General features: G+C 38.9%; 1 protein-coding gene across 1 annotated transcript; it reads right to left on the bottom strand.

Annotated features, from left to right (window-relative positions):
- Nucleotides 1–11951: 11951 nt before the first annotated feature.
- On the bottom strand, nucleotides 11952–93131 carry METAP1 (methionyl aminopeptidase 1). Its single transcript, XM_037039124.1, has 11 exons — nucleotides 92848–93131; nucleotides 54329–54380; nucleotides 43572–43684; nucleotides 42592–42652; nucleotides 36245–36336; nucleotides 34810–34893; nucleotides 30414–30552; nucleotides 27500–27631; nucleotides 22018–22161; nucleotides 15513–15578; nucleotides 11952–13613 (listed from the first exon to the last, which is right to left on the bottom strand). Exons 1-11 carry the CDS (start codon nucleotides 92959–92961, stop codon nucleotides 13450–13452), a joined length of 1161 nt encoding a protein of 386 aa, XP_036895019.1. The 5' UTR covers nucleotides 92962–93131; the 3' UTR covers nucleotides 11952–13449.
- Between the last annotated feature and the right edge of the window lie 51048 nt (nucleotides 93132–144179).

Genomic DNA, 144179 nt, shown 5'->3' on the forward strand with positions numbered 1-144179 from the left:
CCACACAAGACAGTGGCCCTAGTGGGGAATTTTCTTTCTTCATGTTTGAACAAAATGAAGTGAAAGAAAACCAAGTTACTCAAGGATTACCTCGTTTTTTGTGCACTTCACTTTATTGTGCATCCCAGATGCTGGGTTGTTTTTTTTTGTTTTGTTTTTTGTTCTACAAATTGAATGTTTATGGGAACTCTGTGTTGAGCAAGTTGTGAGCAAGTTTATCAGCACCATTTTCCAACAGCATTTGCTCACTGTGTGTCTGTCACATTTTGGTAATTCTTGCAATATTTCAGACAGCAACTCCTCTAATGGGCCTGGGCAAAGTACATTGAAAACCTAGAAAGGATTTGCCATTTTAGATGCCATTAAGAACTTTCCTGACCCCTGTGAAGAGGTGAAAATAACAAACAGGAATTCAGAAGAAGTTGATTCTAACTCCCATGGGTGACAGGGGTTCAAGACAGCAGTGGAGGAAGCAAGTGCAGATGTGGAAACAGCAAGAGAACTAGAATTAGGAGAGAGGCCTGAAGATGTGACTGAACTGCTACAGTCTCACGAGAAAACTAACAGAGGTATTACTTCTTAGGAATGAGCAAAGAAAGTGGTCTTGAGATGGAATCTACTGGTGGAGATGCTGTGAAGATTGTTGAAATGTCCACAAAGGATTCAGAGTATTACCTAAACCCAGCTGATAGGACAGCAGGAGAGTTTGAGAGAATTGACTTCAATTTTGAAAGAAATTCTGTGGGTAAAATGCTATCAAACAGCATCAAGTGCTACAGAGAAATTGTTCATAAAAGGAAGAGTCAACTGATGTGGCAACGTCGTCTTCTTATGTTAAGGTGTTGCCTCATCCACCCCACCCTTCCGCAACCACCACGCTGATCCGGCAGTGGCCGTCTACGTGAAGGCAAGCCCCTCAACCCGCAAAATGATTACAACTGACTGAAGGCTCAGAGGATGGTTAGCATTTTTTCGCAATATTTTTAAGATTTGTACATTCTTTTTTCAGACATAATACTATTGTACTTAATAGATTACAGTATAATGTAAACTTTTATATGTATATAAATTCGTGTGATTTGCTTTATTGCATTGGTCTGGAACTGAACCTATAATATCTGAGGTAAGCCTGGACATATCCATAAACCCTCTAGTCTTCAGTATTGTGCATCATTTAAAACATACTGTCTCATTCTGCAGCTTTTTTCTGTCACTGTATGTGTAATCTGTGTTATTTTGTGCTTAATCTGTGTTGTATTTGAAACTCTCATTCATTAATTTTAATACCATACAGCAATGTTCAGTTATATATAAGCTAATATTCAGCTCCATGAGAATTCATCTGTTCTCCAGGTGATGGCCTAAAGTTGTTTCCAACTGTGTCTGTATCGCTAACAACACTGTGGTGAGACATTCTTGTACATTATGCTCATTGTGTTAGGTGCTTAGGATAAGTGCATTTTAAATTTACTAGAAATTGACAATATTTCATCGTGACTTTGGTTCACATTTCTCTTAGTTACTAAAGGCTTCCATTATATTGGCCATTTGTATTTTCCTTTCTGTTAAGTATCTGTTCATATCCTTTGCCCATTTTTCTATTGGATTATGTTTGTATTTGAGTACAGTCATCCTTTGCTATATAGTGGTTCACTTATTGCAGCTCCACTGTATTGCGGGTTTTAAAAATATATATATATCTAATTCTGTATCATAGAGTTTTCGCTATATCGTGGGATTTTGTGGTATACAGGTATTTATATAATATTTATGATTTTAAGTATTTTCCTAAAAATTAAAGCAATATAAAAATATAAAAATATTAATTCAAACATATTAAGAGTATTAAACAGAGATAAAATACAGTATGTATTTCATCAGCAGATGAATACCATACTGTACATAATGGAAATGCAGTATGCTACTTCTGCTTGCACAAAGTTGGCAATTGTGAGATTGTAAAGGGCACACTATTGGCTGATGAAATGGAAGGCGGCCAACCACAGCACTGTGTTCTGTATCCTGGGCGCTGACTGGCTCAGTGACCGTAGCATTAGTCTGTTTGCTCTTCCGCACTGTCCCTGTATGTTCAACATCTCTCCTTGTTCATTTCACATCGAGGTCTGATTGCTGCGGTAGTGTTGCTCTGTGGTGTTGTGTTTTTGTGGAATTTTCATAAAAGTTTGAATTTATTTCAGGCCCTACGTTACCACCCAAATGTTCTGCGCCTTCTAAGGCTTCTGGCAGTGAACCCAAGCACCAGAGGAATATGCTTACCATCAAAGAAAAGGTGGAACTTCTCGACATGTTAAAGGAAAGCAAAAGCTAAGCGCTGTAGGCCACCTTTATGGGATCAACGAATCTACTATTCGCTACATAAAGATGAGAAGAATATTAGGTCCCAAGGCAGCAATGACTTTTAAGAAGACTGCAAAGAAAGCGGTCACTTCCCACAATAAGGCCATTGTGAGGATGGAGTCTGTATTGGCCCTGTGGATAAATGACTGCAGGAAGAAGAATATCTCGCTGGATACCAACACCATCTGGATGAAGGCCAAGAAACTTTATGATAGTTTTGTGGAAAGCACAGACATTCACGATGGTGACGAGGATGAAGATGAGGACGATGCCACAGAAGCAGGACCCTGGAGTGCTTCTCCCCCAAGACCAACTCCATTCAGTGCCAGCAAGGGCTGGTTTGACAAATTTCAGAGACACTTTGGACTCAAGAGCGTTTCTCTGCATGGAGAAGCTGCCTCTGCAGATAAAAAGGAGCACCAGCAACTCCCCATAACTATGTTCATCACTTGGACAGAGAGATCAGTTGTGTCTACGCCTTTAGCAGAAATAGAAGTTACAGCCCAGGGAGAAGATACTGCACCACCTGATGAAGCGCCTGATGAAGTGGTGCCTTCAGAAGAGCTGTAATGCTCTTCCTTGCTGTGCAATACATTCATCTCATTGTCATCACCTTCGTCGCCATCAGTACTGCACAGCTACATAATTCATGATCTTCATCATTCAAGTTGTAGTATACTTCACTGGTGAGTATCCATATAGAATTTTATTTGTTGTTAAAATTACATAGGTTTAAGAGTGTAGAAAGTGTTTAAAAGCACATGAAGTGTTTATAAGAGTGTGGGAAAGGTTAATAAGAGAGTGGGAAATGTTTATAGGGGAGGGACCACTGTAATCTGTAGGAATTCTTTATTTCAGTTGCCAATCCTTTGTCAGTTTTATATTTTAATATATTTTGTTATTTTTTATTTTATTATAATTATCGGTCTTTTCCTGGTTCTGTTAAGTAACACTTAAGGTTATTATTTTATCTTGAGCAGTATAAAGAAGCAAACAAAAATGATTGACATATTCTTACCATCCAGGTAATCCGATGTCATAAAAATAAACACAAGAAAACAATATATCCAAGAGTCAGAAAAATCAAATATTAGAGGTCATATGAGAAAAGCTACAGTCCCTTCTCCCCCAAAACCAGGTGACCACTGTTAAGTCTGCACAATTCCAGAAGTTTCTATGCATATGATAGCATTTCTGCACATCCTTTAAAATTGCACAGAAAATCAGTATATTCTGTGCTCTCGTTTGTCCACCTGATAGAGTATTTATTTTAGACTGTTTTTTGTATCACTGCATCAGATAGGCCATATAGACATCCTTTGTTACATTGAAACTGGTACTTTTTAAAAAAATACTTTGATCTGGCTTAAATGCTCTCAGAAGGGTGTGTTTCTGAGAGAGTAAAATGAGTTGGTTGGAAAGAGGAAAAGTGGAAGCATGGTCATGGTTCTCCTTTGTAAATCGCTGGTGCATTGAAGGGCTAGGCAGTGCAACCTACCTTCTCTTATTTAACCTAAAGCACTGGGGGCAGTACAGGCCCAAGTGGCCCTGAACTATGATCCTGGGTGAACTCAGAGAAAGGGGAAATTAAAATTACCTTCTAAGCCCTGGCTGGTGTAGCTCAGTGGATTGAGCACGGGCCTGCGAACCAGATGGTCTCGGTTCGATTCCCAGTCAGGGCACATGCCTGGGTTGCAGGCCAGTTCCCAGCAGGGGCCAGTTCCCAGCAGGGGATGCACAAGAAGCAACCATACATTGATGTTTCTCTTCCTCTCTCCTTCCCTTCCCCTCTAAAGATAAATAAATAAATATTTTTTAAAAAAATTACCTTCTACCTCACAGGCATGTGTGATTTGGAGCAAGTTCTTTATTACATGCACAGGAAATCAACAACACATAAAGTAGAACGAGTAGTCTGTGGCCATACCACCCTGAACGCACCCGATCTCGTCTGATCTCTGAAGTAGAATGTGTAGCATGATGCTATTTTGTGGAATGGAGGTGAGGAAAAAAACTACATTATGTCCAAAACTGTCATGAGGAGCCGATTAATGTGTGTAAAACTCACAATAAATTAAAAAATTCACATAATTCTTACTTTCATGTAACCATTTGGGATGCAAATTATATACAACTCAAAATGTTTTGTTGAATTGGGGAAGGGGGACGTATTTTCCATGCACAGAATGCTTCAGAACATTTTCTGCTTGGCCGCCAATCTGCAAAGTCCAAAAGTAACTGGGCCTGCAGTCATCTCGCTCACCTGGGAAAAAGACCAACTTTGGACTCAGTTTTGTTTCAGTTAACATGCAAGGTCAGATTCCCTGTCAGCAAATACTTTCAGAGAAAAGTACACCTCAAACATATTTGGAAAACATTTAATTAAGTGCATTTCAAGTTATTTTGATCATAAATTCATAGAACTATTCCAAGGAAATTATGTCTTTAGAGAAACAAGTACAAAGTGAACAGGCATATACAAAGTCCTCCACTATACCAATTTCTTTTGGTGGAACTTTCCTTTTCAGGAACAAAGCAGATGAGATGGGAATTTTAAGCAGATTGATACTTATCAAACAGGAAGCCACAACAGAATTCTCTGAGATGAGGTGAATGCGCACATGTTCCTTTTGGGAAAGAAGTGCTAATGCACCACAGAACTCCCTCAAATTTAGATGTGTACTAAAATACCAAAAATAATTGAGTTAAAGTAAAACAGTGGAAATTTGGATTAAAAATATCTGTTGAGACTTCCAGCCAAGATGGAGGTATAGGTGGAAACACTGTGCCTCCTCACACAACCAAGTTTAAAGACAACAAAGTTTTAGTAACAAAAATGCAGCCATAACACAGAAAATTGAACTATACGGAAGTCTGACAACAACTAACCATTCAGCCAGACTCGTAAGAGGGGCGGAGTTAGCGGGGGAGCCGGGTAGGGCAGGAAAGATCGGAGGGACGAACCCAGAAGTGCAGACCTAGGAGTGCAGGCAGCAGGTCACAGATCCCAGGTGTGGGGTGGCAACAGGCAGACCCAGTGAGGGTGCAAGGTGGCTGGCTGACCACGGTCACACATTTGTGTGCAGATAAAGCAGGTGAAGGAGTGAGCAGTGAGACAGACCACGCAGGCTAGTGCCCCAGCTCTGGGAATTAAAGCCTAAAAGCACCAATTGGAAAACTTTCGGGATCAAGGTGCCAGGAGAAGCTCCTAGGCTCACATAGAGTTTGTTGGAGAGACCCACAGGGTCCTGGAGGGTGCACAGGCTCACACACCCAGGAACCAGCACCAGGGGGGCCAGGTTTGCTTGCAGGAAGCAGCAGAAGGGACGGAAATCTAAGAGAACAGAACAAAAGCCATTGCCCCTCTCTGACCCCATCCCCACATACATCATCACAACCCAGCAATTGGGTTGCCCCACCCTGGTGAACACCTAGGGCTCTGCTCCTCATACGTAACAGGCACAAACAGACCAAAACATTATGACTCAAGGCCTTGGCTGGTGTAGCTCAGTGGACTGAGCACAGGCCTGTGAACCAGACAATCTCGGTTCGATTCCCAGGCAGGGCACATTCCTGGGTTGCAGGCCAGTTCTCGGCCGGGGCCAGTTCCCAGCAGGGGATGCACAAGAAGCAACCATACATTGAAAAAAAAAAATTATGGCTCAAGAATTCAAAGCCCCAGAGCCAATAACTCTAAGCGACCAAGAAATAGCCAGCCTATCAGATGCACAGTTCAAAACACATCAGGATACTCACAAAACTGGTTTATTTTAGGCACAAATTAGAGGAACAAATGAAGGCTAAACTAATTGAAATGAAGGGAAATGCACAGGAAAACAATAGTGATGGAAAGGAAACTGGGACTCAAATCAAGGGAGTGGACCAGAAGGAAGAAAAAAATGACCAAACAAAAAAGAATGAAGAAACAACAATTCAAAAAAATGAGGAGAGGCTTAGGAACCTCCAGGACATCTTTAAACATTCCAACATCTGAATTATAGGGGTACCAGAAGGGGAAGAGGAACAGCCACGAGTGGAAAACTTATTTGAACAAATAATAAAGGAGAACTTCCCCAATCTGGCAAAGGAAATAGACTCCAGGAAGTCCAGGAAGCTCAGAGAGTCCCAAAAAGGGTGGACCCAAGGAGGAACACACCAAGGCACATCATAATTACATTAGCCAAGATGAAAATGAAGGAGAGAATCCTAGAAGCAGCAAGAGATAAGGGGACAGTCACCTACAAATCAGACTGTCAGCGGATTTCTCAAAAGAGGTCTTACAGGCAAGAAGGGGCTGGAAAGAAGTATTCCAAGTCATGAAATGCAAGGACCTACATCCAAGATTGCTCTATCCAGCAAAGCTTTTGTTTAGAATGGAAGGGCAGATAAAGTGCTTCTCAGATGAGGTCAGATTCAAGGAGTTCATCATCACCAAGTCCTTGGTATATGAAATGTTAAAGGGACTTATCTAAGAAAAAGAAGATAAAAATATGAACAATGAAAGGACAGCAAACTCACAGTTATTAACAACCACACCTAAAACAAAAGCAAACTAAGAGGACAGGTAGATCAGGAGTGGAATAATAGAAATGGAGATCACATGGAGGATTAGCACCAGGGGAGTGGGAGGAGGAGAAGGGGGCAGAAGGTACAGAGAATAAGCAGCATAGATGGTAGGTAGAAAATAGACAGGCGGCAGGGCAAAAATAGTATGGGAAATACAGAATCTTGTGACACATGGACATAAACTAAAGGGGGGGAAATGGGGGGAGGGGTGTGCAGGGTGGAGGGGAATGAAGGGGGGAATAGGAGAACTGTAATGGCATAATCAATAAAATATACTTAAAATAATATCCGTTGATCTCTTTCTCGAATCAACATTTTAATCCTGTCTATCCTTGGCTATTGTGTCTCCTTAGAATCACCTAGGCTCATATTTACTGAAAAGATTTCAAAAATTCTAGCCTGAATTTTCTGTTGGCCCTGATACAACTACTAAAACAAAGCAAATCTGCTGTCTAGTCACACTCTACATAGTGCATCCACCTTGGGCCAGCTGGTTCTGTGTGGGTACTTGACTTCATGCAGGAAAGATTTCACACACGCCCCCGCCCCAAGTCCTGGTGACTTTTAGAGTACATTTATTAAAGCTGGGGACAGTGAAACAAGGAAGGGCTTAGGATACTGGAAGCAACAGGAGGAGAGCCTCAGCAAGGCTGTCTTGGCTTTCTAGAGCCAAGAGAAGTGAGCCTTGACGGGGCTGCTTCAGTTCACTAAGAAGTTGGAGAAAAGGGGCCCTTGGGTCAGGGTCGGGAGGCTATGGCGGGACGAGGTGCTGCTGCCCTTTGCTCCCTGAGTGCAAGTCTCTGGGGTCCCTGAGTTTAGGAGATGCACATCTGTGAGTGAAGAGGGGAATGGAAAAGGCGCTGGATGCTCCTGGGAAAAGCCTGTGCTGGGTCTTTTGTCTTGAGGCTTTTAAAGGCTGGGGAGTTTAGGGGAGGTCTCAGGGAGGATCTCAATCGAGTATCAGCTTTATGCTGATGTCTGAAAACCAGATTTATTCTCTTACTCTCCTCTCTCCTTGGGTGTGGTTGACAAAGGGCACTAATTGGATTTCTGCTATCTCCCAGAGTAGGGTGATTTAAGGTATTTACCCTCTAGTTTAGGGAAGATAGGATTTACTAGTGGCTGCAAACTGCTTGTTTAATTATGTTTCCTGATTCCACTTGTCCTAGCTGCAGCTATTGCCAGGGGCTCACTGAGATCACCTATTGCTCGTTGGAGAGGATTTAGGAAGTTGTGAAGCTTGAGCCAACCAAGACTAGACATTCTTATGGAAAAGCTGTTCTGTTGAGTGGGCCCATAAATTGGGTGGGGCAGTGTCTCTGGTAATCTCCAAGAGGGGTGTAACAGTGTTAGCCAAATTGACGGATTTCCAGATAGGTCACCAGCCTGCTGGTCCCGAGGGTAGGGCCCAGAAGAGACAATGGCCTTTGCTAGCCTCGATGCCAGCCGCCTCCTGTTCTCCCCATATGCCACTCTGGTGCCTCTCAAGCCACCATCCTGGCGCTGCAGTCCAGAGGTGGTGAGTCCAAGTAAGTGGTTCTACGTTGGCTCTGTAAGAGGAAGTACTTGAGGCTTCAGAAGTTTCGTCCACGGATTCAATACAACTACTGTTTTCTGCAGCCAGAAGTTGTGGGGACTTATCTTTATGGCACTGGGACCCTGGGCAGGGGAACGTGATGTGGGGCTGGGACTCCTCACTCCTGAGATATCCCTCCCTCCTGAATGTTTATCCACCACAGTGGGTGAAGGATCAGCCTGTTCTGTGTCTGTGCCCCTTCTACCAGTGTAGATGAGCAAATATTTCCCTAGTGTCTGACTTCCATTTAACTCGATTTCTGACAGTTTTGAGCGATGGTTGTTCTGTGTAGTTCAGTTGTAATTTTGATGTGGTTGTGCAGAGAGATAAGCCCTGTCTGCCTATGCCACCATCTTGACCAGAAGTCCAAATAATTTTTAAACCAATGCTCTGCACACCCTCAGTGACGTATATTCCAAGATTATTAAAAAAAAAACAAAAACAAAACGGAACACACATTTTGCACTTAGTAACTTTATTGTTGGTAGTGATTTTCATGTAGTAATTCTGAAATAATTTTACATCTTATAGAATCAACCAAATTTTAAATATGGATGTTGTTCAAAACCAAAGTTCTCACCATCAGAGAAGGAAGATACAGGGAGGGAACAGGGATACAGTGAGGATGACAGAGGAGTGTTGGATTTGAAATGAAAGCCCCTGAAGGAACTCATGAGGTGGAAACAATGCATTTTCTGGCTCTGTTCTGAACCTGAAATGGCCCAGAAACAGTGACACCCTAGTAGCACCCAGCTCTTGCTTTCCAAATACCACCCCCCCCAAAGAAAGTCGGGTTTTTCTGGAAGAAAATAGCCAATTACCAGCCTGGGGCAGGAAAAGTGTATGATAAATGTAGAGTATCTTGCTAGAGCAAAAAGCAAGAAAATGATCAAAGACTGATAGGCACAGGTCAAAATAACCCATGAATAAGCTTAAAGGTGTTCTTGCTGACCGGATTTGGAACAATTGCAGTAATTTAAATAGAATGTTTAAAAACAATCGATGAACCCACATTGATGGGTAGAGGAAGGAATAAATGTGCTTCTTTGTAAAGACTGCTAGCTAATAATGTAGATGAAATGCTAGATTTAGAAAGTGCCAATTTGCAGCAACCAATGTAATAAAATAATGCACTCTGGCAAGGGTTAATCAATGAACACTAAAACCACTGAGTGAACAGGATAGGCAAATGGTTTCCCAGTATCTCCTCCCAGATTATTTCTGAAAACAGAAAGATCTGACAGAAATCAAGTAATAAACTTATACTGGCAATAATATGACAGTGACATTATGTGCCTCCTGATCAGATGTGAAGCAACAAATGGGACATACCACATGCCCTTATGGTGTCTCCTGCCAAACTGTTTAATCCGAAGGCACTCATGAAGCACCATCAGAGAAAACAGAATTCCACAAGCTTAACTGGCTTGCTTTTTCCAAGTGTAAATTTCACGTAAGATTTTTTAAAAGGTGGAAGAACTGCTCTAGAGTAAAGGAGACTACAGATACATGGCAACTCAATGCTATAGCTTTGAATCCCGGATTTAAAAAGAAAAAGAAAAAGAAAAGCTTTTAAAGAACAAGTGATGTTATAGTGGATCGTAATACATAAAATACATTAAACCAGCAATTTTCAAGCAGTGTTTGTAAACATGCATTGCTTGAGTATTTAGTTACAGGCATTATCTTCTTTTCCCTTAGATTGTCAAATTAAAAAATATGACAGCAGCCAACACAACAGTAACTGTCCAGTGTAAGTGAAACAAAACCATACTTTTTAAAAATCAGATCAGCAAAAAATATGTTTTCTGGGAATTCTGCAGAATTTTAGTAATTAGTTTGTGTGCCACGAGATGAAAAAGGTTGAAAAGAAATCATTGTACCAGACAATTCCATGTTAAATTCCTTGGGTGTGACAACTGTGTTGTAATTATGTAGGACATGTGCTTCTGTTTTAAGAAAGACATGTTGTAAGAGCAACGGGTAAAGTATGACACCACTTCTTTTAAGTGAAAAGTGTGCTTACAGAGAGAGATTATGGCAAAACAACAACTGATCAATACAAGAAAAGAATATATGATTATTTCATGGTAATATACTTTCAACTTTTCTGTAAACTTAAAATGTTCAAAATAAAAAACTGGAAGAAAAAATAGCTGAGTGACACCATGAGGGTACAAGCGGTGGCAAAGTGAAGCACCCTGCTCTCAGGTTTAACCAAACCCAGTGGAAAACCAGAAGTGATTGTAGAACAAATTAAGGAATCAAATTAAGATGGTAAACAAATTCCTAAATCTCCTCTTCCTATTAACTTAGACAAGTGGATGGCAAGGGGTATAAAGGTATTGGTAAATGGGCTCCAATAAACCTTAATCCATTTTATCACAAAAACATAAAATGAATTAAAAGCCTAAAATGCTTCCCTTCTAAAGGGGCACCGAGGACTGGCAGGAAAAAGAATATTTTAAAAGTTAATACAATAATAAATAAAGTTACCACATTGGCTCACTTTGAGAAGTTGGCAGAATGATGAAACTAGATGTTTTCTTATCTAAATCTAATAAACACCCACAGTTATATATAGACAATTAGAATAGGGCCCATATTGTTTTAAATCTCCCAAACTGAGAAAAGCATCATCACCAGTCAGGTGTTTTAATAACAAAAACAACAACAAAACTATCCCACCAAGACTTTTCTCCTGGTGCTGCTTCTTTTTTAAAAAGACATTATTTATTTATTTTTTCAGAGAGAAGGGAAGGGAGAAAGAGAGGGAGATGTTGATGTGCTACAGGTACACTGATCAGTTGTCTCTTGTACACCCCCAAGTGGGGACCTGGCCCACAACCCAGGCATGGGCCCTGGACTGGGAATCAAACCAGCAACCTTCTGGTTCGCAGCCCGGCTCTCAATACACTGAGCTACACCAGCCAGGGCCTGGAGCTTCTCATGTAATGACAGACAACGAACCAGCCCACACTTAATTCCACTATCAGCACATAAAATCCTCCCCTAAATTGCAGCATTCTCTGTCTTAATACCTTTTTGTAAAACAAGATTTTATCTATTTATTCTTAGAGAGAGAGAAAGGGAGGGATAAAGAGAGAGAAACATCAAATGTGTGGTTGCCTCTTACATGCCCCCACTGGGGAACCTGGCCTGCAACCCAGGCACGTGCCCTGACTGGGAATTGAACTGGCAAGCGCACTCAGTCCACTGAACTATACCGGCCACTGTCTTAATAGCTCTTTAAAAACATAGGTTGCATCTCAAATGCTGTTGGTAGACTCTGCTGAACCAAACACAGTGCTGGAATTTTTACTGGCCAATAAACTTGAAAAAGTGTTTTTATTCAAACAGTCATGAGTGTTAGATTATGAAATGAGCCACCCCATTCCCACCATTTCCCTCTGAAATGCCAAACAAATGCAGCAAAGTTAATGACCACATGGCAGGATAGTCACTCAAACTTTTTAATCTCCCTTTACACATTATATTAATATTCATATTGCAAGGCATTCCATTCACAAATATTACAGTTTGATAAAAAACTTCACACATATATCCCCGAAAATCGATACCAGATTCGGTCACTTGACTAAACATTAAAATAATAAAATGAAAACATTATCATAATTCTTTTAAAGCAGTAAGGTCTGAGGCACTCTGGGAAAGATGTTTTCGTACAAGTATAACATGTCAGTGGTATCAAGTTACCTTACAATAAAGTCACCTGAATCCCGTAATCAAGTACACTCCAAGGACAATGACTGATCTGATATGCCTTCACAGGATGCAGTGGCATTTGGACTGAACTACGGAAAGGAACACAGATACTGGGCAGCTGAGGTCATCTCTAACGAGGCTCCCAGCGATGTAAAGGTGAAGTGTGTTTTCAGCACTCCAAGGACGGCTGTATCCCAATGCAAGGAAACAGTCCAAGCTTCAAAGAGTTTTCTTTCTCATCACAACCAGGTTTACTAAATGTTAGAATCTAACATCTCACCTGACTTACTCTGCTCACTGCTGGAGAAATTTCAGAACTGGCTTTCCCGATCAACTTGCACAGTGCAACCTCCCCCCTTCTCTGAACGTCTCCAAGGTGTGCCCTTGAAATAAAATAGACAGTGGAAGAAAGGGAACTTCGTTCCCCCCATTTCGACCAAACAGAGGTCTGAAATAGCAATATATTACAAAATCTTCATACTCTGCAAAGCCACTACCATTTGGTGCATGGCTATTTTTGCCATAAACTAGATTTCAAAAAATCTAATAACCTTTTTCCAGAGTGAATTTTGCCACATCCACTCACTGACACAGAGTCTGAGTGCTTCCTTCCACAGAACTACACAGGTAAGTAATTAGCACGGGAGAGGCCAATTCCCAGTTAAGAATTAAGTCACTGCAAACTGTGGGTCCATTTATGACAGCTCATGACCCTGGTGGAGCAGAATCCACACAAACCCCAGGTCATATAGTGTTCAGTAATTACATATATGAATTTAAAATGTACAGATATATATTTCCTATATAGTAAAAAAAATCTGAAGCAACGTCTGTTGCTGAAGTTTCAAGGATTCTCACCTTCCACATTCATCTATCTGGAAAGCAGCGAGCGGCTCCTGGTGGCCCGGTTGTGGCAGTGATAAAAGCAACTAGAAGCAGGTTTAAGCAAAAGTGCTCAAAGGGCAAATGAGAACACAGGGGTGCAGAGATTTGGGGAGGGCGGACAGGGGAACACTGAAAGGAGTTGAAAAATGTTTCTTTTATTCTTCTTGGCTTTTCCAGACCCAAGACAAGTTCTTGAGGACACATGTCAAACGCCGTAGTACTTCCTTATCTATAGTCAAAACAAAACAAGTAAAAAATTTCCTCTTCCATTCTGTACTCTCAATAAAAAGCACAGTACAGCCAGAAGGTATTACTGAGATGTGCCAACTTGGGAGAAATTAAAACTGGGACATGAAGTGAGGCCGCTCGCTGTCCAGCCGCCGGGTCAGGATTTCACAGCCAGTGTCCGTGACCAGCAGGGTGTGCTCAAACTGAGCAGACCGCTTCCCGTCTCTCGTCACCGCGGTCCAACCGTCTGGCCAGGTTTCATCTTGCCATCCACCTTAAACAAACAGAAACAATTTCTTAATTCCATCACTCAGTTTTCTAAATAAGCTCTAGGTAAGTGTATCTGTGCATCCTATGTTACTAGATATCACAGAAAGCCAATTAGAAAATTCATTATTAAGATTTCTGGCCCTGGCTGGCGTAGCTCAGTGGATTGAGTGCAGGCCTGCGAACCAGACGATCGCGGTTCGATTCCCAGTCAGGGCACATGCCAGGGTTGCAGGTCGGTTCCCTGCAGGCCAACTCCCAGCAGGGGACGCACAAAAGGCAACCATACATTGATGTTTCTCTCCCTCTCTCCTTCCCCTCTAAAGATAAATAAACAAATAAAATATTTTTAAAAAAAAGATTTCTATTTACACTTAAACTAAGTTTTAGCTAAAGCCTTTGATGATACTTAAAATTTACATCAGGTGTGTTTTAACTTGACATGTTTTATACTTCCCAAATATCAAATCAAGATGATATTTCCAAAATAAAAGTACTGGGTTTGGGTTTTAGAAAGTATATTAACACCACTCATCACAGACGTACAAGGGAAAAATGAATGAATGAATGAATGAATTTAGCTCTTTCCCGGTGTAACTCTGGCATCTGACTAAACTATAACCAGTATTAATGTAGATTATCTCACTTTATGCTTATTACCACAGCCTTGGGGAGTTGGCAAGATACAAACTGTAATTTCCATTTTACAGAAAAAAAGGCAACCTCTCAAAATGATCTCCATTGCTCCCTTCCTCCACAGGAGTGTGGGCTGGATTCAGAGACTCACTTCTGAGGAAGAGAATCTGGTAGAAGCGACAGGGTGTTTCTCCCAAGATTAAATTATAAAAAAAGACTAGAAGGATCCAAAGAGAGGAATATCCTTTCCTACCCGGCCCTGGACACACTACCTACTACTACTGCCTCATGCGGCACCCCCTGCCCCCAACAAAGAACTGGCAGAAAAAGGTGAAGGCTTCGTGAAGCAAACCCGCGTCGTCACCCTGACCCCTCAGTGAGGAGCACCAATCATGACTCTGAGTCTGCCATTAGTGCCACATGCCTATCACAGGGAAAAACCACAGTGAGGCCATAAAACTGCCAGCCCTAAGTGTGTGCGTGTGCTGTGCTTTCTCCCCAACAGCTGCATGACGCCACTGAGGACACTAGTGCAGACCCTGAAGAAGCAGAACACAGCTCAGGGCATTGGAGTCCAACAAAATCCGCCATGTAACTTGCTAAATGACTATAGGTAAGTTTCGTAACCTCTTAAAGAATCAGTTTACTCCTCTGTAAAATGGGAACAGCACTTACCTCCTAACTTGTGGGCAATTAAAGCATTTGACTTTGTCTGCCTCAAAGTAAGTGGGTCTACTTTACTCCTCTCCACCCCCCAATCTATCCCACATGTCAAGCACGAATTTCTACACAGGCTCGATGGAGGTGTCTAATGATTACAATGCAGGTCCTGGCTGGAAAGCTCAGTTGTTAGTGTGTCACCCTGATAAGCTAAGGGTGCCAGTTTGATCCCTGGTCAGGGTGCACACAAGGAGCAATCCATGAGTGCACAGATAGGTAGAACAACAAACTGCTATTTCTTTCCCTCTCTCTCAAGTCAATCAATTAAAAAAATAAAAATTATTTATGACAATGCACCCTTTGCTAGGATCTTTATGAAATGGGACCAGGATTTAAGTACTTTGGCCTCTACTGACAGCAGCAGAGAGCAGTGCTTTTCTGTCAACCCTTCCAATGATTAGTTCTCTACATGGTGCTAAATGCAGTTTGCAACAGGACAGGGAGCGGAAGTGAAGCAAAAACTAAACAGAGCAGAATACTAATTTGTGCATTAGTAACAAAAAATAAATACAAATTCAATTAAAGAACACACAGCATCCTTTGTTCTCACCTTCACAAATCATTGGCTCAATTGTAAATACATGGCCCGCCTTCATCACTCCAACTGCTTTATTTTCTGAAATTAAAGAAATAAAAAAAAAGAATCTCAAAACATAGTATAGTTTTGAAAAGCTCACTGGAAAGAATATATAACTACATTCCCCTCAGTCATTTCTTAATTACTTCTCCTCTCCTGGTCCACCTTTGTATAAAGTAGATCGTTCAACAAATGATAAACACCTGCTTTGAAACAGATACTGTCCTAGGTGTAGTTCATTCTGCCTATGTTTTCTCTAGGAAAATACACAGATATCCATAGTCTGAATTTTTGATGTGATTATCGCTCTTATAAAAGGAAAATTCCACAAACTTATGTTAAAGTAGGATTAGAATTGCAATCATAGACCCGAAGTCCCATTACTCACACACTCAGGTGTAACTGTCTAAGGGTGTGTGGCTGCACAGCGGGGGTTGGGCACAGCCCACGGAAACAACTGCATGATTTCTCCAAGTTTTATGGGTTGTCTTCTTTCTCATAACCTTAAAGGGGAACAAAGTCTCTGAACACTAACCTACCTATTTTTAATGTTGACATGACTATTCCTTTTTATTTGAAATCAGAAATTCCATTTCTTCCCTCCAAATACTGTTTTAGCTTTCTGTCCAAGTTCGCTAATAAGAGTATTTTTCAGGACCATCATGAGAAACACAACTATGAATTAAAGTATCCAGATCTGCCACCTGCCCCCCAACAAAAGGCCAAAATTAAAAATAGGGATAGGCTTTTTTAGATAATCTCAGACAAAAAGGAATAACCTATTTCAAATTAAATTAAACTTCAAATTAAAAAAACAATTGAGGGACTTCTGGCAAAGACAGAATCATAGGTAGATACACTTTGCCTCCTCTCACAACCAAAAGAAGGACGACAACAACAAATTTAAAAACAAAAAACAACCAGAACTGCCAGAAAATTGAACTGTATGGAAGTCCGACAACCAAGGAGTTAAAGGAGCAACACTCATCCAGACCGGTAGGAGGGGTGGAGGTGGGCAGCTGGGATGGAGAGGACTCGCGGCAAGGGGGTCCCACATTTGTATGAGGCTAAACCAGGAGGGAAAACTGGGGACCAGGACAGACTGCGCAACCCAGGGTTCTGGTATGGGGAAATAAAGACTCAAAATTTCTGACTAAAAAAATCAATAGGGCATGAGGCAGCAGGAGAAACTCCCAGCTTCACAGGCGAGTTCTTTGGAGAGACCCCCAGGGTGCTAGAACCGACACAAACCCACTCACCTGGGAATCAGCACCAGAAGGCCCCAATTTGCTTGTGGGGAGCAGGGGAAGTGACTGAAAGCTGGCTGAGAGCTGAACAAGCGGCACAGTTCCCTCTCAGACCCCTGCCCGGAACACAGCACCAAAATGCATCCATGTCAGCTGCCCCTCCCTGGCAAATACCTAAGGCTCCACCCCTTACTACATAACAGGCGTGCTAGGACAAAGAAATATGGTACAAACGAAAGAACATATCAAAGCTCCATAAAAAACTACAACTAAGTGATTAAGAGATAGCCAAACTCTCAAATGCAGAGTTCAAAACACTGATAACCAGGATGCTCACAGAAATGGCTGAGTATGGTCACAAAATAGAAGAAAAAGTGAAGGCTATGAAAAATGAAATAAAAGGACCCAACAGTGAAGGGAAGGAAACCAGGATTCAAATCAACAGTTTGGAGTAGAAGGAAGAAATAAGCATTCAACTGGGACAGAATGAAGAAATGAGAGTTAAAAAAAATGAGGAGAGGCTTAGGAACCTCTGGGACAACTTTAAACATTTCAATACCCAACTCATAGGGGTGCCAGATGGAGAAGAAGAGCAAGAAATTGAAAACTTATTTGAAAAAATAATGAAGGAGAACTTCCCCAGTCTGGCAAAGAAAATAGACTTCCAGGAAGTCCAGGAAGCTCAGAGTCCCAAAGAAGTTGGACCCAAGGAAGCACACACGAAGGCACATATAATATTACCCAAGATTAAAGATAAAGAGAGAATCTTAAAAGCAGTGAGAGAAAAGGAGACAGTTACCTGCAAAGGAATTCCCATAGACTGTCAGCTGATTTCTTAAAAGAAACCTTGCAGGCAAGAAGGGGTTGGAAAGAAGTATTCAAAGTCCTGAAAGGCAAGGACCTACAACCAAGATTACTCTGTCCAGCAAAGCTATCATTTAGAATAGAAGGGCAGGTAAAGTGCTTCCCAGATAAGGTCAAGTTCAAGGAATTCATCATCACCAAGCCCTTATTATATGAAATGTTAAAGGGATTTATCTAAGAAAAAGAAGATAAAAAGTAAAATGGCAACAAACTCAAAACTATCAACAACCTAACCCTAAAAAACAAAAACATAAGCACAAATAAAAATGAACTAAGCAAACAACTAGAACAAGAGGAAATTCACAGAAATACAGATCACATGGAGGGATATCAATGGGGAGGGGGAGAGGGGAAAATGGGGGAAAAGGTACAGGGAATAAGCAGCATAAATGGTAGGTACAAAATAGATAGGGGGAGGTTAAACACAGTACAGGAAATGGAGAAGCCAAAGAACTTATATGTATGGCCCATGGACATGAACTCAGGTGGGGGAATAATGGGGGATGGGGAAGTACAGGGTGGTAGGGAAGAAAGAGGAGAAAAAAATGGTACAACTCTAATAGCATAATCAATAAAATATATTAATTAAAAATACATTAAAATGATATAATCAGAAAACAACATTGTTTTCACTTGGCAAAAAATTAAAAGTTAAAAAGTAAAACAAACAAACAAACAAAAAATAGAGGTAACAGCCCCAATAAATGAAAGCCTGCATTTGCTTGTCCTGACCAGCAGATGGCAAAGCAGGGCTTTCAGGGTTTTTTGGGGTGGTGGTTGGTCTTCATGACGGTGAGTTTGGTAATCAGTAACATGTGTCCACTGTGGCTGAATTTAATAAACACCACACTTTCTAGTGTGGTCTAGCCTCACCCACATCTTTCTTTGTGAATAGCTATTATGTCGCTTTCTACTACCTTACGTATTGCCAAAATCTGAGGAGCAAACATAATCTTGACATTTTATTTCTAATCAACTTTCTCTTCTAATGACATGCAGTTAATTGCAACATACACATAATTGGTAGTAATCCCTTGAGTCTATCAAAAAGAAAACATGCATGTCAGTATGGCGTCACGGAAGGAGCCGAGCTGTCAGCTATAGCAGCACTGGCTGCGTGTAGCTGCTGGGCACTTGAAACGTGACTAGTCAGAGAGGGATATGCTGTAAGTAGCAAAACTAATGCCAACCTCAAACACAAAAAGCATATAATATATGTCAATAACGGTTACATTCATAAAATGTTGAAATGGTAGTATTTTGAATGTGATAGAGTAAATAAAATACACTATTAATTTCACCTATTTCTTTTTACTCTTTGAATATGACCACTGGAAATTTCTAAATTACATACATGCCTCATCAATTCTATTGGGCAGCACTGATACAGAGATCCTGAGACCCGCCCTATTTCCGCCACTGGTTCACTACTCTAGGAGAGGCAGAACTCCCACTCACCTTGACTCACGGTTTCAGTTTCTCAATGTAGCTCACTCAACCAATACACATTACCTGAGTAACTACACTACTGCAGACACCAAGTTAATCACTTCTTGAAGAATTTACACCTGCTCTATCATCTACCTCACAGAATTACCATAATATGCATCCTCAATGTAGGGTATTATCATCATGACTTCCCAAACATTAATAACTGAAAGAAGCAAACAAACTCTCATCTAATAAGGACGTCTGGGACATAGAATGGGGTGGAGGAGGTTAGATGACAATTTCCTGGTTCCACCCCCAGCTAATTAGGAATATGGCGTCACAAACCAATGCAGAGATCGTGTACATTCCAAAAGGCCTCTGCTCCACAAAAGGCCTCTGCTTCCCCTAACACTTCCCTAAAGTGATCACAACATATTCCAATTTATATGAACCAGGTGACTTTACATAAACATACCAAATGTATGAAATAAAGCAAACCTAACTCACCCTTGGCTTCTTTTTAAAACAAGTGGCATCTCTTGTACCTCAGTGGCACCCTATTTTGCTGACCCCAACATCTCTGACACATCTCCTCCTCTCACAAATTCTATCTTTTCCGGTCTCTCTTTATATAATCCACACTTAAAAGTAAGGGCACTTTTTTCAAGCCTCTCCACCCCCCTGCACACACTCTTTTTATCGATGCAAAGGCAAGGAATGCTACTATAATCACAAAATCTACTTCCATTCTGTCTAACAGAATGCACATTAGATGATTTACAAGGTTTACCAGGAAGGAATGAAGTCAACTAATTTTCTGTTACTAGCCTTGTTTTCAAGCACAATTCACAGCTTTAATAAAAACAAACAAACAAACAAAGAACTACAAGGTCTGCTAATAAATGCTTACTGATCTATATCAAATGCTGCACACCAAACAACTTCTTCATCTCCTCCTGTTATTTCTCACTCATTTCCCTTCCTCTTCAAAACTATCAATGTCTAGGACTTGAGCAACTCACTGCACCATGCATGGGCCAACCAGTGGCATCGGTCCCCATCTCCAATACATTCTAGATACCAGTGCCGGATCTGTCTGTCCAAAACAACACCTTCACCTTGCCATTCCTCTGCCCAAAAATGTTTCTGAAAACTCCCACAAATAAAGTCAAATATCCTCAGGCTGGCAGTGTTTATTCCTAGCTCTTAACACACTGAATACTAAGACAAGCTTATATTGTCTCTGTTCAGTCTCAACATGCTTCCCCTCCACCTGGAATGCTCTTGCTCATCTTCTCCGTCAAACCAAATCTCAGCCATTCTTTATTTCTTCCAGGGGACCCAGCACCAAATGCTTCATTCTTTCCAAGGCAGCACAAAGTACAGGAGAAGACTGACTCTAGAAAGCCAGACAGAAGCCAGGTACAAATCCTGGCTCTGGCATATATTTACCAGTTTATGTGAAGTGAGTAAATAAATTACTTCTCTCAGCACAGAATATGCTTTTTGAAACAGGGCTAAAAAATTAGGCAAAGAGTTGCAATGATCAAATCAGATAAGGCAGAAATTCTCAACCTTTTTCATCTCATGGCACACATAAACTCATTACTAAAATTCTGTCACACACAAAAAAACAGTTTTTGCTGTTCATGCAAAAAGTAGATATAATTTTGATTCATTTACAAGAAAAAAAATAATAGTAGTAATCACCTACCATTTTTGCTCCAAAGAGAGTTTTTAAAAAATTGGGTGCTTATACTTGTGTGTAAAGATTTCTGATTCTAAGAATTAAACAATCAGACAGAACTTTATCATGCAACACGATCAATAAGATGCAACTCAGTAATATGACCTATATATTTATCATTTACAACAGAACATTCACACCAGACAACTATTGTATTGACTGTTGACAGTTTTTTATTTGCCAATCTAAGGGAAAAGAGGTCAGTGCCTCTAACTAGATAGTCAGGTATTGCATGTTTTAAAAATTCTTGAAGCACACCAGTTGAAAATCACTGATAATATACATCATCATCATCACTATTCTCTAAGTTATTATTAAGTGCTTTCTATGTTAAAATATCTGACTTACTCCTAATTCACAACTCTAGGGTAGGTGCCAGCCATTCCCTACTACCACTGTACAGATGAGAAAACTTAAGTACAAGGAGATATACGAAAGTGTCTATATTGCAGTGGCTCATAAATGTAATTGTTAAATTCCTTCTCAGGTGACTTACTGTGAACAGCTTTCATTTCTAGCACTAAATAACAACTTATTCTTGTATGTCTTATATCTCCAAGAAAAAGGGCTTCTGGAAGACGCTAACTGTCCTACACTTCCTTTGTCACTATGAGACAGCACTCAACTTGAGGAAAGGCAGAGGCACTCTGTGGATTGTGCTCTATTTACACCAACGAATAATATGTATCTGATGTACACTAAAAACTCAAGTCAAACCAAGATAAACCAATTTCACTTAAGGAATCAGAATAGCTATGTAGCAGAGACTGTTGGCTATTCACCAGAACTAGTTTACTTTTCTTCCAGAGTACTCAGCTAACATTCCCAACCTTCCTTGCAGTTAATATAGCCATGTGACTAAATTCCTGCCAATGGAAAGTAAATGTAAGTCATTATCCCAATTCCAGGCTGACTCACTAAAACCTCCCAAGACCCCTCCATGCTTCCCCGCTCCCTCCCCAGTACCTATAAATTAGGAGGGCAACTCTCAAAGTGATCTTGAAAGCTACAGATTGAAAATGACAGAGCCTAAGTCACAGAATAACTGCCCCAGCCCCACAGTGACCAAATACACATGCTTTGAACTGTTTTGGGAACAACATGAATGTATGAACACCTACTGTGTGAGGCCTGGTTGAATAGTTGAAAACATTAGTTAGCAAATACCAGATGTTTGGAGAGTACTTACTGGCATAGTGGGGTACGTTGGGGGCCGTATGAAAAAGTTTATGAATTCCATGCCCACAGTAGCTTCGAACAACTGAAAAGCCATTTGCTTGGGCATGTTTCTGAATAATGTTTCCCAGTTCTCTGTATCGAACACCAGGTTTCACTAAAAGGGAAAGAGAAGACTTATGAAACAGTAACAATAACAAACAGGTACAATATAATTACTTATCCATGTGCCAGGAACCCTCCTGAGTGCTTCAGAGGCGCACGTGCTGAAACCTTCAGACGAGGAAACCCAGGCACAGAGAGGCTCTTCCGGCAGTACCTGGCAAAGCTGCAGTTCGGACCAGCAGCACCTCTACTTCCTGACGCGTAAAAGGATCACTGCATATAGGAAATAGGGGGAGGCATCTTTTGCTTTCGGAATAAATGAGAGAATGGAAAAAACACTTCTCTTCCTCTCTTCGCTAAGGTCAAGTGTGCTATTCTATTGAAGTGAACAGAAGAGATTAAGAGAGGAAAGAGCAACAGGAGAAAAAGGAATGTCCACAAAGTAACCTGACTTTTCCTGAGTTTCAGTCTCTTATCAACTCCTCAAAGAATTTCATCCTTGGGGCTTCTTTTTCCCCATAAGAGTGGTTCTCAAATTACTCATAGTTGCCTCTAGGGGTAGGGTACAGAAAGATACTTCTCACTAACACACACTTCCTACTTCATTTAATTTTTATGACTTACTTCTGTTTCAATAATAACCAAAACAACTTAAGTCGTTCTAGTTGCTGTTACAGCTCTCCTAGCATCGAGACCCCTGGGAAATGCAGCCATGGTTCTGGGGTACTCCCACTCCCTAGTCCCGTACTGAACCTCATTTCCAATCTGAGGTTCAGGTACAACATTATCTTCTCCAGCCAATCAAATTTCTGGGCAAGTAGGCCTGGCTGGTGTAGCTCAGTGGATTGAGCATAGGCCTGCGAACCACACAATCGCGGTTCGATTCCCAGTCAGGCCACATGCCTGGGCTGCAGGCCAGTTCCTATCAGGGGACTCACAAGAAGCAACCATACATTGATATCTCTCTCCTTCTCTCCTTCCCTTCCTCTCTAAAGACAAATAAATAAAATCTTTAAAAAAAAAATTTCTGGGCAAGTAGCTCAAGAATTCATGTTAATTAACATTTACTTGCTCTTAACCAGATGTTCCAAGTTGACATTTTTGAGGGGGAGAAAAGTTAATGATTTTGAGGAACTGTGCTGACTTTCTTAAGATTTTCTTGCACTCCAATTCAAGCCTTCCTATCAGTCCCAGACAATGGGAAGAAAAGCAAAATTTTAACCCATGCTCCACACAGTATGAAGAACGTCCCCGTTCATCAATAATGAGGGACAATGAAAGGGAATGAATATTTCTCCCGAACTCTCAAAGTAGAGACAGTTCAAAGGTGCAGAGTCGTATCTGGAGATATTTTTGGCTGCCACAACCAGGAGTGGTGGTGCACATGGCACAGAGCAGGTACAGGCTAGGGATGCTACTAGGGAACCTTCAATGTTCAGAACCCTAAAACAAAGAATTATCAAATTAAAAATGCCACTAATGTGTAGGCTGAGAAACCCCATTCCAGAAGGCTAATTTCAACACCTGGCCAAGCTCTCCAATGCTCTGTACCTTGGTGAGCAGCCAAATGAGTGAAAAATAGGGCAGGAATGATTCATAAAAAGTATTTAGTGCCTTCCAGAGATTAAGCAACTTTTGTTCTTTTCTGGCTATGTTATAATGAGTTTGATATCTGGAAGTTTCTTGGCAAGTTTCTTCCCTATGTCTCTGTAAAGTATTTCAACTATCTGGTTATTTCAATCAACTCAGAGAGAAGCAAAAATGAATATAAACTTTGAACACATTATCTGTTACAAACACCAACAATTAATGAAAACTAAAGTTTCCACAAATGAGAAACTAAACACTAAAGTTCTCACCTCACAATACCACCAGGAATATTACAGTATTATAGTAACAGTGAATATATAAAAAGAAATCTCACACACAATGATACACAAAAATATCACATGCTTTCATTTTTCATTCCTCCAACTTCATAAAATTAGTAAAAATTGCATTATCTCCCATGCATGTTAAATGCACTGAAGACAATAAAGACAATGGATCTGGACTTTCGGCCAAGATGGAGGCGTAGGTGGAAACACCGTGCTTCCTCGCACAACCAAAAGTAAGGGCAACAAAGATTTAGAAACAAAAACACAACCAGCACAGACAGAAAACTAAACTGTACAGAAGTCCAACAACTATTCAACCAGACTGGTAACGGGCAGAGTTGGCGGCTGTCTGAGAGGGGTCGTAGCAGGAAAAGGCGGTGGCTGCCAGACCCGGGAGTGCAGATGGCGGGGGGAAGAAACGAGCAGAGTGCTCTGGGCGGGATGGCTGACCAAGATCACACATGACACACACATGAACTGGGCAGAGACGGGCAGCAGGGGGCAGAAGGACGGACCACGGGCCCAGGGCCCCAGCGACAGGAGATGAAGCCTAGAAGCACTGATTGAAAGGTGCTGGGGGCCGGCCTCTTGGGGGAGTTTGTTGAGGGGACCTGCAGGGTCCTAGGTCATGCACAGGCCTGCCCACTCATCCAGGAACCAGCACCAGAGGGGCCTGGTTTGCTTGTGGGAAGCGGCAGAGGAGAATTCGACCCCAGAAAGAGCCAGCGAGCAGGTGCCATTGTTCCCTTTCTGATCCCATCCCCAAATACAGCGTCACAACCCAGTGACCTGGGTTGCCGTGGTGAATACCTAAGGCTCCGCCCCTCACTAAGTAACAGATGAAACCAGACCACAAATTATGGCTCAAACAGAACAACAAATCAAAGCCACAGAGCCAATACTTTTAAGTGACCAAGAGACAGCCAACCTATCAGATGCACAATTCAAAATATTGGTGATCATGATGCTCACAGAAGTGGTTGATTTTGGTCCCAACTTAGATGAAAAAATGAAGGCTACACTAAGTGAAATTAAGAAAAATGCACAGGGAACCAATAGTGATGGGAAAAAAACTGGAGTCAATGGAGTGGACCAGAAGGAAGAAAGAAACAACCAAACAGAAAAGAATGAAGAAACAAGAATTCAAAAAATAAGGAGAGGCTTAGGAACCTCCAGGACATCTTTAAATGCTCCAACATCTGAATTATAGGGGCACCAGAAGAGGAAGAAGAAGAGCAACAAGTGGAAAACTTATCTGAATAATAAAGGAGAACTTCCCCAGTCTGGAAAAGGAAATAGACTTCCAGGAAGTATAGGAAGCTCAGAGAGTCCCAAAGAAGGTGGACCCAAGGAGGAACACACCAAGGCACATCATAATTACATTAGCCAAGATTAAAATGAAGGAGAGAATCCTAGAATCAGTAAGAGATAAGGGGACAGTCACCTACAAAGGAGTTCCCATCAGACTGTCAGCTGATTTCTCAAAAGAGACCTTCCAGGCAAGAAGGGGCTGGAAAGAAGTATTCCAAGTCATGAAATGCAAGGACCTACATCCAAGACTGTTCTACCCAGCAAAGCTTTCATTTAGAATGGAAAGGCAAATAAAGCACTTCTCAGATAAGGTCAAGCTCAAGGAGTTCATCATCTCCAAGCCCTTATTTTATGAAACGTTAAAGGGATTTATCTAAGAAAAAGAAGATAAAAAAATGAACAGTGAAAGGACAGGAAACTCAGTTATTAACAACCACACCTAAAACAAAAGCAAACTAAGCAGACAGCTAGAACAGGAGCAGAGCCACAGAAATGGAGATCACATGGAAGGTTACCAACAGGGGAGTGGGAGGAGAGCTTAGACGGGAGAAGGGGAGAAGTTACAGAGAATAAGCAGCATAGACAGTGGGGAGAAAATAGGGGGAGGGCAAGAGTAGTGTGGGAAATGTAGAAGCTAAAGAACTTATGATTCATGGACATGAACTAAATGAGGGGAATGTGGGTGGGTGGGAGGGGGGTGGAGGGGAATGAAGGGGGAAATGAGACAACTGCAATGGCACAATCAATAAAATATATTATTAAAAAACAATTACTAAAGATAACTATATGTTTAAACCAAGAATCTCATCTTGTCTAATACTTTGTTGATAACAGATCACGGTTATTTTATTTTTTTTGGGGGGGGAGTGGTGGAGTGGCTGTGAAGGGACATGCAGACAAACACTGAACGATAGAGCTGAAATGCTGTGGATTTCAAGTGGAAGTTGTTTGCCTGTCAAACTATCCTACTTGGTAACAGACTGTTAACATTTGCAATAAGACTTTCCTTCTCTCTCCTCATAAGCTAAAGCATAAACAAAAAAACATGGATGAACTGTATGGACAAAGGGAGACTGAGAAAAATCCTACAGAATACATCTCTACCCAAAGATATTATTCATTATAATAGCAAGGCATCTAGAAAACATAAAAATCCAATAGGAGAATAGTTGTAGAAATTTTTATTTTATGGAATAAATAGCCATTAAAAGAATGCAGTAGCCTCGGCCAGGTGGTTCACTTGGTTGGAACATTGTCTCACACACTAAAAGGTTGTGAGTTCGAACTCCAGCTGGCGCACATACAGGAGGCAACCAACGGATGCTTCTGTTTCTCTCAAATCAATAAACATATCCTCAGGTGGAGATTAGAAGACAAAACATTTTTTAAAAGAATGCACCCTGACTAGTGTGGCTCAGTAGGTTGGGAATCATCCTGGGAACCAAAAGGCCACCCGTTTGATTCCAGGTCCAGGGCACATGCCTGGGTTGTGGGCCGGGTCTCTGGATGGGGACATAAGAGAAGCAACTGATTAATGTTTCCTTCTCGTTCTCCTTCCCTTCCCCTCTCTCTAAAAAGAAAAATAGAATCTTTAAAAAAAAAAAGAGAGAATGCATGTATATACATATGCTAATTTAGAAAGATCCCTAGGCATTATCAGCTAAAAAGTACCCAATTACAGAATACTACAAATATCATAGTTCCATTTATCCTCACTAAACATATACACAGAGGTATATATGAGTGTGTGTGTGTATTAATGCATAGAGGAGGAAAAAACCTGTTGAAAGTTTATAACTCTAAAGAAAAGAGATATAAAAAGGAAAGAAAAGAGGCAAGCATAAAGGAGACGCATTCATTTTTCCCTCATAATCTAGCATCGCGTTTTAGTTTTTATGAGAACATAATATTTATGAAATAATAAAAAAGTAGGACAAAGTTTACACTGGAGAACTATCCATACATTCCTCCTCATCTATCAAAGAAAGATAAATCACACGAGACAAAGAACGACAGTAATTATTCAGTCCATCATCATCAAGGGATCCAAAATCTCCCTCCCACAATTACTATGAAAACCCAAAGCTCGCTCAGGTGAGTGGAAGGCAAAGCCTGGCAGGGGAAGGAATGCCCAGTGCAGTGATGAGTCATTAAAGACCCATCAACACACAGCAGTTCCAGTGGGTGCCCAGACTGGCTGACCTGCATCGATGGCTTGCATCAGGCACTCATACGTAGTCTGAACCAGCTTCCGTGCTCCCTCATCCACATCTCCAACAAAAAATGTCTCATTCAGGTCTCCATGATAACCATTGCGGTAAAGAGTGATGTCCACTGCAAAAGTATATGCAAATATAAAGACCACATTTGTTTTTATTTCAAAATTGAAGTCATTTTTCCAACGTAACAGCATCAAGCAGCTTTATGAAAAAGGTGACTTCTGCATTCTCAAATTAGATCCCAATGTGTTGCAGATCACTCTGCCTGGTTTTAGGAATTGTATCTCTACCCCTGTGGCTAAGGGTGAGGGGCGACCTCTGGAATGTGAGCTGCAGGAGACAAAGCTTGCCTCTGGTAGCAAATGCTGCCTCAGTTTCCTCTCCCTGCCCCCAAAGCTTGGTTGGAAGTCAATGAGAGGTAAGATCCCTCACAGCAGGGGGCAACCTAAGCCAGACTCGATCACTTGGGAGGCCTTCATGGAAGGACTCAGGGGGCTGCAACAAAGAGCAATGGACTCTCGCCCCCCAGGCTTTGACACAGCCCGAGTCCCCATGTTCTCTGGGAGAAGCACTTCCTGGCTCTAATCCCCTTAAGCCTGAATATCTGTTGGGGAGAGGTGCAGCTCCTTGCCTTGCTAGAACGAGAATCTGGCATGAAAAAGACTTGCTGATAAGCCTGTGAAATCTGCTCTGCTAAGAGTGCTTTCATTCATATGTTATGTTAAAGGTTAAGAGCAAGAAACCCTAAAACTCTGTTCCTGACAGACTGACTCACAATAAGCCCTCAGAAATGTAATCTACTGTTTGATCCTTGCCGCCTGTATTCCTGTGTATTACAACCCAATAAAAGGCCCTGGAGGACGGGGCTTGGGGCCTTTTTCTCCTCGGAGAAACTGGCCGCTGCTGGCCCTCTTCCTCTGAGAAAGTGGCCACTGCTCACAGCCTTTTTCCTCTGGGAAAATGGCCACTTCTCCTCCCTAAGCAGATCACATCATGTCTCAGTCATATTTACTCTCATCCATGGAACACGGGGAGACGCGAGGAAAATCGCCCCCACACCAATGGATATATAGTCACTATGTGGTAGGCACTTTTATCTACAATGCAAGCTCATTGTGGACAGAGACATGGTCATGCGGCACAGAGCCAGATGGTGGGCTTTTATATATATACTCTTATAGAGTGGTAATCAGATCATTTATAGCAGAAGAAAAATATATCCAGGATATATTCATGCAAGACCAATAACCTGAATTAGTGACATTAAATGGAAAACTCTGCGACATTTGACATTAAACAGAAAATATTGCTTTAATTTATTATCTGCAACCATTTCCCCCCCTCCCAGTGAATCATATACAATTCTTTACTTATTTTTCAAAAACTCATTTGCCTTCACTTCTTTGTAAGTATTCATCCTCCTTTGTCCCCATGTTTTAAGAATACAGATTACCGCTACACAGGATAATACATTAAATGTATACTAGAGAGCACATAAATGAGTACTTTTAAACGATGAATTTTCTCAACTTACAACATCAGAGTACAGGTGGGCTGGCTCCAGCACAATGCACACATCCCTAAAAAACCTCACATATCTTGCACATCATAAATATGAAAACTTCTATGAAAAACAGGGTTGGACAAATCCCTCAAAACCTATGAAGTTCATAAACAGATACATTAACTAAAGCAGTAACAATCCAAATAAACAGCATCTCCACTATCACTCACAGCCAGCATCACCATCAGTGCATTCTGTGCAGCCTTTAACACTTGGGTTCGCACCTCCTCGTTTGATATGTAGGTCCTTGAAGATGCCAGATTACTAAGGGGACCAAGATCATCAACATCAAAAATATTGCGTTGGCCAAAAAGTTCTTTTGGCTTTTTCTGTGAGATGGCTCTAGTAGCACTTGTCTTCAATTTCATTAGAAACAATTTTGTTAGATAGCATTGTGACAGCTGTCATATCAACATGCATAAAAAAATCAAAATTGATGAATTTTTATATAGCCATTTTAATATTGAAAATGGAAGAAAATACACAGTATTTTCAGCATATTTATGCTTTATCATTTCAAGAAAGGTTAACATCGCAACTGAAACCAAAAAGACTTGTGCAGTGCACGGAGATGGTGCTGTGACTGATCGAACATGTCAAAGTGCTTTGCAGTTTCTGCAGGAGATATCTCCCTGGACGATGCTTCACAGTTGGGTAGAGCAACTGAAGTTGATAGGGATCAAACTGAGACATTAATTGAGAACAATCAACATTACACCCTGTGGGAGAGAGTCGACATACTCAAAATATGCAAATCAATAACATTATGGCTAAAAATAAAGAATGTGTCTTTTATCTCACAGAAAAAACTAAACCGATTTTTTGGCCAACTCAATACCATGTAGGGAGGCCTTTACCATCATTTCTTTTTTTAAATCACAGAGGAAAACATCTGGCAGCTTCTTCCTCTGCATTTGCTGCTTTCCAAGACAGCTTAACTTCTTACATGAAGGAAGGCACTTCTGCAGGATTTTTAGCTTTTTTCCTTAAGGTCTTCATATATTATTCAAGATTTCTCTTTCTCTTCAAGAAAGCCTGCCCTGAACTCATTCCAAATAATTAGTGGACTAAAAAAAAAAAAGGTAAAAAATCCCACTTGAATCAACATTACTCCCACATTTCACTGACATATTTATCAATTATGTGAGATAATGTGCATTAAAGAAATACATGCTGTAACCAACGCATCATATTAGAAGTATCTTAAACCATAAAAAAAGATTTAAAATTTTAAATATGGAAAAAAATGTTAAAGACGGGAAGTGAAGAAAAGCAAGTCACTATCAAACTCCCTAGACCTTATTGTTTCTTTGCTTCTGGACATATTTCTTACCGTTAACAATATCACCTTCTTGCAAAGGCCGTCTGTCTGGAATCCCATGACAGATCACTTCATTCACTGAAGTACAACAAGACTTTGGGAAATTATAGTAATTCAAGGGAGAAGGATAGCAGTTTCTTGCAATGCATGCCTACAATAAATTAAAATACAAGAAAAATAATTTGGAATGTATAAAAGAAAAAAATTAGTCTTGTACAATTAACCTGATTTTAAAATTTGAAAACTGAAAATTTTGCAGTACAGGTGCTATTAACGAAGAATTTCCTCAATTATTTTAATTTTAGAAACAGACGTATTTTTATCTTACTTAGTAGGTAACAGGGTTTTTGCCAGACAGGCTGTAGGCAAACCAGTTTACTGATAATAGCAAAGGAAAAGCAAATTTACATATTATATATGTAAATATGAAGATTGCAATTTAGAATTAACTACTTAAGGAAAATATATTATTTCAAATAAAAAAGATAAAGCAAATATTAACATGTGCTTTTAAAGTACTTATAATTTCTTAAAGAAAAACAACCCAATATCCTTATAACCAAAAAAAGGAATATTAATATAATTAAGATAAAGTATTTCACTACATCCATGTGGAACAACAAAAGAACCTCTAAGACAATGGTCTGGTTTTCCATAACAAGTCCTATTTTACTATGAGATAATTTTTTTTAAGTGGCAGTCATAGTATATGTAATTTTTGCCATATTGCCATACAGTCTTCAGATTAATAATTTTTAAATAGTTTCATGTAACACAATTTGTGGAATATGCAATATTTTGGAAATTTAAGTTAAGTTTCTCAAATGAAACAATCATCACTCCTTGCCAATAACCACATAAATAATACTTCTCCCTTGCTTAACAATTTACTCCTATATTTCTTATAGCAGACTGTCCTGAATAATAATGCCAACTCCATCACAAGCTGTGTACTGGCCTTAGGCAACTTAGCCTCTCTCTGTCTCAGTCTCCTTACCTACAAAGTGAAGATGCTAGTAGTAACTACCTCTGGAGCTGCCAGGATATCAAATGAGTTAGTAAAAGAGCCCCCGGCCCATAGGAAGTACTCAAAGTGCTATTCCTGCATACTACATGTTTTATAACATATGGAACAATAACCGAAAAAATCACGGTTTATAACACTCTGAATATAAAGGTTTTAAAAACCGATTTACGCTCAAGACACACTGCCAAATTTCCTTTCCAAAGGGTTGTCCCAATTTATAATACCACCACATTTCATCATCCCCATATAGGTAGTGTATATAAACATTTTAAACAATAATTACTAGTTTAGTAGATCATTTCTTTCTATTTTTTAAAATATGTTTAATATGTATTTTTTATTTTTACTTTTTTATTTTTAGAGAGAGGGGAAGGGAGGAAGAGAGAGAAAGAGAGACATCAACATGTGGTTGCCTATCATGCACCCCCTACTTGGGGCCTGGCTCACACCTTCGATGTGCCCTGACTGGGAATTGAAACAGTGACACTTTGGTTCGCAGGCCAGTGCTCGACCCACTGAGCCACACGAGCCAGGGCTAATTTAGTAAATCTATGATTTGCACATTTAATATTCACAGCACGTTTAATTAGCTTTCCATTTGATTTATTAACTAGTTATTGCCTTTCTTTTGTAAACAATTATTCATATAATGCATGCACTCAGCTACTATAGAGATAAAGGTCTCTCCTTAAAGGACAGGCAATCTTACCAAAAAACCCAAACAAAACAAACAAACAAACAAACAAAAACCCCAAAACCCCACTTCCAGCCAAGATGGAGGCATACGTAGACACGCTTTGCTTCCTTGCACAACCAAAAGAACAACAACAAATTAAAAAAAAAATCAGAACTGCCAGAAAAATGAACTGTATGGAAGTCTGACAATCAAGGAGTTAAAGAAGAAACGTTCATCCGTACTGGCAGTTGGGGAAGAGAGGACTCACAGCAAGGTGACAACTGGTGAATCAGGCAGTCCCACATTTGCATGCGGATAAACTGGGACGAATAACGGGAGAGTGTGACAACTGAGCAACCTTGGGTTCCAGTGCAGGGATATAAACCCTCAAAGCCTCTGGCTGTAAAAACCTGTGGAGGTTGATGTGTGGAAGAAACTTCCAGCCTAAAAGGAGAGTTTGTTGGAGAGACCCTCAGGGTCCTAGAATGCACACAAACCCACCCACATGTGAAATCAAAACCAAAAGGGCCCAATTTGCCTATCGACAGCAGGGGAAGTAACTGAAAGTGGGGCAAGAGCTGAGCAAGTGGCATTGTTCCCTTCCTGACACCCTCCTCCACAGACAGGACCACAACACAGTGAAGTGGGTTGCCCCACCTTGGCCAACACCTAAGGCTCTGCCCCTTACTATGTAACAAGCATGCCAAGACAAAGAAATATGGCCCCCCCAAAAACAGATCAAAACTCCAGAAAAAGAACTAAGCAATGAGGACATGGCCAACTCATCACATACGGAGTTCAAAATATTGGTAATCAGGATGCTCACAGAAATGACTGAATAGAGATGCAAAATAGAGGATGAACTGAAGGCTATGCAAAGTGAAATAAAGAAAAATATACAGGAAACCAACAGTGAAGGGAAGGAAACCATGACTCAAATCAACAGCTTGGAGTAGAAGGAAGAAATAAACAGTTAACTAGAACAGAATGAAGGAACAAGAATTCAAAACAAACAAACAAACATTAGGAGAGGCTTAGGAACCTCCGGGAGAACTTTAAATATTCCAACATCTGAATCATAGGGGTGACAGAAGAAGAACAAGAGCAGGAAATTGAAAACTTATCTGAAAATATAATGAAGGAAAACTTCCCCAATCTGGCAAAGGAAATAGACTTCCAGGAAATCTAGGAAGCTCAGAGTCCCAAGAAACTGGACCTGAGGAGGAACACACCAAGACACATTCTAATTAAATTACCTAAGATTAAGGATAAGAAGAGAATCTTAAAAGCAGCAAGAGAAAAGGAGACAGTTACCTACAAAGGAGTTTCCATTAGACTATCACTTGATCTCTCAAAAGAAACCTTGCAAGCAAGAAGGGACTGGAAAGAAGTATTCCAAGTGATGAAAAGCAAGGAACTACATCCAAGATTGCTCTATCCAGCAAAGCTATCATTCAGAATGGAAGGGCAGATAAAGTGTTTCCTAGATAAGGTCAAGTTAAAGGGGTTCATCATGGGCAAGTCCTTATTATGTGAAATGTTAAAGGGACTTATCCAAGAAAAAGAAAATCAAACTTATGAACAGTAAAATGACAATAAACTCACAACTATCAACAACTGAACCTAAAAAACAAAAGGAAACTAAGCAAACAACTAGAACAGGAACAGAATCACAGAAATGGAGACCACATGGAGGGTTATCAGAAGGGTAGGGAGGGAAAAGGGAGAAAAGGTACAGGAAATAAGAAGCATAAGTGGTAGGTAGAAAATAGACAGGGAGAGATTAAGAATAGTGCAGAAAAGGCAAAGAACTTATGTGTATGACCCATGGACATGAACTAAGTAGGGGGGAATGATGGTGGGAGGGGGGTGCTGAGTGGAGTTGGATAAATCGGAGGAAAAAAATGGTACAATTGTAAAAGCATGATCAATAAAATATACTTTAAAAACATATATCCTTGCCCTGGCTCGTGTAGCTCAGTGGATTGAGCTCGGGCCTGCGAACCACACAATTGCGGTTCGATTCCCAGTCAGGGCACATGCCTGGGTTGCAGGCCAGTTTCCAGCATGGGACTCACGAGAGGCAACTATACATTGATATTTCTCTCCTTCCCTCCCCCCTCTAAAGATAAATAAACAAAATATTTTAAATAAATCAATATATATCCTTGTATTATATTTACTGAGTGTAACAAAAGGTAGGTTTACAGTTGTTCATATGGAAAAACAATACAATAATAAATATTAATAAAAGAATGAACTGTTTTATGCAAACACAACTGTAAACCTACTTTTGCCCCACCCTATATCTGGTGTATTTACTGCCTTATTACCAGGGATATGGAAGAGAACATTTTTTTTACACTAATCCAGTTTCAGAACTTGTATTCTTTTTATTTCAGAATATCTGATGTATATATACAGTGGCATGATTTATTTCAAGCACTAATAAAACTAATCATTTATAAAAGCTAAAGTAAAATATAAAATCTGAGGTTTCAGAAACCAAGTACTTCACAGACACTGAAAAATGTGAATAATGGCTGTTGAGTATTTTTTATATTTAAAACAAAGCAAAAATCTGCTTTCAAATTAGCTTAGCCAAGTTAACTTAGACATTCAGAACTTAAGTTTATTTAAGTTTTACAGCTGTAAAACATTTAGTAATGTGAACAAATTTCTAAGTATAGAAAAAAAATCCTTACTAAGTGTACAGCATGATCTATTTCTTCAGTAGTTACACCTGGTTTAATCATCCCAGCGGCAATATCCAGCACTTCTCTAGCAAGCTGTAAAAGAGAAACCCTTAATACTTAGTCCATTAATAAAGAAATAAAAGCGGAAATTTGTACCCTCTGCACTATAACAGATTTCATGAGAGATTCATCAAGTGCATGTCACTCTGAATATCACAATCCTGAACCTTCATTATAAAAACCAGTTGTATTTCTAATGCTCATCAACAAACAAGTAAATATATAACTAAAAGTGGACTAACTAGTAAATAGCTCAATAAATTTGACTGATTTCTATGTAAAAATATACATAAGTACTTTAAACAATGACCAGCTGGTGAAGTTCAGTCCTGTCATAGGTTTCTTATAATGGGGATGGAGAAGGGAAATAAAAGAATACATGAATGATTTTCCTCAAAGAATCATAATACATAGTGATAGAAATAAAAATTTCTTCAGATTATCAAAGAAAGTTTGTATCAAATCACTTTAAAGCACTGAATAAAAACTTTAAGGATCATTTCCAAATAAACACTACCAATTTTTCAATTTTTTCTTAGAAAAATGTGGTCATGTGGCTTCACTTAGCCACTAATATCACACTGTACAGCTATCCACAACAGTTTTAGCTTAGCTTTAACTCTGCCCTATGTTATAATGACCTGTGAAATAAAATGGCAAAATATCATAAAAACTCGGTTCTTTAAAAAAAAAAAATACAAAAGTATTGGGTTGGCCAAAAAGTTCATTTAGTTTTTCCTGTATGATAGGTCTACTAGTGCTTAGTTAGTTATTTTAACTTCATTTGAAACAATTTTTTTAGGTTGTATTATGACAACTGTCATATCAGTGTGCATTTTTAAAAACTTATCAAATTTGGTACATTTTGTGCAGCCATTTTAATATTGAAGAGAGAAGAAAATATGCAGCATTTTCAGCATGTTATGCTTTATTAGTTCAAGAAAGGCAAAAAGGCAACTGAAGTGCAAAAAAAGATTTGTTCAGTGTACGGAGAAGGTGCTGTGATTGATTGAGCATGTTAAAAGTGTTTTGTTAAGTTTCTTGGTAGTACTGACATTTTGGGCAAACAATTCTTTGCTGGGGGGCTGTCTGTCTTAAGCATTGGAATATATTTAGCAGCATCTCTGACCTCTATCCACTAGAAGCCAACAGTGGAAGATAGCCAACATACTCAAAATACCCAAATCAATAAAGTTACTGGTGAAAATGAAAAAATGAAAATGTGTCTTATTTTATGGAAAAAAACTAAACTGATTTTTTGGCCAACCCAGTAAGTATGGCCTTATAACATAACATTCCTGCCCTTTGTATATCAGCAAGTCACTGACTTTATGTCTAACAACTGCTTAAAAGTGTCCTACACCAGTAGGAAAAAAATGCTTACCCTACATACGAGTCGCATCCCTTCTATATCTTCAGATGAGAGTAATTTAATTTGAGAAGTACCTTTAAGAGCCTGTTCAGATTCAGACATTCCTAGAGAGGAAAATCAGTAAGGAAAAACAAATGAATAGAAGGAAAGATGTCGTTACTAGGCATAATTATTTTCCTGATAATATAAAAAGTTTCACTATTTCACACAAGGATATTTTGTATTTTTGAGGGTCCAGGCCAGATTTTTCGAAAAAATGTTTTCAACATAAAAGGAAATTTGCTAAGTAAACTGAGGTATTCTACATAACAAATTTACAGATCTATTAGAATTCAGTCTGTATGGATTACTTGTTATATGATAGGCAGTGTGCTAATAATAAGTTCGGTAAGGGATTCCCATTAAATAGCAGCACTGAATTTACAAACTGCTTTCATGATTACCATCTCACAATGAAATTATACACCAGCAACTGAAGAATCAATTACACACATGTATTTTTTTCAAAAAGGAACCTAAGTCAGTGTTTTTTTCAAGCTGCTGTTGGTGACCTATTAGTGTATGCTGTGACTAGTATTTTTTAAAGTAAGTAAGTAAAATAAAAAAATATTAGGCTATATCATAACATGGAGTAGGAGTAAGTGCTATTGTGAAATGTTTGTGGATTTACACACACATGGATACACATATACACAGATCGTACCATTTCTCGCTCTGGGTTACAATGAAAAATATTGCCCTAAAAATCTTCATTAATAAAATTACTGACTCTTATTCATATATATTTAAAAATATTAGAGCCAGTATACTAATTACTTCAAAATCTGACAAAAATAACATAATATACCAATGTTTTTATAAATGCTGACATAAAAATCCCAATTAAGATATTATTAAACAGAATCCAAGATACATATAATACACCATGACTGAAGTGAGATTCATTTTGCAAAGGCTAAGACAGTTAAATATTAACAAATCTAATAATTCATCACAGATTAAGGAAGGAAAAATAAATCAATGATGGTCTAGAAAGTTAATTCTGATGACATGGCCAACATCTATAACATGGCCAACTATAGACTCAAGCCAAGGACCCACATCATGGAGCGCCACCACCTGCACCCTTAGCTCACACTGTCCGCACAGTACCAGCACGTGTTTAAACAAGAGAAGGAAATAAGACATACGAATTAGAAAGAAAAGAACAAAACCTACCAATTTCAGGTATGGTTACATATCCCTAGAGTAGGACCCCTGGCAAGTTGGCAGATTATAAAATAACTATGTCAAAATCAGTAACTTTCCCATATACAAATGAAATAAGCCAGAAGATATAGAAGATAGTATTTAAGAATAACTAAAAAAAGGCCCTGGCTGGTGTAGCTCAGTGGATTGAGCGCGGGCCTGCAAACCACACGATCGCGGTTCAATTCCCAGTCAGGGCACATGCCTAGGTTGCAGACCAGTTCCCAGGAGGGGACTCACAAGAGGCAACCATACATTGATACTTCTCTCCTTCTCTCCTTCCCTTCCCCTCTAAAGATAAATAAATAAAATCTTAAAAAAAAAAGAATAACTAAAAAAAAATGAAGTAACAAGGAATAAACTTAATAAAAGATCCAATGAAGAAAAAATTTTAAATACCACTGGAAAGACATAAAGGAGACTTAAAATAGAAAAACATACCCTGTTCTTGGATAGGAAGCCTCAATATTGTAAAGATGTCAATTCTTCCAAAATTAGTCTGTAAATTTAATACTATCCCAATAAAAAATAGCAACAGGATATTTTGGGGAACCAGACATACTGATTCCAAATTTCATATGGAAAAATAAACACACAAAAATACCCAGGAAAATTCTGAAAAAGAGGAAACATGAGGGCAACAAGGCCTACCAAATGTTAAAACATTACATAGATATTATAATTAAGAGTTTGGCAACGGCACATGATTAGACAAAGGGGTTAATGAAACAGAATATAATCTGTTTGGACAGAATATAATCTGTCCAAAGACTCACAGACCTGTGAGGATTTAATATAATTATATTGTATGAAATTTTAAATCAACAGGAAAAAGACAGCTACTTTAAATAATTAGTAATCTGAAAACAAGACATTCGGGGGTGGGGGAGTTACATTCATATTTAATTCTCAATACCAAATAAAAATTGTCTACTTCCACCAAGATGGAGGCATAGGTGGAAACACTTTGCCTCCTCTCAGAACCAACTTTAAGGTCAACAAAGTTTCAGTAACAAAAACGCAGCCAAAACACAGAAAATTGAACTATACGGAAGTCCAACAACAATGAACCAGACCAGTAAGAGGAGCAGAGCCAGCAGCAGAGCAGGGTCGGGCAGGAAAGATCTCCCAACCCAGGTGCGCAGGCAGCCATGGGTGGATCCAGGTGTGGGGTAGGAACAGGTGGACCCAGTGAGGGTGAAAGGCTGCAGGTTGACCACAGTCACACATTCGTGGGCAGATAAACCAGCGAAAGAGCAAGCAGTGAGACCGACCACGCAGGACCCAGCAGCAGGAAGCAGCAGAGAGGACCTCCATTGCCCCTCTTTGACCCCACTCCCACATACAGTGTCACAACCCAGCAACTGGGTTGCCCCACTCTGGTGAACACCTAGGGCTTCCCTCCTCATACTAACAGGTGCGAACAGACCAAAACATGGCTCAAGAAGAACTCAAAGCCCCAGAGCCTATAATTCCAAGCGACCAAGAAATAGCCAACCTTTCAGATGCACAGTTCAAAACACTGGTGATCAGGATGCTCACAGGACTGGTTGATTATAGTCACAAATTAGAGGAACAAATGAAGGCTAAACTAATTGAAATGAAGGGAAATGCACAGGAAACCAATAGTGATGGAAAGGAAACTGGGACTCAAATCAAGGAGTGGACCAGAAGGAAGAAAAAAATGATCAAACAGAAAAGAATGATGAAACAAGAATCCAAAAAAATGAGGAGAGGCTTAGGAACCTCCAGGATATCTTTAAATGCTCCAACATCTGAATTATAGGGGTACCAGAAGGGGAAGAGGAACAGCCACGAGTAGAAAACTTATTTGAACAAATAATAAAGGAGAACTTCCCCAGTCTGGCAAAGGAAATAGACTTCCAGGAAATACAGGAAGCTCAGAGAGTCCCAAAGAAGTTGGACCCAAGACGGAACACACCAAGGCACATCATAATTACATTGCACAAGATTAAAATAAAGGAGAGAATCCTAGAAGCAGCAAGAGATAAGGGGACAGTCATCTACAAAGGAGTACCCATCAGACTGTCAGCTGATTTCTCAAAAGAGACCTTACAGGCAAGAAGGGGCTGGAAAGAAGTATTCCAAGTCATGAAATCCAAACACCTATAACCAACATTGCTCTATCCAGCAAAGCTTTCATTTAGAATGGAAGGACAGATAAAGCACTTCTCAGATGAGGTCAAATTCAAGGAGTTCATCATCACCAAGCCCTTATTTTATGAAATGTTAAAGGGACTTATCTAAGAAAAAGAAGATAAAAAATATGAACAGTGAAAGGACAGCAAACTCACAGTTCTTAACAACCACACCTAAAACAAAAGCAAACTAAGAGGACAGCTAGATCAGGAGTGGAACCACAGAAATGAAGATCACATGGAGGGTTAGCAACAGGGGAGTGGGAGGAGGAGAAGGGGAGAGAAGGTACAGAGAATAAGTAGCATAGATGGTAGGTAGAAAATAGATAGGGAGGGAGGGCAAGAATAGTAGGGGAAATACAGAATATAAAGAACTTGAGACACGTGGACATAAACTAAAGGGGGGAATGGTGGGGGAGGGGTGTGCAGGATGGAGGGGAATGAAGGGAGGAATTAGAACTGTAACAACATAATCAATAAAATATATTTAAAATAAATAAATTAATTAATTAATTAATATTGTCACTCATAAAAAGACTGAAACCATAAAAACAGTGGAAGAAAAAAATGGAAAAATATTTTTATAATCTCTGAACCAGAATGAATTCCTAGGTCATTAAGCTATAGGCACCTTAAAAAATAACACAGTTGGCCCTGACTGGTGTAGCTCAGTGGATTGAGCATGGGCCTGCGAACCAGACGATCACGGTTCAATTCCCAGTCAGGGTACATGCCTGGGTTGCAGGCCAGTTGCCAGCGAGGGACACATGAGAGGCAACCATACATTGATATTTCTCTCCCCCTCTCCTTCCCTTCCCCTCTAAAGTAAATGAATAAAATATTTAAAAAATAATAACACGAATGAATTTTATTACAGAAAAATGCTGAAAAGGTGTCATAAATGTAATGCTATAAACAGAGACAAAATGTAAATGTTCATTTGGGATAAAACAGTTATAGCACATAACATCAATGGATTATTTTTCTTAATACAGAAAGAGCGTTTATAAATCAGGATGGAAAAACTAGTAACATAATTGAAAAACAAAAGGCTAAGGATGAATAGTTCAAATGAAAAGAAAATACAATGGCTTTTAGCATATAAGATGTTCTACCTTATTCATAATTTAAAACTACACATTAAAATAACAGCAAAATACCATCTTTCATCTTTCAGTTTTGCACAGATCATAAAATTTGATGATACACTACTGCTGAGGAAGATAAGGGAAAAGAAACTCCTATATGTTTTTAATGGAAGTAACAACTCGCAAAATCTCTAAAATTTGTTTTCTCTCTCAAAATAAAAAACGCATGTATTCTTTGATCCAGTTTTCTTTAGGCAATTAACCTACAGAAATAATCTCACATGCCCCCAAACACATAACTTGAAAGAACAGTGACCGCAGTCAAAGAAGTAAAAAATCTGGAAATAATCTAAACACACAGTAGGGGGAGCCTGGTTTAATAAATTATGATATATCCACACAAGGAAACACTTGCCATTAAAAAGAAAGATGTAGTTTTATGGGGTCATTTAGACCTCTTTACAAGATGTACTAAGAGAATATAACAAGGTGAAAGGTATATATAGTTTGTTCCTATTGTGTATAACTGAGCAGCTGATATGTGTATACACATAAAATATATCTCTAGAAAGTTCTGCAACTGCTGTTAATAGTTCTTATACCTTTAGGGAACAGGTGCAATATTTTATCATATTAGAATTTACGATGTCTGTGTATTTTTAAAAATTATATTTAAAATATTAAATACAAAATAAGGAAATTATTCATCCTGAAAAGCTATCTATCATTCAGACTATCTTTTCCTTCAATGAATTGGATTGGCCAAAAAGTTTTAGTTTTTTCTATAAAATAAAAGACACATTTTTTATTTTCACCAATAACTTTATTGACTTGGATATTTTGAGTATGTCAGGTATCTCATGTGTGATATAATGTCGATTGTTCTTAATTAATGTCTCAATTTGGTCTCTGCCAACTTCAACTGGTCTACCCAACTGTGGAGTGTCCTCCAGTGAGAAATCTCCAGCACAGAACTTTGCAAAGCACTTTTGACATGTTCGATCAGTCACAGCACCTTCTCATATACTGCACAAATCCTTTTTTTTTTGCATTTCAGCTTCATTTTTACCTTTTTGAAATAATAAAATTATCATTTTATTATTTTGGCAACATAATGTGCCAAAATGTCACAGATTTTCTTCCATTTTCAATATTAAAATGGCCACATAAAAACCCACCGATTTTGATGTTTTTTTTTTAAAATGCACATGGATATGACAACTGTCACAATACAATCTAACAAAACTGTTTCAAGTGAAGTTAAAGACAACTAAGCACTATTAGAGTCATCTTATGGAAAAAAACAAACGAACTTTTTGGCTAACCCAATATCTAAAATAGTAAGGTTTAACTAAATTTTTAAATTATATTCACAAAATCTAATTGGTTCCACACTTCTTAGAGAACAAAGCAACAGTAGTTTAGCTTAACAGATTTAACCACACGAAAACACTGATATTCAACCCTTTCTGGCATGCAAAAGCAGTAATTTCGCATAATCCGACTTAAATGATGTCCACAGGCCCGAAGGTCAGAGATTGCTCCACCTCTACTGCAAATTATCTACCTTCTCTGCGCGCCTCACTATCATCATCTATAAAATGGAAAAGACAACAGAACCCACCCCAGGCATAACACATGTGAGAATTTAGCACAGTGCCTGACACACAGTTATAAAAAAATAAGTATCAGTTATAGAATCATCATCATTACTACCACTATAATTATTATCATTACTGCCGGTTCTATTATTGCTATAGTCCAGTCTTTAGTTAGGCATCTCCAAGAAAAAGCACTCTGTCCTTTTACAGCAGTCATCAGGCTTACAAATTGAAAATTGAGGCATCAGCAGAGCAGAATTTACCTAAAGGGTGATCAGCATAATCTGGTCTTTGAATATAACTTGGCACTGGCCTCGTTGGCATCTAAAAATATCAAAGTTGTATGTTAGTTAAAACCAATTTGAATATGAAAACACCTTTCATAATTAAAATTTACTAACAATGGAAATAAAAGTGGGAGGAAAACACTAACAAGTTATTTCATTTAAATGAAAAAAGTTTTAAATGACATCTTAATTATCATAATATGCCTATTTCATAAAGATTAAGCTTCATTTCCCTGGTGCTAACACCACTTAAATATCATAAAGGGGAGAGTGGCCAAGGCCATTAAGGATTTAACATCACATGCAGATATCCTGGTGCCTACATTGTTCCCAAGAAACTGGCAAACCAACAAGAAGAAAATAATGTCTCTAAGTAAATACATACCATCACATCTCTGATCATTATCTCTGGGAGGTAGGATTAAAAGGCATTCTTATATTGTTGATATTTGTCCAAATTTTCAAATTAAAGATACATTTCTTTTATCTTAAAAAGAACATCAGTAAAAAATTAAATATTTATGAATGACAAATTTTAACTTAAATGGATTCCTCTGTTGACCCTCTGAAACCATCTGACAAAAAATACAGAAAGGGGTGGGAGTGGTAGGAAAACCATATCAAAAGGTCAAAATACACCACGTTAAAAATTTTTAGAAAAGTAGTGATATACACCCCCATCATGCTAGCCAGGACAACAGCTATTCTCCCACTTTCTTTTTTTGAGATCAAAAAGCTTTCATCCTTTCATCTAAAATTTTTTTCTCCTTTTTCATGACTGCCAATTATCCCTATTAACTTCCAAACAATGTACTGTAAAAAGTGCTAAAATGCAAACAATCCTGATTATATGATTCATAATTTGAGCACAAATTAGAGGTATCATTTTTAGGAAAATGAAAACTCTGAAAATTGGTTTAAAAGAATGTGACGTTTGTATTACCTTATTTACTCACCAGTGGATAATGTGGCCGGAGTTTACCAGTGTACCGATAACCTGCCCATGGGTCAGTGTTAATATCACCTTCTAGAGTCCAGGAAGACACTTCTCGCTTTGCCTTTTCATCTTCTGCATGATGGATGGATGAGAGAAAAGGAGAGAGAAAAACAAATGCCTCAGTGGTCAAGCTACTGACTGAGCAGCAGCACACTTTATCTCTTACTTGAACGCTACACACCAAACAGGCACAAAAATTCAGCCAGCTCTCATCTTAACCTCTATCACCAAAGCAACTGCTTTCTTGCGATGTTCACAACCCTATGATACCTCAAATATCTAAGTGTCTTGGGAGAAAAAGCCCAAGCTAACCATACTAGAACTTTTTATACAATATCAACTAGGAACAGCTCATAGTAGAACTCCTTTTCTCAAGTAAATGCTAAATGTATTCTCTCTACAATAGCAATTTACAGGAAGCCCATTTTGAAACACAAAATCTGAACCTAGGCAAAATTTCTGAAATCATGTATTACAAATGAATTCTGTGCTCTTACTAAAAGGACAGATTCTAAATAACCCCAAAGCAAATTTAAAATAAAAGAAAAAATTAAAATTCCCACTTAGTTGATAAATATTTCAAATTGTTTTAAAAATTTTATGAGCATCAGGCCCTGGCTGGTGTAGCTCAGTGGATTGAGCACGGGCCTGCAAACCACACAATTACAGTTCGATTCCCAGTCAGGGCACATGCCTGGGTTGCAGGCCAGTTCCCACGAGGGGACTCACAAGAGGCAACCGTACATTGTATTTCTCTCCTTCTCTCCTTCCTTCCTCCCTAAGATAAATAAATAAAATCTTAAAAAAAAATTTATGAGCATCATTTGCCTTTTTTCTAGGACAGGAGTAACAGGAGGCAGGAAAAGGTAAAAATAAGGGGATGGAACAATCAATAGAAAGTTACTGAAAACTCAGTAGAAAATTTTAAGAATCACAACCCACTGTCCCCTTACCAGGTTAGTCACTAATACATAATATTGTATTTACTGAAATGCACCTAAAGCCCGTTTTCACACAGAACAGACTATGGTATCTGACATCAGCAAACTGACTGCACCTCTAACTACAATGTAAAATATAAAAACTAATAAATAGAACCTTAAATAGCAGGAGTTAAAATGCCTCCTTGAGTAAGTATTGACCCATATATCTCCCAAGCACATTCATCTTTTCCTGATTACTGCCATGTTATCACAAGTTTTAAAAATCAGGCTTCTAATTTTAGAAGTGTATGAGGAAAAATACAACTCCCCTTTAAAACAATCTACTTAAAATACGAAATTAAGAAGAGATGACATCACACTAAATTAAGCTGGTGAGGAATGGTCAAATGGATGAAGGTGGTCAAAAGGCACAAAACTCCAGTTATAACAAACGAGTCCTGGGGATGTATTGTACAGCATGGTGACTGAAGTCAACAAACACAACAAAGACAATCTAGTTAAATCTCCTCCTCTTACAGATAACAAAACTGAGTTAAGGAGGGTCATGCGGGCAGAGATGTGGGGATGCAAAAATGCAGCCACAGAAAAGAAAAGAAGAGCTCTTCTGTGCCTCTGAAATTTTAAATATCCTCCTCCCCTCTGGAGTTCAGGAAGCCACTGTGAATACTGTCCGTAGGAAGACTATCTCTGGTCCCAGGACAGAGATGGGCTGCCCAAAAATGGGCTGCCTTCACTGCCGCAGGGTCAAACATTACAGAAAGTTAGAAATGCAGGCTCACTGAGGACTGCTTCAGTTATGCACTGCATCAAGTGCTTTTGCCTGAAACATGAACCTCAAGAATAATTTTCACCTGAAACCTGGAAGAGACTAACAATTAAGATGCAGGCTTTTTGCTTTAACACACTCCTAGGGAGGGAGCAAAGAGAAGGAAGTAAAATTTTTCAAACCTTCCTGCTGATCTGCATTCCACGCCTTCCACAATCTACTTTCAAAAGAAAACCGAAAGACCTCCAACAAATATATAACCAAAAAGCTACCTAGGTGAAACTGAAATATGGCAAGTTCTTTTAGAATAAACATTTCAAAAGTCAGTTCATTTACATTTTAGGATCAATTTGATCTGAGCCCTAAATGGTAGACACATAATGGACATGTAATTAATCTGAACTGGACTGAGGGTTGGTAGCAAAAATTCCAAATTCAATGATCTTTTTCAAAAAGCTCTGAAAACACAAGGCAGTATAAATAAAAACCTGCAATCTGTCTCTCAAACATGTGTATGAAATTGGGCCAGGTAAGCTAGAGGTAGTGTCAGAGAGTAAATGCTATGTCCATAGTCTGGCTCAAAGTACATCACATCCAGGCTTTAGTCTTTAAAAGAATTTGTGAAGGATGCTTCTTCCAGTCAGCTGACATAAAATAATTGCATATATCAAGTTTTGCCTAGGACTGGATCATCTAATGACAATTCTGACTCAGTGCTTCCAGAGATGACTAGTAAGTAGTATGGGAGCACCTATTGTAACTATACGTATGTTAAGCTCTTTCCATGGATTTGTTCGTTTAATTCTCAGAAAAGACTTAAAATTTCTGCAGTTTGGAGGTCAAGTTCAAAGCAATGCCTGCTTGCAAAGCTTGGTGGAACCAGATCTGAAACATTACATAAAACCTTATATGCAATCCAAAGATCAAGCACATTTGTTTGGAGGGTAGAGAAATGGAATAAAGCATTATTTAGTTTTCATGTTGTTTTTTTCTTCCAAGAAGTTTTTAGCTTCTACATTTCCCACACTACTCTTGCCACCCCCCTTTCTATTTTCTCCCAGTCTATGCTACTTATTCTCTGTACCTCTTCCCTCTCTCTCTTCCTCCCACTTCCCTGTTGCTAACCCTCCATGTGATCTCCATTTCTGTGGCTCCGCTCCTGATCTAGCTGCTCTTGATCTAGCTGTCTGCTTAGTTTGCTTTTGTTTTAGGTGTGGTTGTTAAAAACTGTGAGTCTGCTGTCCTTTCACTGTTCATACTTTTTATCTTCTTTTTCTTAGATAAGTTCCTTTAACACTTCATATAATAAGGGCTTGGTAATGATGAACTTTTTTTTCAAGAAGTTTTTACAGCATATGTTTTGGCTGCTCAAAAAACAACTGTCAAATGCTTCCACCTTTTAATTTAGGAAATGGGAGACAAAGAAACACACTGTAAGAGGTCTGTCCAGAAAGTATCCATCCATGTAATATGAAAAATTGACATTTATTGAAGAAGATAAGAAACACTGTACACAGGGCAATGACACCTCGGTAGGCACCTTCAGACCTCACACAGTTTCCCCAGGGGCCATCGGCTGCCCTGTCACATTTTCTTGATTCTCATCGATGGTCTCAAATCTCTTTCCTTTAAAAGGTAATTTTAGTTGTGGGAAAAGCAAGAAGTCACTGGATGCCAAATCTGGGCTGTAGGGAGGTTGGGTCACCTGTGTGATTTGATGTTTTGCCAAAACACTCTGCATGAGATGTGATGCATGAGCAGGCGCACTGTGATGAAGCTGCTAATCACCAGTTGCCCACAGCTGCAGCCTTCTGAATCATCCGAACAGTTTCCAGAGGAATGTTCAAGCTTAATGCAAACTTTAATGCAGATTTGTTGCTCTACTCGCTCAGTCATTTTGAAAGTGACGACCACACAGTATACTCAACAGCACCTACCATCCCCAATGACTAGTACAGTGGTGGTATCATTGTTCAGGCAGGTGGATTACCTGTCCACTCTCCTTGGCTGCCAGTCTATTCCCCATCAAGTTGCACAAACCACTCTCCTTATAGTAACAATGGCTGGATTTTCTTCTGGACAGACTATTCTACACACACACACATATACACACACAGTCTGGAACAAATAACACCCTTTTTATTACAAAATTACAAGCATCTACTTCTGTAACATAACAATATCACACTCAAACACACCATATGACATTTTAGGTGAAATGTTCAAAATCAAACTATAAATTATTATACCCATATTATTACCCTACCAACCACATTCAAGCAGGTATATATTACTTCTACTGGACCCTGTATATCAGTGATACATGACAAGAACGCAGAAAAACAGAGCATTAAGATATGAAAGTGCCACAACTTTTAGAGATCAGACTAAAAGCAAATGCTACTATGTACACTCTGGCAGGAAACATGGCATACGAAATCTGCACCCCTGCCCCGGAAACAAAAACAGCTGAAAGATGGCAGCACAGGAAAACACAGCCCACCTCCTCACACAATCACATCTGAATGACAACTAAATTCTAGAACAACCATCATTCAGACTGTGAGATCTCAAGCTGAATGGAAGTCCTACATCCACGAATTAAAGAACAAACTACATCATGACTGGCAAGAGGGGCAGAGATGCAGAATAGGCTGGTCCCACACCCTCGTGTGGGGAGGCAGGGACATCTTAGGAGTGAAGCGTTCCAGCCCCACAACAGTCCCCCAGTCCAGGGTTGTAGTGCCAGGGAGATAAATCCTAATAACTTCTGCTTGTAAAAGCCAGTGGGGGTTGAGGCTTTGGATGACAGAAACTGAGGGAGTCCTTGGAAGTTCCTTTTAAAGGACCCACACAAAGACTTACTCAGACGTCCAGCGCAGGTGCAGCAGAGTGAAAAGCACCAGACACACACAGGGAGGAAATGAATGCCCAGCATCAGGTTGAGAGCTAGAGGTTACCTTTCTCTCAGACAGAAGTGCTGGCAGAGGTCACTGCTCCTTTTCCAAGCCCTCCCCTCACAGAGCAACAGAGCCAGCAGGTGGGCTTCTTTTCAGAGACTCAACCAACCTGGATCACACTGTTTACCCCATTCTGCTCATTCCCCGAGGCCTTGCATCACCCAAGGTGCACAATAACCCAAGTTGTTTCTGGAGCCTTTTCCACATGAATGGTTTGTCCTGGCCCATGCTTCAGATCTGCCGAAATTCTTTCAAACAAGCAGCACCTGGCTTCAGAGAGCTGCATATCTCTTGCCAAGTTGCCCCAGGCCTGGCACTAGCAGCAGCCGACTATTTCACAAATTGGTCTGCCCTGGTACCTCCAAGCCCAGAGTAAGTAGCAGCCATTTGTAGACAGCTTTGTAGCTTATGCTGTGTGACTCTGGACAGAACTCAGGTGGTTGCTGACCTTGAACGTGCCGAGAGCAATCAAGGATGAACTGTAAAAGGGGATGGGTGTACGCATGCACATAGTGGGCATACCTTGTGTATCCAGCTTGGGTAATAGGGGAGGCTGTGCCACTAGGCCCTATAAGACAAGTACTACATTAGGCCATTCTATCAACCCTGGGAGATGTAGCAGCTCTACCGAATACATAGAAACAAACACAGGGAGGCTGCCAAAACGAGGAGACAAATAAACATGGCCCAAATGAAACAAGGCCCTGCTCCAGACAGTCGTTGGCAAATGAAAGGATATAAAGACAGAACAAAATAAAATGGAGACAAGCAAGCTACTGGATGCAAAGTTCAAAACACTGGTTATAAGGATGCTCAATGAACTTAGAAAAAGATCAGATGAACTCAGAGAGAACTTCAACATATAAAAGGACCAGTTAGAAATGAAGGACACACTAACCGAAATGAAGAACAATTTACAGAGGATCAACAGTAGAGTGGATTAAGCTAAGAATCAAATCAGCATTTAGAATACAAGGAAGGAAAAGACAACCAATCAGAACTGCAATAAGAAAAAATAATACAGGAGAAAAGAGGATAGTGTAAGGAGCTTCTGGAACAACTTCAAGTGTACCAACATTTGCATTATGGGGGTGTTGGAGGAAGAAAAGAGACAGCAAGAAATTGGAAACCTATCTTAAAAAATAATGAAAAGAGCTCTGGCTAGTGTGGCTAACCAGACTGAGTGCCAAAGGGTCACTGGTTCAATTCCCAGTCAGGGCACAGGCCTGGGTTGCGGGCCAGGTCCGTGGTTGGGGGCTTGCAAGAGGCAACCACACATTGATGTTTCTCTACCTCTCTTCTCCCTCCCTTTCCCTCTTTCTAAAATAAACGAATAAAATCTTTTTAAAAAATGAAAGAACATTTCCGTAACTTGGTGAAGAAAACAGACATACAAGTTCAGGAAGTGCAGAGAGTACCAAAGTAAGATGATCTCAAAAAGGCCCACATCAAAACACATGATAATTAAAATGCCAAAGGTTAAAGACAAAGAGAGAATCTTAAAAGCAGCAAGAGAAAAGCAGTTAGTTAGTTACCTATAAGGAAGCCCCCATAAAACCATCAGCTGATTTTTCAAAAGAAACTTTGCAGACTATAAGGTAGTGGCAAGAAATAGTCAAAGTGATGAAAAGCAAGCCCCTACAACCAAGATTATTCTACCCAGAAAGGCTATAATTTAGAATCAAAGGACATATCAAGAGTTTCCCAGGCAAGTAGTAACTAAAGGAATACATCACCATCAAACCAGGATTATATGAAATGTTAAAGGGCCTTCTTTAAGAATAAAGTTAAAAATACGAACAATAAAATGGCAACAAATACATATCTATCAACAATAAATCTAAACAAAATAAACAAAGAAGCATAACAGAAACAGGATCATAGATACAGAGAACATTTTGAAGGTTGCCAGATGGGGAGGGGGTTGGGGGTGTCAGGTGAAAAAAGGTGAAGAGATTAAGAAGTACAAATAGGTAGTTACAAAATAATCATGGGGGTGTAAAGAACAGTATAGGAAATGGAGTAGCCAAAGAACCTATATTCATGATCCATGACATGGAATAACGGGGTGGAGATTGCCTGAATGAGTGGGGTGACTGGGTAGAGGAGGTCAAAGCAGGGAAAATTGGGACAACTGTAATAGCTTAACCAATGAAATATAAATAAAAAATAAAGAAAAAAACAACTGAAAAGTATTCTCAAAATGTGAAGAAAATAACAGAAACTGGATGAACTATAGGGGAAGATAATAGTTTTATTGAACAGAGCTTTCTTTTACTTCGGTCAGTATAACTTTCCAGAAGTCCACATACTCTTCACAGAAATTTTAAGGATTAACTCGACAAATTCTGTGACCCACACCAATGCCACTGCATCTGCTCTACCTGGGCAAACTCAAGCAGCAGCTTGAGACCACTGTGCAGCATGGTGCAGCAGGACCCCAGCACTACCTGCACGAGGGGATGCAACTCAGACTGACCACCGGGCACAAGCTGGAGTCCACCCAGAGGATGCAGAACAAGCAGGCCCTGCTCCAGGCAGTCAATGGCAAAGAAGGAAGGGGGCAGTTTCAACACGCAGTGCCTCAAGCTGGCCTACATCCCTCATGTTCCAGAAGCACCTGGTCTTTGTAAACTGTACATTGCAGCTAATATATGAATGTGGCTGGTGTATTCAGTGAACCCTCTGTCACTGGTGTCTAGGAGCATGTCTCCTTGGTCCAGAGCGAAAGCCAAGGCTGTTGCGCAGTTTGCTCAACTCCACCCAGTTCAACCCGGCAGCTCTGCACTGTTCGTGGATTGAGGTAAACGTGCCATCAGATGGTGGTCACAGACAGAGAAAATGCACAGGAAGCACTGGGTCCCTCTTCCCTATTCCCGGAAGCTGCTCTGCTTGGTTTATTAGTTCTGAATATACTCTACACCTGACACTCTATGCCCGAGTGTCTGGAGGACAGGTGGCAAACACAAGGCCCGTGGGCCAAATCCAGCCCTCCACCTTGTTTTATTTGGCCCGCCTGGTGTTCTACCTGGTGGCAGCGCCAACCTCTTACTTCAGTGTTAAGGAGTAGTTACTTTTATAGTCCTCAAATTACATTTGACCCTTTGAAGACAACCATGAGGTTAATGTGGCCCCCAGTGAAAATGAGTTTGACGCTCCTGGTCTAGAGCATTTACAAAAACAGAAGAGGGACACCAAAATTGGATTAATTACAATTAACTATTTTTAATCTCTCCCAAATATGCACCAAGGCATCAGTATTATATGTCTTTAAGGGTCTTAAAATTTTTTTAAGATTTTATTTATTTATCTTAGACAGTAAGGAAGGGGAAAGAGAGAGAGAGAAATACCAATGCATGGTTGCCTCTCATTTGTCCCCTGCCGGGAACCTGGAACCAGGAACCGGGAACCGGCAACCCAGGCATGTGCCCTGACTGGGAATCGAACCGAGATCGTGTGGTTTGCAGGCCCGTGCTCAATCCACTGAGCTACACCAGCCAGGAGGGTTTTATAATTTAACTGTATTTACTATAACAAAAAATAAATCCTGCCTTTGATTCATTTATTTAACACACACTTGAAATTTTCCTAAGGCTTGATTAGTTTTTTCATTCAAGGAAATTCCAGGTTCATATAGTTTCACTGGTGAACTCTACCAAACATTTAAGGAAGAAACAATACCAACTCTATATAATATCTTCCAGAAAAACAGAAGAGGAAACACTTCCCATTTTATTGGAAATAAAATTAATGACAAAACCAGCAAAAGATATTAAAAGCAAATTACAAACCAATATCCTGTAGGAACAAAGATATAAAAGTAGCCCTCCTTAATTAGAGATCAGTACACATTACAGGTTAAAAGAAGAAAACACCTACAGCATATCATCTTAATGATGTGAACTGACTGATGTTATCTTACTACTACTATAAGGTGGTATTTTTACATGACGCCTGCCTAACCCAACATTATTTCCCCATCCCTTTCCTAATTCTCTTCTTAGTTCTGGAGATCACCTTTCCCCACACAGTCCCTCCTCCATAGCTGTCATCTTCAAGGATGCAGTCAGGATCAATCTATTATGTTAGAAAACATACAGGGGTGGCAACTGTCTCTATTCAACACAGCCCAAAGGAATTGAGAATATTAGGCTCACCCCCCCAAAGAAAATTATCCCAAGAAATCCAAAAGGGCACCATACTAAATACCATAGTGCAAGTAAAGCCCAAACAGCCTCAGTTTAATGACATAATAATTATATTCTTTTCACTTAGGGCAAATCATGTTTAATTCTCTTATAGTTTTTAATGAAATAACTCTACCTTTAGCAATGCTACATTGAAGAAGCAGGCACACTTCAGCGAGCTAGCAAATGCGTGGGACAGAGACCCATTCTAAGCTCTTTTCTGAACACACTGCTTCCCTTCAACCCTTCACTCACTTAGTGCTTTAAAACTACCCAATTATAAAATGTTAATTGGCTCAAAGAGCTCCAAAAATACCAAACACATGAGAAATACAGTATTTAGTATATGCGTGAATAAAATTAAATGGCATTACTTACACCAATCTTTATATTTGATTTGAGGTAAGAAATTCTATCATTTCATTTTTCCTGATCTCTAACCACATTTCCTCCAACAACAGCCTAGCATTTCTATTAAATGCAGACTTTGCCTTACACCACCACAGAAAATATCTTTTTAAACTGTTGATATAAAACAATCTACCAAAGTTTATTAAATCAGAAAATTCCTTAAAAAATATACAAGTAGCCCTGGTTGGTATGGCTCAGTGGATTGAGCACTGGCCTTTAAACCAAAGGGTCACAAGTTCAATTCCCAGTCAAGGCACATGGGTGGGTTGTGGATCAGGTCCCCAGTTGGGGGCACAAGAGAAGCAAATCACACATTGATGTTTTTCTCCCCCTCTTTCTCCCTCCCTTCCCCTTATTCTAAAACTAAATAAAATCTGTAAATAAATATATATATGCATATGTGTGTGTACACACACACACACACACACATAGATAATTTTAAAAAACCAAGATCAGTAAGCTGAAACAGAACTCTTATACCAAGGACCATGATGTTGCCAAGCCTTCATCTATCAGGATGAAAATGCCAAAAGAAGAGAGACCTCCTTGTCAATTTTCAGATAACTGTGATGGGTTGTCTGCCATAAGCCAGGCACAATAATGACATGAATTTACAAGATGAAAGTCAAGACAGGAGAGGCCATTTCAATTGAAGACATATCTCTGTGTGTGACAAATAGCTACTAAGCAGTGGCCAGTAGTTTCACTTTGCATTGTGTCACAAAGTAACTTCAAAAGAACAAATTAGCCCTGACTGGTGTGGCTCACTTGGTTGAGCGTCCTCCTACAAAGCAAAAGGTCACTAGTTCAATACCCCATCAGGGCACGGGCCTGGACTGCAGGTTTGGTCCCCAACTGTGGTGTGTACAAGAGGCAACCGATCAATGTTTCTGTCTCACGCCAAGGTTTCTCTCCCTCTCTTTCAAAATAAATAAAATCTTTTTTAAAAGGTTAAAAAAAGAACAAATTAAACATTAGACTGCAAGTAATAATATTAAATGACCTAAACCTCCCCTCAAACCAAAAGTAGTATGATTTTGAGTTGAAAAGCTATTGAAATTCAAATTAAACAAAAGCAAAAGCATCAGACTAAATGAAGCCTACAATGTACGAGCATTTCTAGCAAAAGAAAGAGAGCACCAAAAAATTAGACTTTTCAGGTATTGCCCAAGCAAGATCCATCTATTCCAACAACAATTTTGTGTTTCCATGTCACATGTCATAGAAGATCAGCAAAGATATTACTCAGCCATATTTTGTTTACATGATTACACACCACAAAGAATACAAAATATGTTCAAGTTTTAGCTTTTGGGTTACACTCTCAGAATATTAAAATATGCATTTTCTGAATATTCAAATATACACTTTCAGAACTGAAGAATTCTTATCTTTTACACAAAGCCACTTCTAAGACATACGGTATAGAGGTGTGTGATTTCACTTACTTGCTTTCTTATGTAGTAACTTGTGAGTAGCCCAACTTCCTTTAAAACATTCCTAAAAGAGCAAACATGAAAATTAGTGTCAGACCTTCCTTAATTAGGAGCATCTTAAAGAATGATGTATATAAGAAATGGTTATTAAGAATTTCATTTGCAAAAAACAAATCTCTGATTTCACTAAACGCTGAGAAAAGTTCAAGAAATGACACCTGCTTAAAAATTCATTTCAAAAAGCAACCTAAACTTCACATTACTTCAAATAAATAAGAAACATTAGCCTGTATTATAAGTAGCAGTCACAGGTAACATTTCAATTTTATGTTGCCAATTATATTGAAAAGTTTTTTTTAAAATCATGAACCAATTAATTGTTTTTTTTTTAAAGACAAGGAAAATGGTGCAGCTTCTTCCATTACTATAGCAGCCACACCCACTTCGTTTACCATGTGCTGACAGCTCTACTAGACAGTGCCCCATGAAGGAAGTGACCGTGTAAAGTGTCCCAACGTGCCCCAGAGACAGGCGGAGGGCCCAGCACACAGTAAAGCTTCAGTGAATACTTGCAAATTAATCAAATGGATGAATGACTAGAAAGGCTAAGCTTTTCATTTAAGAAACTATGTTCACGTAACATATTCTAGACACTAGCAAGAAGTACTAAACTAGAAAAATAAGTTCAAGTAATAAATTGAATTAAAATAAACTCAAGCAATAAATACTTTTAATGCTTTCATTTTTAGAGTATCTCCTTCAAAGAATTTAAAATTACTCAAGTACAGTAGTTCCCCTTACTACAGTTTCACTTTCTGGAGTTTTAGTTACCTATGGGCAACTGCAGTCCAAAAACATTAAAAGAAAAATCCCAGAAATAAACAATTTGTAAGTTTTAAATTGTGCTTCGGTGTGAGTAGCATGATGAAATCCCATACAGTCCTGCCCAGGACATGAATCACGTCTGTGCACATCCTTTGTCCAGCACATCCACACGTTCTACACTGCCCACCTGTTATTATCTTAGTAGCTCTCTCAGTTAATCATACTGGCTGTTACAGTATCACAATAATTGTGTCAAGTACCCCTTATTTTACTTAATAAAGGCTCCAAAGCACAAGAGTGATGCTGGCAATTTCAATATGCCAAAGGGAAGCAATAAACTTTATCATGGGTATATGTGTATAGGAGAAAACACAGTACAGGTAGGGTTCAGTACTATCCGCGGTTTTGGGCATCTACTGGAGATCTTGGATCCTACCCTTGCTGGTAAGGGGGGACTACTATAAATCATTACAAATACTAAGAAAATTCACAAAGTCCTATAAATGTTTTGACTCTACAAACAGGAAAGAGTAAGTCATGGATAAAAGCTAAGAGAAAACAGAAAACGAAGCATCCCTAGAACCATTTAGTAACCAGAGCACATTACACTGGTGATGCTAAGGCCGCTCTCCTTAGGCTTACCCCAGGCCTCTGAGAGGTCACTTTCCCCCCAGGCCCAGGGTCTCCACTGTTTCCCCTTTACTTTCACTCTCCTGGTATCCTCATATCCTGCAGCAGTGAAGTCAAGAAAATCCAGGTCATATTTATTCCCTCCTACTACAACGTCAATAGAATCCAAGTGTATAAAAAGACATCCTTAGATTTTTTTTCATGACTGAGACTATAACTGAGTTCCCTCTTTTGGGGAGGATGTGAAGGTGGTGGGCAGAATAATAGTGACCCAAAGATGTCCATGTCCTAAATCCTCAAAAACCTGTGACTCTGTCAGGTTACCAGGACAGTGATGGGGAATTAAAGTTGCTAATCAGCTGACCTTGAGATGGGGAGATTATATTGTTTTATTTAAATGAGCCTGGGGTAATCACAAGCATCTTTAAAAATGAACTTTAAAAAGCGGGAGGTAGGAGTCAGAGAAACGTAATGATGGAAGCTGGGTCAGAGAGGTAATTACATTACCGGCTTTGGAGATGGAGGAAGGGAACCTGGAGTCAAGGAACACATGCAGCCTCTGGAAACTGAAAAGGGCAAGTAACAGACTCTCCTTAGGGCCTACAGAAAGGAATGCTGACCTGCCAATGCCTGATTTTAGCCCGGAGACCTGTGTCAGACTTCTGAGTCCCAGAACTGTAAGATAATAAATCTGCTGCTTTAAGACATCAAGTGTGTGGCAATCTGTTATGGCAGCTACAGGAAGGAAAACAGTTGTCCCTGTTTGTTGTCAAATTGCAAAACCACTCACAACTAATTGCTCTCCATTCAAGAATTATAGGAAATTGGTAGAAAAACAAATATTTATGCCATAAGAGAGAGCTTTCAATTATGATTAATCGAAAAGTCCCAAGAACAAAAATAAGTGATTTCTTCAGTATGACCATATCTACTACAGAATAAGAAAGGAAAAATCAATGTTGATCTACAATCTGAAGACAACCATAAGCTACTGTTTACTGAATAGGTGCACTATACACCAATATTTCATTTCATCCTCACAAAAATTCTGCAAGGCAGAGGACATTATCCCCATTTTACAAATGACAACACTTAAGCAGAAACAAGCTTGACAATCACATAATAGAACCATACCTGGCAAAACCCACATTACTGCACTAGAAGTAATGCTTTCTAATTGCTTTACAGTGTATGGATATATGTGTGTTTGCAAGCACGCAATTCAAAGCATCAATTCAGCACTGAACTTAGAACCAGAAAACACAGTGTGAGTAAGCTCTACCATGTATTAGCTACACCACTGTAAGTGCTGAAGTATTATCTTTAAGTCTAGAGATTGGTTATTATGAACCATTCTCATGGATCCTCAATTGCCTCAAGTGGGGTTGATATCTCCAGGAAAAGATAATGTAGCAGACTACAAGAAATGGTGTACATAACCTACATGAAAGTGGTTGACAAAGTGTCTAGCACACAGCACGTATCAATATGGGAGCCTTTGACATCCCAGTGCTTATCACGATGTCTGGAACTAACAGGTTTTCTCAATTGGTTGGAGAATGAATGAAGACTACTGTGATCACATACACAAAAGATTACTAGTTGTCCGTGGAAATGTAAACTGTGTTCATTACCCACTAGAACAGACTGCAAACTGCCTACTCCATAGCCATTCTTCCCTTTTCCTCAACAGCAACAGAATTCTGCCAGTGACGTTGTAATGCGCCCTGCTGAAAACATTCCCAGCCTCCTTAATTACACCACTGGCCACGTGATCTAGTCTGGCCAACAAAATGCAAGTCTAGTTGTGGGTAGGGCTTCTGGAAAGCTTCTTAGAAATCAGGCACTATTTTCTACTCTTTGCCCTTTCCCTGGCTTCAAACAGGGAGATGCAGCCTGACACAGCAACAAGCACATGCCAAGAGGGCCGGGTCCTTAATGACTCTCCTCAGGGACTGGAGTGATGATGCAGCAGAGCCTCCTAGAGAGCACAGCCCTGCCCCCACCTTGATTTACATTCAATGAAACAGATTTTGGACTTCCAGCCTCCTGAACTGCGAGAGCATAAATCTGTTGTATTAAGCCACTCAGTTTGTAGTGATTTGTTATAGCAGCCAGAGAAAACCAATACAGTAACTGACCGGACATCAGGACACACTGGAAGAATAAATCCAATTAATGACTACAGTAAACCAGGGTGAAGGACTAATTACAGTCTTTCTGAAGCTTTTCTCACTTACATGCACTTATTTATGGAGTCCATTCCCAATTACTCATGGTAACTTATAAATGGGGCAAGCAAAGACGGATGACTTATTTTAAGAAACCTAACTTCAGCCAGCAATCTCAGTTTCTCCTCCTTGCCTTTCCAAGCTATTCTTCAGCAGATATGATTGACAAAAAGGCTGTGGCACTCTGGTATTTCACCCTTTTTTCCTTCTTCCAGGCTAGCCTGTGCCAAAGATGTTTATGGCAGCAAGACCATCCATCAGCAAAGGAAAGATCAGAGATGGGGAAGAAAAGAAGTAAAAGGGAAAGTTCAAAGTAGGTAGGTCCTAGAACCCCAGTTTAAGAGCCTGCCAGGTGGAGGCAAAATCCCACCAAAGCAGAAGGTTAGGCGCACCACTCCCCTTCGCTTCGAGGCCTTGACTCTATTGTTTCCTTAACACCAGACTATCAGCATACCAACTACATTTGGTACAATTTCCAATCAATTTTCATTACGTCAGCTTAGAACAAACCAAATAAATGTCTGCCCACTAACAACTATACAAGGCTAAGTGGTTTTACACATCTCTTAGGTCCTGATAGTTAACACTGCAGCACCACTATGAACAGTCAATCTTCCCTGAAAAACTTAAGGACTAATTTTTGGCCCAGTACATAAACTCCCTTACCCAAAATCCTAAACCATTTCAATTGTTAGGTAAGCACTAACAAAGTCTGTACCCTTAGCCTGGCAATCCCTTTTCCTGCCATAACTGAAATTAGAATATAAAGAAGCAGAAGAGCACAAAAAAATGAATAAAGAAAAACATGTTAAGAACAATACAGAAGTAACATCTGGACAGAGCAGGGTTAATGTACATGAACTCTTAGACACATTTCAGCTCCACAAAGCCTATAATTCCATTTTACAAGTAATTATGGAAGAGATTACAAATTCTCAGAAATGTTTAAATTACAGTAGGAATAAATATCTCAAAATAAAGTTAAGAAAATCTCCCCCAAATGGTGAGCAAAATTATAAGAAGTTAAAAATAAAGAGATGGTATTTTTGAAACAAAGGATTAAACCAACAAGTCTAACATCTGCATAACCACATTTCAGAAAGAAAATGGAGAGGAGAGATTAAAGAGATAACGTAAAAGTATTTCATAACTGAAAGACAGGAGTTTCTAGATGGAAAAGATCACCTAAGGATGAAAACCAACTTGCCCAAGGCACACAGTATGAAATGTCAAAATACCAAGAACAAGAGAAGACACAATAAGCTTACAGAGAAAAGGTAAGGAATAATATGCAAAAGATTGTGATTCTCAGTGGCATCAGATTTTCATAACATAAAAACTCTGAGAAAACCATTTGCAAACTAGAATTCTATATGCAATCAAACTGAAATTCAAGTGTCAAGGCATAGCATGACATTTTCAGATATATAGAATCTCAAAAATTTACCTCCCATACAATCTTTCTTAGGAAGCTGCTAGAGGAGATACTACATAAACAAAAGAATAAAACCAGATAGGGGCCCTGGCTGGTGTAGCTCAGTGGATTGGGCATGGGCTGTGAACCAAAGGGCCACCGGTTCAATTCCCAATCAGGGCACATGCCTGGGTTGCAGGCCAGGTTCCCAGTGGGGGCCACGTGAGAGGCAACCACACATTGAAGTTTCTCTCCCTCTCTTTCTCCCTTGCTTCTTTCTCCCTCTCTAAAAATAAATAAAATCTTTAAAAAAAAACAAAAGGGGAAAATATGATACAGACAACAGAGAAGTAAAGCGTATCTCTGGGATGAGATGCTTAAAAAAAGAGATGTAATGATGATTATTATGCAGCAAGCCCAGGCAGCAAGAAGTTCTGGCTGGAGGAGGTCAGATGGTTCTAAGAGACACATTTCCAAGATAAAACTGATTAAATGTCAAATGTGTTTTAAAAGTACTGAGAGAAGTTCTATACATCTGTGGGAGAGTTTGGAGATAAGTCAATAAGGGGCCAAAGGAAACTGTTAAAAAATGGAAAATAGGAAAGCGAGAAGGGAATTTATAAATTAGAAGCATAAATTTAACTAGGTATGTGAAATAATTTGATCAACTAACAAGTTACAAAAATCATTTTAATTATGGACATTCTGCCTCTATGACATTCAGACAGTAAACATAAGTGCAATCTAGAAGCATTTAAATTACTACACATTAAGATTCAACATAATATATTTTTTAAAACACAAGATCTGACCATAAAGTAACCAGCCATGCAATACAAAAAGGAGACATTTATTGAAGTTGCAAGAAACATTGTACATAGGACAATGATGCCCCAGTCCCCTTCAAATTAGGCACCTTGGAACCTTACACAGTTCTCCCAATCGCCATCAGCTGCCCCACTGTATTTTCCCGAATCTCACTGATGGTATGAAATCTGTTCCCTTTCAAAGGTGATTTTAGTTTTGGGAAAACACAGAAGTTTCAAGACACCAAATCTGGGCTGTAGCAGGGCTGAGTCACCTGGGTGATTTGATGTTTCACCAAAACACTCTGCACAAGATGTGTTGGATGAGTGGGTGCATTGTTGTAATGAAGCTGCCAATCACCAGTTGCCCATAACTACAGCCTTCTGCATCATCTAGACAGTTACCATGGAGGCATTTTCACAAGTAACACAAAATGTGATATAGATTTGTTGCTCTAGTAACTCCATCATTTTGAATGCAATGGCCACACATAACACATGCTCAATGTTGCCTAACCCCTACCCCCCGCCACTGACTAGTACAGTGAAGTTGTCACTGTTCACACATGCACATTTCAGACCACTCTCCATGGCTGCCAGGTTACATCGATTTCACACAAACCTTTCTCATTTTAGTAGCAATGGCTGGACTTCTTCTGTACAGATCTTGTATGTATGTATAGGAGACCATTCTGCGTGGCGTGGGTCCAGTTCCCACTTGGAGATGCACAGGACCCGTGCTCATGAATAGGTTCTCTCGTCGGGGATCAGGCCTGCATTGTACCTAGACTGTATGAGACTTGCTTTTGCTAAAACTCCCTCACCCTGAATTGAGACAGAAAGTACTGACTGTAACTTCCTAAAATCCATGCTAAAACTCCCCAGTATGGAGTGTAACCGGTTCAACCACTGTTCCCTTTGCATTTACTAATATCCTTCTGTGATGTGATTAGCAGCAGCATCTCCTTTGTTTTCTATAAATGGTAACCACCTAAAGCACACTTGTGCATAGTAAACGAGGACTATCATGTACCCAGAAAAATAAAGGCTGGTCACGGCAAGGGCCAAGGCCTTTTCTCCTCTTGAGAGAAAAGCTATGCTGTCCCTTTTCCTCCACAGGATTTGGTAGTCTGTGTGAATTCCTCGTGCCTCACCCACAATGTGGCAGACCCCATTAGCTGGGGTCTGCGTCATGTATGCCCACTGCTAAAGAAACCCCTTTTTAAAAGTTTATAGTATGAATTAACATCTAAAAAAACAGTTAAGTAATATTAAAAGGAAAACACAGAATTTTAAAACTAGAAGAAATTTACATTTTTATAGATGATATGGGGAGGGAGAAGATGGCAGCCAAGTAGGTGGAAGCTGAGTCCACTTACTCTAGTCCCCAACTCAGATTCTAGGCTGATCTTCTGACAAATAACCTGAACTAATGGAATCTTAGCTGATATGAAGTTATGAGCCAAGGAATACAGAAGACACTTTACACTGGGTTTTAAGGAGATTTTATATTATGAAGGGGAAATATCCCACGTGTGGTGGTGCCTATAGATGTGGAGACTGCCAAGAAATCACAGCTCTGTGGCTCCCTCCCCTCCCAGGGCAGAGGGGCCCCAGTTCCAAGTGGGGAGTCCACAGACCCAGGCCAGGAGTGACTTGGGAGGATGTGTGAGGTCGGGGAGACCCAGAACATGAACACTGTGAACGGCTCATCATCCATAGCTACAGCGCCAAATGCCAACCAGGAGACTGTCAGAGAGAGGGACTCTATCTGTACCTGGGTCGGGTGGAGGCAGGCTGCAACCAGCTTCGCCCATGAGAAACTTCTGGCTTTTTGGAGAGGTGGTGTGGACAGAAAACCAGACGGGGACTTGGTGCTACAGCGTGTGTGCAGGGACCCTGTGGGCAGCTGTCTTGCCAACAAAGGGAAAAGGCCGAAAGTGCGGTTTTCTCCCACTGAATATAGCTGGGCAGGGAGGTCAGAAAATTGCACAGCATAAGGGATTTCTGTCCATGACCATCATGACTAGCAAGCTGGGGTCTACACAAAATGGAGAGTTCAAAACTGTATCTGAAATGAGGACAGTGGGCTGGGAATTAGATGGACAAGAGTGAGCACCTGAGGTTATTTACAGCCAGGCAGAACCCCTTTCTCCTACAGAAATCAAACTTCTGGGAAGGGAAGGACTACCCAGCCCCCACCTGCTGAAGGATTGGCAGTACAGGCAGGACAGGCTCAAGAACCCCATGCAGAATACATATCCACAGGAGAAAAGCAGGAAGAGAATCTCCGAAGGAAGTAATTTTGAACTTCTCTCAGAGAGACAAAATATGCTGGTTCCTAGGGCCCTACTCTACCGAGGTCAGTAAGGCAGGAAGATCAGACACTGGTGCAGCAAGGGTAATCAGGACCCCACCCAGCATCGGCTCTCACACAGAGCTGCCAACAGCACCAAGCAGGAAAGAGCCGACCCTCTTACACAGATTAGCCCCTCCTTTGCAACAGACAGCTAGTTCACCAGAAGCCGCACATTACTGGGAATAAGCTGGGACAGACCATACAGGCAGTGTAGGACAACACAACCTGCTATCTTCCCAGAAGAATGAACAGTGCCAGGGGAGACCCAGGGATCCCAGACAGGGGTGCAATAGAAGCCCCCTCTAGTGGTAGGTGAACGTGACATACGCGGCGCTGCTAGAAGTTGGATGACCCGCCTCTGGACCATGAGCTGACAAAAAGCCAGATGCTGATGCAGACGGAGCAAAAGGTAAACACCGAACTGCTAAGAATTCCACCTCATTCTTCTTCAGAATTTGCGTTTTTTATTGTCTTGTATAGCTCTTTAACATTTCTTAGTTTTCTTCAAGTGTATTCCAACTAATTCACTATTTTTTGTCTCTTATTTTTCATTTAGATTTAATTTTTTTAACATATTTTATTTTTATTTCAAATATTACTTACATAGTACCCGTCCCTTGTCTTACTCCATTTAGTGTTCCTCCAGCCCTTGCTTATTTGAGTTTGGAATTTTATTTCTTCTCTTTCTTACCCTGGATTCTATTTCTTACTCTTATTATGGCTCCTCCCCTTATCCTCTCAAAATCCTTTTCCTTTACTGTAGACATCTCAAATTCTTTTTTCTCTTTCTTAGAATATTCTCTTCCAACCTTTATTAATCTTTGCTCATCTATCATTGTTATTGGCCTTATTCACAGGTGATTTTTCTTCAATTTTGTTCCTGTTCATTCACTATTTTTTTATTTTATTTCAAACCCTCTTCTTACTCCATTTCCATTACCCTTCCTTTTTTTGCTTACATTTTAACTTTTATTTTCTCCCTTTTGTCACCTTGTTTCTACTCTCTACTCTTATTATTTCCCCATCTTCACTCTCAAAATCATTTTTCCTTCCTTTAGTCATCCCCTATTCTTTGTTCTTATCTTATAATATTCTTAATCTCTTTCCACCTTTATAAATCTTTGGTCATTTGCTGTTGAAATTGCTACTGTGGTAGGGCGATATTTCTGCTGGTGTGGGTCTCATTGTCTGGGGAGTAGTGCTTTGTTAACCAGCACCTGCGCAGCAGCATACAAGATGTGGGGGGAATTGTGACTCTCAGCCAGCTGGAGTGCGGAACCCACCAGTGAAACGAGCCATCAGTAATCAGTATGGAATTCCCTCAAAACACTAAAAATGGAACTGCCCTTTGACCCAGCAATGCCATTGCTGGAGATATGCTCTAAGAATGCCAAATCACCAATTCAAAGGAATTTATGCACTCCTATATTTATAGTGGTGCTATTTACAATAGTCAAGTCCTGGTAACAGCCTAAGTGTCCATCAGTAAATGAGTGGATCAAAAAACTTTGGTACATTTACACAATGCACGACTATGCAGAAAAAAAGAGAAAAAAAAGAAGGGGGGGCAGAGAACAAGACAAAAAAGAGAAAGGAAAAGAAAAGAAAAAAAGAAGAAGACAGAACTCCTACCTTTTGCCATAGTACTCATAGAACTGGAGAATGTTACACTAAGTGCAATAAGCCAGTTGGCAAAAGACAAATACCATATGATCTCACCTATACGAGAAACCTAATGAACAAAATAAACTAATGAACATAATAGAACCACAGGCACGGAAACATGGAACAGACTGACAGTGACCAGAGGGGAGGGGGGAGGGGAAGGGGTAATGGTGGAAAGAAGGGGAACAGACAAGTTAAAGAGACCGTATGAATGACCCATGGACACGGACAACAGTGTGGGAACTGGCTGTGGGAGTGGGGGGTATGATGGCCAGAGGAGGGCAAAGGGGGAAAAACTGGGACAACTATAAGAAAATAAAAATAAAAAATTCCCCAAAATAAGATAAAATTTGCCAAGTCGCCAATTTCCCACTCAACAGTAACTCTATTCTGCTGTCATATATGTTATATAATAATCAACACCGATTTTAAAATGCTATTGTATTAATAACAGATGATTTTCAAAATAAATTTTATATTTTACAGACAATATATAAATGTTAAAAGCTTGCTCATGACCGTATGTAATACTATGTATGTCCAGATATTTAAATGCAATTTGAGACTGGAAAGTGAATATCTTTAGTGTGTAATGATACCATCTAGATTGAGTATCCATTTCACTGTATCAATTTCTGTAGTGTGATACTTAACTTTATTACATCAGTGAATCTTTTTATAATATTGGAAAAGAAACAATTCCCTTCCAAAAATACATTTACAAATAAACATATTGTTACAATTCTATTTATTTGTTTACTCATTCAAATACAGAGTACACATTATGACCACAGTACACTGTGCTAGGTGCAGAGCACGCAGCAGTGAACAATACAGACTCATTCTAGACAAATATCACATGGTTAATTATGCAATTAACTACACAGTTTATAAGTCACAAGGGCTAAAAACAAAAAATACACAGTGCTATCAGGAGAGGGTAAAGACAAGAGCTACCAATATAGGCAGGGGTCAGATCATGTTAATGATTCTGGTCTGTTCTAATAAAAACAGAAAGCCATTAAAGTATTTTAAACCAAAGAACAACCTGATAAAGACCTGAGTTCATGGCATCCCTGCCCTCTATTCACAACCCAATATTAAAGCTCCTTTTTCTAAATAATACACAGAATGGTCTTGAAGAACTCCATAAAACTGGTTTTTAATACAAGCTGTCCTTGCTTTACATAGTAGTCAAGAATTATAAAAATGACCAATCAAGATATAACCACAGAAAGCAATCTTCACAATCAATATAAAAATTACAAATATAAAATATTGAATGTCAACTACAACTAAAAAATAAAATGTAAAAAATTATAATTGGTACACGACCTTTAAGAAAATTTTTTATCAAAATGTTAAAAACTCCTTTACTCTCAGTTACAAATATACAGGGAAGTGGGGAAAAAAAGTAAAACTAATATTTGTTCAGTATACTGTAATTTAAAATATTACAATATCTAGAATTATAGTGTTTTATTTTTTTAAAAACTTATCAAGACTAGTTTGAACAATGTTTGCCTTCTTCACACCATATAACAGGAAACTGAATGAGCATCTTTTTTATACTTAGCAAACTGTCATACTCCTGGCTAGATTTGGAACAACTTCCAAATTTTATCCTTTACGCTTTCAATACCTCTGAGGACTCCTTTCATGTAAAGTTTTTGGTTGCAGTCACTTCCCCTGAGACACTGTCATCCTTGTCATCAAAACCATTTTTCCCATTTGTGTCAAAAGTCTGCCTCACAGAGGTCCCCTGGTTGCACATCCAGATGTGCATGGTGGGCAATGGCAATATTCCCACAGTCAGCTAATTCTTCTACAATTCCATCTTTGTTCAACTTAGATTTTACTTCCAGCATTATCAGTTACCATTCCTTTGCTGCACTGTCATCTTTGTTGGCCAATTCCTCCTTTTATTTATTAATTTTTGTAAAATGTCACATATGTTTATCACTGGGTAGCGAGAAAGTAACATAAGTACAGCCTTTCCCGTCTGCATGAGAACTGACTGGCAGATCACAGTGACCAATCACTGACGGGCTTTGAAAGAAGTGGAATGATGTGGTCACTAATCAAGGTGCACACGTGTGCCTTTTTGAAGTGGTGCAAGGACCAAAGAGCTATTAATAAAGCTTGTACTTTATGTAATTCCTCTATGTGGTTGAGAAATTGGTTTCGTTTAACTGAACTGTGGTAACTAAATTCATGCATAGCAAAACTGCAAAATAAGATATGCCTTTATGTAGCTGGCAACTTGACATAACCCATTTACAAAAAAACTTTTCTAAATAGATTATGTGAACAAAATGCTTTTGCATCACCCAGCATCTTTTTTTACCCTCACAAAAGCTGACACATTATTTCCTTAAAAAATAACATCTATATCCTAATTGATTCATTTAGAGAACACAAAAGTTTACACACCAATTTAAATCAAGAAGGAGAAGGATTACATATCAATTTAAATCAAGAAAGAAAGGGGGAAGGAACCATCAGAGAAGAAAGGTAGCAGAAGTATTTAAAATGTTACAAACAGCCATGGCTGGTGTAGCTCAGTGGATTGAGCGCGGGCCTGTGAACCAAAGGGTTCCTGGTTCAATTCCCAGTCAGGGCACATGCCTGGGTTGCAGGCCAGGTCCCTGGTGGGTGCCATTTGAGAGGCAACCACACATTGTTGTTTTTCTCCTTCTTCTCCCTCCCTTCTCCTCTGTCTAGAAATAAATAAATAAAATCTTTAAAAAAATTTAAATTGTTATAAACAATGAGTACCTTCATCTAATTGTAACACTACAAAAACTGCATTGCTCACTTATTACTAAGAATAACACATAATTCATAAAGAATTTATATGCAAAAACAACTCAAAACCCACCTTGTTTTTAGAACATTCCATTCCAGAACTGAATTGAGGGCAGTGGCTAGAATCATGGACTTGGAGGTCAGACAGACTTGTACGCTAGCCTGGTCATATTAACTGTAAGCCACTGGGGGGGCAAATCTTACTATCTCTAAGTTCTGCTTTCTCCAACTGTAATTAGAAAAAATTACTGTGTAACATGTGTGGCTAACATTAAACTGCTCAATTCTAATTATCACCATCTTCTTTACTTTAAGCATTTTAAATTCTAAATATTTATCTTTAACATGTGTGTAAATCCTGGCCCAAATTTCTTGGCTTATGAAAACTTAAGACAATTAGGCAGCTACTGATTACTGGCAACATTGTACCTTACTAGCACCACTGCCCACAGAAGCTGCATGCTGGGGAGGAAGATGCAAGAGCCCGGCAGAACCTGAAGTTCAAATGAGCTCCCCAGCCAAAAACATTACAGACCATCACAAAGAACAAAAGAAACTCATGGTATATTTCGGCACAACCTGTGACCAATCTTTGACAGAATAATAAGTTATGCAGACACAAAGGTAACCCGTAGAAAGCCAGGCTTTTTCTTAAAAACAGAAAAAATTACATAAAATGTAAAATGAGCAAAGACATCAGTAGCCACACTGCATAGGACACAAAAGTCACAGATTTACAGATTTGGGTCTATATAAACTATAAACTATAAAATGTGAACAGAATGCAGGGAGCAGCTATTTGAGGACTCTGAAAAGTGAACAACAGCAGGCAGGTTAGGGAAGACCAAAAGTCTGATGCAGTATTCCCACCCTCCACCACCCAATCGCCAAGGTCAACACAAAAGTGACCAACCACTAGGGCACAAACTCAAGAGCACTCGAGGAGAAACCCTCTAACTCTGGCTCATGAAACAGGAAAGGGAACTCCCAGTGCTCGGAGAGTACATACATCCATATTCTCTTCTTTTCTACCCACACTCTAGACCCCAAGCTTGTAGATCCATGGGCTTGTAGGAGCCACAGTTCTTAAAAAGAGGCATTTTTCTCTTTAATGGCTGAAGCTGTGGTCCAGAGAGGGTGGGGCCAACCCCACTGCTTCTTTCTCTGTGTCCTCCTGTCATTTAGCCCAGACCCAGGCAGTCATGAAATGTGCAGCGGAGCAAGTAACTAAACCCCAGTTTTCTGGCCTGAGGACAAAAGAAAAGGGTTCCCAACAAACCATACAGCACCAAGGAAGAAGCTCCAGAAAGTAACCCCATAGAGGTGATTGTAATACAAAATACAGATGCTTGTGAGAACAGAACTAATAGATGCAGATCATCATCCAGGTCTCAAACCAAGCACTGGAACAGATCTGAATTACACTGCAAAGGCTTGGAAAACTGAATTGACATTGAATCCACCGCCCAAAGAAGGCAGGTTAGAACTTGCAGCCTGTATCTAACCAGATTAGTAGCCTACTAAAATAAAAATATCAACATTCTGCACAGGATTTAAACAAGACTCCAGATCTCATAATATTCAAAATATCCGGGATACAGTCTAAAATTATTCAGCATGTAAACAACCAAGAAAATTTCAACTTACAAGGGAGGTGAGTCAACAGATGCCAATGCTGGCATTTACAGTGTTGGCATTAACTGAAAAACTATAAAACAGCTATTATTTAAATGGTCCAATAAACAATCAGGAATATTCTTAACACTAATGGAAACAGAGAAAATCTTTGCAAAGAAGATAAACCAAATAAAAAATTTTAATTGAAAAATAAAATAGGTAAAATTAAAAACTGCGTAGCCCTGGCTGATGTGGCTCAGTGGATTGAGCACTGACCTGAGAACCAAAGGGTCGCTGGTTGGATTCCCAGTCTAGGGCACATGCCTAGGTTGTTTGCCAGGTGCCCAGAAGGGGGCACATGAGAGGCAACCATACATTGACGTTTCTCTCCCTTCCTTCCCCTCGCTCTAAAAATAAACCAGTAAAATCTTTTTTTTTTAAGTGACAGAAGTGGAATGGGAAAGAGAAAAATCTATAAAATATTGTTGGCAACAAAAATCAACATCAATTCATGATAAAAATTCAGTGAACTAGATGAGAATTTCCTAAACTTGATAAAGACAAGCTACAAAAACTACAGGTTACAATCACATTTAATGTGAAAAACACAATGCTTTCTCCCTAAAGAACCAAATGAGGATTTCCACTCTTAATATTCCTGTTTCAACATTATACTGTAAATCTCACAATACAACCAGGTAAGAAAATAAGTTAAAAAGACATAGACTGGGAAGAAGTAAAACTGTCTCCATTCAAAGATGACAGAATTATCTATACAAAAATACCACGGGAAATAAAAACTTCCTGATCTAAGATACCAGTTTAGCAAGGTCACAAATATATGATCAACACACAAAAATATGCTTTATTTTTCTATACTGACACTGTATAATTGAACAATTACACATAACAACGCCATTTACAATCACTCCTCCCAAAATTAAATAAATTTTAGAAAATTAAATAAATTTATTAAATAAATAGATATAAATTTTTAAAAGCATGTACAGGAGCTGTGTGCTAAAAATTAAAAAGCAATGATTTAAAAAAACAAATAAATCTAAATAAATAGAGATATCCTGTCTTCATGCAATGGAAGACTAATAAACATTTTAAAAAGTCCATTCTCCCAAAATTCATTTATAAGTTATAAGTAAATCAATCAAAATAATTTGAGGACTTTTTAAGATTTAGAAAAGAATGACCCTAAAATTTATATGAAAAGGCAAACAAGATGAGCTAAAACAATTTTGAAAAAATGAAACTGAAGGAATCTTACACTTTTTCTTATATTAAAGAAATATATTTTCTATTTCTAGTCTTAATGTTACTAGGGACTAGTGTTGAATCTTATCAAATTATTTTAATCATCTACAAAAGCAATTATATTTTTGGTATCTGATGTATTAATAGTTTTTCTTCTTATTTAATGATTTCTACTCCCCTGAAGTAAACTAGCTGCCTATGGTTGATTATTCTTATACATATACTGCATAATGCAACTAACTTAGTGATATGTGTTTCACCAAGCTGTGGTCTTTTTATGTTTAAATATGTATTGCTAATATTTTAAATCAGAATTTTCTTGATCTTTCTTCCCTTTCCTTTCTACCTTCTATTTCACTATTACTACCAACCCTTATTATTAAGTGTTATTACCAACCCTTATCTAACTCTCCTAATACAAAATAGGAAAGAAGCCATTACTTCCGTTTCAGAGTCTTGTTTCAAAAATAAAAATAGTCCTGTCATCTTCTTAATGAGTAAAACGCACCAGGTGGTATCTGTAAAGAAGGATTCCCATCAGCCTGGGTCAGCAGGATTGTCACCTTCTGTTACAGATAACAGCCTGCAGTGCCTCCATTCAACATCTGCTGGTGGGAACTACCACTGGTTGAGAGTCTTTTTGGTGACAAACACCTTCTGTGTGTACTATCATTCACACTTCACACTAATCCTAGGAACTGGATATTATACTCCCATTTTACCAACAGGGAAACTAAAGCAAGGAAGGGTTAAATAATTCGACAGCCCGCACAGCTGTTAGGTGGCAGAGCTGGAATATAAGGTTCTTTGGATCCAAAATTCATATTCTTTCCGGACGGCTACAAGGCTCACTGGGCAGTGCTCTGAAGAAGCGACAGCTCAGTAAAGGGGGTAAGACACAGGTCTGCACTGCTCCCACCCCCAATACCTTGCCCTATGCATCACTCTCGTTTGGCTGTCGCTGAGTTGTAGCCTTTACAATAAACCAGTAAAATTAAATAAAACAAAAACAACCTAACAGCAGAGAGGGGAGAGAGGGAAAAGCCAACGAGAGCAAAGTAAAATGAGACACTTAAGAGAAAGAATAAAAAGTTTTAACTTAGATTTTTAAAAATATAAATATGAAAGATATATAAACACTTAAGAAATGAAAAAAAAAAGAATAAAGTGAGGCCTGGGCAGGTAGCTCAGTTGGTTAGAATGTGGTCTCAATATGCCAAGAAGGGACCAATCGATGCACCAATAAGTGGAACAACAAACTAATGTTTCTCTCTCCCTCCCTCTCATTCTCTCTCTCTCAAAAAAACAAACAAAAAAGAATAAAGTCAAAGGGTTAAAAAAAAAGACTGGTCTCAAGCACAATTGTATTTACCATTTAACAAACAATCTACAAAAGATTAATGTTTTCTCCTGAATCTCATCGATGTTCTGAAATCTCTTTCCTTTCAAAGGCAATAAAGATTAATGTTTTCATTCACAGAGCTTATATTATTGTATGTTAACTCTCTTAACAGTAGTAGTTATTTCTTTATTATAGATACTATAGTAACTCATGTTATCATACTCAGGAGAACAGAATGTTTCTTATTAAATTCTGCTGAATATGCTGATGAGGAGATGGACCTTGTACCTTGGAAACTCCTAGGGCTACACAGGGATCACTCCTGAGAAATTAGAGATAAATTTTGGGGGTAGGGGGAGGCAAGTGCACCCCTTACTTTAAATTCTTGACAACTAACATGTATTACCCTTTTTAATAAAAAATATTAAAACTACTTATTTTAGAAGACCTGCTACACACAAGAAAGAGGAAGGAATAAGGTGACAAGTTCAAGAAAATGTCCTTTTAAGAGGATACAGGCCCATTTTTTTAAGCTCTAAAGATACTACAACCAACAATTAGTGTGGTTTCATAACTAAGACTTGGTTGTTTAGATTTTAAAATTTTCAAACAACTGAAGGCTTAACAGTTGCCAAAAGCAATCAATATTAAATGAGTGTTCAATATGTAAAAAGCATTCCTGAATGACAGTTTACTACATTTGAAATTACCTATTTTGGGTCCAAACTAAAGTATTCCATATAAAGTTCCTATTTAATATCTTTTACCATTATTGATATATGTAACTCTAAAGTAATACCAAAATTATTTCTAAAGGGCATAAAGTACAACACTGCCACCCACATGTGGTTTCAAATTAGAAACAAAAGCTTTATAATCCTAGAGAAAAAATTCTTTCTTAAAATGCTATTTTTCAAAGAAATTTTCCATAAATAGTTCAGCAAAATGCAGTAATTAGGGGATACTACACAAGAGAAGGTAAAGGAAAAGCCCCAATGATGTGAGATGATCCCCTAACCTCACAAAAAAATAAAACTCTCTACAGAAGAGCTAAAGCTCGCCTAGTCCAGGCTGGAGAGGTCAGAGACTCCTTCAAGAACATGAAACAAAATAATCGAATGCTGAGTATGTTTAAACATACTAAGAAGAGATTTACCCTGGCTGGTGTAGCTCAGTGGATTGAGTGCAGGCCTGCGAACCACATGATTGCAGTTTGACTCCCAGTCAGGGCACATGCCCTGGGTTGCAGGCCAGTTCCCAGCAGGGGACTCACGAGAGGCAACCATACATTGATATTTCTATCCCTCTCTCCTTCCCTTCCCCTCTAAAGATAAATAAAATCTTTTAAAAAACCCACAAACCCTTGAATTAAAAAAAAAAGAAGAGTTTACAAAACCAAAGGAATGGTTGGAATAAATAAGGACATAGAAAGCTAAGTAAAGGAGCTGCACAGGAAAAGAAAAGTAATCACAGTGTACTTAACGGATAACACTTATACAGTGCCTTCCGTGTGTTGGTCACTATTCTAATTCTTCATGTATGTTAACTCTTCACCCTAGGAAGTACTGTTTATATACCCATTTTACAGATGAGATAAACCTAGATGAACAGATGCTAAATGACTTGCCCAAGGTCACACAGCTAGCTATTACTGGTAAGCAGACTACATGACTCCTCTGTCAAAACCATTTACAAGTCAGAGACAGGCATACAGCAGCTAAGTATAACTGAATCCTCACCTTTCCATTCAAGAAGTCTAGAGAGAAGCCCTAAAACCAAATTATCATGACATGGCCATTGTAATCATGTTGTTTAGAAATGTAGAATTAAATGCCAAAATAATCTGTTAAATGTTAAAACAAAGATAAGCTCTAGAAATGTAATGTACACCAATGATGGCTACAGTTAATATACTATCTTATATTTAAAAGTTGCTAAGAAAATAAACCTTCAAAAAATTCTCATCACAAGGAAAAAAATGTAACCATGTAAGGTATTGAATATTAACTAAACTTATTGTGGTAATCATTTCACTATATATATATACTCCCATATCAAAGCATTATGCATACCGTATACCTTCAATTTATACAATGTTATATGTCAATTATTTCTCAATAAAACTGGGGGGCAAATGTCAAAAGCGATTACCTGGTATAGGGGTGTGAGGATTATAGAATATTTGATACTTAAATCATGTGCATGTCTTTTCAAGAAACAAAACTGTATTTAAAAAATTACAATTAGTATAGTCTCTAAAATGCACAGAGAATATATATTAAGGTTCATTTCCTACTGCTATTTTCTGGCTACATGAAGATTCCATCTAATAAAAATTGTTTTCGTATTTTGACAAGGCATCTTGTCATTTGAAGCAAACACTATCCCAATTAATACAGCAGTAAGGTCATGAATGTACTGTTTAAGAGTTTCCTGCTCACTGAGTAATCCCCCCAGTGGCCAAAACACATAGCCCACCTCTTTAAGCTTTTCCCTGGGCAACATGAGCCTTGACAGACTGGCATGCAGGAGACAATCAGACCACTCCTTTCTTTCGGATCAATGTCATTACCCTCCCAATGCTGCGGTCTTCAGTGGCCCACCCCTTACAGTGGGTGTGCCTACACATTCACCATTATTGTCGATCGTTCCTAGTTTCTCCACTCAGAAAGTAATGTCATGTACAGCATGGCAACAGCCAGGACCCACATAACCCAATCGTGAAATGTTTCTCAATTTTAAATAAACACAGACTTTTCTCATTGCAAATGCATGCCATCTGGAGTATATCAGAGTAGGTTCCAAACATTTTTCTTTTTACCCTTCTTGATCACAGAATTCCTGTAAAAAGAAATCTAAAGCAACCTGCAGTATTTAAAAAAGAAAAAAAGAGCTGTTCTGAGACAGGAGCAGAGAGCTGGTGCCATTATCACTTGTACACATCCAAATGCACAATTCAAACCAATTACACTTAAACAACTAGATGTCCTTCTCCATTCAAATCTTACCTTCCTTCAAGAGTACAGAATATGACAATAACTGATTTTACACACCATCTTCTCCATTACCTCCTGTCCCCCAGTGAAAAATGACCCTTTAGTATCACTACTTCTACACTTCAGTTAATCATCTATTCCACTGTAATCTCTACTGTTGATTTGATTTTCTCAGTTAAACGTTCAACAAACTAAAAGCAGTGTAAGTTGTTTAAAGGCACTGTATTTCAAAACTCTTCTCCATCCTCACTTCTTGGTGGGCAGAGTAAAAACCCAGAATAATATGTAAAGACCAGCATTTAGAAAAGACCCTAAGCAGTGATGGAAAATTATTTTCATATCTATTCTGAGAAGTCATAAGCTGTGGACCCATTACCAAACTTAAAAATATCATCCTCAGTCTTGATTCTACTTTAGCAAAGAACACTTTGAATAAGATTAAGAGCACAGTCCTGAAAGAGCATAATATGCTTTACATTTTTCACACTACTTGGTATTACTCTGTCTGACACCAATTCTTCTCCCAACTGTATTTTCAATGTCATCATCATCAACCAACATTCTGAAATTCCGCACATTCACTGCAGTCACTATTCAAATAGCCTTGTTTTCCTTAGGGGATTTCATGATGCTCATGCTTGACTCATGAAACTTGCATCAAATCTCAGCTTTTTAATAAGAGGATTAATAGGATTATTCTCATTAAAGCAACTAGGGAACTGCCTCACAAAATGGCTTAATTAGCTAATGGCTTATATTTCAAGATATACAAGGATTCAATTAGTCAGTAAGCCAAAACTCTCACCTGAATAAGGATATCCACCTTCCTCTTACTTGCTGAGGCCATGAAGCACCCAGTTCTAGGTCTTCAAATCACCGACGACATAAAGACGATTCCCAAATCTAGTGAGTCTTGAAGACAACACTGTTCCTTCCCTAAACCGGTCTCTCTCTTTTTCTTCACCTGTTCACTATCAGACTAGAATGACTCAAAACCCTGAGTGACTATCCACTCCCAGAAGAATAAACTCCAGCTCCTTAACTGAGCAATCTTTCCCTCCTTATCTCTGAGAAAAAAACAAAGTACCAACAACCTAACTAAATCGGATTTACAGTTCCCCAGACAACCACCACGCTTTCCTTTCCTTTGCACAACCTGGTCCATCTGCTCCTCGCACTCAGCTTTCCATCTGTATCATCAGAAGCTTTATCTGCCCCTTCAGGTCTATTTCAAATGCTGCTTCTCCATAAAGTGCCCACACCACACACAACCTGACCCCAAGCCTAACTGGTCACACATATTTATTTGTACTCTTTGAGAACACTTTGTCTACCTGTCTTATTCTCCACCTATTAAATAGGCCCAACACACAGCCTATTGATTACTCTTTATAAATACTAGGCAAAACTTTCATTTCCACCCCAAGAGAACACACTTTACTACCAACAACAGGCATCTACTAATTTTAGGAGCTGTTATGGGGCAGTGTGGTTCTCAGTCTTGGTGACATCTTAAAATCACTTGGAAAGCTTTTCTTTAAAAATACACATGCTATCCCTTCCTCAAACTAAGTCCAAATTTCTGAGGATAAGTTATGTAGGTGACTCTTATTTATCTTCAGGACTGTGAGTTACTTACAGAGTGAAAAGGTACCACCAGAGTTGAGAAATTTGTATTTTCATTTCGCCGCCAGAACAAGTCATGTTCCACTCTGTTTCAGGCCCCACTGACTTGCCAAACTATCAACACAACTTCCCAACTGGTTTCCTTACCTCTACTCTCCTCTCTCCCTAATCTTTTCCTATTCCAACCATCCTACAAGTAGTTTCCAGAATTAACGTTAAATGGTTTTCATAATGTGACCACCTACCCACGCTTATCCACTTAAGAATCTATTATTTTCCCTTTTCCACCACCTCAAAACTAAAATAAATTTATGTTGATGGGGGTATGAGGAAATGGGTACAACATACAATGTTAATGAGTATGTTGAATGGTCAGCTGGTACTGAAAAGGCTACAGGTCATCAAAATATAGCATGCATGTAAATACAGAATACATAAAAACATATACAGGGTGTGGCAAAACTAGGTTTGCAATTGTTCACAAATAATACAATAATTAATTAATAATAATACAAGAGTAAACTGTGTTTTGCATACTCACAACTGTAAACCTGTCACCCTACCCTGTATACTCACACTCAAAAACATACTTTGACCCAGTAACTCCACTTTTAGAAATTTAACTAAAGGAAATAACCTGACAAATGAGCAAAGCTGTATGCAAATTTAATGCTCACTGCAGCACTTAGAATTGTGAAAAATTAAAGAGAATTTAGATATCCATCAATATAAAATGGGTTAGATGAATTATGATTCAACCACGTAGGTGAATTTTGTAGTCATTAAAAGTAATAGAATTAACCTTATATATGGACATACAAAAACTACATTGGTTTAGGTTTTAGAAAGGCAAGAGGAAAACTGGAAAATCTAAATAACATGGAAATTAAACAATGTACTCTAAAACATAACCAATGGGGTCAAAGAAAAGATACAATGGAAATTAGAAAAGACATAGAGGCAAATGAAAACAAAATCCAAAACATACCACACAAATACCAAAATTTACGAAATGCACCAAAAAAGAATGCTAAAGTTTATAGGTATAAACACCTACATTAAAAAAGATCTCAAATTAAAAACTTTATACCTTGAGGACATAGAAAAAGAATAAACTAAATCTAAAACTAGCACTCTTTAGTGATGATAACACTGAGCAAAGTAGCAATAGAAGACTACCTCAACATAATAAAAGCCATATATGGAAAGCTGACAGCCAACACCAAAGTCAATGGTAAAAGAGTGAAAGTTTTTCCTTTTAAGACCAGGAACTAAAAAAAGATTCCTGCTCTCATCACTTCTACCATTCAACATGTCATTGGAAGTCTTACCCAGAGCAATTAGGCAAGAAAAAATAAAAGGAAAAGTAGAATTTTCCTGGTTCACAGATGACATGATCTTGTATGTAGAAAACTTCTAAAGATTCTAAAGTAAAAAACTGCTAGAATCAACAAAATCAGTAAAGTTGCAGGATACAAAATCAACACACAAAAATGGATTGTTTCTTCTGTACCTAAACAATGAAAAAGGAAATTAGGAAAACAATAGCACCAAGAAGAATAAAATACTTAGAAATAAATCTAACAAAGGAGGTGAGACTTGTACACTTAAAATTACAAAACATTCCTCAAAGAAATTAAAAGGCACAAATGGAAAGCTGTCCCATGTTTATCAACTGAAAGACTAAATATTATGAAGTAGTAATACTACTTAAAGCAACCTACAGATTTAACACAATCCCTATCAAAATCCTAAAGACATTTTTTTGCAGACACTGAAAAAAAATCATCCTAAAATTCATTTGGAATCTTAAGGGACTCCAAACCACCAAAACAATTTTGAAAAATAACAAAGTTGGAAAACTGACACTTCTTGATTTCAAAACACATCCTAAAGTTTCAATAATCAAAACAGTGTGGTGCTGCCATAAAGACATATATAGAATAATAAAATAGAATGGCGTCCAGACATAAACCTTCACATATATTCAAATGATCTTTGACAGGGTGTCAAGACCACTCAATAAGGAACGTGCTCCAAAAACTGATATCCATATGTGAAAAAATTACATTAGACCCTTATCTTACAAAAAAATTAACTCTAAATGAATTAAGACCTAAATACCTGGCTCCAACATATAAAACTCCTAGAAGAAAATAGGAGATAAGCTTCATGACATTGGATATGGCAATGATTTCTAGCATATGACACCAAAAGAATAAGGAACAAATGCAGAAGTAGGTAGGTGGTATCACATCAAACTTTAACACTTTTGTTCATCAAAGGACACAATCAACAGAGAAATGGCAACCTATGACATGAAAAATACACTTTGCAAATCCTGTATCTGACAAGGGGTCTATCCAGCACATACAAAGGCTCCTACAACTGAGTAAGAAAAAAAAATCAAATAACCTGAGTAAAATATGGGCTAAGGAATTGAACAGACATTTCTCCAAAAATGATATACAAATGGCCAACAAGCATATAAAAGGTTACTCAACATCACTAATCACCAGAGAAATACAAATCAAAACCACGAGATATTGTATCATACCCACTAAGATGTCTACTATAAAAAAGAGCAACTCTGAAAATAACAAGTACTGGGGGGATGTGGAGAAATTATAACCCTTGTGCATTGTTGGTGGGACTGGTGGGATTGTAAACCACCAGAGAAATGGACATCACATGCAGGGATTTCAGTGGGAAGGAGGAAGGGAAGAATGGGGGGAGAAGGTACAGGGAAGAAGCAGCATAATTAATAGTCATAAAGTAGATGGGGAGAGATAAAAATGGTATGGGAAACGGAGGACTCAAAGAACTTATAAGTACAACCCATGGACATGAACTAAGGGGGGGAATGCTGAAGGGCTGGGGGGGCAGGGTGGAGGGGGGATGAAGGGGGAACAATTGGGAAAACTGTAATAGCATAATCAATGAAAAATACTTAAAAATAAAAAATAAATTAAAATTAAAATTAAAATGTAAGTTACAAATTGTATAGCTGCACCTGAAACTAATACAATTATGATACTGAGTATAACATGAAATTGAAAAATAAAATTGAGATATATGTTTAAAAAAACTAAACGACTGTATAAAATATAACACAATGATACCATTTTTGTTTTGAAAAATAAAAACGACAGCCAACATTTACGCATGCACTACTATTACTTGTGTGCTACTATCACGCCGAGCACGTGATTTAGGCACTTGCTATGTATTAACAATGTTATTCCTCACAACTACTTTAGGAGGTAGGTACTATTACTACTATCTCATTTAACAGATAAGAAAGCTAAGACCTCAGACAGATTAATTGGCATGCCCCCCAAACACACAGCTAATTAATAGCAATACCAGGTTTTAAATACAGGCCTTCTTCAGACAGTATCTACGCTCTTAACCTTTATATAATATGTACATAGAAGCATGGAAAGATAATAAACCAAACTGCTAACATTCTCTTAAGATGATGGAGCTTTCACTTTATATGCTTCTCTCTTAAATTTACATAAAGATCATGCACTGCTTTTTATAATGAAAAACAAAAGAAAATATTTACATTTTGGAAAAAACCTCAGTTGGACAGCAAGGTCTCTATCCCTACAACCATTTTATTTCCTACACAGTGTCTGTACTTGCATTCTTCACTACAGGAAAGCTAACCTAACTGCCGTAACACACTGCCTCGGCTTGTTATCCCCATGAACACCCCTTTCTGTGCACAGCTTGTCCTCTCCTTTACCCTAGTGCAGACCTTATGTTTTATACCATTTTTCACCAATTTCATAGGCTGCTTTGAAAAGCTGTGCTTTAGTGGTTTTATTCTGTCCTCCAGAAACATCAGCCAAGTTCCTTCAATGATAAAAAAACAAACCCTCCAAACAATAATATAGCTATTAAAGACACTTGGCAGATGATTTAAAAAGTTGAATAGGACCATTAGATTCATTTTCTTAAATGTAATCATAGTATTGGTTAAGAAGAACATCTTTTTCATTAAAACATGCATGTTGAATATTTAAGAGGTTTGGTTATCATGCTAACTGTGCCTTTTTCTCAAATGTTTCAATAAACACATACACACATACAAGACACACAAGCACACATAAACAAAGCCAACAGAGCAATGTTAATTTAGGTGATAGGTATATCGGGATTAGTTATAATAGTCTTNCCATTAGATTAATTTTTTAAAATGTAATCATAGTATTGGTTAAGAAGAACATCTTTTTCATTAAAACATGCATGTTGAATATTTAAGAGGTTTGGTTATCATGCTAACTGTGCCTTTTTCTCAAATGTTTCAATAAACACATACACACATACAAGACACACAAGCACACATAAACAAAGCCAACAGAGCAATGTTAATTTAGGTGATAGTTATATCGTGATTAGTTATAATAGTCTTCTTTAAATTTTTCTGTTTATAATTTTTCACAATAAATATCTAGGGAAACTCAATAAAGTTGTAAAATAATCAAAGAGGAAAAATGCCTTGTCTATAACTTTCACTTAGCACCTCCTTGTCATTTATCTTTTTAAAATACTTCCTGTCAGTATAAGAAACCATAAGCCCCTTGAGAACAGTTACATTTTTGTAAGTTTACAGATATGAAAATAGCCCAATGAATGTTATTTAAAAGTAACACAGAAGCAAGGCTGGCAAAAATTAGTATTTCTGCTAATGTGGGATATGGAACAGTAAAAAGTTTCTAATGATGAGAGTGTAAGTATAATCATACTGGAAAGCAATCTGGCATCACCAAAATAAAGCTGAACACCTGTATCCTATGGCCTAAAGTTTTTCTCCTAGGGGTATGTATACTGGAGAGAAACTCTTGCATGCAGACACCAGGAATTAAGTGTCTGCATGCAGGATAGTTAGGCACAAGAATGTTGAGAGCAGCACTGCTTATAACAGCAAAAATGTGAAACAACCCAAATTTACATTAACAAAAGGATGGCTAAATTCATTGGAATACCATACAGCAATGAAAATGAAAGAACTACAGCTTTCTGCAATGTGGATGAATCTCAAGAACATAATGTTAAACAAAGAAAAGAAGTTGCTGGAGAATACTCCCAGTGATTTCATTTATAAATATTTCAAAAGCATCAAGACTAAACAATGTACTATCTGGGAAACTAAACCTATGGAAAAACAAATGTATGATAAACACAAAATTCACAAGAAGGGAGTAAGTACCCCAGGGTGAGGGACACACAGGGCCTTCTGTTTTACTGTTTTACTATTCATATTATTATTATTATTATTATTTCTAATAAGTTGAGTGGTAAGTACAAGCATTTACTGTATTGTGTGTCTACTGTATCATTATGGATGATATATTATTAGTTTTTTATTCTTAATCAATATTTAATAAAAACAACTTAGTAAAAAATTTACATGTAAATCCTAACTTTAAGGTACTTAAAACCTCAATTCAGTATTGAAACAGTCAAACCCATCCTTAACATCAGTTAGTGAAATAAAAAGGAATAAAATAAATTTCATTTGAAAAAAAAAGTCACGCAATATTCAAGGGGGAAAAAAAACTCTGCCATGTTGAAAACCTTATGTTTATCTATCTTACTGAATGATTTGTGCTTATAACTTGATAAATTAAGATAGGCTTAATCTTCAAAATCTGATGCAAAAGGTTGCCCTTTTACCCCTTTATCAAGACAGAATCATTAAATTCAGTTTCACAATATGGAGAAATCTCTGTTGCCTCCCACTTTGGATGATAAGGAAATTGCTAAAATTGTAATTTCACTTATCATTTATACCTTACTCACTCTTCAAAGACATGAGCTTATGACCCAGGAAAATGCCACACACTAGCAGACCCCAGCTGACAGGGTTCTTAGGAATGCTATCCAACAGGCTTGGCGCAGGTCTGGTATGTTTTAGAAAAGTTCCTACTGAACTTTGCAACAAAAGAATAAATTTCTGGAAACAAAAAGGGGAGAGAACTTTTTTAAAAATTATATTTCATTGATATGCTATTATGGTTGCCTCAATTTTTCCTCCATTGCTACCTCCACCCAGCAACCCCAGGTCCCTCCAGCAATCCCCCCACCATCATTCATGTCCATAGGTTATGTGTTTAAGTTCTTTGGCTACTTCATTTCCCACACTGTACTTTACATACCCATTGCTATCCTGTAACTACCTATTTGTATTTCTTAATCTCCTTACCTCTTCAACATTCCCTAACCACTCCCATTAGGCAACCATCAAAACTCTCTCTGTATCTATAATTCTCTTTGTTCTTCTTGATTTAGTTTCCTTTTTTACATTCAATTGTTGATAAATATATATTTACTACCATTTTAACATGCATAGTTTTGATTTTCTTTGTCTTAAATAAGTCCCTTTCACATAAAAATGGTTTGGTGATGATGAACTCCTTTAGCTTTTTAGCTTTTTTTTTTGTCTGCAAAGCTCTTTACCTGCCTTCTGATTCTAAATGATAGCTTTGGTGGGTAGAGCAATCTTAGCTGTAGGTCTCTGCTTTTCATAACTTTGAATATGTCTTGCCAATCCCTTCTAGCCCACAAAGCTTTCTTTTGAGATATAGCTGACAATCTTATGGGAATTCCCCTATAGGTAACTAACCGCTTTTCTCCTGCTGCTTTTAAGATTCTCTCTTTAACCTTTGGCATTTTAATTACGTTTTGTGATCCTCTTTGCAACCATCTTGTTTGGGACTCTGTATGCTTCCTGGACTTGCATGTCTATTTCCTTCACCAAATTAGGGCAGTTTTCTTTCATTATTTTTTCAAATAGATTTCCAATTTTTTGCTCTTTAGCTTCTCCTTCTGGAACCCCTATGAGGTGAATGTTGGAACAACTGAAGTTGTCCCAGAGGCTGCTTACACTATCTTCATTTTTTGGATTATTTTTTCTTCTTGTTGCTCTGATTAGTTTTTTGTTTCCTTATATTCCAAGTGCTGGTTTGATTTTCAGCTTCATCCACTCTACTGTTGTTTTCCTATAAATTGTTCTTTTTTTTTTCAATTAGTGTACCCTTCATTTCTGACTGGATCTTTTTTATGCTGTTGAGGTCCTCATTAAGTTCCTTTACATCCTTATAACTAGTGTTCTGAACTGCATCTGACAGATTGCTTACCTCCATTTTGTTTAGTTTGTTTTTTGGAGTTTTGATCTATTTCACTTGGGCCATGTTTGTCCCCCCATTTTGGCAGCCTTCCTGTGTGTGTTTCTATGTATTAGATAGAACTGCTATGACTCTATGTCTTGGTAGTGTGGCCTAATGTGCTAGGTGCCCTATAGGGTCCAGTGGCACAGCCTCCCCTATCACCCAAACTTGGTATTCAAGATACGCCCTCCTTGTGGACTGAGTCCAGGCTCCTCTTGTAGTTGAGCCTTAATTGCTGTTAGCAGATCAGTGGGAGGAATTCACCCAGGCCACAGGGAGACCAGTTGGCTGTAGGGACCAGTTGTTCACACTGACCATCAAGGTCCACCCTCCATGGTGGATCAGCTGTGGGGGACAGGGTGGTGGTGCTCCAATGTGGTCTGTAGCTGTCCACTAAGTATGCAGGCTCTGGGGTTTCCTGGCTTGTGCAGGCCAAGGTTAGCTGCAACCTGTGTTCTGTCCAGTGCCGCCCTGCTTGAGCTACAAAGCAATCTGCAGATAGCTGCTACCTGTGCTGGGCTTGGTTTCCAGGTGAAGCCCAGCTGTGAACCTAGGCTGGTTGCTGATAGTGCCTGGCCTGGGCCACTTAGCAACAGGTATGGGGGCTGAGGGCTGGCTGAGGCCCGCTGTTTGAGAGAATTTAGGAAGTTGTGAAGTGTGAGCCAAGACCAACCAGCCCTTCATATGGAAAAGCCACTGTCAACAACTTGAGTGGGCCTGTAAATTGGGTTGGGCAGAGCCTCAGGGGATCTCCAGGGTGGGGACACAATGTTAGCCAGGTTGATGAAGTCTCAGATATAGCACCTGCCTGCTGGCTCTGTGGCCCTGTGGGGGGATGGTTCAGAAAAGGAACCATGGCCTCTGCCCATCTTTCTGCCTGGGAGAAATCGGTGCCCCAGCTCTTGCCTTGATGCCAGAAACTTCAGTTCCTCCCTGTATGCTGCTGGTGCCTTTCAGACTGCTACCCCATTGTTGGAGCTCAGAGGGAGTGAGTCTGAGCAAGTCCATGTGTGGGTTCTTTAAAAGGAACTGCTTGGGACTACCGAAGTTTCTTCCACTGACTCAATCCCTGCTGTGTATTTGTTTGTTTGTTTGTTTATTTTAATTTTTAAAGATTTTATTTATTTATCTTTAGAGGGGAAGGGAAGGAGAGAGGGAGAGTAAAATCAACATATGGTTGCCTCTTGTGTGTCCCCTGCTGGAAACTGGCCTGCAACCCAGGCATGTGTCCTGAATCGAACCTCGATCCTTTGGTTTGCAGGCCCGTGCTCAGTCCACAGAGCTACAGCAGCCAGGGCTCAATCCCTGCTGTTTTTGCAGACAGAAGTTATGGGGATTTATCTTTCTGGCACTGGAACCCCAGGCTGGGTTGCCTGGTATTCCTCTCTCCTGAGATATCCCACCCAAATTTTTATCCACCACATATGGGTGTGGAACCAGCCTGTTCTGTGTCCCCATGTTTCCTCTCCTCCTACCAGCCTGGATGGATATGTGGTTTGTTTCATTCCGTAGTTGTCCAACTTCCATTCACCTTGATCTCTGATGGTTCTGAGTGATGGCTATTCTATCGTTTAGTTTTAATTTTGGTGTGATTATATGAGGAGGTGAGTCATATCTGCCTATACCTCCATCTTGAGACCTTTTCTTAATGAAAAGAACACTTTAACACAAGATGTAACTTCTTAACAAATTTAAGTGTCAATACAATTTCCATCATTCTTGGTACAATACTGAATAGCAGACATGTAGAGCTTATTCACCTTGCATGACTGAAACCTCATGCTGTTGATCAGTAGTAACTCCCCAGTTCCCCTTCCTCAGCACCAGGCAACCACCATTCCCTTCTCCCGTCTATAAATTTGACCATTTTAGATACTTCACGTAACTGGAATCATGCAGTATTTGTTTTCTGTGACTAGATTGTTTCACTAGTATAATGTCATAAAGTTTCATCCACATTGTGGCATACTGCAGAATTTCCTTTTTAAAGGCTGAGTAGTATTGCACTGTAACTTTATACCACATTAGGTTTATCCATTCATCTGTCTACAGGCACTTAGGTTGTTTCCAAAACTTAGCTATTATGAACAGTGGGGTGAGGAGAGAACTTACTTACAACGTGTAATCTGTGGAAAGTTTCCCAAAGTCCTTCTCTGGGGTTCAACTACAGCTGCCAAACATACATGTTGAATAAAGTAGGCCTAACAGGCAGGGTTATATTGAACTGTTCTTTATTCAAAGCCAGACACTAAACTGATACCAATCAAAGAAATCAAAATAAAAAGACTTACAACTGTTGAGCTGAAAGCACTACCTGCACAAACAGGAATAAGTCAGTGCTTCACGTTAAAATTGTGAGGTAGGGAGAAAGAATATAATTATATTCCTATTTCATTAAAAATTTAAAATGGAGAGAATACCAATGGTTGCTGTATAAAGTACCCTCCTACATACATCTAGTAAATAGGTTTGCTATTAATACCAAAGACAATTCTTCATTAATATGGGAGTTAACTACGCTACTGCTTCTCCTTCCTAACATCTACCTATGTCACGCACGCGTGTCACCCCCACCAAATTTACCAAGACCAAACTAAAATTTCTGCAAGTATGTCAAACCTGAAAAGGGCTTACCAAAAAAGGGGGGACTAAAAGTTCTATCCACAAAGTTTATGAACCACCTCAAATCATAACTACTTCCAATGGCCCTTCAATGTCTAAAAAAGCAACTCAGTTAAAGCTTGTTCAACTTTTAATTACCTGCCAACCAAAAGATACTTCTTGCTTTTTACAAGTTCAAGTGCAATGAAGGTATATTTCATTCAGAAATCTCCAATAGAAGTATCTACATCATACGCATGTCAATAAAAGGAGCTCTCCATTGACCACCAGAGGACCTCAAACCAACAAAAATCCAATGACTACACTGTGAGAACTATCAGCTTGGGATGGTTCAATCCTGGGTTCATGTACCAATCCTACCTTTAGTCTGTCCCTGAGCAAATAACAATGCTTTAAATTTTACACATTTATTGAAGAGTAGTTCAAGAGCAGGTAAAAAAAGTGAAAATAAGCTAAATTCAACCACAGGTAATTAAAGAACTACATATACAACATAGTTTATGATTCAGCAATTACAAAGAATAATGTAAATGTAGCTATAACAAACATTCTTAACATATTGGTTAAGACAAAGGGGTGACCAAATACCCTAGGATTATGTACATTATGGTGCCACTTTTGTTCAAATATATACAAGTATATGCACATTAATGTATGTAAAATATAGAAATGTAAAAATGCACTTCAAAAATTTCACAGAAATTATCACTGGGTAACTTTTCACCTGTATTTTCTAATTTTTCTATAATAAACATACTAGTAGAGTTATTTTTGTTTAAAAATTACCTCTATACCTTCATTCTACCTTTTGCTTAAAGAAGCTACAACAGTTGTACCAAATCATTTAACTTACAGCAATACCTACGGATGGTGAGTAACATGAGAAATTTCAAGAAAGTCCCCATAATAAAAAAGCATAACATGGTTAATATCTCCAAGGATGATAAAGATGAGTTTCAGAAACATTCTGCATTGTCAGAAACTTTGTTCCTGAAGGGAACAAAAGAGAGTTTCAGCCCTAACCAGTGTGGCTCGGTTAGTTAGTTGAGCACTGTCCCACAAACTAAAAGGTCACCAGTTCAATTCCCACTCAGGACACATGCCTGAGTTGTAGGTTAGGTCCCTGGCTGGGGTGCATACAAAAGGCAATTGATCAATGTTTCTCTCTCACATCAATGTTTCTCTACCTCTCTTTCTTCCTCTCTAAGTATAAATGTTAAAAAAATAAGAATATTTTTTTAAAAGTTTCACAGGGTAGGGTTGCATTGCAAAGATGCTACATTTAGAAGGGCAATTCCTCCTACAAGATGCCCAGACACTCTTCTTTCTTTCTGCACACCTAATTAATCATCTTACCATGCCACTGCTTCTTTGAAAGAGTGTATTGCAAGAATTTGTTCAAAATGTTCATAATAAATAATACTTCTTAAACACTTTTAAACTTTCCTTATAAGTAACTGTGACAGCATCAGACATGAAGCTATATGCATTAAAAACCATTTACTGAACACTGTGCTAGGTGCTCTGCATGCTCTCTCTCTTACTTACCTTCCTCTCAACTCCATGAAGAGAGTGCACCACTAGCCCTCTCTCACAAAATTAGGACACGAATTACCCATGGAAGCAAAGATTTAAACCCAGGTCAGACCCCAAACCCAGTCTCCTTACACTATATTACTACCCTTTACGTTCTCATGCCTTATTTCTCAGGTTCTTCCCAGCTGATCCTTTAACTCAAGACACCATAGCATCTGCTCCGGGCTGTAAACTAAAGGTTTTCTTCATTTATTAATGCTCCATCATTTCCTTCTCAAGCCCACTGACTTCTTTTCTTTCATTTCACGAACTAAGTGCCTTGCCTAGGGTGTGCAAGGCACTTAAAGAAATACAAAAATGAGTAAAACACAGCCTCCATCCTCAAAAAATTGTTATAAACTCCTAGAGACTAGGAATAAACTACTAAACTACTATCAAAACTCGTAAACTACTATTAAATAAGGATAAACACTTCCATAAAAAGATCACCAAAAATTCAGGAATCCCTAAAAAGCCAAACTTTCAAGTAAAGTGGGTTTTACTTATTTAAAGGACCAAACTTTTATTAAAATTAAGCATCTTAGATAAAAATATTTCTACCTTCTTAAACATAAAACACAGTATAACAATAAAAAGAGCTAATATTGATTACATTTACTGATGTACTATGTTTTACATGTACTTAGTATTTAGTCTTCACCAAAACCCTGAGGTAAGTACTATTAATGGCCCCATTTTAAAAAGTATGTAATGGAAAACAGAGAGTTTAATTTATTTGCCCACAAGGTATTAAATGATGGTGTAATGATTCAAATGCAGCAGTCTACTTCTCTATTTTGATATATTTATTCATTCATTCAAGCACTTAACCTCAATTTTAAAAAATGTGTCAAGGAACTTAAGAAAGATCTCACCAAACAAGATATATGAATGGCAAATAAGCATAGAAAAGATGCCTCATGTCATTCGTGAGCAGGGCAATGCAAATTAGAACAATGAGATACCACTACACACCTGGAACAATGGCCAAAATCTGGAACACCGACAAGATGGAATTCAGGTAAGGATGTGGAGCAACCAATACTCCCATTCGTTGCCATGGGAATGCAAAATGTTACGGTGTGTTTCCTTATAAAACTAAATATACTCTTATAACATTCGTGCTATTTGGTATTTACCCAAAGGAGTTGAAAACTGTAAGGCACACAAAAACCTGCACACAGATGTTTATAGCAGCTTTATCCTAATTTCCAAAACTTGGAGGCAACTAAGATGTCCTACATCTTAGTCTACACCTACAATAGGTGAATGGATAATATTCCACTATCTGATATACCCAGATAGTGGAATATTATTTAGCTCTTAAAAGAAATGAGCTATCAAGCCATGAAAAGTCATGGAGGAATCTTAAATGCATATTGCTAAGTGAATGAAAGCAACCTAGGGAGGCTATATACTCTGTAATTCCAACTATAAGACATTCTGGAAAATCAAAACTATGGAGACTATAAAGAAAAAAAAATCAGTGGTTGCCAGGGGTTGGTAGGGATGTGAGGGTGAAAGAATGAACCAGCAGAGCCCAGAGGATTTTTAGGGCAGTGAAAATACAATGTATGATATTATGATGGATATGTCATTATTTGTGTGTCCAAGCCTTCATATTATATAGGATTAAGAATGAGCCCTGACTGGTGTAGCTCAGTGGATTGAGCTCGGGCCTGCGAACCAGACGATCGCGGTTCGATTCCCAGTCAGGGCACATGCCTGGGTTGCAGGCCAGTTCCGGGCAGGGGCCAGTTCCCAGCAGGGGATGCATGAGAAGCAATCATACATTGATGTTTCTCTTCCTCTCTCCTTCCCTTCCCCTCTAAAGATAAATAAATAAAATATATAAAAAAAAGAAGAATGAACACTAGCCTGGGTTGGTGTGGCTCAGTGGATTGAGTGCTGGCCTGCAAACCAAAGGGTTGCCAATTAGACTCCCAGTCAGGACACATGCGTGGATTGTAGGCCAGGTCCCTGGTAGAGGGTGCATAAGAGACAAACACACATTGGTGTTTCTCTCCCTCCTTTCCCTTCTTTCTAAAAATAAATAAATAAAATCTTTATTAAAAAAAAAAGAATGAACCCTAACTCTGGCCAGGTGACTCAGTTGGTTGGAACATTGTCCTCACACACTAACGTTGGAGGTTCAATCCCTAGTCAGGGCACATACAAGAATCAACCAACAAACACATGTAATAAGTGGGGCAACAATTCAATGTTCCTCTCACCCTTCCATCTCTCACTTAAGTCAATAAATAAAAATTTAAAAAAAGGAATTAACTCTATGGCACACTACAGATTTGGAGTGATTATGATGTGTCAATGTGGGATCATCCTTGGTACAAAGTGTACCAATGTGGTGAGTGGTATTAATAATGGAAGAGGTTACCCATGTTTGGGGGCAAGGAATATGAGAAATTTCTATAGCCTTCTCTCAGTTTTACTGTAAACCAAATACTAAAAATATTAATAAAAATATTTTGACCTTAAAAAAAAATCAGCTTTCAAATTTTTTTCCAAAATATAAATTTCACTATCCTGGGTTTTTTAAAGAAAAAGAAAAGAAACTAAGGAAAGATCCCACATCAGTGGTAATATGAACTGGCCTTCAGCCAGCATTTCCTTTCATTCTTGACATCATGAAAAGATCAACCTGTCAACTTGTCAGGCACCCTACAGAAGGTATATATATCATCAGTCTTATGGCAATGAGTCTGTGCTCATTTGTGAGATTTTCCTTATTTTGCGGGAATTTAAATTCCTAACTAAAATAGTGACATTGATAATGTTTTTGATAGCCTTCAGTGGTTTTCAACAGATGTGCCTATTAACACACACTAAAAAAATTTACTGACTACCTAGTGCATACAAAACACTGTGTTGAAAAATGACAATAGGGCAGTGAACAAGATAACTTTATTCATGAAGCTCACCTCAATCAGAAGTTGAAAAACAAAGAAGAAGACAAATAAGATAATGAGACTATATAAATTCTAAAGGAAATGAACAAGGGGGTGTGACAGAATAACTGGGAAGGGTCCTTCCATGATGCTGGTTTGCAGTTTTGTTCTCAGTTTGTTCCCAAAGACAAGCTGGCTAGGCAGCCAGGATGGGGACCAGAGGAGGATCAAGAAGTAGAGGAAAAACAGACCACTCCTGGTGAAGATGATCAGAAAAGTGGCAAGGAGAATCCCTAGTTTCATCACTGAAACTGGCTTAGAAAAAAGTTAGTGACTTGACCAAGGTCTCAAGATGGAATAGAAAGAATAGCTATGATTTCAGAAGACAGGTTGCCTTTGGGGTGAAGGAAAGACCATAAGTCCAGCCAGAGAATAAAGCTGAACTCAGAAGAGGTGCCCTGATTATGGGACTACCACCCTGCAAACAATGATATAACTATCTGTATGGGTGAATAATAAGCATAATCAGACTGTGATATGCTAGAGAAAAGGAACTCTTATAGAAAAGGTTTGGTTTGGTTGTTGTGTGTCTGCACAGTGGGGAACGAGAGTAGGGAAACACATTAAGAAACCACTTGGTGAAAAATTTTAAAAACTGACCCTAGGAGGTAATAGCAAGAAAGAAGAAAGACAGTGTAAAAGCAACTTGGATATGTCTGAGTACAGATGTAGCAATAGTACCAGAAATATACCTGCAGAACCCAACATAACTCCAATCCTACAATACTGAATAAACCCTGCATGTTTTCACAAACAAGTTGGAATTTTTCAACAAACCGCCATGGGCCAGTGTTCTTTGTACTGAATACTACCATGCCTAAGAGAATATTACCCGTGCTTGGTGAATATGATTTCATAGTATCATTTTATTATATCATTTAGCATTACAATTCCCACATTATTCTATTAAAACATAACGTAAACCACATTATTCTATTCAAATGGTACACAATTTCCAAGAGGAAACTGGGGTTTTCTTGTTTTAAGTCCAGGTCCTGTATAGGCCTCAACAATTGAGAATTTGAAAATTAGTTTAAAGAAACAAAAGGACTCATACCAGGTTTAGTATGTTGAGTAGTCCCACTGCTATTTTTAGAGCGAACAACACTTCTCAACTTTTTCTAAATGATACTAACCAAGCCTATCTAAAAACAAGACCTATTATACAACACAGACAGCTAGACTCTATTACAATGGCTTATCAACAAGTGTTTTGACTTGTGGATTTTACTTATATGTTTATTTTGCATGCATCTTTATGTATATACATTTAAAATATATTTGTATTTATTGTTCCTAAGTATTTGTTTACATTCCATTCACTGATATTTTTACATATGGCACTATTATATCATACTAGCAGCCTTAAAAATATGCCTTAGATTTTACCAGCATTTCATATTCACTGGATAATTTGGGGTTCAGAACTACCTTATCAAATATGTAAGTAAAATATTTCCCCCTCTGTACAATGGTGAAATTGGAGCTCTGAAAGGTTAGGTAACCTGACTAGTTCAAGATCACAAAGTAATTGTCAAGGACAGGGTCATGACCTGGTCTTCAGCCTCTCCGTTCAGCTTCCCCCAGGACACTACCAATTTAATACTTGAATATTCATATGTCTCTCTTCAACAAAGCTGTGTTGAAGTGTCTTTCTTCGCCACTGCGGCTCTGCCAAAATCCCGAGTGTCGAAGCCGAAACACTACTACTTTTCAGGAGCACACATTTCAGTCAGGACCCCATTCAATTCTGGGTTTGCTCCACTGCACAAAACTTATTAAAATACACTACAGCCTTAAAGTATAACCCTTAACGACACTGTCTTTTTCAGTGGGAAGTTCAATGAATGCAAAGGTGACTCATACAGTTAACTTATGGTTTTCTAAATTAGTAACTTAGGATGCCAAAGGAAAATAGTGAATTACACAGACCTCTCTCCATCATCACCCCCGAAGTTGCTTAAGTGTCAAAGCGAGATAGTTAAACACGAGGACGGATGTGGGGCTGGAGCCAGTATTACTCCTCCCTGCGACTGCCGCCATCCTCAGGCAACCCACTCTTCAAAGCCCAAAGGGTCTACTCCGACCCCAATCCCGCCGCAACCAGAGTGACTACCGGCCGCGAAGCCCCCGGTGACCCAACACAGGAGCTCTGCCCGGAGCTGCGGCAGTGGTAACTCGCTGGGCTAGGGCCGAACCCTTCCCGAGGCGTCCCCACCTGTCCCGGTAGCCTGCACACCTGGGAGCCCCTGCCCCAGCAGAATACGCGTGGCAGAACCGATCCCTAAACGCAGGTCCCCAGGGCGGCCCGGCGACCCCGGGCAAGTCCGCTTCCGCTTCCACCCCACACGGCCGCGACCGACCGCTACTGACCGCGCCCGCGCCCGCCCCCGCAAGAGCCCCCAGTCCCGCAAGGCCCAGGATCGCGGGCGACGGGAGGGAGGGCCGGCGCAGCGAAACTGGGGGAGGAGGAAGAGCAGCAGGCGCGCCAGCCCGGGGAAGAGGAGAAGCGCGTCCTGACCCGCCGCAAGGGCTGGCAAAGAGGAAAGAGGAGAGGGTCCGCCGCCGCTGGCTTGGGCCCCGCGGAGGAGCGGGCATCTACCTGCGAGCAGAAGTACGAGCCCTGGATGCCAAGCTTGATGCAGGTGGGACACTGGAGCTTGGCCTCGCTGCTACAGCCGTCCGTCTCGCACACCCGGGTCTCCACAGCCGCCATGCTGCCTGGCTGCTGGAAGAGCGCCTCACCGAGGAAAAGGAGGAGGAAGGAGGGAGGAACGGCTGGGTGGAGGGAGGGCCAAGGAGGAGAGAGAGGCTGAGCCAGAGGCGGAGCTGGGCCCGCCAGGCCTTCGGACGGAAGGAAGACGAGCGCAGGGTCGCCCCAGACTACGCGGCCCACCCCTTCCCTGCGCGTAGCTGGCGTCCGGCCCACTGCCTTCGCTCCGCCCCCACGGCCGCCGGCGCGCACGTGGGAGACGCCTGAGACCCTGGCTGAAACCTCCCCTGGCAAGCGGGTAACCTCTGTCTCCGTCTTCTGAGAGCGCGTCCGCTTAGGGTCTAGCCGTGGAGGCCAGGTGAGGCCCGCGAGAATAGGTCCACGTGCCTTGCGCTCTCTACTTGGCCAGACACAGTCCCAGTCGTCCCTCACGGACTGAATCTCAAGGTCCTGAATGTCCCCCATGCTCCCAGGCGTTTGGAAAATGCGGTCCACTCCTAAGCGATAGCCCATCTGGCAGCTCCTTAGAAAAGGAAAAGAATCCCCTTCCTTAAAGTTCTATTTCTCACTGACTTCTCTGAGGTCGAAAGACCACCGCTCATTCACAATCAATCAATCAATCAATAATTAATTAATTAATTAAGCAAGACAGTTGTCTATGAGGAGGTGGGCTGGGATTTGCATCCGCCTTCCTTCGCGCCGGATATTTTTTCCAACCTAACTCCCTCCATTCGCAATCTACAATGCTAGTACTAGTTAAGATAGCGGCTACTAAATATTAAGTACAAAGTTTAGTTATATTTTATATATAATGTTTTTGTATTATCCCGGGTAATTTAAGACGTAAATAGGGGAGAATTGTATTAATCATGAAATAGAGTTGCAAGGAGGGTTAGAGGTCATCTGATGCGAATCTGTTGCCTAAATCCTTTCCACTGTACCCCAGATCTACCATTTACTACTGACTTGTGCTGGAATACCTCTTGTTACTAGGGAAGAGAGAGGAACTAAAATTTATTGGTCAACTAAGTACTGTGAACTCTGTGTTATCTAACCCATTTTTAAAAAATTCATATTAACAGCTCACTTTTATTTTAAATAACTGTTCCCCAATGTAAGCAATACAAATAATGTAATAAAAATTTGAATGATATACACACATAAGCAAAAAGACATCAACCACCAGATATATGTATATATGTATATATGTAATTTACATGTAACTATATGTACACAAAATATTTTTAACAGGAACAAGAAAACATACCATGCAGAGTATTTAGTAAACTACTTTCTTCAATTATTATTGTGAACTTCTTGTCATTAAATATACTTTCACCACATGATTTTGCTGTGGGCATAACATTCTATTACAATAATAATTTACTGAACCAAACTCACTATAAGCATTTAGGTTATATATTACAAAGAAAGCGTCAGTGAATACCCTTTTAGCTAGAACTTTGCATACATTCTTATTTATTTATTTACTTATTTATTTCAAAACCAGACTATTTATTGTGTGATTGACCATTGAAATCCATAAAATGAACTGGATGCTGCAACAGCTGCCCTCTCGGGTTTAGGTATTGGTCCTTCACAGAATCCGTGCATCATGGTATACAGCAGTCCCAGTGATGTTTTGCTGATGTTTTGTCATTTAGCCTTGGGTCTCCCCCAATTACGCTTCTAATTGCAGTTGGCCAGGTAGCCAGCTGCACTTTCTGCAGGTGGACTTCTGAAGGTGGTAGGCCCTGGAGCAACAGCATCGGAGCTCAGAGTGTCTGCTCAGCACATACATCGTGATGCACTTGTCAAAAGATGTTCCATTGTCATCTGGCTTCTGTGACCAAGACCAAAGAAAGCTGCATACATCCTGATTTACTTAGGATATATTCTTGAGAGTGAAATTAATGCATCAAAGGGCTGTCACTGTTTGTTTCTTATACAGGTTGTCAAAGTTTTCTTCAGATAGAGTGTACAGTTACACTCTGGTCGGAACTGCACTAGAGATCTTATTTCCTGAGACTACTAGTGCCAGTTACTATTTATTTTTAATGCTTGTGATTCTGATTAATGAAAATGGTGTTTTGTTTTTTATTAAATTATAACAAGATGACATTTTTCTCTTATTAACATTTGTATTTTAAAATCCTTACCTGAGGACATTTTTTTTCATTGCTCTTAGAGAGGAAGGGAGAGAGAGAAGCCTTGCATACACACCTGACCAAGATACAACCTAGGTATGTGCCTTGACTGAGAATTGAACCCACAACCATTTGGTTATGTGGCGGTGATCCAACCAATTGAGCAACACCGGCTCAAATATATCATTGAGCCAATGCTATATTTCTTCTTTTATGTGTTTGCTTTTATTTGTTAAAAGTTTTTTTGCAGAAAAATACTACAAATTTTTTAAAAGCCAAGACAAATTGGCCACAGTTCCATCAACTGAATACATCAGTATTTCATTCATCCTTGTTACCTTTAGTTCTTGACCACAGGCATATTCAGTGTTTACATTTTTGCAGTTATTGACCAAAATTTTTATTGTATATATTCACATAACATTATACTGTAGATTATTCTTACATTTAGAAGTAATAAATCCTATTTCTTTTCTATATGCTAGTTCTTTATATATTTGAAATTAACTATCATACTTTATGGTGTGTCAGTTCTTACAACATCTGCTTGTATTATATAGCATGTTTTGTGATTTTTAAAATTTTTATTGACTTTTAGAGAGAAAGGAAATAAAAACATCGATTTGAGAGAAATATTGATTGCCTTTCATATGCACTAAATAGCAAACTAAAGACCAAACTAAAGACCTCTCAACTAAAGACCAAACCCACAATCTAGGTATGTGCCCTGACAGGGAATCAAACGCGTGACCTTTTGTTGTACTGGATGACATTCCAATCAACTGAGCCACACCAGCCAGGGTTATCTAGCACATTTAGATCCCTTGAAATCCATCTCCACTTACCCTGAAGGAATTACAGTTTGTTGACCCCTGATGGGTTGTGTTCAGTATTGTGCTAATAAAATAGAGGAATAAGAATTTCTGAAAACTCTGGACAAGAAGACCCTAAGGGTTCTTCTTGGGCACAAGGAGACTGGAGATGGTCTTGCCCCTACTGGCAATCTGCCTCTTGGGGCTGCTCTTCCTCACATCTTTAGGAAAGTGGTGCTCTGGGGCAGTTAAGAGGACAGATGTTGCGTGAAAATAGGAAAACCTCTCTGCTTTCAACCCTGCTCCCTTAGTCATGTGTCCACGGGCAAATTGTTTAGCCTCATTTTCCATTTAACTTCATTTTCCTCTGTATCTGAAAAATACAGATTAGAGTACCTACCTCATAGAGTTTTCTTGTACTTAAATTGGATAGAATTTGTGTAGTGCTTAAGAGCCCAGTGAGTGATATTATTAGTTAGCTTTGCCAGCAGCTCCTCCTTCCTTGGTCCTCTTCACTCCCACAGGACAAACTGCTGAGTAAGATAAACTTCCTAAGACCACCTTTTTGGCTGTTATGATAATCATCCACATTCTTTGTTTATAAAAAAGTGACAAAGCATAAGGGATTTTATAAGTTATGTAATAGTCCCTGTTTTATTCTCCTGAGACTTTAAGTCAAAGTCCCCTTTGGACATCTAGTCACTATTTTCATTCCTGTGGGCAAAGTTCAGCCAACCCACTCCTAGGAGGAAGAATGGACTTCAGTGTCTCAGATGAGAATTTGGAATTTCTAAAGAGTCCTTTGACCTGAAGACACTTGTTTCCCTGGGAAGACTTTTTCCATAGGGAAAAGCACTTTGGAGATAGTGAGCACAAACCCAAAGCTATCTATCCAACCACCTACTATACTGCTAGTACCCATTGACTAGTTCAAATTCAACATGACCAAAAAGAAACAATTATCTTGTATTCATTCACTTTTGCCTCGCCCTTTAAATCTGCTTTTTCTCCTGAATTTCCTGTCTTTCTTAGTGATACCTTCTGTCTACTCTTGTTTCCCTAGTTCAAAATTAGGCTACTACCTCTTCCTTCTTGCCCCCCAGCAAATTAATTGGTCCTATAGATCTGATCTTCTAAATATTTTTTGTGTGCTCTCTCTTTTTATATGGCTGCAGCTTTAGTTTAGGCCATTTTAAGCCTCGCTTAGACGATTACTGTAGCCACTTAACTGCTTCTAATCCATTGAATCCACCCTGACATCAAGCTGATTTCCTAAGAGACAAATCTGCTCATGCCTTGCCCTGCTTAAAACCCTTCACTAATGCTGCAGAGATGGAGCCAGGAACAAAGAGGTGGCCAGAGACTATGCACTTGGAAACAAGCAAACAATCAGGCTTAAGTTATTAGTCAGGGTTAAGAGGATCTGTGAGATACAGGGCCAAAACTAAAGAATAAGTTAAAAAGATCACAGGCATGGTACATACAGGGGAAATGAGCAAGTAAGTACCTATATTAAGGATAATGAAAACCAAGTTTTTCTCTTTCTGAGAAGGAAGTTACAAGTATGGAAAGGATGAAGGCTGGAATTAATTATGTAGAATTGTACTGGAATTTGAAGTATTGATGTGAACTCAAGGTTTAGATAGATAAATAGGTAATATAGATATGTGTGTGTGTGTGTGTGTGTGTGTATAAAGCTCTGACTTCTAAGAGGGCCTAATGGCAGTGAGCACACCTAATCTCCAGATCTTGGTTTCTAAATACCGTTCTCTACTAAAAGGAATCAGAGCTCTTTGGAGGATTAGCTCATTTCACTGCCAGAGAAGGAAAAGTGCAAGATACATCTGGAGAATTTCACTGTACCAGAGCATAAGGTACAGCTCAAAAATGATGGAGACCATAGAAAGGACACAGTAGAATGAGAGTTGCAAGATGGTGGCAGAGTAGGAGAACATTTTGTGCACCTCGTCCCAGAACCACACTGGAAATAATATGTCCCTTACAGCAAGGGAAATAAAGGAAAGAATAAACAAATGGGATCTCAGCAAAATAAAAAGCTTCTGCACAGCTAAAGAAAACAGTATTAAAATAAAAAGAGAACCAACCATACAGGAATATATATTTGCCAGTGATACCTCAGACAAGGGTTTAATCTCCAAAATATATATATGAAGAATTCACATGACTTCACTCTAAGACAAGCAACCCAGTTAAAAAATGGGCAAAGGACTTGAACACACACTTTTCCAAGGAGGACATACAGAGGATCCAGAGACACAAAAAAAGATGCTCAGTATCACTAGCTATCAGAGAAATGCGAATGAGATACCATCACACTGATCAGAATGGCCATCATAAACAAAGCAACAAACAACAAGTGTTGGAGAGGTTGTGGAGAAAAGGGGACCTATTGCACTGGTGGTGGGATTGCAGACTGGTACATCCACTATGGAAAACAGTATGGAATTTTCTCAGAAAACTAAAAATTGTTCTGCCTTTTGACCCAGCAATTCCATTGCTAGGATTATATCCTAAGAATGCTGAAATACCAATCCAAAAGAACCTATGCACCCCAATGTTCATAGCAGCACAATTTACAATAGCCAAGTAGTGGAAGCAATCTAGGTGCCCATCAGTAAATGAATTGGTCAAAAAATTATGGTACATTTACACAGTGGAATTCTATGCAGCAGAAAGAAAGAAGGAGCTCCTACCCTTTGCAACATCATGGATGGAACTGGAAAGCATTATGCTGAGTGAAATAAGCCAGGCAGTGAAAGACAAATACCATATGATATCACCTTTAACAGGAAGCTAAACAACAAAACAAACAAGCAGGCAAAATAAAAACAAAGACACTGAAATAGAGAACAGGGGGACAGTGACCAGAGGGTAGGGGGGAGGGAATTTCAGGGGAAAAGGGGAAGGGTTTGCAGGAACAATTATAAAGGACACATGGAAAATAACAAGGTGGTGGGTGGAAACAGGACAGAGGTGGGGAGGGTTGGGGAGGACTGGGATGGGGGTAAAAGGCAGAAAACTGTACTTGAACAATTAAAGTAATAAAAAAACTGGAAATAAAACTAAAGAGGAGAACAATCACCCCAAATAAACTGAGGACTACCTGAAAAAGAAACTTAATCAAGGATGAGCAGAGACCAGTGGGAAGGGCAAGGATCTGAAATGGGCCAGCCCCATTCATACAGGCAGTGGGCTGAGGCTGCAGCACGGCTGTGGGAGCTTACTCCTGACAGAAGAGAAGCCAGGTGCACAGACAGGACTCTCAAGCATACAGGGCCAGTTCTGGGATCAGCTGACCACATCGAATCCATCAGTGAAAGGCCCAGCGTTTTTTTTCTTCTTTTAAAATTTAATTATTGTTCAAGTACAGTTTTCTGTCTTTACTCCCATCCCAGCCCCCGCCCTCCGTGTTCCCCACTTCCCTCCCATTTCCACCCCCCTTAATTGTTGTCCATGTGTCCTTTATACTAGTTCCTGTAAATCTTTCCCCTTTTCCCCCTGAAATTCCCTCCCGTCTCCCCTCTGGTCACTGTCCCCCCTGTTCTCTATTTCAGTGTCTTTGTTTTTATTTTGCCTGCTTGTTTGTTTTGTTGTTTAGCTTCCTGTTAAAGGTGAGATCATATGGTATTTGTCTTTCAACACCTGGGTTATTTCACTCAGCATAATGCTTTCCAGTTCCATCCATGGTGTTGCAAAGGGTAGGAGCTCCTTCTTTCTTTCTGCTGCATAGAATTCCATTGTGTATATGTACCATAATTTTTTGATCCATTCATTTACTGATGGGCACCTAGGTTGCTTCCAACTCTTGGCTATTATAAATTGTGCTGCTATGCACATTGGGGTACACAGGTTCTTTTGGATTGGTGTTTTAGGGTTCTTAGGATATAATCCCAGCAGTGGAATAGGGTTTTTTTGTCTGCTGGAGCAGGACTGAACTTCTGAAGAGAAAGCCACTACTTATTTTCTTGTTTTCTTAAAGGGACCAAAGAACAGGTCTCGTGTTTGCAGCCACTCACCTTAGGCTCCAGAGAAGGGAAGGCAGCATGGACTGGAGTTGCACAGGAGAGTATGGATTGGAAGGCGCTGGGGCAAGATGTGGGGGAGTGGCTGTAGGGATTCCTGAGCTGGGATACCTGGACACTGCAACAACCATCTTCCTTGAGAAGAGCAAACCCCTCGCAGGGGAAAAGCAATTACTTTACCCTGTGGGATACTGCTCACCCCACCTCTGAAATCTCACCTGTCCCACCCTACATTTTTTTGTCTTTGTTTTGTTTGTTGGGTTTTTTTCTTCTTTCTGTTCTCCCATCCTGCATCTTAATTTACCCTGCTGAGGAGACAGCAATACATGCAGACACAGGGGGTGTCAGAGACTGGCTGCACCGTGTAGTCATTCCATACACTTTCCCAGGAACCACTTGAGGGAGGTGCTTTCCCCTCAAGAGAAAGCTGAAGAAACACCCTTCTGGTTTCCCACAGACCCCAAATCTAGGCTCTGGAGGCCCTACCCACTAGTCTACTAGGGGCCCTGCCCTGTCAAATTCAAGGAAATAATCTAAGACAGATTCAGACTAGTAGCTCAAGGGCAGGGGAGTGCACCCACCATCTTCCCTGAGGTCTTAAAGGCACTTCCCATTGGAGATCCAGGAGTCCTATCTCCCAGGTTCCACCAGAATCCCTCTTAGAAACAGTTAGGTCTGCAACTAATCTAAGACTCACAGCAGGCCAGCAGGCAGAGACAGGGAGTGGTGGATTCTGCAGTGCCTTGGGATGTTTGCTGACCCACCCCTGGACACAGTGCAGTTAAAAGCCAGCTTTGCAGAGCAGCTTGGTCCATCCTGGGCGCAGCCAAGGCCAGAGGAATCAGCCACAAACTGTGGATCACTTGTAGCTTCAAACAGGCTGCTGAGGGCTACATGTGGATAGCACCTGACATTGTCTTACACTAGCCTCAGACAGTATCAGAGCCATATCCAAAGGGAAAACTCAGATGGTAAACACTAAACTCTGCTGAGAGGAATTCTACTTCATTCTTTTGTTTTTTCTTTTTCACAGACTTTTTATTAATTTATTTTTGATGCTCTGCTTTTTCTTTCACATTCCTTATTTTACTCTTTGATTACTCCATTGTTCCCTTCTTCTTTTCTCATTTTTGTTATTTTTTCTTTCTTTGTCTGTTTTTCTCATTTTCCTCTTTCTACTCATTATTCATATTAATTCTCTCTTTCCTCCTCTCATAACTTTTTCCCTTTGGTTTTTTTATATTCTTTTTCCTTTTCTTTCTTTTCTCCCCCCCCCACCCCCATCTCTACTATGCCATTTTTCTTTACACTTTTATTATTCTTTTTCTTTGGTCATTGATTTTGCTGTTGTTGTTGGGAGGTTTTTTGCTTGTCTTGGTTTGCTTTTTGTGTTGTTTTGCTTTGTTCTGTCAGCACCTGTACAACAGCACACAAGACGTGGTGGGGGGTTGAGCCACTTAGTCAACTAGCTAGAGGAGAGATCCCACTGACAGAAAAACAGGCCAACAGCTATCAGGACCCAAATATAACAGAGTTGTATAACCCACACAAAAATACAAAGGACATTCCTAGAGCACCTAGCTCAGGAGATCAAGGAGACTGCACCAGTGGGTTCCACAGGACTCCTATCACATAAGGCAACCCCACAAAGACAGGAGTCAAAGTAAATTTATCTCACATATAGAAAGAAACAAAAAGAGTCAGCTAAAATGGGAAGACAAAAGAAAGGAAGAATCCCCAGAAAAAGAGCTAAATAAAATTGACACAAGCAATATCAGACATAGAGTTCAAAGTAATAGTTATGAGGATGCTCAAGGAACTTAATGAGGACTACATCAGCATGAAAAAGGATATAGAGATGTGAATAAGAACCAGGTGGAAATAAAGAATGCAATATCTGAAATGAATAATATAATAGAATTAAAAGCATGCTAGATGAAGCAGAAGATTGAATCAGTGATTTAGAAGTCAAGGTAAGAAAAAAACACACAGAGCAACAACATGAAAAAAGACTGAAAAAGAATGAGGATAGTTTAAGGGAGCTTTGGGACAACATGAAACATAACAATATTACATCATAGGGATACCAGAAGGAAAAGAAAGGGAGCAAGGAATAGAAAACCTGTTCAAAAGAAATAAGGAGAGAAAACTTCCCTAACCAGGTAAAGGAAAAAGTCACATAAGTTCAGGAGGCACAGAGAGTCACAATCAAGAAGAACTCAAAGAGACCCATACCAAGACACATTACAATTAGGGTGGGATGGGATGGGAGTAATAGACAGAAAACTGTACTTGAAAAATAATTAAATAAAAAAATTGGAAAAAAAAGACACATTACAATTAAAATGGCAAAGTTCAAAGACAGAGACAGAATCTTAAAGGCAGCAAGACAGAAACAGTTATATACCTACAAGGGAACTACAATAAGGCTGTCAGCAGATTTCTCAACAGAAACTATAGGCCAGAGGGATTGGTATAAAGTATTTCAAGCAATGTAAAGCGAGGACCTGCAAATAAGACTACTCTATCCAATATGGCTTTCATTTAAAATGGAAGGTGAAATAAACAGCTTCCCATACCATAAAAATAAGGTTAAAGGAGTACATTTTCATGAAACCAGCACTGCAAGAGATGCTAAAGGGAATGCTTTAACAGAATAAATAGGGACATAAAAGAACACAGGTACAAAGGAAAAAATGGCAATGAATAGAACCTATCAATAATAACCTTCACTGTATATGGATTAAATACTCCAATCAAAAGACATAGAGTAACTAAGTGGATAAGAACACATAACTGTATATATGTTACCTATAATAGACCCACCTCAGAACAAAACACTTAACGCAGGTTGAAAGTGAAGGGCTGGGAAAAAAATAGTCCATACAAATGGAGAAGAAAAAAAGCTGGGGTAGAAATACTTCTATCTGACAAAATAGACTTCAAAAAGGGCCATAAAAAGGACAAATAAGGTCACTACATGGTATTAAGGGATCGATCTAACTAGGATAGTACTCTTGTAAACATATCTGCACCCAATATAGGAGTACCTTAACATATAAAGAAAATCTGAGAGGAATTTAATTGGAAGAAATTAATGGCAATACAGTCATTATAGTGGATTTTAACACTGTTGCCAATGCATAGATCTTCCACAAAAAAATCAACAAGGAAACAGCTACCTGTAAAGACATACTAAATTAAATGGATTTAATGGACATTTGCAGGATATTTCATCCCAAAACAACAGAATACACATTCTTCTCAAGGGCATATGGATCATTCTCAAATATAGACCACATGGTAGGACATTTGTTAAGACTAAATAAGCCTTGGGGGTGGGGCTGTAGGGAAAAGGGTCAAAACCCTTGAGAAGTCACACTGTATCTAGCCTTTGAGGCTGTCTTCACTCTGTCAGTCAGCTTGAGTGCTCTGTGGAGAAACTTGATTTCAAAATATAAAGTATCCGGACTTCCGCCAAGATGGAGGCATAGGTGGAAAAACTGCCTTCTCCCACAACCAAGTTTGAATACAACAAAGGTTTAGTAAACAAAGACACAGCCAAAGAACAGAAAATTGAACTATAAAGAAGTCTGACAACAACGAACCATTCAACCAGACCAGTAAGAGGTGTGGAGCCAGCAGCGGAACGGGGACAGGCAAGAAAGATCCCCTGACCCCGGGCACCCAGGCAGCCCCGCGTCGGGCTGACCCAATGAGGGCGCAGGGCGGCAGGCTGGTTGTGGTCACACATTTGCAGGCAGATAAGCCAGCAGAGGAGTGAGCAGTGAAACAAACCACGCAGGCCCCAGCGGTGAATCCTGTGAGGGCACAAGGCGGTGGGCTGACCGCGGTTGCACATTCTGAAATGTGCAGTGGGATGGACTGCGTGGGCCCCAGCAGTGGGAAGCAGCAGAGGGGACCGCCATTACTTTCCTCTGACCCTGCCCCCACATAGAGCGTCACAACCCAATGACTGAGTTGCCCCGCCCTGGGAAACACCTAGGGCTCTGCCCCTCAATTGTAACAGGCACAAACAGACCACAACATGGCTCAAGAAGAACTCAAAGCCCCAGAGCCAATCTTTTTAAGTGACCAAGAGATAGCCAACCTATCAGATGCACAGTTCAAACACTGGTGATCAGGATGCTCACAGAACTGGCTGATTTTAGCCACAAATTAGAGGAACATATGAAGGCTAAACTAATTGAAATGAAGGGAAATGCACAGGAAACCAATAGTGATGGAAAGGAAACTGGGACTCAAATCAATGGAGTGGACCAGAAGGAAGAAAGAAACAACCAAACACAAAAGAATGAAGAAACAAGAATTCAAAAAAGTGAGGAGAGGCTTAGGAACCTCCAGGACATCTTTAAACATTCCAACATCCGAATTATAGGGGTACCAGAAGGGGGAAAGAAACAGCCACAAGTGGAAAACTTATTTGAACAAATAATAAAGGAGAACTTCCCCAGTCTGGCAAAGGAAATAGACTTCCAGGAAGTCCAGGAAGCCTAGAGAGTCCCAAAGAAGTTGTACCCAAGAAGGAACATACCAAGGCACATCATAATTACACTACCCAAGACTAAAATTAAGGAGAGAATTCTTGTAGCAGCAAGAGATAAGGGGACAGTCACCTTCAAAGGAGTTCCCACCAGACTGTCAGCTGATTTCTCAAAAGAGACCTTCCAGGCAAGAAGGGGCTGGAAAGAAGTATTCCATGTCATGAAAGGCAAGAACCTACATCCAAGATTGCTCTATCCAGCAAAGCTTTCAGTTAGAATGGAAGGGCAGATAAACACTTCTCAGATAGGGTTAAGTTGAAGGAGTACATCATCACCAAGCTCTCGTTATATGAAATGTTAAAGGGATTTATCTAAGAAAAAGAAGATAAAAATATGAGCAGTGAAAGGACAGCAAACTCACAGTTACTAACAACCACACCTAAAACAAAATCAAACTAAACAGACACCTAAAACAGGAGCAGAGCTACAGAAATGGAGATCACATGGAGGGTTAGCAACAGGGGAGTGGGAGGAGGAGACCTGGGGAGAAGGTGCGGAGAATAAGTAGCATAGACAGTGGGGAGAAAATAGATAAGGGGAGGGCAAGAGTAGTGTGGGAAATGTAGAAGCTGAGGAACTTATGACACATGGATATGAACTAAAGGTGGAGAATGTGGGTGGGAGGGGGTGTGCAGGGTGGAAGGGAATGAAGGGGGGAAATGGGACAACTGTAATGACACAATCAGTAAAATATATTTAAAAAAACAAAAGGTGAATAACTATATGGCAAGAAACCGGATGAAATGGATACATTCCTAGAAACATACAATCTTCCAAAATTAAGTCAGGGAGAACCTGAGAATCTGAATAGACATATTACACCTAGTGAAGTTGAAGCTATAATTTAAAAACTCGAAACAAACAAAAGCCCTTGACTGAATGGCTTCACAGGTTAATTTTGTCAAACATTCCAAGAACTAACACCTCTCCTCCTAAAGTTATTTCAAAAATTTCAAGAGGACAGAAGGCACCCAAGCTCATTTTATGAGGCCAGCATCATTGTATTTCCAAAACCAGATAGACACTACAAAGAAAGAAAAGTATAGGCCAGTATCTCTGATGAACATAATCCTCAACAAAATATTAGCAAACCAAATACAGCAATGCATCTAAAAGATCATACGCCATGATCAAGTGGGATTTATTCTGGGAATGCAAGGTTGGTACAACATTCACAAATCAATAAGTGTGATACACCGCAGAAACAAAATGAAGAATAAAAACCACATGGCCCTATCAATAGGTGCAGAAAAAGCATTTGATAAAACCCAGCAACAATTTATGACAAAAACTCTCAGCAAAGTTGGACCTAGAGAACATGCCTAACCATGAGGCTATATATAACAAATTCACTGCTAGCATCATACTCAATGGGCAAAAACTATAGGCATTCACCTTAAGATCAGGAAGAAGACTGGGATTTCACCTCTCTTATTCAACAAAGTATGGGAATCCTAGCCACAGCAATCAGATAAGAAGAAGAAATAAAAGGCATTCAAATTGGAAAGGGAAAAGTAAAACTTTTTATTTGAAGATGACATGATACTGGACATAGAGAACCCCAAAGATTCCACCAAGAATCTACTGGAATTGATATATGAATTCAGGACAGGAGGAAGATACGAAATTAATATCAAGAGCTCAGTTGCATTTTTATATGCCAATAATGAACTAACAGAAAGGGAAATTAAGACTGCAATCCCATTCACAATACCTTCAAAAAGAATACAATACCTAGGAATAAATCTACCATGGATGTAAAAGACATGTACTGGGAAAATTATAAGACACTGAAAAAAGAAATTGAATAAGATTCAAATAAGTTGAACCATGTACCGTATTCATTGATAGTAAGAATTAACATCATGAAAATGTCCATACTACCCAAAGTAATCTATAGATTCTACATAATTCATATTAAGGTTCCAATGATATATTCACAGAACTAGAACAAATATTTCAAAAATTTATATGGAACCACAAAAGAGTCCACTTAGCAACAATGATCATGAAAAAGAAGACCAAAGTTAGAGGAAACACACTACCTAATATCAAACTATACCATAAGGCCAATCTAATCAAAACAGCATGGTACTGGCATAAAAATAGACATACAGATCAAAGAAACAGAACAGAGAGCCCAGAAATAAACCCACCTTTATAATCAACTAATATTTGACAGAGGAAGCAAGCCTATACAATGGGCTAGAGATAGTTTATTCAATAAACAGTGTTGGGAAAACTGGACAGATGTGCAGACAATGAAACAAGACCAGTTTCTTACCCCATACATTATAAAAATTTCAAAATGGATTAAAGACTTAAATGGTTGACCTGAAACCATAAAAATTCTGGAAGTAAATATAGGCAGCAAAATTCAAACATTGCTTCTAGCAATATTTTATCAGATATATCTTTCCAGGCAAGGGAAGCAAAAGAAAAAAAATAAACAAATGGGACATCAAATTAAAAAGTTTTTGCACAGCAAAGGAAAACACCAACAAAATAAGAAAACCACCCACACAATGGGAGAACATATTCACTGATACATCTGATAAAGGGTTTAATATCCAAAATGTAAAAAGTACTTACAAAACTCATCACCAAACCCCCTCCCAAAAAAACCCAATTTAAAAAATAGGCTAAGTGTCTGAATAGACACTTCTCCAAAGAGGGCATACATATGGCCAATGGCATAGGAAAAGATGCTCAACATCACTAGTCATCAGACAAGTGCAAATTAACCCACAATGATATCATCTCACACCTGTCAGAATGGTTATCATCAATAAAGCAACAAACAAGTTCTGGCAAGGATGTGGAGAAAGCGTAATCCTTCTGCACTGTTGGTGGGAATGCAGACAGGTGCAGCCACTGTGGAAAGCAGTATGAGATACTTCAAAAAATTAAAATTGGATCTGCCTTTTGACCCAATGATCCCACTTCTGGGAATATATCTGGAGGACCCCAAAACACTAGTTTGAAAGAACATCAGCACCCTTAATTTCATTGCAGCATATTTAGTATACCATTGCCAAGATATGGAAGTAGCCCAAGAGTCTATCAATAGTTGAATGGATAAAACAAATAGGGACATTTATACAATGGAACAGTACATACAATAAAAAAGAAGGAATTCTGTTTTTTAATATTTTTATTGATTATGCTATTACAGTTGTCCCATTGCTTCCTTCAGTCCCCTCTACCCTGCACACCCCCTCCCACCCACATTCCCCCCCTTTACTTCATGTCCATGTGTCATAAGTTCTTCAGCTTCTACATTTCCCACACTACTCTTGCCCTCCCCTTATCTATTTTCTCCCTACTGTCTATGCTACTTATTCTCTGTACCTTCTCCCCAGCTCTCCTCCTCCCACTCCCCTGTTGCTAACCCTCCATGTGATCTCCATTTTTGTGGCTCTGCTCCTGTTTCAGGTGTCTGCTTAGTTTGATTTTGTTTTAGATGTGGTTCTTAATAACCGTGAGTTTGCTGTCCTTTCACTGTTAATATTTTTTGTCTTCTTTTTCTTAGATAAATCCCTTTAACATTTCATATAACGAGGGCTTGGTGATGATGTACTCCTTCAACTTAACCCTATCTGAGAAGTGTTTATCTGCCCTTCCATTCTAACTGAAAGCTTTGCTGGATAGAGCAATCTTGGATGTAGGTTCTTGCCTTTCATGACATGGAATATTTCTTTCCAGTCCCTTCTTGCCTGTAAAGTCTCTTTTGAGAAATCAGCTGACAGTCTGATGGGAACTCCTTTGAAGGTGACTGTCCCCTTATCTCTTGCTGCTACAAGAATTCTCTCCTTAATTTTAGTCTTGGGTAGTGTAATTATGATGTGCCTTGGTGTGTTCCTCCTTGGGTCCAACTTCTTTGGGACTCTAGGCTTCCTGGAATTCCTGGAAGTCTATTTCCTTTACCAGACTGGGGAAGTTCTCCTTTATTATTTGTTCAAATAAGTTTTCCACTTGTGGCTGTTCCTCTTCCCCTTCTGGTACCCCTATAATTCAGATGTTGGAATGTTTATGATGTCCTGGAGGTTCCTAAGCCTCTCCTCACTTTTTTGAATTCTTGTTTCTTCATTCTTTTGTGTTTGGTTGTTTCTTTCTTCCTTCTGGTCCCCTCCATTGATTTGAGTCCCAGTTTCCTTTCCATCACTATTGGTTTCCTGTGCATTTTCCGTCATTTCACTTAGTGTATCCTTCATTTTTTCATCTAATTTGAAACCAGAATCAACCAATTCTGTGAGCATCCTGATTACCAGTGCTTTGAACTGTGCATCTGATAGGTTGGCTATCTCTTGGTCACTTAAAAAATTGGCTCTGGGGTTTTGATCTCTTCCGTTAGAGCCATTTTTTTTTTGGTCTGGTTGCACCTGTTACTTAGTGAGGGGTGGAGCCTTTGGTGTTCACCGGGGAGGGGCAACCCAGTTGCTAGGTTGTGACACTGTATGTGGGGGCGGGGTCAGAAAGGGAACAATGTTGTTTGTTCTGCTCTCTATGGGGTTTTAGTCCCCTCTGCCACTTCCCACAAGCAAATTGGGCCCTTCTGGTGCTGGTTCCCAGGTGGGTGGGCTTGTGTACATTCTAGGACCCTGTGGTCTCTCCAGGGAACTCTTTTGTGAGGCTGGGAGTCTTTCCTGGCACCTCAACCCCCACAAGTGTTTTCATTCTGTGTTTTTAGGCTTTATTTCTGGTCACTGGGGTCCTGGGTTGCATGGTCTGTCTCGTTCCTTGTTTTCACCTAGTTTATCTGTGCACGAATGTGTGACTGCCTGGTCAGCCAGCTGCCTAGGGCACCTCACTGGGTCTGCTCATTGCCACCCCGAGACTGGGGTCTGCCAGCCACTGCCTGTGCTCCTGGGTTGGCCAGCCACTGCTTTTTCCTGTGGCGACCCCTGTCCGCTGGCCGATTCTGCCCCTTTTACTGGTCTGGATTAATGGTTGTCAGACTTCCAAACAGTTCAATTTTCTTTCAGTTCCGGTTGTTTTTTTGTTTCTAAATTTTTGTTGTCCTTAATTTTGGTTGTTGGAAGAGGCATAGTATGTCTACCTACACTTCCATTTTGGCCGGAAAAAAATAAGAAGGAATTCTTACCTTTTGTGACAGCATGGATGATACTGGAATCTATAATGCTAAGTGAAAGCAAGAAAATACGATCTCACTTATAAGTGGAAACTAATGAACAAAATAAACTAGTGAGAAAAATAGAACCAGAGACATAGACACATGGAATAGACTGACACCTGTAAGAGGGGAGAGTGTAAGTGGGAACTGATTGATAGGTGCATGCATTAGCCAAAGAACATATATATTTGACCCATGGACAGTGACAATGGTGTGGGGATTGACTATGGGGTGGGATGGGTTGGGTAAAGGGGACCAAAGGGGGAAAATTGGGGTAACTCTACTAGCAAAAGCAATAAGATATATAACAATAACCAAAAAAGGATGTAGTAGCCAATTTGAAGGGGCTCCCACTGACCAAGCAGGAGAGAATTTGCACATCAGAATAAGTAATAGTAGATTATATAACCCATTGATATATATATAGTAATTTATGAGCCCATACTAATAAAATTACATAAGTAAACAAACAAATGAGGGACAAAAGTAAGCTCTTCTTAGAATAGAATATCAACTAATAAAGGAATGATCAAGTTAGAAAATTACCATTTGACAACTGTTAATAGTAATTTATTCAAGAATCAATGGTTGCTAAAACAATTGGGTGAAAGTTTGTTAAGAAACAGGACATTTACATAGCCTCAGTGTAACTTTCTATAAAATATTTATCATTAAAAAGGCAAAATGTCAATAGTAACTTCACAGTGGAGAAACCTTGTAGGTACTCTCTTAACTATGTTATCAAAGTTAAAATCACCAGTAATGGTACAAATCAACTTTGTGTACCTCCTGATATGAAACACTGAGAACACAGTATATCTCATGGTGCTCCTGCCAAAAATGCATTACTGATAATAATCATGAGGAAATACCAGGCAAATCCAAACTGAAGATAACCTACAATGTAATTGTCCTACATAGTATATAACTATCCTAGATCAAAAGAGATTGAAAAGGTGTGGCAACTAAAACAACACTTGATCCTGGGTTGGATTTTGCACCAAAAGAAAAGAAGTATTTTTTCTCTAAAGGAAATTAGGTTGTATTATATCCTTATGGATTACCTGATTGTGACAGTTATACTGTATATCACTGTTTCAAAATATACGAGAGAAAATAAATTATGAGACAAGTGTAGTAGAATGTTAATAATTGGGAAACCTGGGTAGATGAGAGTTGTCTTACAATTCTTGCAATGTTTCTGTAAGTGAGAAATTTTTCCAAAGTAAGAGATTTTAAAAATCTTTCCTATGTGCTCATCACCTGCAGGATCAAGTCCAAACCAGGCTTTGTCTGTATGTATCCCTTGCTTAACTCGTTAGCCTTATCTCTCACTATTCTTCATGCCTTGGCCTAAATTCTCCAGCAATAGCAAACTGCTCATGGTTCCCTGAACACATAATACTATTTCATTTTTGCATGCTTTTATAGATGTTGTTGTTTCCACCTGGCCTATGTGCCTCATTTGATCTCTTGGTTAAATCACTCTTTCTTCAAAATCCAGCTCAGGCATCATGTCACTCATTAAACTTTTGCTGACTTCCTCAGCTCTAGCTAACTAGTGCTTCCTTTTTGGTACCTCTAAACGAGCTACAAAGTGCAATTTTTGCAGTTAATAATTTTAAGGAACATTTATTAAAGACTTTCCATATGCTAATGTATAAGTAAATATAGATGCTAGTGGGTTTACTTTTAATCCTCACAAAGGTTATATTAGGAAGGCACTAGTACTGATTCCATTCTTTCTCTCTATCCCACGTTCACATAACCAGTAGGTGGCTGAGCCTATACTTGAGCTCAAGTATGTCAGACTACAAAATCCGTGCTCTTTACCACTGTGATGCCTTTAATTTCACTCCTACTAGACTGTGACTTTCTTGTGACAGGAAGGTTTATCTCTCAGTTTTCTCTATATTCCTAACTCTTAACCTTATCACAATGCTTGACATATAATAAAGGCTCAATAAAACATTTTTCCTCTTAAGTTTTTTGTAAATATGAATTATCTCAAATATACAAAAATGTGTGTGTGTGCATGGTGAGAGAGAGAGAGAGAGAGAGATAAAGAAACAGACTTCTGTCAGTCAGAACCCAGCAAAAAGCAGATGACTCTTTCAAGCGGGGTAATTTGAGAAGAATGAAGAGTTTAGTAAAGGGCTATAGCCTAAGGCCTGGGAAGTATCTTGGAAAAATAAAGGAATAATGCAATAACTGAGAGTTAACAATGGGGCAATATTTCCATTCCTAGGCCTGAAGGAATAATGAGCCCAGGCAAATACCAAAACCCATAGTGAGCTAGGTGGAGAGAGCTGTCTCATAGGAGTTGTACCTTTAGTTAAGAAACCTAGCCAGTCCAAGGCCACTCTAAAATCAGGAATCTGGGACCCCATTTTCTTCCATCCTTTTAATCTCCTACAAGGAGGAAGGAAAAGGCACAAATTGATCTACAATAGACCATATGAACCATTCTCCCAGAGAAGGGGACCAGGTAGAGAAGGGTGGAAAATGGATCCAGAGGAGGCAAATGAAATATAATCCAGAATGCTGTACCTACAACACATCTTAAGAAATGGAATATTGCCAATACAGTTGAAGTCCTTGGTGTACTCTTCTCAGATCATGTCCCCCTTTCTGTCCTGTAGAAGAGTCATTATCCTGAAGTTGGTGTTTATCATTCCTATGAATACCTTCAAACGTTATAATGGCATTGTACTATGGATAGTATTCATCTTACATTCATCATTCTTCATTTTGACTGTGGACTTCATCCTTGTTGACACTAACAGCTCTAGTTTGTTTATGTTCTCTACCATATAGTGTTCTGTTTTCTGAATATACCACAATGTATGTTTACCGTGCTGGTAGGCATCTACTTTGTATTCTGTATTTTGCTTTTACAATCAGTGCTACCACAGGATTCTTATACTTCTGCTTAATATGTTATTTTGAAAATAAAAATCGAGTAATGGAATTTTCTGACAAGGACTAGCATTTTTCTTGCTCTGTCATATCCTCATACTTGGTAAACATCATGGTATAAAAAATAGGCTGGGAGTCAGAAAACTCTTCTCCATGTGTCTGGCTCCTACCTCTGTCTTGTGCAAGGCACTTAAATCATTGAGCTTCTGTTTCCTCATTGGTAAAACACTGTTATGAAGTGTTGGGACTGTTATGAAGATGGAATGAGTTAGTGCCTATGAAAGCACTTAGGAAAGCACCATAAGAATGTATAATAAATGGGGCCCTGGCTGGTGTAGCTCAGTGGATTGAGCGTGGGCCTGTGAACCAGATGATCTCGGTTCAATTCCCAGTCAGGGCACATGCCTGGGTTGCAGGCCAGTTCCTGGCAGGGGCCAATTCCCAGCAGGGGATGCACGAGAAGCAACCATACATTGATATTTCTCTTCCTCTCTCCTTCCCTTCCCCTCTAAAGATAAATAAATAAATATTTTAATAAATAAATAAATAATCACTGTTTATTGTCACCACCCTCCAACTTTCTGTAATGTGTCTTGTGAGAGCAGGCACCGTGTCTCTCTTGTTTGTTTGCTATTTTGTCTCTAGTGCCCAGAATGAGGGCTGGCACTGAGTAGGAATTTCATTAATTAGGGAAGGATAACAGCTGTAACAAACAGTCCCAAACTGTAACTTAAGAAAAATCAAAATGTGTATCTTCCTTATATCAGAGTCAGCTATTCGGTCAGACAAGGAAGACTTGCTCTGCCCTGGTTGGTGTAGTTCAGTAGGTTGAGTGCTGGCCTGTGAACTAAAGGGTCACCAGTCAGGGCAGTTCCCAGTCAGGACACATGCCTGTTTTGCAGGCCAGGTCCCCAGTAGGGAGGTTCGAGAGACAACCATACATGGATGCTTTTGTTCCTCTCTTTCCCCTCTGTCGGAAAATTAATAAAATCTTAAAAAAACAAAAAAAGGACATCCTGCTCTCCAAGTCAATCAAATTGCAGATTCATTTTTTTATCTCTACCACTTGATGGGTCCTTGAAAACTCACTTGAGGACAGGCTGGCAAATGAACATTTGTGTACATGAGATTTAACAGGCTAACCCTGAAAGTGATGCACTTCATGCTAGCCTATTCCATTGGACAGAAGACAACCTCTGGCCACATTTTGCTCTAACAGATGATAGAAAAGTAGTTTAGCTGTGGTCTTGAAATAAGGACAATGTGTGTGATCCGCATCTAGCTATGACATTCAATAAATATTTGTAAAATTAATAAATGAAAAATAAATGCAGTATACACATATGAATGCAACCTAATACATGCTTTTTTTAAAGATTTTATTTATTTATTTATCTTTAGAGGGGAAGGAGAGAGGGAGAGAGAAACATCCATGCATGGTTGCCTTTCGTGCATCCCCTGCTGGGAGTTGGCCTGCAGGGAACTGGCCTGCAACCCAGGCATGTGCCCTGACTAGGAATTGAACCACGATCCTCTGGTTCACAGGCTTGTGCTCAATCCACTGAGCTACATCAGCCAGGGCTAATACATGCTTTTTTAAAGCATCTCAATAATAGTTTAATATTTACATGCTTTTTTAAGGCATATCAATAATGCTTTAATATTGACTTGCCTCAGTTAAAATGCCTGTGTGTGCTGTTAAGCCTCATTCAGAGCCTAGTTGCTTGTCAACAATCCTGTTTCCTGGAGGTGGTTTGGAGAGATTACTTATCAAATGGCGGTGCCACTCCATGACTAGATCAATTCTCTAATGACATCATGGTATTGTCTACCTTCCTTAGAAAAAGAGTCAGAAGCTCTTTTTCCTGGTATCTTGCTTTCAAAATCTCACATGGATGGCTTGTAATGTATACCTGCTAACCAAGAGACTAATCCTTTCCTATTCCATTCTGAAACAACAAGGGCTCCACTTACAGATGTGCATGTTCCCCACCTCAATCATCTTCACAGGTGAGCACCTGAATATGAAAGCATCTGAGATTAGGCCTCAAGAGAGCTGTAGCTTCAACTGTAACTCCTCCTGGAGTAATCCTTCTTGGTACCTAGTCACCATTTAAGAAGTCTCCCCTGAGACTTCTTTGAAGGAGTCACTTTTTTTTTTCAATGTTGGGGGATTGTGGGTATAAATGCAAAAGGTGAAACAGTACATCTTCTAGATAGTAATACTGCAAAATATCTTTGTGACATTGTAGAACACAAGAACAGGACACAAAGGCTTCATTTATTTAAGTCTACCCTTTCCCCTCTGCTCTGCATGCCATCTTTGTCTTAAAATCAAGCATCCATATGTGAGTGGATTTGTGTCTTGACACTATTAAATATCTATTTGGCTATCCCTTGCCTCTATTACCATAGCTTTATAGTGAGTACTGATGTCTAAAAGAGAAAGTCCTGCCCTGAATGGTATGGGTTAGTAGGTTGGGTGTCATCCCACAAAGTGGAAGGTCACTGATTTGCTTCCTGGTCAGGGCACATGCCTGGGTTGTAGGTTCAGTCCCCACGGTTTGGGCAGGTACAAGAAAGAAGCAACTCAATCATGTTTCTCTCTCACATCGATGTTTCTCTCCCTCTCTTTCTCCCTTTCTTCCCCACTCTCTAAAAATAAATAAATAAAATCTTTAAAAATAATAATAAAATAAAAGAGCAAGTTCTTCCACTTTGTTCTTTTTTCAAGACATTCAGTTCTTAGCACCAAGCACTGTGAGGAAAGTGTCCACGGAAGCGTTAGGGGAACCAACTAGGACAGAGCATCAAGCTCAGGAGTTGTGAGGAAGAGTTCCATGCAGGCATGGTCATCTATGGAGCTCAGATAGGGTGTCAGTACCTAAACAGGGTGTAGAGGGGGTCCATGCAAGGAGATAGCATGGTACTGAGTATCAGAGCTTGTTACCTCACTCACCCTGCTCAGGCTGACATCTACACTGGGGTGCTTCTCTTTGGGGATTCCCTTTTTAGCCTGCTGAAGCTCTGACACTCATTGTAAAGATGGTATTGCACAAGGGGGATGGCCTGGAGTAGAGTGTCAGAGCCCCAGCATGGTGATGAGCACATCCCTACAGAGTGATGGTCCAGGCTTGAGTGTCATAACCTGAGTAGGGTGAGAAGAGCATCCTCACAGGTGGATGGCCTGGTTAGGCACATCAACCCTTGAGTGTAGAAAGGAGGGTGCGAACACAGGGGAGCGGGTCTGCATGGAAAGTCAGAGCCTGATGAGGGTAAGGTAGAAGACACCCCAGTGGGATGGCCCAACATGGTGAGTCAGAGCATGAATCCTGTGAGAAGGGCGTCCATGGAGAAGGGGGCAGGTACAAGGTGTTGGAGCATGAGCTGACTGAGGAAGTGATCCATGTGGAAGGGGGAGGAGCATATGGCTGTTGTTGCCTACATGTGGTAAGAAGAAATGTATACAGAGGAGGGCAGCTGTGGCAATAGAGGTTATTTCTGTATGCTAAGACCATTAAATAAATTAATATGTTAAGAATAATCAAAGCCAGCTTTCTCTCTGTCAGAGAAGGGTATTAAAATATGGAATGGTAGAAAACTCTGTGATGTTAAATTTGAATTGAAGGAATCTGTGCAAGCTACCATTTTCAATGTTTGAGGTCTGTCCAGAAAGTATCCTGCCAGTACTGTGTAAAATGGAGACATTTATTGAAGATACAGGATACAAGAAACATTGTAAATTGGACAATAATGCTGCAATCCTTTTCAAAGTAGGCACCCTGGGACCTCACACAGTTCTCTTAGCATCTAGTCTGCTGTTCAAACCAGTCTGCAAAATCCTTTGCTGGAATCACCATCAGCTGCCCCATCATATTTTCCTGCATCTCAATGACAGTCTGAAATCTCTTCCCTTTCAAAGGAGATTTTATTTTTGGGAAAAGCCAGAAGTCACAGGATGCCAAATCCTGGCTGTAGAGGGGCTGAGTCAACTGGATGATTTGTTTCACCAACAAACTCTGCAGGAGAAGTGATGCATGAGCAGGTGTGTTGTTGTGATGAAGCTGAGAATCATCAGTTGCCCATGGCTGTGGCTGTTTTCATCATATTGCATCTCTTAACCGACAAAGAATATTGAGGTAGTACTCATTATTAATTAGTTAGCCTAGAAGGGTATACTCATGATGGACAGCATCTTTCCAATCAAAAAACACAGTCTCAATCTTGCTGCAACATTGCCATACCATTTTCAGGCATGGAGAACCAGGCAACCTCCACTGGGACAATCAAACCTTCATTTGTAGATGATAACAGTATACCCATGGTTCATTTCCAGTTATGACCTTCCTGAGGAAATCTGGTTCATTGGTAATGGTTTGAATCAAGTCATTTGCAACTGCAGCACAATATTCCTTCTGCTCTAATAGCAGAAGCCACGGAACAAATTTTGCCACGACACATTTCGTGCCAAAATCCTGCATCAAAATCGCAGACACGGTAGTTTTTAGAATCCTCATATCAGCTTCTAGTTCTCACACTGTCAGTCACTGATCTTTGTTGATTGAACCCAGTAAGTCTTCAACATTCTCAGGTATTCTGCTTGTTGCAGGCCTTCTAGAACATGGATCACTTTGAACAGATTCTTGACCACCTTTGAAGTGTCTGTGCCACACTTTTATTTGCTCTGCACTCACTGCATCATCCTTGAAAGTCTTCTGAATCATCCAAATAGTTTCTGTGGAGGAATGTTCAAGCTTAATGCGAAATTTGATAGATTCATCACTGTACTTCCTCAGTCATTTTGAATACAACAGCCACATGGCACACATGCTCAGTCAATGGCGTTTACCATGTCCACTGACTAGTACAGTGAAGTTGTCATTCTTTGGCTGCCAGGTCACATCAGTGTTGTGCAAATCACTCTTGTTATATTAACAATGGCTGGACTTTTTCTGGAAAGACCTTGTATATGGATGGTTATAGATATAGAGATAAATTGGATCTAAGTATATCTGTATATATAAATATACACAGCCCCTAGCTCTATCTACTGAGTGAGCCGGAGACCTGCAGGATCCCAAGAACAAGGATCATATCTAGTGCTTCTAAATATTGGCCTGTCCTAAAAGGAACCACAATAATGATAATGATAGTAATAGATTATAGCCCATTGAATAAACTAGGAAACAATGAATCATGCTGCTAATGATAAATGATGGACAGTTTGATAAGGAATAGAATACTTATATGGTTTCAAAGTACCTCCTAACAGAGTGCTTATCAATTATAAAGGACAAAAATTAACTTTAGAGGTGACAAGCCTAGCAGACACCACCTTAATCAAGCAAGCAAAGTAAATACCATCGGCAAAGGGACACTGAAATTGTGCTACACCTGATAAAATGCAATGAGAAGAATTTAGGTCCCTTCCAAAGATGCATAAACTGAATCTAATCACAAGGAAACATCAGACAACCCAAAATTGAGGAGCATTATACAAACAACTACCTTGCAATGGCCAAACAAATTAAGGTCATGAAAATAAAGGAAAGACTAAGGAATTGTTTTGGACTGAGGAGGCTAAAGAGACATGACAGTTAAAAACAATGAGAGATGCTGAAGTGTATCCTTTTGCTCTACTGGATATTATTTCAATATCTGGCAAAGATTGAACAGGGTCTGAGGATTAGATGGTCATAATATATCAATGGCAATTTCCTGATTTGTACAGCAGTGTATGATCATGTAAGAGAATACCCTGGTTTTAGGAAATATACTCTAAATTATTTGGGAGTGATGGGCCATCAGGTAGGCAATTTACTCTCAAATAGTTTAAAAATCATTTTTGTGTTGTACTTACAACTTTTCTTAAAGTTCAAGATTCTTTCAAGAAATGTAGCCTCTTTCCATGCATGGTATTTACAAAATAATATTTTAAAGTTCAAGATTCTTTCAAGAAATGTAGCCTCTTTCCATGCATGGTATTTACAAAATAATATTTTATGTATACCGGTTTATTTTACTAATGTAGTGTACAATAAGCTTTTTAAAATTTTTAAATCATATGGTAATTTATAGGCAGAGAGCTATTGCTTGACCTACAGGTAGGTATCAATATTTTGAAAATTCCCTGACCTGTTTTGAGGCTGTGGTTGACATTGATGCAAATGCTTTCATTTTAGAATGTACATATTTTAATTCTACTAGAAAGTGGATTTTATCATTAATATAAACAAAGTACATACTTGTGTATGCTTATATGTGTGTGTATATATATGTATATATAGAACAGAACAGTGGGCTCACACAAATGCTCATGTCAGCCATGAACCACATAAAACATAACCCTATGCTTATATACAATATCCATGTGTTCATTAGATGATGGATATGGTAAATTATATCTCTAATAATAATTCTATTATAGAAATACAATAGAATTAGCATGCCTTACTAGCACCTATCCACAAGTTATATTTCCTCTACTATGTTGCCATAGAGTGACTTTTCTGCAATATACTTTAATTTTTTTAAATAACCAGATTATATAACAAGCTGTTTAAAATTCTGAGCAATGATATATTGTTCTTATTAAATTATAAAGCACTAAATGCACATTAATGGACTCATATGCTTTGATTAAATTATAGGTATGAATAACAAAATTTCTATTGGTCTCAAATTACCAATTTGCATGTGGAATCATCATTAGAAAAAACCTGGCAGACCCATTTTACACATAAATACATAGGCTTTTAAAATATTAAAAATATGACACTTCCCTTTAAAGCCATATTAAAAATCGACATATAAATATTAGTTGATAGAGACTTTTGGTAATGATGGTGGCATAGGTAAACATGGCTTATCTCCTTGTACAACCACATCAAAATTACAACTAAAATATAGAATAACCATCACTCAGAACTATCAGAAATCAAATGGAATGGAAGTATAACTGTAGAATTAAAGAAACCACATTCATCCAGACTTGTAGAAGTGGCAGAGACATGGAATGGGCTGGTCCCACACCCACATGTGGTGGATAGAAATTCAGGAGGGATATCTCTGGATCGAGGAGTCCCAGCCTCATACCAGGCCTCCCAGCCCAGGGTTCCAATGCCAGAAAGAAAAGTCCCCATAACTTCTAGCTGCAAAAACCAAAGGGATTGAGTCGGTAGAAGAAAACTTGTAGAGTCCAAAGCAGTTCCTCTTAAAGAACCCACACACAGACTTACTCAGACTCACTCCCTCTGAGTTCCAGCACTGGGGTAGCAGCTTGACAGGCACCAGTGGCTCACAGGGAGAAACTAAAGTGTCTAGCACCAAGGCAAGAGCTGGAGACAGCTTTTTCCCCAAACAGAGAGGCAGAGAGAGGTCATTTTCCCCTATTCCGAACCCTCCTCCCTCAGAGCTGGCAACTCTTGCCATATCTGAGACTCCATCAACCTGGCTAACCCAGTATGCCCCACCTTGGAGACTATCAGAGACTCAGTACAACCCACCTTATGGGCCCAACCAAGCTGCTTTTCCATATGAATAGCTGGTGTTGGCTTGTGCTATACAATTTCCAAATCTTCTCAAACAAGCAATAGCCAGCCTCAGTGAGTCCCCAGTCACTCTATCACTTGTTAAATGGCCCAAGGCCAGGCACTAGCAGTAGCCAGCTTGGTTCATAGCTTGGCTTTCCCTGAAAATCTTCAGGCCCAGCACATTAGCAGCCATCTCAGATTGCTTTATAGTTCATGCAAGGTGACTCCAGGCAGAACGCAGGTAGAGACTGATGTTGGCCTGCACAATCTAGGAAATCCCAGTGGATGTGCACACACACAAGACAGCTAAAGACCACATCAGAACACCACCATCCTGCCCGTGCACAGCTGATCCTCCACGAAGGATGGAGGTTAGTGGTCAGTGGTAAGAGACAGTCCTAGCTGCTAACTGGCCTAAGTGAATCCCTCCCATTACCTGCCAACAGCAATCAAGTCTCAACTACAAGACAAGGTTGTACTCAGCCCACACAAAGGGCACACCACAAGTATCCAGCCTGAGTAACAGAGGAGGTTGTGCAACTGAACCCTGTGGGACCCCTCTACCTTAGGCCACATTACCAAGACAGGATGTCATAGCAGCTCTGTCTAATACATAAAAACAAACACAAGGAGGCTGCCAAAATGAGAAGACAAAGAAACATGGCCCAGTGAAAGAACAGATCAAACTCCAGAAAAAGAAGCTAAACAAAATGGAGGTAAGCTATCTATCAGAGGCAAAGTTCAAGGAAATTAGTAAGGACCTTAACAGCATAAAAAAGATCCAGTCAGAATTTCTGGCCAAGGTATACTTTTGAGATAAGCTTTGCTTCCTCTCACAACCAAAAGGACAAAAACCAATTTAAAAACAAGAAACAACCAAACTGCCAGAAAATCACTGTATGGAAGTCCAACAACAAAGGAATAAAAGAAGAAATATGCATCCAGACTGATAGGAGGGGCAGAGATGTGGAGCTAAGGAGGAAAGGATGCAGGGCAAGGAGGCTAGAAGACCAGGTGGTCCCACATTCATGTGAGGATAAATGCGGAGGAACAAGTGGGGAGTGAGACAGATGGCACAACCCAGGGTTCCAGAACAAGGAAATAAAGCCTCAAAACCTCTGGCTGTAAAAACCTGTGGGGGTTGTCATGGTAGGAGAAACTCCCACTTCATAGGAAAGTCTATTGGAGGGACTCACGGGAACCTAGGACATACACAAATCCACTCACTGAGGAATCGGCAGCAGAAGGACCCAATTCACTTGTGAGTAGTGGGGGAGTGGCTGAAAGTTGAGTGAGAGCCAAGCAAGTGGCATTGTTCCCTCTCTGACTCCCCACATACAGTGCCATGATGCAGCATAGTGGGTTGCCCTACCTTGGTGAATATCTAAGCATCTATCCCTTATAACTTAACAGGTGTGCCAAGAAAAAGAAATATGACCCAAATGAAAGAACAGATCAAACTCCAGGAAAAGAACCAAGTGAGGAGGAGATAGCTAACTTATCAGATGCAGAGTTCAAAATCCTGGTAATCAGGATGCTCACAGAAATGGTTAAGTATAGATGAAAAATAGAGAAAGAAGTGAAGTCTATACAAAGTGAAACAAAAAATACACAGGAACCAACAGTGAAGGGAAGGAAATCAGGGCTCAAAGCAATGATTTGGAACAGAAGGAAGAAATAAACAATCAGAACAGAATGAAGAAACAAGAATTCAAAACATGAGAAGAGATTTAGGGACTTCTGGGACAACTTTAAACATTTCAGCGTCCAAAACATAGGGGTGCCAGAAGGAGAAGAGGAAGAACAGGAAACTGAAAACTTAATTGAACAAATAATGAATAATGAAGGAGAACTTCCCCAATCTGGCAAAGAAAATAGACTTCCAGGAAGTCCAGGAAGCTCAGAGAGTCTCAAAGAAATTGGACCCAAGGATGAGAACACATCAAAACACATCTGAATTAAATTACCCAAGATTAAAGAGAAGGAGAGGATCTTAAAAGCAGCAAGAGAAAAGGAGACAGTTACCTACAAAGCAGTTCCTGTATATCAGCTGATTTCTCAAATGAAACCTTATAGGCAAGAAGGGGCTGGAAAGAAGTATTCCAAGTCATGAAAGCCAATGAACTATATCCAAGATTACTCTGTCTAGCAAAGTTATTATTTAAAATGGAAGGGCAGATAAGTACTTCCCAGATAAGGTCAAGTTAAAGGAGATCATCATTACCAAAACTTTGAAATGACAAATATGGTTAATAAGAAATGTTAAAGGGACTTATCTTAGAAAAAGATCAAAACTATTAACAGTTAAATGACAACAAACCCACAAGTATCAACAACTGAACCTAAAAAACAAACCAAGAGAACAACTAGAAAAGGAACAGAATCACAGAAATGGAGATGACATGGAGGCTTATCAGCAGGGACAGAGAGGGGAGAGAATGGGGGAAAAGGTAGAGGGAATAATAAGCATAAATGGTAGGTACAAAATAGACAGGGGTGATTAAGAATAGTGTAGGAAGTGGAGAAACCAGAGAACTTATATGTATGAACCATAGACATGAACTAAGGGGCAGGATGCTGGTGGAAGTGGTGGTATATAGTGGAGGGAGATACCGAAGTGAAAATAACGGGGCAACTGTAATAGCATAATCAATAAAATATACTTTAAAAATTAAAAAAAAGATACAGTCACAAATGAAGGACACAATAATTGAAATAAAGAACAATTTACAGGGAAATAACAGTAGAGTCAATAAAACTAGGAATCAAATAAATGATTTGGAACATAAGGAAGAAAAAACAACCCATGAGTACAACAAGAAGTATGAAGAATCACAAAAAGTGAGGATAGTGTGAGTAGCCTGTGGGACAGTTTCAAGCATTCCAACATTTTCCTCATAAGGATGTCAGAAGGAGAAGAGAAAGAACAAGAAATTGGAAATCTATTTGAAAAAATAATGAAATAAAACTTCCATAATTTGGTGAAGGAACTATATATGCAAGTCCAGGAAGCACAGAGAGTCTCAAACAAGATGGATGCAAAGAGGTCCACCCCAAGAGACATCATAATTAAAATGCCAAAGGTTTAAGATAGAGAGAGCATCTTAAAAGCAGCCATAGAAAAGCAGTTAGTCACCTACAAGAGAGTTCCCATAAGACTGTCAGCCAAATAGAAGAGATTCTATTCTCTTCTCAGCTAGAAGAGATTGGCAAAAATATTTAACGTCATGAAAAGCAGGGACCTACAGCTAAGATTGGTCTCCCCAGCAAAGCTATCATTTAGAACTGAAGGGCAGAGAAAAAGCTTTCCAGACAAGAAAAAGCTAAAGGAGTTCATCATCACCAAAGCATTATATGAAATGTGAATGTGACTTACTTAAGAAAAAGAAGATCAAAACTATGAACAATAAAATGGCAAATAATACATATCTATCAGCAATTAAATCTAAAAATCAAACTAAGCAAACAAGAAGAATAGAGACAGAATCATGGATTTAGAGAGTGTTCTGATGGTTGACAAATGGGAGGGGGAGTGAGAAATGAATGAAGAGGTGAGAGGATTAAGAAGTTCAAATACCTGGCTGGTGTAGCTCAGTGGATTGAGCACCAGCCTGCGAACCAAAGGATTGAGGTTTGATTCCCAGTCAGGGCAGATGCCTGGGTTGCAGGCCAGTTCCCAGCAGGGGATGCACAAGAGGCAACCATACATTGATATTTCTTTCCCTCTCTTCTTTCCTTCTCCTCTAAAGATAAATAAATAAAATCTTTAAAAAAAAGAAGTTCAAATAGGTAGTTACAGAGTAGTATGGGGATGTAAAGTACAGTATAGGAAATGGAGAATCCAAAGAACCTATATGCATGACCCATGGACATGAACAAGTGTGTGGGGATTGCCTGAGGGAGTTGGGGGTGCTGGATAGAGGGCAGCAAAGGGGGAAAAATTAGGAAAAAAATATTAGTAGATAAATATTTGTCAGTGCTTTCACACTTTATAAATGATATCTACTACATATAACAAACTAGAAAATATAACAAAAAGTTTTTTGTAATACTAATTTTAAAAATACAAGAACTTATCGATGTTAATATAAAGAAGAAAAAAATTAAATCTTATTAAGAAACGTAAATAAAATGACAAACATTTATATATAAAAGACAGGCTTTTAATAAATTGTCCATTTGTTCTAAGCTAATATCTAGGTTAGTTATAATTACAATTTAAATACCAGTGACATATGTTGTAATTGCTCTTAATTGTTTTTGAAGTGATTTTGAATTTTATTTTTTAAAAACAGGTAGCCACAAGAAATAATAAATTAAAAAAAGAAGCCTAATTCTGCCAAATATTAAACAATATATAGTATCAGCATAATAATACAGTCCCCTAGGACAAAATAGTCTAGAAATCAGAGGGATGAAGTGGAGAAAATGGGAATATCTGAATTCACATTCTATTTCATCCTCTACCTACTTACTTTCTCTTTGCCCTCCTTTTATATATGAGGATTTACTCACATATGATGCATGACAGGAGTGTTACAAAGAAGGAGGAGTGACTGAATAAATAATCTTGGGAAAATTAGAAAGTGATTTGGAAAAAATTTAAATGACAAATCAAATAGTAAAAGTAAAAAATTGAAGGTTTTATAATTAGCCAGAGAATAGGTGTCAGAAATAAAATTGGATATTTATAAAACATCTGAAAGATTTTCTAGAATTCTACAGTTAGAAATTATTAAAAATTGAAGAATAATTCCAAATGTAAGTATACCATATGCCATTGAGCGTCTACCATACCCTAAGTGCAAGTCTAGATTCTCAGAATATATCAGTGAACAACAGTCAACATATAGTTTGTATTCTTTTTTTAAAAAATAAACTGTTATGCTGTAGTAAGGCTTGTTGGTTGCCTGGATTACATTCTTTTTTTTTTTAATTTTATTTATTTATCCTTCGAGGGGAAGGGAAGGAGAGAAGGAGAGAAATATCAATGTATGGTTGCCTCTCGTGAGTCCCCTGCTGGGAACTGGCCTGCAACCCAGGCATGTGCCTGACTGGGAATCGAACCGTAGTTTGTATTCTTGAAAGTCCCAGTAAGAATCAAATAAATAAATATCAGGGGACAGAAGTGCTTTTAAGAAAATAAAGAATTGTGTGATACTGGCTTATAGACAGACATAAATATTGATGGAATAGAACTGAGAGTCCAGAAATAACCCCATAAATTTACTTTAAAAAATGGAAACAAAATAAATAGCCATCAAGTATAAATAAATTTTAATGTTATATTTATATAATAAAATATTATTCAGCTATAAAATAGGAATGAAGTACTTATACATGCTATAAGATGAGTGAACTTCAAAAGCATTATGCTAAGTGAAGAAAACCTAACACAAAAGGCCACATATTGTACAGTATGATTCCATTTATATGAAATGTCCAGAATAAACACATTTATAGTAGAGAAATTAAATTAGTGCTTTCCAGGGGCTGCGGGGAGGAGAGAACGGAAAGACTGGGGGTTTCTTTTGGGGTGATAAAAGTATTCTAGATAGTGGCAGTGGTTATACAACCTTGTAAATATACTAAAAAATACAAAGTTGTACATTTTAAAATGAATTTTACAGTATATTAATTACTTATATCTCAATTTTTAAAAGTCACTAAAAAAAGGAAATGAAAAGAAAGATAGAAAGACTGACACATGGAGGTGATCCTAAACTTTAGAGTTGTCTTTCCTTCTATTTCAGGGCTTCTATTTAAAAGCTAACTGTTAATCTTCTTTTTGTCCTTTGGAAAGGGATTCCCTCCACGCCACCCCCAAATGCTTTTAAGTTATCCCTCTTCGTCTTTGGTTTTCAGCAGTTTTTTTGTGATGTACCTGACATGATTTTGTCTGTATCCTCCCTAGAGTCTAGAGCTTATTTACTCTATGACTTGACACCTCCTGTTGGATTTTTTAAAAGATTTTATTTCTTTATTTTTAGAGGGGAGGGAGGGAAAAAGAGAAGGAGAAAAACATCAGTGTGTGGTTGCCTCTCACGTGTCCCCTACTGGGGACCTGACATACAACCCAGGCACCCAGGAACTCAGTTCCCTGACTGAGAATAAAAGTGGTGACCCTGCTTCACGGGCTGGCACTTAATCTTGTTGGATTTTTAAAATTCTTAGTCAATATCTCTCATTATACATGTTAAAAATAAACTCCAATTACACATGTATTCAATTTCTTCATGTCACATATGATTCTTATGCTTTTAAAAATATTTTCTATCCTTTCTCTTTTGCAAGTTGTCTCAAAATTTCAGACAAGCCAACTCTTATGTTAGTAGACTAAAATGTGATTTTTTTGGTGATCTTTTCTCCTGATGTTATTCCAGAAAATAATTCTCCTGTCTTTTGCCAAGAAGTTGTATATAAGTGACTGCCTCAACTGCCTGAACAAAATAGTCTGCATGGTTTTGCTTTTTTCTCCTGGTTAGTTTCTGGAGTCACAGCTTCCTCTGATTCAAACTTCATGTTTTCATGCTCATTTTCTTTGATCTTGTGAGTTCAAATATATATCTTATTCTTCTACTTAGCAGGGGTGTCAAACTCATTCTTACCAGGGGTCACATCAGCCTTGTGATTGCCTTCAAAGGGTCAAATGTAATTTTAGGCCGGTATAAATGTAACTACTTCTTAACTGGGGGCAAGGAGCTCTACATTCATCTCTTTGAAGGCAACCGTGAGGCTGATGTGGCCTCTGGTTAAAATGAGTTTGACACCTGTGTTCTACTGTCTCTTTAATGATGCTTTGAGTAGAAGAGATAATAAATGTATATGATCATTCTGCCATATTTAACAGGAAGTCACATTATGATACTATTCAGTACTGGCAAGAGTACCATAAAAACAAAGCACTCATATATTTCTGATCGAATCTGATGCTAGCATCCTCTTCTAAAGAAAAGGTCTTTAGCCCCAGCTGAATAGCTCAGTTAATTAGAGTGTCATCCTGATACTCCAAGGTTGCAGGTTCCAGACCAGGTCAGGACACATACAAGAAGTAACCAATGAATGCATAAGTAAGTGGACCAACAAATTGATATTTTTCTCTCTCTGTCCCCAAGATCAATTTTTAAAAAAAGGTCTTTATATATGATTTCCCTTCTGAGAAACAAACTTAAATAATCTAGAATTGAACATTAAGAATATTTTCTATGAACAAAGATATTTACAGTAGTATACTTTATGAAAGTTAAAACCTGAATAACACTAAATATTTATGATTTGAGACTAGATAAAAAATGGAGCCTACATTTAATAAAAATTGTACAACTGTTTAAAGTTGTTTGTAAAGTTATATATATACATATATACATATAAATACAAATAAATCCTTTTATTTAATGTTAATTATAAAGGGCAAAATTTTTAAATTTTTTACAAAAAACAAACAGAAACTCAAAATAGAAGCATAAAAATATAAAAGAAACATACCCACATGTGGGTAGTACTTATCTTTGGATAGTGGAACAATGAAAAATAGCTTTTATTCCATATAGGAGACCGTTCTGTGTGGTATGGGTCCAGCTCTCACTTGGAAGGGCCAGTGGAAAGTATGGTCCAGTACACAGGACCCACACCCATGGATGGGTTCTCCCCATCCATGGGGAATCAGGCCTGCATTGTACCTGGGCTGCTTTGAGACTTGCTTTTTGCTAAGACTCCCTCACCCTGAATTGAGGCAGAAAATGTTTACTGTGTAATATCTTTAAAGTGACTTTCTAAAATCTCTACTAAGCCTTCCAAGGATGAGTGTAATCAGTTCAACCACTTTTCCCTTTGCATTTGCAAATATCCTTCTTCTGTGATATGATGAGCGGCATCCTCTTCCTTGTTTTCTGTAAAAGGTAACCACCTAAAGCGAACCTGTGCATAGTGAATGAGGACCATCCTCAATGTGTTGTGCCCAGAAAATGAATCAAAGCTTGTCAAGGCAAGGGTCTGTGCGCTCTCCTCTTGAGGGAGTGGCTAGGCACTCCAAGGGGCTCTCACCTTGAGAGAGCTGCCATGCCGTCCCTTCCCTCCACAGGACTTGGTACTCCATGTACATTCCTCGCATCTCATCCAGATGCCACGGACCCCACGAGCCAGGGCCTGCATCAATTCTATATACTTTTCTGATTTTCTAATACCCCCTAATGAAGGTGTGCTTTCTTAAAATAAAGGGGAAAAGCTATTGAAAAATGAAGGAACATTATTTTTTTAGCTTACATAATATTCTATTTATAATAGTATGAAATCCACCTTATTTGTCCATAATTATCTACATCTTTTAAGAAATATTTTATAATTTATGCCATTACAGTTGTCCCAAATTTCCCCCTTTGCCCCCCTCCACCTAGCGCTACCCCTTGCCCACAGTCAGTCCCTACACTGTTGGCCATATCTATCTATATCTTTTGAATTCATGACAAGTTCTGAATTTCAGTTCAATTGTAAGTGGGGCTTTTTCAATGTGCATTTCTTAAAAAATATATTGTCTAAGACAGGGATGTCAAACTCATTTTCATCAGGGGCCACATCAGCTTTGTAGTTGCCTTCAAAGGGCCGAATGTAATTTTAGGACTGTGTAAATGTAACTACTCCTTAACTAGGGAGGGGCAAGGAGCTCAGTGCTGCCACCGGGTAGAAACAAGGTGCGGGGTTGGATAAAACAAGGTGAAGGGCTGGATTCAGCCTGCAGGCTTTGTGTTTGCCACCTGTGGTCTAAGAGATCTGGACTCACAGGCCTAACAAACTCCTGGAACCATCTTCTCTACTTTGCATAGGAAACACATTTCATTTACAAATCATCCTCTGAATTAATTGACTCCAATTTTGTGCTAATACATCTCCAAAATGCAATACTTTGGATAAATATCAACCAGGCACTACAAAGTTTAATTTGAAATAAGTGTTTCACATTACAGTCTAATTTCCCTCAATACAATCTAACAAATTAAAATGACAAGTGACATCATCTGCTAAACCTTTGAGGCAGAAAGAGATACTGAAGAGTTGCTTAAATTTATTTCTGCTGCCATATTCTACAATGTATTACCACACTGTCATAAGACTGATTACACATGCAAGTCAAACTAAAAGTGATTTTTAAGTGGTATAAAAAATCAACATATGGTATAAAATGAACACCATGCTGGTTTTCTGTCTTGAGTGCTTATGATAAATTTAAAGGAAGTGAAATCTCTGAGTAAATAGGGTTAGAGAATATCCATAAATTTTGGAATATGTGACATATATATTAACACCAAAACAGATTCTGAACTTTATTTCTCATTTGAACTGTGAAAGTAATGCATCATGTACCGGCTAACAGGATCTAAAAGATGGAGACTTGATTACTCCAGAACGTAACTTTCATATGCAAAGAAATAGCCTCTTAATAACATTCTTCTGGGTTCATGGCAACCCTTTTAGCAAAGAGAAAGGCCCAGGAAAGAAGCGAGGGGATTTATTAATGCAACTTTTCTTATCTTTCAGTTTGCACTCAGATTACACAGAATGGTTCATCATGCCTTGCAAGTAGATGGCCAGAAAGAAAACTACCCTGCAACAGACTAGTTTGGAAATGAAAGACAAGGGCCTGTTTGCTTTATAAATTTATCCATGTCTTTTTTGATAGCTTAGGCAAGCTTCTTAGGAGGCCCTCTCTAGCTGCTCTTTTGCACTGCTGGGTGATACACTCACATGACATGTGTTGACTGATATGTGTTGCTTCCTTTCTTAGCAAAATGGTCCTTTTTTGTCAGTGCTTTCTAGTTATTCCATTTACATAGCTTTATGCCTCTCAAAGGAACACAGACGACAAAGCATATAAATTAGGAATTTTATAGTATTCATTCTTGAACCTTGATTTATGGCAGGACTTCACTTCAGCTCTATTCTGAGAATGTCTGAAGGCAGTGCAAGAGGTGAGATCGACAGGGGCTAGCAGAGAAGTCTCAAAGGAGAGGTCAGACATGCTACCAAGGTCAGAATGTCTTTGTGAGAATGCAGTTTCATCCAGCTGTGAGTACAGCTGCTGTGAGAACAACCAGCAAGCATGTCAACGTGATGCTACTTACGTGTCTCTTGATAATTCCGAAAGTGTCAATGTGCAACCTGGGATTGCACAGACTATCTTTTTACGTTATTCCAGTCTTGTCAGCACTAAAATGAATAATGCAACTGAATAATACAATACAGTTCTCTTTCCTTATCTTACAGTTAAACCAAATTCTCACAGTGCATTCAAGCAAGCTTTTTCTAATAGTCTTTACAATAAGGATATTAATAATACATCTCTAAGGATTCTCAAGTACTTTTATATTCATTACTGCTTTCTCCATGTATTCTGTTACTTTTTGCAAAGAACAGAATAGTGTTCCAATTCCTCATGTCATTTCATCTTATTTAAAATATCATTGGTATTATCTATAAGTACTTGATTCCGTAATTTATAAAAATGAATAGGACATGACTATAAAGTACTTTTTGAGGGCTTTTTGAAAAGTATGGTATTAATGAATGTGTTCTTCTAAGGCTTCCATTCTCTCTTAAAATAAACATAAAGGTCTCCAACAAAACCATGTTATAATCCAGATAGTCCTAATATTTCCTTGAATATTGAAGGAAAATATTTATCATAATATTTCTTTTCTGTTTCACTTAGGAAGAAAGCATTTGATAAATTTGTAAGACTATAAAAATAATCTTTCTAACTAAAACTGTTAGTGATATTCAAAGATTAAAAGGCAGTCAGCATTTTAGTAGGATGTTCCTGACTTAATTAAAAGGTTATATTATCTGTCCCAACTCAGAAAATAAAGGAACAGTTTTTAATATACAAGGATTTCATGGGATGCAAACAGAAAGTTCTTGCCCATGGAATTAGTAAAACAAAAAAATGTTTGTGTTCACAATATTTGAGATTGGCTTATATATAAAGAATCCTGCCCATGCTGTGCAAGATTATACCTATGATGACAGGAGATTTGAAGAAGCAGAATGCTGATTTTGAGGGACAAAGGGCCTTTGATGATACATTAATTTCTTAGAGCTGTCATTATACCACAGACTGGGTGGCTTAAATAATAGAAATTTCTTTTCTCTCATTCTGGAGGCTAGAGTTACAAGATCAAGGTGTCAGCAACTTTGGTTTCTTCTGAGTTACTTTCCTTGGCTGGCCACTTTCTTGCTGTGCCCATATATGGTCATCTCTTGGTCTGTGTTGTGTGTCTTCTAACCTCTTATAAGGAAATCAGTCCTATTGGATTAGGGCCCATCCACAGGATCTCATTTCACCTTAATTACCTCTTGAAAGACCCTATCTCCAAATACAGTTACATTTGGAAACTCTGGAGATTAGGACTTCAACATACGAATTTTGGGAGAACACAGTTCAGCCCATAAAACTGGGAAGTATGTTATTCTATCTATCAGGGTCTAGATCCAGGAAATGTGAGAGCAGTTCATAATATTTCCCAATGCATGATCTTGACTATTTGTGTAATAATTATAGGAAGTCCAGGGAAAGATGCTTCAGTGTACAATAGTAATTGCATACATGGCCACACATGCAGAATAAAAGAATCAATTACTGCTGTAATGTATTGATCTTAAGTAAAGATCAGTAAAAGATTTACATTTTCTTCCCATAGCCTTTGTCAAAGTTGTTTAGGTCATTTCAACCACATGTGTATCAACAAATTTACAAATTCATTTTCAAGAAATAGGTGCTTAGATGGTGTATTTGACAGAACATGCTAACTTCCATAACAAACAACCCCAAATTTTGTATGCTACGGTATATCTCTGTCTTATGCAAAGACTAGTAAATGCTTCTTATTGGGCAACTCTCCAACTGGTCAATGAAAGCAGCAGGCACTCCCTTTCACGTGGCATTATCATCATAAATATGTAAATTCCAAGGTTTCCATGGAAGGGGAACAGAGCGTGAGGAAGGCATACAAGAACCTTACCTCTTTGATCTGAATGGGAAACACATCACTTCAGTTCACATTAGCCAGAACCAGTCATATGCTCCTATTTAGATTCAAAGGAAGTGGGAAATGTGGACCTTGGCTGGGCAGCTGCTTCCCAGAAACAACTCTCCACTATGAATACTCATCTTGGATTATTTAGTGGTAGAGCTACTTCTGCTATGCACAGCAAATTCATGTAGGTTTTCAAAATTCAGTTGAATTGGCAAGGTGTCAGTTAAAAGCCAGATTACCTAGCTAGAATCCTGGTTCTGTTGCTTCCTGGCTGTGTTACCTTGGAAATATTGTTCAGTTCTAGCCATCTTAGCTTCCTCATCTATAAAATGGTAATTTTATTCAGAGGTTTGAACAAACTAACTGTGAAGCACTAGGAATGATGTCTAGACTACAGTTAGGCTTCCATGAGTGTTAGCTATTTTTATCATTCTCATACAGTCCATCCCTACCACAATTCCTTGTGAGGTTTTGGTTATCTCTTCACAGCCCTGACCATGCTCTGTCATGCTTCAGGACCAAGAGCTCACAACTGCTTCTGCGCCATGTTTGCAGCATGGATATTGTTTTTACCAAAGCTAAGAATTCCATGCCTTGGGTCTCATGGAATCTGCAGCAATCCCTTCCTGGAGTCAATCTTCATCCCTCCCTTGCAATATTACCTGAAAGTATGATCCAGGTTTCCAAGTCCTTTGGGCCCAAATAAGCCTGTAGAATTCTTTTTTTAAACTGAAGGAAGTCCTTTTACTTCAGCTTTCTCCAGGTCATTTTGTCTCTACCTGCAGTTTCTCTCCTGCACTGAGAGTTCTTAGCCTTTCGAATTGAAAGCCAGAAAGTTTTCCAAGTGACTTCGATACCCATACTTACTGCATACTTCCTCTTGAAGAAAGCACAGACTGGGCCACCTACATGTATGAAAGGAAGGAAAAGGAAAAAGAAAGGGAGATAAAATATTTCATATATATATTTATATATTATATATATAATATATACTTACATATTTCTATTTATACATTTATATATATTATTAAATATTTTATGTATGAAATATTTCATATATATATATATATATACATATATATATATATGTATGTGTATATATATATATACACATACATATATTGCCTTAGATACCTGGAAGCTCAGCTTCAAATTTTATGGTCAGTACACATAGCAATTATAGATCCTTGGAGTTAGAAAACAGAGTGGGACAAAAATAAGTTTACAGTTTTGAACTTGATAAAGAGTTTATTCCTATATTATTATTAATTTTTATAGTTTTCCATACAAAAAAACCCTATAAACCTACTTTTTCTCCACCCTGTATTTACTAGCTTATTTTCTTAAATTCTTTTTTTAAAAATATTTTATTTATTTATTTTCTCTTTAGAGGGGAAGGAGAGGGAGGAGAAACATCAATGTATGGTTGCCTTTTGTGCATCCCCTGCTGGGAGTTGGCCTGCAGGGAACCGGCCTGCAACCCAGGCATGTGCCCTGACTGGGAATCGAACCGTGATCCTCTGGTTCGCAGGCCCGCGCTCAATCCACTGAGCTACACCAGCCAGGGCCCTTAAATTCTGATTTCTAATTGTTGTTATCATTTTATTAACTTTATTAGGTATGCTTTATAGACAAATGCATTTTCCTATCTATTTAAATTGGTACTGATTTTTTAAACTGATAAAATTTATTGCCACAGCATGGCAGGGGAAGTACTAGATTACAGGAATAAGACATAGCTCAAGCTATTAGAACTCAGGGAGACAGAACATGGCTTAAGAACTGGAAGGTGTTGCATGATGTCCAGTAGTTCTAGTGACTCTACAAGCTTCCAATGACCCCCATTTGCTCCACAACCTAACGTTCTTCATAACAAAGACTCTGTGACTCTCCTATCTCATCCTCCTGCTCTGTGTTAGATGTCACCAATAAATTGGCCCTCTTCTTTATCTCACCATGAGGAGAAGCTTAGCTCATTTGTTAAAAATTTATTGATCTTAGAGAGAGGAAGGAAGAGAGAGAAACATTGATTTGTTGTTCCACTTATTTATGCATTCATTGGCTGTTTCTTGTAGGTGCTCTGACCAGGGATTAAACCCACAACCTTCATATATGGGGACAACATTGTAACCAACTGAGTTACCTGGCCAGGGTTCTTAGCTCATTTTAATGTCTCCTTGTTCTTCTTCCTGCTTATAGGCTTCTGCTAATTATGTTTTCTCAGTTTTTGTCTTTGCCTTTGCTACCAGCTGAACACCTCCCAGAGAAAGATGACATTCATCAGACTAATGAGCTACAGTTATTCTCATTGGACAGAGTTTGCATGACAGATTAACTCAAAGGTTATTGACTGGATAGATTAGTGGCTTTGCTTGGATCACATACCTGCCCTTCTTTATACCAATTGTGGTTAAGGTGACAGGGTCATTTTATAAAAGAGGATTCTATACAGAAGTAAAACCTTTAAAGGAGGACTATAGGGGAGAACCTCTTAGAAAGTACTGTGGGCAGACGGGCATCCTGAGGTTTAACTTGGTCAGTATTGCTGTGAAAGGCATGGTAAATAAGGCAAATATCATTTGAGAATATAAATATATTCTTTCCCTTTGGGGATAAAATCACACATGACTCATGCAGACATGGTTTGGCTCCAAGACCTCTGTGAGGCAATGACCAGAGTCCAAATTGGTACATTTCCCAAAGTCTGGGTTCTTTAGCCTTAAGTAAGACCTTATACATGGGAAAAAAGGTAAATAAAAATAAGATGTAAAAAAGAAAAGAAAAATTTATTTCATAAACCCTTATACAATATGGTACTCATGACCACAAAATGAGATTACACTTTGTATTTGTCTCTAAATTATCATGGAACTCATTTCTACATGCCCCCCTTCAAATACTCCCCAAGAGTTCTAATAATGACATTTGATCTCTAGATTATTTTACACATTTCATCCAGCTTCCACTACGTTGGAGAAACAGATAAGGTCACATTAAGAGAAATAAACCAGTAGTCCCACTCATGGCATCACCTGCATAATGCAGGACTTCAGTTCCCTCTTGAAATATCACTTTCTTTAAGTATTTAGGCATCTTCAGTGGGTGTCTCACATATGCTCACAAACACATCCTGATTCAGCAACCACCCACCAGGTCCCACACTGACTCACTGGTACCTGGTGGAAACTCTTGCACCAGCTCCTTATTCCCTGGCAGGATCTGGCCCTTCTCCGCTGACATGGTTACTTCTGCTGAGTTTTGTTGATGTTCAGGGGGCCTCTGGATCATTTGATGGGCACTGCAGGCAGCAAGCTCCCAAAAGACATTGCTACTGTTCCAGGGGGCCAGTCAGCTTCTGTTCTGATCTGACAGGCATGGCAGTTCTTACCAGTCTTGGCCACTGCTCTGCCTGCCAGCGCTTCTCACCAAGCAGATCACAAAGGCAGTGAAGGAAGATGCTTCTTTTTCTCTTGGCTTCCATTCTGATAGGGGGAATTCAAACCAGTGGTGTTGGTGTTTTATAGCCTTCAGTGAAATAGCACTTTCAATTTTCACTTATAGTCCTCTCCTTAGGTCCGAGACACACAACTCATGGGACTTCTCAGAATGAGCTAAATGAGTCACAAAGCTACCGACAGAGCAGTGTTCTCCTACTACGGCTGTCCCACAAACTCAAGTGCATTGTTTCTGACATGGTCTTTCTTCAAGGCCCACCCTACCAGTCTGCCAGACATTCCGGCTCATGCTTGAAATTTACCTAATTTCAAATTGGGAACTCTCAATATGTTTCAGTACTATTTGGTATGTATATTGTTCTTTCCTAGTGCTGTCTGCCAGAAAAAAAGGAGATTTTCAAGTAATGTTGCACAAATACTTATGCTCTTTCCATCACTGAAACAGAGCCAAGGCATTACTATAGATAGTGGCAAGTGATAACGTCATGATAGAAAATACTGTGAAGATGAGAAAAACAAAACCTACTTCATGTCAGAGCCAACTGCTTCATCTAATGTGTCATTAATTATAGACTTCTCAGGTTTCAGCACCTTTGCAGAAATTATTGTACAAATAATAAATCACTGAAGTCCAGAATCTTAGAATATTTAGAAATTTGTCAGTAATAGACTGAATCATCTATCAAGATAACTCATAGAAAGTGACCATATCAGATTTGCTTAAAGCAATTTTTAATCCAAATTATAACAAAACTAAAAGAGAAAATAAAATGAAATTCTGAGCTAGTTTTGTTGAGAAATGCCAAAATCATTCATTAGGGATTCATAAACAATTTACCATGAACTAGATAAATGTTAACTGTACATCTGATTATAATAAATCACTATGAATTAAAGTTTTTATCTCATACTGAGTTTATATATTTCTTTGGTTTCTGTAGCACTTGTTGGTTATTTCTTTTTTTGCTTTTTGTCTGTATTATTTCTAGAAGAACTTTTTTTTCATAGTAAGCATTCCAAAAAGTATGATAATCAAGGAGCAAGTGAATGATTGGCATGTATAAAAGAAGGAACGTTTCCCTTAAATATTTTAGCCTGTGTTCTTGCAGCAGTGTGACAATGTGGCTAGGAGTGCAGACAAGAGCCAGATCGGGTTCACATTAAATTCTGCATCTCTTACTGGTGTGAACATGTATAATACATTTAACATCTCTGTGCCTCAGTTTCCTCATCTGAAAATGGAGATAATAATAGTACCTATCAGACTTCACATGTCAAGTTCTTAGAACATTGCCTGACACACGGTAAAGTGATTTGTTATTATTCCTTTAACTTATGTATGAATATTCCATTTTGAGTATCAAAACCTTTAAAGAATTTTGAACTTTCAAACTTACCTATAATTAATGTGTTTTACATAAGCAGAAGACTAAATTTTAAGAAATTTTCTGGATATAAATGTCATGTTTGCTAAACAGAAAAAGATTTCCAGGAGCCATGACCATGAGGTATGAGAATCCTGAGGTTTGAGAGAAATCCTGACAGGAGATAGTACTGACTGGAAGGCAAAAGGCAGATGTGAGATCCCAGATCACAAAGGGTCTAAAGAAACCCACAACGAATATTACCAGTGGACACACCACAGGTCTGGTCACCATATACACTTGATCTTAATAAAAGATTTCAATGCAGTCTCTTAGGGGACTTTTCCCTCTGGAATGATTTCTTATATTTCATAAGTGGACCATACAAGTGGATACCTATGGTGCCCTGAGGTGCTCTGAGGCAACCTCTAATTTGTAGCACAGATGTGGTTCACAGTCACATGGGTGTTAGGACTCAGTCCCACTGCAAGCTCACCTGGTGTGAGTTTTTCTGCTTCGGCATCAGTGTCATGCCTATCAGCAAGCACACACACTTGCTACCACTCTATAGTGTTTCCCCACACTAATGTTGTTGTCAATAGACATTTATCATTATGTTTGTGTTTATCATTATGTTATGTTACTGTAGTAAAGTTCAGAGGAGAGTAAAACCTTTCTAATGCCCATGTGTTACATATTTCTTTTAAAAAGTAGAACATTTTATTATACCTTGAAAGAATACTTTATTATACCTTGGCTGCCTCACACAGTTATGCAACCTGCCTGCCATGTAGGGATTTTTTGGGGGGCTATGTTCAGAAACTTTACTTAAATTGAACCAGTACAGAAAGTTGTAACAACAATTATCTTGGTAAGGATTTTTAAGCACATCACTGACTTCAGATGAATGCCTGCAGTATTTCATTGTCAAGAATGACTGACTATGTGTTTCAGGTAAGTATTAAGATAATAAGGGAGTAGACTGCCATTGTGGTTTGATCTGAGGTGGGCACTGAATTTTCATTAAAGATATCTTCAACATTTATCTAGGTGAGTTTTTAAACTTTTTCCTTTAACTGTTTAATGTCATCAGTTTTCTATATAACACATACATACAGATGTTAAAGATGTTAAACATAAGATGTTAAAGCCTTTTTTAATTTAATCAATGTTAGCTTCTTAAGATGAATTCAGAAGTTTTTCATCTTTTTACATTTGCTCCAGAATAGCTAAATAGAATATATAGTATCTGTTTTCTGAAATCTGATATCATTTATCAATTAAACCAGGGATCCCCAACCTCTGGGACTGGTACTGGTCTGGGCCTGTTAGGAACCAACCAGGCAGCACAGCAGGAGGTGAGCTTGAATGTAATGTGCTTGAATCATCCTGAAACCACCCTGCTACCTTGGTCTGTGGAAAAATTGTCTTCTATGAAACTGGTCCCTATTGCCAAAAATGTTGGGGACTGCTGAGTTAAATATTTGGGCCTTTTACCTTGAGGAGAGTTAACTTTTTGACCATCTCAATTTTTTCTGTTCTTACTAGTGTATTTAATCAAGATTTTGGCTAAACCCCTTGTTTTTTGTAGTAAACATGTATATAACATATTTGTGTTATTTTTCAAAATCTCTTCCAATTTTTTGGTTATACTCCCTTTCTCGTCGCTAGATGTATATTTGACTTCTCTGTCTCTTTTGTTATAATTTAATGCCATCAGTCTGAGAGTGCCTGAGATAACCCATTTTCACAAAGGAACGGTCTTGTCAAGAAAACCTCTCCAGTGGCCATGACCTTCCCTTTCTTGGATAGTGATTGGATAGGTACTGCCTAAATTTGCTTCTCTGACCCTTCTCATTCAGCATGTCAATAGTAGACCAGTCTATTACTCTCTGACACATTGACACATTCTTTCTTTAGATATGTTAATTTCTTTTTTATTTTTTTTAATTTTAAATTTTTTAATCCTCATCCAAGGATTTTTTCATTGCATTGTTTTTTCATAGAGAGAGAAACATCAATTGCTTACCTTCAGTATGCATCTCAAACGAAGATCTTATGTACCCACGCTGGGGATCAAACCTACAGCCTAGGTATGTGCCCTGACTGGGAATTGAACCCACAACATTTTGGTTTATGGACTGATGTTCCAACCAACTGAGCCACATCAGCCAGACTGAAGGCATTCTATTTAAGATGACTTTACCCATTATTGATTTTTGTTTTTCACAAGCAAATAGAATATACTTTTCCGATTTTAAAGTACATACAAACTGTTTATGAAACATTTAGATATTCCAAAACAGCATAAAGAATGTAAAATGGACCAGAGACTCATTACTCAGATAAAATCACTCTCCACATGTTAGTAAACATCCTTCCAGATCACCCTTAATTAGGAAAAAAGAGTATTGTATTATGTGTGTCTTCTTTATAACCTGCATTTTTTACTGAATAATATTCTGTAAACATGTTTCTATGTCAAAAATTATGAATGTATGTCATCATTTAACAGGTATCTATTATTACATTGTATAAATGTTCCATCATTTGTGGTTTTTTTAAGTTAAGTATCAGAGGAAAATCTTATTTCCCTTAAATCTAATTTCTTGAAAGTTAGCTCACCATAATCTCCTTAAAGCAATCACCCATTTTTGTTTGTTTACCATGCGTCAGGTTCTCTGCTGATAAACTTCTTATGCATTAGCTTATTTCATTCTTATAAGGGCAATGAAGCCCAATTAAAAACCAAAATCATAGACCATATTCCAGGTGACAGAACACAATAACTTTTGCAGAAGAAAGTAATTTCCCCCACTTGTTTTTGAAACACTCTTGAAGGTATTTGTTGAGATTTTGGGCTAAATATTCACTTTTGGTTCAACTAGCATTCATTAGCGTCTCACCAACACTGATTTGAGACCTAGTTTCTTTACTTACAAAGTGAGACAGTTGGATTAGATGATTCTAGGACCTATTCCAGCTCTGAGATGTTTGAATCTGGGTATGACAGGTGCATTTGTGTGTTTTGAGGAAAAGGATGGGGAGGCAAAATGATTATAAAATGCCCTTTACCACTGATGAGTTTTATAACACATCAGAGAAGACAAGTATATAGACAAATTTAATCAAGTGTAAAATTTAGGTCTTTTAAATGTACTTTTATGTGAATACCTTGACTAAAAAAAGTCAGAGAAAGCCTCATTGCAACAGCAGAAATCAAGTTAAGCTTGAGGAGTAGATAAACAGCAAATATACAGACCCGTGGAAATTTAATCTGTAATTTAAGAGGGAAAGTAGCCCTGGCTGCATATCCCAGTTGGTTGGAGCCTGATCCCCATGCAACAAGGTTGCCAGTTCATTCCCGGCTCTCGGCACACGCAGGAGTCAGCCACTGAGTGCATGGAGAGGTGAGATGACAGAGCAGTAACTCACTCTCCTTCTCTCCCCCTTTCTCTAAAATCAATCAATAAAAAAATTTTAAAGGAGATAAAGTAAATGGAATGGGAAGTGTGCCAGGTAACCTCATTTGCTTCTTTGAGTCCCCTCTTCACTGTGCTCCACTCCTCTTCATCACGTACTTTGGGGAGTTGACCTGCATTGGTAAACTCGATTTTTCTTGAGTTTCCACTTGGGTTCAACTAACTTGAAGGTAGGACGGTGGGGCAAGAATAAAGCAATGATATTTATCTCCTAGCCCCTCCCAACAGTCTCATCTTACAGGTGAGGTAACTAAGTCAAAGAGAAGAAGCCATGGGCACACAGCTAGTAAGCAACAGACACAACCCAACATGCTGGCTCCAGAAGCTGATGTATACATATTACATATCACAGTAAGCTGCAGTGGTTGTTGTAACAGAGAATGTACCCATCACTAATATTATGGGACAGGTAAAGACAGAGTGAGTAGTCAAGGAGAATACCTTAGCAATTTGGGGCAGGGGACAAAAAACAGACATGGGTAGAACTGCTCGTTGGTGCAATTATGGGGAAAAAACTACAATAACAAATAAACACCAGCTAAAAGAAAGAAAATCACATATAGTACAATTGGTCAGAAAAAAATTAAGTTTGGAAAAAATTAAGTTTGATCCTCACATAACACATTCCACTATATTTCAAAGACTTAAACTTAAGATATAAAGATATAAAACCTACATAAGAGAGAAAATGTTCAAAAACACACTCTTGGCATAGGGTGGAGCTTCATAAGTATGAAATAAACCTAGAAGCCATAAAAGATAAGACTGATAAAAATAAATCACAAAAAAACTTTAATTCTTGAATAGATAAAGCCATCAAAAGTTAAGAAAAATGAGACTTCTGGCCCAGATGGAGGCATCAGTAGATACACTTTGCCTCCTCACACAACCAAAACAAGGATAACAACAAATTTAAAAGCAAAAAAATAACCAGAACTGCCAGAAAACCAAAGTGTATGGAAGTCCAACAACCAAGGAGTTAACAAAGAAACATTCATCCAGACAGGTAGGAGGAGTGATGGGCAGTCTGGGTGGAGAGGACTCTCAGCAAGGTGGCAGCTGGAGGAACAGAGCTGGTGAGGCAGCAGCTGGCAGTTTACACCGCCACATTTGTGTGTGGATAAACTGGGAGGAGCAACTGGGGAGTGAGACAGACACACAATCCAGGGTTCCAATGTGGGGTAATAAAGCCTCAAAACCTCTGGCTATAAAATTCTGTGGGGGTTGCAGTAGTGGGAGAAAATCCCAGCCTCACAGGAGAGTTCATTAGAGAAATCCACAGGGTCCTAGAATGTACAAAAATCCACCTACTGGGGAATCAGCACCAGAAGGGCCCAATTTGCTTGTGGGTATCTAGGGAATTGACTGAAAGCAGGGCCAGAGCTGTGCAAGCGACATTGTTCCCTCTAGGACCCCTCACCCACATACAGCACCACACTGCAGCCTTAGGTATTCGCCAGGTTGTCCTGCCTTGGTGAATACATAAATCTCTGTCCCTTACAACATGACAGGTGCACTGAGACAAAGAAATATGGCCCAAATAAAAGAACAGATCAAAACTTCATAAATAGAACTAAGCGATGAAGAGATAGTCAACCCACGAGATGCAGAGTTCAAAACACTGGAAACCAGAATGTTCACAGAAGATTGAGTATGGTAGCAAAATAGAGGAAGATGTGAACACTACATTAAGTGAAATAAAGGAAAATATACAGGAAACTAACAGTGAAGAGAAGGAAATTAGGACTCAAATCAACAGTTTGGAGCAGAAGGAAGACATAGACATTCAATTGGAACAGAATGAAAAAACAAGAATTCAGGAAAATAAGGAGAGGCTTAGGAACCTCCAAGACAACTTCAAATGTTCCAACATCCAAATCATAGGGGTGTCAGAAGGAGAGAAGGAAGAGCAAGAAATTGAAAACTTATTTGAAAAAATAATTAAGGAGAACTTCCCCAATCTGCCAAAGGAAATAGACTTCCAGGAAGTCCAAGAAGCTCAGAGAGTCTCAACAAAATTGGACCTAGGAAGCACATACCAAAGCACATCCTAATTAAATTACCCAAGATTAAAGAGAAGGAGAGAATCTTAAAAGCAGCAAGAGAAATGAAGACAGTTATATACAAAGGAGTTCCCATAAAACTATCAGCTGATTTATCAAAAGAAATCTTGTAGGCAAGAAGGGGCTGGAAAGAAGTATTCCCAGTCATGAAAGGCAAGGACCCACATCCAAGATTACTTTCTCCAGCAAAGCTATCATTTAGAATAAAGTGCTTCCCAGATAAGGTCAAGTTAAAGGAGTTCATCATCACCAAGCTCTTATTATATGAAATGTTAAAGGTACTTATCTAAGAAAAAGAAGAAGATAAAAAATATGAACAGTAAAATGACAACAAGTCCACAGCTATCAACAACTTAACCTAAAACAAAAACAAACTAATTGAACAACTAGAACAGGAAAAAGAATCACAGAAATGGAGATCACATGAAGTATTATCAGTGGAGAGAGGGCAGGGAAAGTGGGGGAAAAGGTACAAGGAATAAGAAGAATAAATGGTAGGTAGAAAATAGATGGGGGGGTTAAGAATAGTATACAAAATGTAGAAGTCAAAGAACTTACATGTATGACCCATGGACATGAACTAAGGTGGGAGAATGCATGTGGGAAGAGGGTTGCAGGGTGGAGAGGAATAAAGGGGAGAAAAAAGTGGGACAAGTGTAAAAGCATAATCAAGAAAATATACTTTAAAATGTTAAGAAAAATGACAAACCATAAACTGAGGAAAATATTTGCAATTCATGTCACAAAGGGACAAGGGACAATTCCTTTAATACATAAAGGACTCCTAAAGTAAAAAATAAAGTCATCTAAAAGTCTAATGAAAAATGGGCAAAGATATGAACAGGCATTTCCTAAAATGAATTTACATATGGTTCTTAAATATAGGAAGACATAATTCTTATATTTTCTTCTTATATAAAAACTTCATTCATTAGAAGAGACATACAAACTAAAATGAAAAATCACATTTCATGAAATTACTAAAGCACAAAAACTTTATTTATGAGGGATGGGGCAGCAGGCACTGTCATATGTTGGTAATGAAAGCTATGCATGTTATCCTTCATTGTAAAGTGTATGGTCGCAAGATGGGTGTAGGAGTTTGAGTACTTATATGCAGACATAACTTCTGGCAAGAAAGATTTTTTTTGGAGTTTCCTTTCTTAAAAACGAGGAAACCTTTCTAGAAGCCCTCTAGTGGACAACTTCTTAATGCCACATTAGCCAGTTTGGGAATCTCAACTTAACACTAAGGAATAAATAGCTTAGACCAGTGATTCTCAGCCTAGGGTCATTTTGTCTTCTAGGGGGCATTTGGCAATAACTGGAGGCATTTCGGTCATATCTTGGGGGAGGCTACTACTGGCATCTACTGGGTAGAAGACAGGGATACTGCTAATCATCTTAGAATGTACTGAACAGCCCCCCACAACCAGGAATTATCTAACCCTAAACCTTGTGCACTGCTGATGGGAATATAAATTAATACAATCAGTATGAAAAGCAGTATTGAGCTTCCTCAAAAAGATCAAAGACAGAAATACCACATGATCCAGGAATTTTATTTCTGGGTATATGTCCAAAACAAACAAAAGGAAACAAAATCAATGTATCAAAGGGAAATCTACACCTTCCTGCTCACCAAAGCATATTTACAGCAGCCAAGAAGTGTCCATTGA

The sequence above is a fragment of the Sturnira hondurensis genome, unplaced genomic scaffold (genome assembly GCF_014824575.4).
Source record: "Sturnira hondurensis isolate 20B ecotype Veracruz unplaced genomic scaffold, ASM1482457v3 Scaffold0025168, whole genome shotgun sequence".
Taxonomy (NCBI): Eukaryota; Metazoa; Chordata; class Mammalia; order Chiroptera; family Phyllostomidae; genus Sturnira; species Sturnira hondurensis.

Bases quoted from the DNA above. Each gene is read 5' to 3' on its own strand.
- METAP1 (XM_037039124.1), bottom strand. From the start codon at position 92,961: ATGGCGGCTGTGGAGACCCGGGTGTGCGAGACGGACGGCTGTAGCAGC. The intron at 34,894-36,244 runs GTAAGCATTTTT...TCTCTTTTACAG, and splicing joins GGATGCGACTCGTATGTAGG to CTTGCTAGAGAAGTGCTGGA. The intron at 15,579-22,017 runs GTAAGTACTCTC...CTTTAATTTCAG, and splicing joins CAACGTACCCCACTATGCCA to AAAATAAAGCAGTTGGAGTG.